Source organism: Gigantopelta aegis, chromosome 4, assembly GCF_016097555.1.
Source record: "Gigantopelta aegis isolate Gae_Host chromosome 4, Gae_host_genome, whole genome shotgun sequence".
Taxonomy (NCBI): domain Eukaryota; kingdom Metazoa; phylum Mollusca; class Gastropoda; order Neomphalida; family Peltospiridae; genus Gigantopelta; species Gigantopelta aegis.
The window spans coordinates 84,453,514-84,567,957 of record NC_054702.1 but is presented as its reverse complement, the minus strand read 5'-3'; the positions used below and the strand labels follow the sequence as shown (position 1 = coordinate 84,567,957).

Here is a 114,444-nt window from a genome sequence, read left to right as displayed (position 1 = left end):
ATCGTCCGCCATCTTGGTAGGTCCTGGTACAGAAGAGGATTTCTCCGCCTCCATCTCCTCTTTAAAAGACATTACTTTTATTGTGTTCCCCTTCATTGAGGCGCGCGAACACGACGTCTGCTTCCTGCAGCGTTAGTCGTTATGACTCGTAATCAATAACGCATTAGTTTTCATTGAAACGTTTCGTATAGTAGCTCCGTGTCAGTCAAATAAGAAGCAATACACTATATTTAACAATCCATCGTGGTGTAACTTTTATTAAATTGGTGCTTTATGTCTATCTAATTCTTCGTAAACAAATGTGTGCTTGCTGTTTGCATTTCCACTGTCTGTGGCCAACGTCGATTAGTATCGTTGTAATACGTTTGTTTGGCGATATGCACCAGAAACTATAGTCCAGATTTTGAATTGTTCTCTAGTAACACGAGAGCTGTTGCTATGTCGATTACCATTAACACATTGACCGAAGATTGAATATATTTGTTCTTTCCAATATTTCAAGTCTAAATCAATAATTTCTAAAATATGGGGCGGGTTTTAATATTAAAAGTCGCATACTAGTAATTTGCTGCAAACGTATTTATTAATTTTGAAACTGACCAGGGGCGGACGCAGGTTTTTTTACGGGGGTTACAGCTTTTAAGAAAGCATCTACAGTCCGTCAAAGTACACTTGTAGGCATTTCAGTAGAAACTGAATGTAAAATAGACAGTAAGTAGTCGATTGAGGTAAGATGGGTGTTAACGCGAGCGTAGGAAGCTGCCAAAAACGTGTGGGGCACACACACACACATACATATATATATATGTATAAATATATAAAAACCATCACTGCTACATGCCTTCCTTCCCCCCCCCCCCCCCCCCCCCCCCCCCCCGCTTCCTGCGCCAGTAGTTAAGATTGACATTTAGAACCCACTGACCTCTGGGTCTTCATATTTCAGTCTTTTGCCACAATGGACGCTACCCCCTCCCCCCATAAACACACACACACACACACACACACACCCGTCTCTGAATCTTAACGAGAAAACCGTATCTAGTGCCTCGTCTATAGCTGGACAACCACTCCCGAGGAGATCCTTTACAGGAGATTTCATCATTCGTGCACTGCAACAAAGAGGACTGCCACTACCAGACTAGTGTACTAAATCAAAACTAGCATCGGACAGAGCCCTTTGGAATAAGTACAGATGTCATTACGTGCACTCATGAATCACTGTGTATCATTCTCCACCGTAGTTGGAAGTAAATTTATATACCTGTCCCCTCCAGCTGCAGTCATCTTTTGAAGTCTTTGTGTGTTTTCATAGTTAAAGTTTGTTTTGTTTAACGACACCACTAGACCACATTGATTAATTAAATCATCGGCTACTGGATGTCAAACATTTGGTAATTCCGACACAGTCATCAGAGGACATCCGCTACATTTTCTTAATGCAGCAAGAGATCTTTATATGCACTTTCCCACAGACAGGAAAGCACATACCACGGCTTTTGACCAGTTGTGGTGCACTGGCTAGAACGAGAAAAAAATCCGTTAAGTTAAATGGATTGTTTTCATAAAGTAATGAGGAATTCTCAAATTCTGGCAAAAAAGATGGAGACATTCGGGGAATAAGAGCTTGCCTGAAACCTTTTTACTGTGTATTTCCGTCATTCTACCCACAATATTAGGTGTAACCCATGTAAGAAAGCGTAATGATTCGTTTGCAACCTTGTATAGTTCTATGGCAGTAATGCTATATGAATAAACATTGTTTTTCAGATTCGGGCATTTTCGTTCAATTAGGGCAAAAATCAGTCTGTCACCCTACAACAATGGGAGACCATACACCTATAGAAACTTGATTTAGATAATAAAAACCTATAAAACCTTTTATACCCAATTTTTTTAGGTCATCTTAAGGATACGTTTGGTCAAGTTTGACTGGACCGCATTTTGTCTGTAATAATGGCGTGTTACCGGTAATACATCTTCATGTGACATAGATTAACAACTGTATCTAACGAAAGCAGGGTTAAAACTTAATTTCTAAATCATCGTGGCCAGCAGGGACAGTTAAAACATTTTTAATGGCCCTTATGAAATTTGTTTTGAGATATTTTATTGATCAGAAAAAAGTCAAAAGGATTGCCCAACAGGCAGAGCCTATATAAGTGCTCTCCTAAACAAGATGAATATCAGACAATAATCAATATTCATAATCATATATAAAACATAATAACATAATGTCCAATGGCATAAAGTATTTAACATAATTAATATTTATTAATATATAGTAATGAAAGGTAGAGAGTAGATAGAATAGAAATGGGATGTCGACAAAAATTATGATAGATATGATCCTATTGTTGGAGCTAAACCTTATATGGGGCAGTAAAAATTAGAATAATAAGTTAGTTCAACTCGAATCTTTTATTTTCTGCTATATATTTATGTACTGCTTTAAAAATTAAATAGTTTTCTTTAATTGGTAGGTTTATTGAGCCGGATAATAATAGATCAATGTCTAAGATATTAAGGTAATGCCTTAAGGATGTAAATAAATCATATCTTTGTCTGATAAACAAAGGGCAGACATAAAAATAATGAAAAGTATCTTCACAGTTATCTCCACATTCACAGCTTGGGTTATCAGAAAGATGGCTTAAAAATAAATGAGTTTAGGTTACTAGCAGAGTTACGAAGCTGACAATTTAGCTAGCCCACAAATTATCGCATAAAATGTGTTATTATTGAAAGCTATATAGTCGTTTGTATGTCACTACAGTTTGACAAATTGTTGTTCATATAACTTCTAAATTCAGTGCAACATGTAGTTTCAGTGCAATGCTATTTTTAAAGTATCACATTTTGTCGTTCATATAACCTCTAAATTCAGTGCAACACACACTTAGTTTGAATATGTTTAATGTGTCCTTAGATAGCCTAGGGCGGGACGTACAAATGGTAAAGCGCTCTCCTGATGCTCGGTCGGTCTAGGATCGATCCCTGTCTGTGGGCCCACTGGGCTATTTCTTGTTCTAGCCAGTGCACCACGACTGGTATATTAAAGGCCGTGGTATGTGCTATTCTGTTTGTGGGATGGTGCATATAAAAGCTTTCTTGCTACTAATGAAATAAATGTAGCGGGTTTCCTCTCTAAGACTATATGTCAAAACTACAAAAATATATGACATCCAATAGTCGATGATTAATAAATCAATGTGCTCAACTTAAACAAAACAGAGTTTAACTTTTTTAGATACCCATGGTTTCACGTAGAGACAACTGTTTGCTTAACTTAATTGGCTACGACTTGTAATCGTTAACGCATTAGTTTTTATTGAAACGTTCCATATGGCAGTTCCATATCAGTCAACTAAGAAACAATACACTATATATGACAGTCCATCATGGTAAAACTTTCATTAAATCGATGTTTCTGTCTATATAATTGTTCGTAAATGAATGTGTGTTTGCTGTTTTGCATTTCTATTATCTGTCGCCATCGTCCATTTAGCATCGATATATTTTCGTTTTTGATCTGTTGAAATTATGATTAAGCCTAGGAAATTGCAGTATGTCAGTTTAGTGGGTGGATGTTATGTTTTATAGTCAGAAATAGTATTCCAGATTTCAAATTGTTCCCTAATAATCATTGCTGTGTCGACCCTTACCAAAAAACACTGAATATCTGAAATATCAAAATATCTGAAATGTGGGGGGCACATGCCCCCCTCCCCCTTGCTCCCCCTTGCTCCCCCGTTTCCTACGCCGGTGTTGTGTATTGAAAATATTTGTTCCTTTCAAAAGTCGTCATCTGCTTCAACTATTTCGAAAACATTTTTTTGTTTTTTAAATATCAAAAGTCGCATAATAGTAGCTTGCTGCAAAAGTATATATATGGTTTTAAATGTAAAGACCTCGACTCTGTATCCCACAAAACGTACAACGAAATGATTTCACATAACCGATAATTTTACAAATGCATGTATATGTTTTGCTCACGAAGTTTACCTATATAGCCCACTCAAAAAACACGAAGCTGTCCAGAGACCAAAATACGTAGACGGGTAAAAACCATGTCTTCAGCCAGAATGAAGTAGTTTACAACATTTATTATTTCAAGAGATCATGTTGCACATGGTTGTCATCGTGGTGAACGCTCTGAAAACGTTTTCAGTAGAAACTGTGCCTCCTCTCCTTCACTAGAGATCCCCCCCCCCCCCCCATTCCAGATATCATTCCCACTGGTTTGAAATACTATATCCAAGCAATACAAAATGAAATGTTCTGTCAATTATTCATTTGAACAAACATCAAAAACATATTTGCCGTAGTTATGAAAATACAACGACTACATATTGTTTTATTGCTTTAAGCAGAATGGTTTCAGAAAGGTAGGGCCTAAAACACCATTATTGTCTGTTATATGATTGTTATCGCATAAGGATAAACAGTAATCACACCAGCTAGTTCATTTGTTAGGTTAGCTATATCCTAGTAAAACAATATTGAATTTTCTCAGCGCCCTGTTTGTTCGCAATGACAGCTACAATGTGTTGATAATATAATTTGAAATAATACAAATACAAATCGATACGAAACATCGGAAGAGATATTGATGTAGGCTTTGATTTAATTTTGGTTAAATTCATTTTATTGTTTCTGTATATTGGTTAATGATTCGTGTCTTAATTAAAGGGGAAGTAAACTCAAATATGAGCCTTATGTGTTGGAAAGATGCATACCCTTACCACCTACACATACTGACACTTTAACAAATGAAAAATGCGTCATTTTAGAGTTAATGAAAAACATGATTATTCCTGCTAACTGGCGGCAGGTATTTTCTTTTGTTTTCGTTCCGTCCGGTATTCTAGCTTGGAGCGAAGTGACGTCAACTCTGACCAACTCCTGTATGAACAGTTTAAACAAACGCAGTCATTTACGACAAGGCTTTTCGGTGTCATCAGCCTGACTTGTAAAACGACATAACTGACTTGATAATATAATAAACTATTTGACTAAATATATTTCAATTTGCATTAATAGAACGAAATGGGGTTATATACTCTTCAAAAAAAGAAACGCAAAAGGGTACAAATGGGTTATAACTCCGATTTTATGTTTCCTACCGGTTCATGCTTTGTGAATATAAGGTCATTGCATGTCCCAAACACATTCCCACGGTTACATTCGATAAAACGAAGCTACTGTACAATAAAGTTCCAAAATGTGAATATTAGCAACATGAACACCGACAGTATAAAAGTGCAGGGTGTTCGCTTGCCTGGCCTCTGTATCTGGCCGACAGTTGACAATCCAGGACATGCCACGTCTCAGTGAACCGCAGAGAAACAATGCCATCGGCCGACTAGACGCAGGCGAATCCAGAACGGCCGTTGCCAGGGCATTCCATGTGTCCCCAAGCACCATCTCCAGACTGTGGGACCGTTACCAGCAACATGGATCAACACGTGACCTCCCTAGATCCGGTCGACCACGGGTCACTACCCCCGGGCAGGACCGCTACATCCGGGTACGCCACCTTCGGGAACGATTGACTACTGCCACCTCCACAGCCGCAGCAATACCAGGTTTGCGCAGGATATCCGACCAGACCGTACGGAACCGCCTACGTGAGGTAGGAATTCGTGCCAGACGTCCAGTTCGAGGTGTCATCTTAAAACCACAACACCGTCGACTCCGACTGCAGTGGTGCCAGATTCATCGACAATGGCCTCAACTGCGATGGAGACAGGTGTGGTTCAGTGACGAGTCCCGATTTCTGCTCCGACGTCATGATGGAAGATGTCGCGTGTATAGGCGTCGTGGTGAACGTTATGCGGCAAACTGCGTGCAGGAAGTGGACAGATTCGGCGAGGGTAGTGTCATGGTGTGGGCAGCCATCTCACACACTGGCAGAACTGACCTGGTCCACGTGCAGGGCAACCTGAATGCACAGGGCTACACTGACCAGATCCTCCGGCCACACATCGTTCTAGTTATGGCCAACGCCAACGCAGTGTTCCAACATGACAACGCCAGGCCTCACACAGCACGTCTCACAACGGCTTTCCTACAGAACAACAACATTAATGTCCTTCCTTGGCCATCGATATCACCGGATTTGAACCCAATTGAGCATCTATGGGACGAGTTGGACCGACGCCTCCGACAGCGACAACCACAGCCCCAGACCCTGCCCGAGCTGGCAGCAGCCTTGCAGGCCGAGTGGGCCACCATCCCCCGGGACGTCATCCGTACTCTGGTTGCTTCAATGGGCAGGCGGTGCCAGGCAGTTGTCAACACACGCGGAGGCCACACCCGGTATTGACTCCAGATGACCTTGACCTTGGTGGTGTGTCCTATCACTTACTCACAATGGACTAGAGTGAATTGTGAACAATCCTGCAACATTTGGTAATTATCGGACTCACCATTCAATAATTAAATCAATTCTCCAAATGTTACGACAATGTGGTTTTGCGTTTCTTCTTTTGAAGAGTATAGTATTTTTCTCTCTTAAAACATTCAAAGGAAAAATGCATACTAATAGGCCTATTGGTAGGGTATGTTGGAGCAAAATCGACCACTCACGATACCCAAGTGATATGTTCTTTTCTTTGGGACTACGTAATTGTGCAGCCTTCAGAAGTCCACAAGTCAGAAAAACACCATTAGTGAACTGTTTGATGTAATTTCGTCATGACACACCTCAGTGAAAATGGCAGATGGAGAGTCATAGGGACGCTTGAATCTGGGGCCTCGCAGCGTGACATCGCACATCAATTCAACGTCCACAGAAGCATCATATGGCACTTATGGCAAGGATATCAACAAAACAACCAGGTCAGGGACCATCCCTATAGCAGCCGACCACCCGTGATAACCCCTCGTCAAGGGTCACAGGTAGAGGAAACTTGTGCCACACTTCAACGGCAAGCAGTTCATCTCGTCTCCGTAGGCGCCAACCTCCTCAAGAACAAAACGGCCTTAACGAGGCCACTCGTGTGGACATATAAATCGGACTTTAAACTTTTAGACCTTCGTTCAAAATTTTATGTCGAAATTACTTTTTTTTACAAATATTATCAAATAGTCCGATCCTCTCTTCTTTCTCTTATTTATTTTTGGACTGTCCTTCTAAAATGTTCCAAATTATATAAATATACGACCGAGCAGTCAATTCTTTTTATTTTTGGCTTGTAACTTTTTATTTATTTATTTTTAATTCTATTAACTTTTTTTCCCTCACTAATTGCTATTTTAAAAATTCTGCCCATTTTCAACTATAACACCCCCCCCCCCCCACCCCACCCCACCCCACCCCGAGTCAGGCCACCGATCTTATCGGAGGTTGGAGTCTGGATGGGCGTGTTCGAAACCCTAGTGGTATATGGGCAAGTTAAAATAGTTATCTATCTATCAAGATGGACACACTCGCTACTGACTGTAAACTTCGCTCTGGATCCCATCTAGTGATGTGGCTCATTTGCATACGGCATGTGCGCCCTTTTTATGGACTATTGCTCATTTCCATACCTTCGGACATTTCTTTTTCTATATTATAACGTTTCATACACGGCAGTAAAAACTTATCATCAATTATCTTTGTCTTTTGTGTCACAATAACTTTTGCCTTTTAGTATACTTTTCACATGAATGACTGTGTATGGTGTGTGTGTGTGGGGGGAGGGGGAGGTGTTCATGTGTGTGTGTGTGTGTGTGTGTGTGTAGTGAAACATTTTATTCAGAAAGTTACTTTACACTATTGGGTATTAGAATGAAATAAATAGGTCATTTTTTTTATGCTACTACATAATTATATAAACAAAATATTTTTAAAAATGACCATTATCACTGCTGATCCAAATTTATGGAGGCCAATGCCTTTCCTTGAAAGCAATTTCTGGCATGTTATCACAGTGGCTCAGTTTGTTTTGCATTTTCCTATATGTAACACAGTGATGAAAGAATGAAAATAAATACTGTATGCCTTCATTCCCATTAGGGTGGGATTTAGCTCAGTCGCTTGAGTGCTCGCTTGACGTGCTTGCGTCGCAGGATCGAACCACCTCAGTGGATCCATTCAGCTGATTGGGGTTTTTCTCATTCCAACCAGTGCACCACAACTGGACAAAGGCCGTGGTATGTACTTTCCTGTCTGTGGGAAAGTGCATATAAAAGATCCTTTGCTGCATTAGGAAAAATGTAGTGGGTTTCCTCCGATGACTACAAATTACCAAATATTTGACATCCAATAGCAGATGATTCATTAATCAATGTGCTCCAGGTGTTGTTAAACAAAAACTTTTCATTCCCATTATGTATTTGTTTTTAGAAAGAAAGAAAGAAATGTTTTATTTAACGACGCACTCAACACATTTTATTTATGGTTATAAGGACCACACAGATTTTGAGAGGAAACCCGCTGTCATCACTTCATGGGCTACTCTTTCCAATTAGCAGCAAGGGATCTTTAATTTGCGCTTCCCACAGGCAGGATAGCACAAACACCTACACATTGAGCCTTGAGGAGCACTCACTCGGGAATTGGAGTCTGTATCTGGATTAAAAATCTCATGCCTCGACTGGGATCCGAACCCAGTACCTACCAGCCTGTTGACCGATGGCCTAACCACGACACCACCAAGGCTTGTTTTTAGAAGCATGGATCAATTTAAAAATATGGAATTAAAAACAAAATTTGTGTCAACCATGACCGACACATTAAGCATCTTGCTATGGTGCTGCCTGTGTGGTAAAATTAAGAAAAAAGAAAAAATGCTGGTCATAAAATTATTTTTAAAAGAAATGCTTTTAATTAGGTGTTTTACATGTTAGCAGCAGCTTTCTTCTTATGTACATGCCAGACCAGGTGTTACAATTCAAATAAGTTTCACACCTCTACTGTAATTAATGTGTTGATGCAGTAAATATTTCCCTTTCTTGATTTCCTTTGACTTATGAAGCAGAATTCTTGTTCTTGATTTTTATTAAGTGGCATCCAAAATATGCTGCATACTACATGTATTTCAAAACAAGTATTTTTATGATTTTTTTTTATTGTAGATCTAAATGCATTTCATACTGTCATAAACTTGCAAAGAAATATATATATATGAATCTTCATTTTACTTTATTTGTTACAGTTTCAATTATGATCCCAAAATCTCATCTTATATGGTTTTCTAATCCACAATATTAAAATGACATACAAGAACCAGGTTAAATGTTTAACACACTTTATTTCTGTCTGTGTTTTACACTAAAAAAAGGCAGTGGTTAAATTATTTCAATCATATTTTGTTTATATTCATCACCACAATATACACACTATAAACACATTAAGTATAACTCATTATCAAGGCTACCAATGGTCATATTCAATAGTCTTAACTTGTTTTCATTTATACATCAACAGCTTCATGACATTGAATCATGTTGTAACTTAATCCTTTACATTAACCATTTTAGTTTAGTGTTTATGTTTTTCATAATTTTGGTGAAGATAAATGCAATTAAGAAAAATGTTCACAATAATATCACTGATGTAAAAATAATACCTTTCACAAACATTTGTGCTATATTTGCTTTTGTACAGTGATTAATATTGGTACATTTGATTTTGAACATTATAATGTTGCAACAGTTTGGTCATTTTAAGGAAAATATACTATGCAACCATATAGCTATATATATATATGCAGTGAAACCTCTCAAAACTGGACCCTCTGTAAACCAGAATTATTTCAAAACTGGAAATTTTCACTGTCCCTTTTTTAAAATAAGTACAGAACATAACCTCTCTAAAGTGAATACTTCTTAAAACCAGACTTTTTACTTGGTCCAAAGGGTGACTGGTTTAAAGGGGTTTCACTGTATATCTATATTACACATGTATATAACATTAACAATGACAGTCTTCCACCAATGTCTGATCACTGCTGCCATGTTGGACATGGTCATTTATCAAGAAAGAAATAATACATTATTGCTATTGGTCAGTTTGGATGGCTTTGTACTATGCATGAACACAAAAAAATGTCTATATATTTTATATGCCCATGGTGGCATCAAAATAGAATATTTTTGGTGCAAGGGAATGTTAAAATAAATTTTATTATGCAGGGCTGATACTGATAATACATTAGTCTAGACATCATATGCATGCAATTTGTTTGTATTGCTATGATGGTAATGTTTCCAGACATTAATACCAGAGATTTGAGTCTAAACTTTAAAGGTTTAAATTAATGATCCTGAAATTTAGATTATGAAGCTTATCAGAGTTTGAAGGTTTATGCTCTAACTTAAAAGTTAACTTTATACAAATTAGTTAAATTATGGTTAAGTTTGTAGATGTCAGTTATTGAGAGTTTGATAGGCTTAAATCAATTATAGATAGTTACCAGTTGGGGGTTTTTCATTATCTCACTATAGTTACTATAGTCTATGTCTATATCCACCAGCATTTTACTTTCATACTTGTCTAATTTTAACAAACAAATTGAATCATACAGGCTCAGAACTCACCAGTTTATACAATACAAAATGAAGTAAATATGTTTGATATGAGCTCCTAAATGTGTCTATATGTTACACGTGACAAATGAGATATTAAACCGATTGAAAAATGAACGTGAATAATGCACCCCCCTTGATTGTTTCCCTTACAGACTCATTTACCGTGTCCTTCAGTCAAGAAGATAATTATAAACAATGGTTTGAACAAAACAGACACCACCACCTCTCAGTAATTAATCTTTATACATATACATATTATACATAGATGGTTTATGTTGGGTTTGTTTTAATCTGACCTTTTATTAATGCTTAATACATAGACATTAGCCAGTATGTATACACATATTTAGGCATGTGCGCATGCACGAAGACACATACTATAATATCTATCCATCAATCTATTTATCCATCCATCCATCCATGCATCCATGCATCTATCCATCCAACCACCGTCTAACTACTATTTATCATACAGCTGTCAGTAGACCTATCTATTCACTCTAACAGACATAGAAAAATAAACTAATTTAGCAACTCAGGCATGTGCAATAAAAATATTTAAAAACAAAGTACACATACTGGTACATGACCATTAATGAAATTTGTATCCAGTTTCCTCACGGTTTCTTTCCACCTTCTCATATTTTGATATACTGGTTCACACCAATATACACTACTTCTGCACACCAAGCAGTGATGGTGTTTGTTTTGGGGTCGTTATTTATTATTTTTATTTAATTAATCATGTGGTAATTTGTTCAGAAACATACATCTACTACACTATAAACTTGACTGTATGGACATATTAATGCTGGGTGTACATTTACATGCATGTACATCAAATACAAAGGAAAGTCATACTGTTTTTACTGTATAGATAAGTGAAAATGGAAACAAATATTCAGAATTTAAGGAAGCCATTCTTACATTCATGACATCACTCATCTTGAGCGACATTTACGAAAATGTACATCAAGATTTAGTATATATTTTATGAAATGTACATCATTTAAGCTAATATTTTACAAACTGTGGTCTACACTGCATAGTCAGAATGGACAGACATGGTTATTGATAATCTGGTCAAGACAATACATGTAAATGAAATTAAAAGAAATGCTGACAATTGAGAAATGTTCTGTTGATTAAGTTTTCAATAATAAAACTATATGGCATTGTAATATCAAGACATGATACAGTTTCACTTTAATGTTTTTAGGTGTATTTAACAAAATCTAAATTAATTTTATTAACTATTAAGAAACCCTGTAATTTCTAAGAAAACGAAGGAATGTTTAAAACTTGTTAGTCTTGCCTAACAGACATGCAGATTGAAATAATAATAACACCTCAATGAATTTTGTTTAAAATGAACAATGAAAGTTGAATTTATTTTGTTTATGTTTTATTATATAATTATGCCATTCAACAATTATGTAATGCAGAACATGTCCAATATGTTACTATCACCTCCAAATAATGTTTTATAATGCAAGGACCACATCCCCTCTGCAATTACATAATACTTTTATTCATACACATCCATTTCTTCGATGCTCTGATATAATTTGACCAACACTGACTGGGTTTGTTTCTTTGGTATTAATAAATACTTGATTAAAAAATGTGAACTGTAATAGAAACACTGGACATGACTTGCACACAAAACACAAAATGACACATAATTCTGATAAACACTCTTCCCATCCGCCACAACATGTAATGTATCCTCTCCCCACTACAGCATTACATAATTGGGTTTGGACAAATATAATTATGTCTATCATATAGCTGGGTTATGTTGGAATCTATAAATATTACTCACTTAGAAGTAAATGAGGTTTAATGATCTTTATACTGAATATATGTAGACATGCATAGGCATGGTCATTAAAAATGGGATGGAAATTTAACCAAATTATATGCAATATGTAAATAAAATGTATAAAAAACACAACATTTTTAAAACATTCATTGAGATGTTAAATGTATATATATGTACTTATAGTGTTTAATATTAGTTGGGTTTTATGCATTAGTGCAAGATAGTTACCTTTTGCTGATATTATGTATATGTGTGGCTATCAATATGTAGATACATTTAAGTGTTGTCCAATTTTAGCGGTATAGTGATCTACTTACAAAGTCATATTCTTCAATATATACACATTAGCTCACATCTCAAAAATTATGTACACCAATCTAGATTTAGTTATCTACCACAGGATATGATATGCTGCTAGTTCCATTGGAGAAATTTTTAAAGGAGAAAGTAACTCTACCACACCCTTTTTATATAAATGAGTAAGAGTTGTTTCCCTTATAGCACGGGGAGGGAAATCTTTGAGCAAAGATCCTAATGAAACGGAGTTATCCGACACAGAGCACTGAACTCCTTTGACAGGGAAAGCACAATCGTACCCTCGTCTGTGTAGAATCAGACTTGTCCCGTTGTACACCAAATTAGCAGTGGCTAAACTACGGAAACTGGTCACTGTTGTATCACAGGAGAGAGCAGAACTCAGCGGTTTGAAAGTGTTGTGGAATACCTCTGTGTCCAACACGCTAAAGTACGCCACGATAGGTGTCTGAAGGAAGTCCCCAACTGATATGCTGAGCAGTGATGGAAGTGCATAGTGGAAATGCTTTTGGTGGTTTTTCTGTTGCCGGTCCTCCAGCATGAGGACAAAGTCGCTTGTCACTGGCTTGATGTCCTCCACACTCTCAGAGAGTCCTCGGTTGTCGTCGTATATCGTCTGTCTGTCTAACATCACCTCAAACCAGCCGGCCCTCAGTCCAGCCACACCGTGTGACTGTCCAGAATGCAGAGTCAGCCTCTGCTTTTCGTCCTCCAACACACCCATGGAAGTCATTGGATAATAGTTTGCCTCTATCCGCAAGTTATTGTTTGTCTTTCTCTTAATGAGCTGGAATCCATTCTGATCGGTGAAATAGGATGAGTCTTTGTTGTTTATGCTGGTCTTCATTCTCATGATGATTTCCTTCTCCCTGAAAGCTATCATGTTGAGGTTGTTCGTTATGAAGATGCCTGCTGCCTGCAGTGGAGGGTGATTGTACACAGTCACTGTATGGGTGAGGACCGGGTGGAAAATCACCTGAACCTGTGACATGATGGGTCCCTCTATGACACGGATGACTGGAATGTCGTCGTAAAAGATGGATTTTGCTTCACCAGCAGGATAAAATAGATAGGCACCACTTCCTTGAGAGTGGTAGGCTAAGATTTCTAAATTTATGTCGGTTCTGTTGCCAGTCAGCTTGTTTACCACTACTTGTAAGCTACCCGTCTTGGTTTCAAACATGAGCTTGTAGTTATCATTTTCTATGATTACTGGCACCACACTCTCCTTCTTTGGGCGATTTTGATAGAACGGGGCTTCAGGGGCCACAATCAGCTCATCTGTGTTGAACATGGAAATCTTTGCTGGATATACCTGATTCCAGTCGAAAAAATCAACCCGGATCAACGTATAAGGAGCAATTCCAAAGGGAGACAACTCGACAATGAAGACTATTTCAAACGAAGTCCCACTGACCGTGGTCTTGTCTTCCCACACTGGGTTTATCTGATAGGGAATTATCTTATTTCTGTCGTTCTTGACGACAATATGATCCGTGTTGGTGATGACACGCACCACCTCCTGCCTGTGCTGTGCTAGCGGGTTGAAGAACACGACGACTGTTCCGGATTCTTTCACTTCAATCACTTGCTTCTCTGGCTGCTTGTTGAACCGAGGCCGCACGGTCTCTGGCTTGAACACCACTGGAGACTCAACCTTGCCCTTCGACAGCAGGGCCTGGATAGCCATTGCCATGACGTGTTGAGTATCATTGTACGCGTGTGCCAGACGTGTTTCGTAATCTATCACAACATACGACTTGGCCGTTCCTGTGATGGCATCGTGGTGAAGGAACAAGCCGTGGCTGCGACGAGCCTTCTGCAAAAAGGACGAGTATCGGAAAAAACGGTTCTGGTTGTGCATGTTCCACTTCTTGAAGTAGGCAAAGGCTAAAGTATTCAAGATGTCGGCCGCGTGGATGTGCTGCTGTACATCCCTAGAGAACTTTTTATCAAAGGGGCGAGTTGTGAAGTATCCACTCCAGTACTCACTGTTCTGGTCAGAGTATGGAAAGAAGTCACCAGACAGCACCGGCAGACCTTTGTCGTGACCATGCGCCATCTTGAAAGATTTTTCTTTTCTCATTAATTTAAAGTATTCTTTGAGTGTTCCAAACTTTACATGTATTTTCCACTCTTTTTTAGAATTCATATAGTTCATCAAAAGGGCATAGTTTTCGTATTGTTGATCCCATTCTATTTCATAATCATATCGGAAATCATCACCCAGTGGCACCAATATTGTGTTGTATTTATACAGATAGGACTTTTTTCTATATTGCTGATAAAGATACTTTGCCTGCTTTTCTATATTTTCATTTGTGATAGCTTTGGATCTGCTTTCTGAATATTCATGAGGTATATTCCTGAAGTCAAACAATAAACAGATATATTTGTTTGGTCCGCACGTGAACTTAATGTTGTACAGCATGTATGGCATGATGTGACACTGAATATCCGTGGTGCCTTTGGAATCCCAGGCTTGTCGCCAATTGAACTCTAAACTTTGTCGAGAAATCAGTGATCCTTTTATGGACTGATGAACTCGCTGGATGACCATGTTATCCATTCCTGCCTTCTTCCAGAGGTAGGGCATGGTGCCCGAGTAGCCGAATGGGTCGATGGACCAGCTGTTCTGAGGCTTCACCCCGAGGTTCTCCCACATCCACTGATGGCCCTCCACCAGCTGGTCAATGACGGACGTGTAGTGAGTGGAGGCTTCATCAGGCATCACCCAGCCGCCCATCACGATCTCCAGCTGTCCACGGCGTACCAGTCTTCTTACGTGAACCTTCACAGCATCCTCCAGCTCGTTCCACCACATGCTGAAGAACACAGTCTCTGCCATGACGAATGTCATGTTGGGGTACTCCGTCAGTTTGTTCACCATGTTGGTGAGGATGTGCTTGGTCTGGTCGATGTAGTATTCATCAACTGTCTTCAGCCAGCCTGGGTCCTGGTGGGAGTGAGGGACCACTATGACGGTCAGCGGTTCCAAATCCCAGTCAGACTTGTTCGGATAGTCGGGTGGTGGGCTCGGCATTTCGTACGAGCCATCGGGATTCACATTGAAGTTGGTCTGTTGGTAGAGATCGTAAGTTGAAATGTTCGGGTGGGAGTTTGCAGTGATTTTGAAATGGCACATCTCATCACTGCGGTCTAAGGAGAACGACTGAGAGATAAGAGGCCACAGGTGAGATTCACGAAGCCGGGCTCGACTGACGTGACTGTGGATCTGGTTATCATTGTAGAAGTAGACAACAGTCAGCATGAGAAATGCTGAACTGCACAGGATGACCAAACGCTGCCAGAACTTCATCATGGGACTTCACGTAGAGAAGTAGTCAAGGGCAAGGTCACCATCTCAGCCCAGTCCAACACACATGTTAGACAAGTGTTGCTGCATCTGTAATGACAAGAAAATTATTTTGAATAATTATGTGAAATATTAATATAAAACAAACAAATTTTCTTTCTCTTACATCTGTAACCAAGACAAGATATTATCAATTTTCCTTTTTCACTTGCTACTCTGTTTCACATTTCTATTCTAGCAAAGTGTTTATTCTTTTTCTCAGTCTGCTGAGGACAGAAGTTGAAGGTTGGTAGTTAGTCAGAGGGAAATTTATGTTGTCTCTTACACCTCCCCAGTGAGCTGTGCATTCATTCTTGGTTACAGTTGAACCCAGCATGTATCAGTCTGAATTTGGAATTTTACTTGCTCTGTTGGGAGGTGTATAAGTCCATTATATATGGACTTCTCTCTCACTAACCAACTTCTTTTCTGGTTCTGGATACCCTATATAGCTGAATTGTGCACCCAGAACAGCAGGCTTGAAGCTAATTGATATTAGCACTAAATAAAATTAAAAGATGTCTAAGATTTGTAATTATATTTTGAGGAATTATGTATTACTTAACATAGCTATCTTGGGTGTCAAGTCATAGTGAGTTATTAAGTCATGGAGTAGTGAGTGGTAAAAATCATGCTTGTTTTTGCTATAGTAATAAATAAAAGAGTTTGTTTTGTTTAATGACATCACTAGAGCACATTGATTTATTAATCAGTGGCTATTGGACGTTTGGTCATTTTGACATACAGTTTTAGAGATTAAACCCGCAACATTATTTTCATTAGTAGCAAGGGATCTTTTATATGCACCATCCCATAGACAGGATAGCACATACCACGTCCTTTGATATACCAGTCATGGTGCACTGGCTAGAATGAGAAATCGCCCAATGGGCCAGCTGACTGGGATCGATCCTAGACCAAACACGTATCAAGCGAGCACTTTACCACTGCCTGGGCTACGCTATAGTATTGAAATCACAAGACATACATTGAGATTACAGTACAATATGCAGTCCTGGACAAAAAGAAACGAAGAAACATTGTGAGATCAACATCTACAGATGAAACTATGAACCAAGTTTCATTGATCTTGGATGTAGTTTGTGAGAAACTGAGCTAAATACAAAAATGAAAATGTAAAACTGATACAATGTGCAGAATTTTAGAAAATAAATCATCATGACTTATTAGGATCAGGATGATGAAATTCTGTTTAGTTTGGTGTTGCGTGAAACACCTATTCAAAGGCGATTACATACATGTATATACGTTTGGTAAATATTCATACCCGGTACTTGGTTTAAACAATATTTATTTCAGCAAATCAAGTAAAGCTATATAGGCCTAGCCAACAGGCAAATGGTTATATTTAGGTTTAACACACACCCCCCCCCACACCCACACACACACACACACACACATTATATTTTACAAATATATCCATAATATGAAAATCAAGATGAAACGAAACCAAGATAATAAAATGAAATATTCATGCTTGAGCAGAAAAACATATATTACAACACAAAGAAAGATGAAAAAGAATACTGAACAAGGCCTGTGTATATTTTAGCAATTTACATTAAAGAGATGACATTTTAGACATGATGTATATTAAATGACATTAATAATAGCTACAATGCTTTGGAGATAAAATAGCTGGCTGTATAATTTATATCAAACAGGCAAACTATAGTCATTAACAGTTCAACTAAGAGAGAGAGAGAGCATATAGCAGCTTACAGCTATTCTATTATGGCATATCATTTCTGCCAATCTGATTCAAATATGGAATTGTCAATTCTGTAAGGGTGGCAAAATATATTGGGACTGTATGATTAGCACCCTCAATATTTTTGTTAATATTACTTGCCAGGGTTCGAACTTAAGAATTTGTCACAGCGGGTTTCCTCTCTCAATATCTGTGTGGTCCTTAACTATATGTCCGACGCCATATAACCGTAAATAAAATGTGATGAGTGTGTCATTAAATAAAACATTTCTTTCCTTCCTTCCCTACTTCAGTGTTGACAAATGTTTCTATTATGCTACTAAAATGCATGGAGTCAGGTTTCTGGTAGATACTGGTTGTATCTCCCCCCCCCCCCCCCCCCCCCCACATACACCTCAAATATTATTTTAAAAGACTATAATGTTGCATGCTAACACTGATTGCATGTGTAAATGCAATCAGATCAACATTTAGTCATTAATTACTGCATAACCCATGCAGTTAACAATTAATGCACTGCAAATACAGTTTGTCTAAACTGGCTTCAGGGAGGACTGACAAACAATGTGAGTATAAAACTAGTGTTGGTTTAAATAGATTTCATCCAAGCTATTGTCACTGTAATCATGCCAGTCTACATGGATGCTTCTTTGGACAGGAGTGCACTGTATACTGGAAATCTATGTCACTGGCAATGTTACTTTTATTTATATAGTAGCATGTTGTGAAGTACTGTATGTTTTGTGAGTGTTATGTGGAAAACACTGGGGGGGGGGGGGGGGGGTTCTCACCATCTTTTATATTTGCCCCGCATATCACAGTTAGTTTGTTTTGGTGACTCAAGACTCCCCCTTGAAACTGAAACTATATTAACAGTAGCTGTATTCTGTTACGACATCTAGTATGTCTAAGTAACATTTATTGGGCAAATCCATCTCAAATCAGAAAATATTTAGGGTCACCAATGCACTTCAGTGTTCAAATATTCCATAGTCATCCAAATGAACAAATCCAAAATTTGAGCTCTGTATCCTAAGTTCTTGTTGAGAAATGGCTATTTTGTTAACCGTGGTATATGTTAAATTTAGCTAAAAATGGCAATCATCATTTCCATGCTACCGTATACGCAAAAATGTTCGCGAATAAAATATACGCGAACATGTTGACAGCACTTATTTCCGATTTGGTATAATTTTCATGAATACAAAAGACAAGTTTCGTATGCACTTTGTCTTTACCGCCAAATTATCCACAAGGTCACGTAGTTCTATAAACCTGCATGGTCACGTAGATTTGATCGAAGTGACATACAGTTGGGTGTAAGTCTGTTGTTACGTAATCTCAGTTTTGTTTGTTTTCTTTGTAACCTTGAATGTCCAGAAGTTTGTGGGTACCATGAATAATTAAAAGTTATTTCTTCTGATATTTGCATTTTTCAATGTTCTGTATCGCATGTGCATGTTCCATCGATAACATGTCTTATCAGACATACATACAACATTGACGTCTCGCTGACAGCATGGTAACATGTCCAAGTGTGCATGAAATCATCACTGAAAAGAGTTTGGCAAATGAAATATGGTTAATTTTGATTTTATTATCGGGGGACACAGTCGGGAAAATAATTCCTCGCAAAAATGTAAAATGGAAGCCCGATCACGAATTATTTTAGCCACAAAAATATTTGCGTATACAGCATTTTTCGAGTTCCATTATCTCAGGCAATACATAGAAACAATAACTAAAAAGATTATGAAGTTCTAATATAGAGCAGTTTAGTAGTTTTCAGCAGTTGAACTGAATACATAGAGACAAATGAAGAATCGTTATTAGTTAAAATGCCATTTTTGCTTACGAGCAGCCATTTTTGAGACACCAAAAACACTGTTTTACATTCAATATCACATACAGTTATTTTATTGTTTTTTGTTTCTTTGTCAAGTCCATGCATAATTTAAAAAAAATTCCAAAGAAAGACTTCTACAGTAAAGCACACTTAGAATGAACACACTTACAACAAACTGGTCGTTAAAGTCCCATTTTTTCACACTATATATCATGAATAAATTTTAATGTATAGAATGAACTAACTTTTAAAACAAACCAAATATTTAGTCTCAAATTGTGAATTTCAGTGTAATTCAGTGTATACAACGAATCGAACATAAATGCAAAAACTGCAGAGCAGCACACTACCACATAACAGATCAAAGAATGTTTGTTTTTACTTAGTAGAGTAGTGTCAAGTAAGGGATAAAGTTATTGAACAATTAACAGAACATTCTTACTTCACTGCACTACAAGTCGAGATGACAAGCGACATTATCAAGGCACACTGCAAAAAAAAAGAATAACACTAATTTCCAACTTAGCAGCAATTAGTATGGCTTATTGCGACCTCATCGTGCATTGTCAAATGTTTTGCAAAGGGTAGCTACAAAAGTACCATTTCTAGTGACAATCAACAAAGTTCAAACAACATGTAGAGAAAACTGGCAAACCCGGTTTCATATGTTATCACCCTGACTGATTAAGGAATTATCTTCACAAAGGAGCCAATGCATGATAATACTGTTCAGTAAATTACTGTCAAATGAAAAGACCATAATGAAAGACGTCGCAACAGTTTTGCAAGTTATGAGGCCACCACTTAGTAAACAGACAAAAACAGATTACGTTTTTAAAAATCTGATTAAATGAACTTTTGATTTGAATTAGTTCTATTTTGCATTTTTTGTGTTTATTGTTGACAATAAATTGTGTTAAAATTTGTGTACGGTGTTTTAAATGAGAAAAATCCAATATGGCTGACTTTGAAAATGAAAACGGCGAACTTCTTCAAATGTGTATAACGTACTACATGTACTACTATAACAAACTAATTATCATGGTTCCCTTCCAGTTATAAGAGAACTTTACTGTATATTGGTAATCAACTTTGGTACACATAAACAACATACCATTAGCTATAACATGAGACAAGTTTCGGGATTTTAACAGTCTACCCACATTGTTTTGGTGGTTTTTCATTGAAAAAGACCTCATCAAAACAATTTTTCCGATTTTAGAAGAATGTTGTTCCATTATTAATCCTCAGATAGTTGTATTATTTAAGATTCATACAGCAATTGGATGGATTTGACAGAGAAAAAAGTTAAATGTGTGTACACCTAATATTATAAGATAGTGTTTCACTGTGACTACTGAAAATTACCAGTCTCCTATATATCTGTTATAAGACATTTATAACCTTTATATGTAGTTCCCAAACAAAATGTCAGATTTATATGTACAATGTACATTATTTCCTGGGATAATGGGTCTTAAAAAATAGAATAAAATCATGGTGGCAATTTCAGAGCGAAATGTTACACAGGGCTATCATGGTTTGCAAAATGACAAATTCTCAGAATCTACTTGGAATACAGAGACCATATTTCAGATTTATCCATGTAGATGACTGAGACATATTTCTTAAAAATTTCAAGTGAATCTGAAACTGAAGAGTAAAGCACTAGTTGATTTGAATTGGACTGACTCTCAGAAAGGTTACAATGTCTGCAGTTTATTTCACGGGATGGATCAAATAAATGTTAACAAAACAAAAAAGAGTGATTTTAAAAATCCTTTGAAATCAGCAGAAAACACACCAGAATAGTGCTAAAGAGGGGTCAATATTCAAAACTTTTACTGGGGGAGGACTCCCATACCCTCTGTTACAAGCTTTGCACTCACCTCGTTGGGCTAAACCCTCCACACGAGTTCCGTCTGATTCAAAGTTGACCCCACCCCCATTCAACACACTGATTACATGCAGGCTTGATTAGTAAATCAAAGGCTGTGATATGTAATGTTGTCTACAGAAAAGTTCTTCATTATAAAAGATCCCTTACTGTAGTTTAGTGTTCAGTAAGAGTAGCCTAAGTGGCTATATAGCAGATTTCTCCCTGCCCTATTTCTTTCTCCCTCTCTTTCTGTTTCCTATCCCCCTATATCCCTCTATCAGGTCAAAATAAATAACCACATGTTAGATACCAAATTATAGCCATATTATAAAATGTGCTGAGATATTGTTAAACAAAAGAAAAAAAAATCTTTTTTTTCAACTGAGCTATCTATCTCTTAAGTCTTAATTATCACAGCTACTACATGGGATGTTTTTTGCACACATAGCCTGTACAGATTTCACAGTTACCATGAGTTGCTTGTCATGCAGTTTCCTCTGTCTCAGCCTCGGTCTGTCTCGGTCTGTCTCGGTATTTCTCTCTTTCTTTCTCTCTCTCTACCAAGTTAAAATAATCATATGTTAGATCTGAACTTATAGTCATAGTTTAAAATGTGCTGAGGTGTCATTAAACAAATATTCTTTTCCTTTCTTTTTTCTATTTCCATTGAGCTATCTGTCCATCTCCAAAAACGTCTTATCAGAAGTACTAAACTTGGATGTTTTTGCACATCTAGCCTGTACAGATTTCAAAGTTACCTAATGAGCTGCTTGTCAGTTAACAATGCACACCCCTTTCATCTTGTTATCTGTGGTATGCAACCTTCCTTCGGTTCCTGTATCACCTTTAATGTGATACTTTAAAAGAAAAACACAATAATGTGCTTCTCTCCTCACAGATATCAATCAAAAACAACCAAACTGTTTAGTTTGGACCAGTTCCTATGAGACATGTTTAAACAGAGAGAATTTTAAATGTCTGTTACTACCTGCTTATCTGTGAGTGGTGTCAGTCAATTTCCCACACAAGTGTCGGAGCAAGGGAAAAGCAGTTGTTTTTTGTATGCTGTCCTGCCAAGACGGGGATTTGTAGAAAAATGCCAGTTGCTTCCACATATTTGCTTTATCATTGTGTGGAGCCCAACAGGAAGTGTTCACACCTGTACAGGGCTGTCACTTCAACTGGGATAATAGTGCCTCAGTCCTTTCATGAGCAGCTTAATATATACTTCCGTCACTTTAAAACCACGCTTAATTAAAAGTGCATGAAAACCAGAAGCTAAATTAGTTTTCATTCAGTATTTATGTCTTAATCAAGCTGCCAGATTTATTTTCACAAATAATTTAAGTGCTTTACATTTTGTTTTAACGTTTTCTTTTTTTTACTATAATTGTTTTTTATTCTCGGTTAAACTTTTATTTATAACATACATGCAAATACCACTTATGCCCAACCTCTCCAGAAAATATTCATTATCTCACTGCTATCTGTCACAACTGGTATATCAAAGGCCATGGTATGTGCTGTCTTGTCTGTGAGAAAATGCATAACAGAAATATATAGTGGGTTTCCTCTGATGACTATACCGGTACATGTCAGAATTACCAACTGTCTGACATCCAACAGACAACGATTAATTTATCAATGTGCACAAGTAATGTCATTTTAATATACAAAACCAATCTTCAAAACGTTTACCCTTCCTAAACAATTACAATATGTTTAACAGCAAATATTAGCTAAGGATTCAATAATAATTATGACACGTGACATGAGGTTTACAGTCCTGGGGCCAAATTCACCAGGGTCTCTTAGGCTCTGCTAGACTACAAATCATCCTCTTTGCAAGTCTTTTAGCATTGCACTGCAAGATCGCAAAGTTGCGAGAGTTTAGAGAATTAGGCCCCTGGCCTACTTTCTTTGTTGAACCTCAAACTGCATAACTTCACATTTTATCTTTTAGCATGTTGTTTTTGGAAAGAGTTGCCTTTTTTCCTATATTGGGGTCTGATTAAACAATGTACTGAGGTGTTATTACACATCCTTTATGTACACCCGAAAACAACATACATGTAGATATGTTACTGACTGTTACTACTTCCAATATTAGATACTTTGCAATATTCATCTTTCAAAATATTCACTGAAATATTATATATCAGAATGGCAAAAATGTGTTTCATTAACAGAGGGGCCCATAATAAACTAAAGAAATATTATACAAAAATCAAATGTCACATACACAACTGGTGAGAGGGGGAAGGGGGACTTTATTATGATTAATGATTTCATGATTAATTATCATTTTCTATATAATTTCTTTTTATTATTACTTCTTTTTTGTATAGCATGAATTGAGATGATCAACTATCCATGTGTAGGTACAACTATGACCCACATTTAACTGATCTAGGGCTTATAGTTTGTGAGAAACAGGGCTAACACAAAATCTTTGACATAACAGGAAGCAAAGTTTAATTATAATAAATAATAATAATAACAAACATTTTACAACCAAAGAATGTGATTATTTTCACATCATTTTTTCTTTGAAAATGTTTTAATTACCCATTAAAAGCAGCTCAAACTCTAAGTAGAGATTAATTAAATATAAAAATTTAAATGCCTCCAGCAACATACCCGTCATCAAGCCATAAAATTCTGACACCTTTGATCACATGACATAAAAAAATGTAGTTTACGCTAACTGCAAGCAATATAAATCTAAAAGATATATTCGAGGCATGCAGTCAGATGCAGGGACATTTTTAACCAATATAACAATAACAAACAATCCGAGAAGGAAGAAAATGTTTTCACTCTTTATCATGAAAGCAGCAGGGAGTTTACTCTGTCTATCTTTAATCACTTGTGGTTACATAACCACGATTGTGGGAGATAATCCACACAGATCAACTCTCTAAACAAAACAGGCATGTCTGTTCATTCACTGAAACCGGTTTCCAGTTTAAAGGCTTCTTGTTACATATCCAAAGTAAATAAAGTGCAATAAAGCAGATAATTAAAGCAGCTGGCATGTTTTGTTATCTGTTCCAGTGTTTTAAAAAAGGTGGCTGAGTTTGTGCTTTATAATGCCAGTTCCCAAGAGGAACTTGTGCTTGATGGACTGTGAAACAGACTAGATTGTATATAACTATACCCATGGGTGACCACATCCCCACATTCTCCTGTTTCTCATTTGTCATCACCATTCATGTCCAATTTGAAACTTTGTACATGCAAGATGTCATTCTCTTCATGTTAATTTCACTGTAATGTTTGTTGCTGTTTTTTATTTCACAGTATAATATACGATGATAATTATACATACAAAACAATGAACTTACTCACACACACATACAAACAAAAACTACCCAGTTACCTAAATCATTATCAAACTGACTGATCTTACCTAGCTACCTGTTGTAAAATTAATGAGAATACAACATCAATAAATGCTAACTTCATTCACAACAGTTGATGCATAGAAATATTGTGTGGTGTGTGGCCAGGTTAATACCAGTACATCAAGATGGAAATTAACAATGAACATTCTCAATGAATGCTGTGGGGTTAAATCAAATAACCTGCTATATACCAGTAGGTGTGAATGGCACCAGTTCATGAAGGTGCAATATGGCACTTCCACAAAGAAAGGAATTTTTATGTGAGTTTGTAATGCAGTAAGTACACAAATATTTATGATATGGATACTGCAGAAACTGATGTTCTTAATGTGAGTTGTAATGGAAAATAACAAAAGTTCGATTACATCAACCTTGTCCTAAGGCAGAACAATAGATCACATTTTCATGGTATCCACACGTCAAATATTTCCCACATTACTAAGAAGGTAGGTGTGTACTAGCTCAGTCAGTAGAGCTCTCACCTGAAGTACAGTATACAATAAAACTGAATAAAAAGCATACAATCAAATCTCCTTTTCAAAACCATTGGTCATTCTTGCCCATCCCAACCAGTGGCACACAACTGGTACACCAAAAGTCATATGTGCTATCCTGTTTGCATATATAAAAGATCCTTTACTACTAATGAAAAAATTACCAAATGTTTGACATCCAACAGCTGATGATTAATAAATCAATGTGCTCTAGTAGTGTGATTAAACAAAAGATCCTTAACTTTTATTAACTTTCAAATAATAAGGGCTGCTATAAACAGGGGAGGTGAGTGGCTTCATAATTCAAGTTTTGTGCCTGGTAGGTCGGCTGCAATTTTATCTCTATTTATACTTTCTTTAAATAAAATTTAATTTTAAGGGTAGTGAATATACAATACTTTGTCTCCCTCGTCTTTCATGTAACCAGTTTTAGAACAGCCCCAAAGGAACAGTAAATACTCTAACTGTACACTAACCTCAACTGGATAATTTTTTTTGTAAAATTACAGGCATTAGCAAAATATTAACAACCATCCATGCATGACAGTTAAAGATGTCCTAGATGTGCCAGAGAGAAACGAGAGGAAAATACAAGTGTTAAAATGTTCTCATCTTCATATTGTAGTGTGAACAGGATATCCTGTACGCTATATGTAGCTGTACTTGATGATACGAAAGTGGACTTGGATGTTAATACGTTATGTGCGTTCTAGTAATTATCATATTTATAGGATATTAAATAAGCTTCTATTTCAAATCATGTTAATGTCCTGAGTGAAATTAATTTTAAATTGTGACAATGAAAATTATTTCATGAGGAACATAAACATGATATGAAGTGGTAGCGAGTGTAATATCCTATTTATTACCCATAATTGATTTTAATTAATATCACTGATATAATTTTTATGATGTCACACTAAGGTTGTTGTGTGCCAATAGATGACGTCGTTATGTCCCACTTATGCCTAGGTCACATATGATGCTGCCGCCGCACGGTTCTGCAGTCTGCGGTTTGTAGATAGGATTTTTACAAATCGTATGGCTTTGCGGGCCCTGGAAGCAGCATTCCCAAATGTTACAGGGTCCGCGCGGCATTCGTAAAAGTGATGAAATCAAAATGTGTGAGGAGACCGCAAGGTGCTAGTTAACAAACCGCGAGGCACCTTCACGGCTAGTTTTACAGCACACAATATATACCTCTTTAGAAAGATGATCGTACGGCGACCGCCAACTCTACGGTTGCCGTTAGGCCATCGTACGGCAGCCCTAAAGTCACTGCACGGCCGCCGTACAATATTTAGAACATTGTACGGCCATCTCAAGGAGGCCGCAAGACAGTAAGGAGGCCTCACGGTAGTTGCGGCTGCTGTACGATTTTCTAGGCACACCGGACAGGGTAAAAACCATGAGGTGACCTTGAGGGTCACCTCACGGCCACCGTACAGTGACCTTGCGATACTACATGCGGCGGGGTTGCGGCCTACGGTCTTGCAATTTCCGAAAAAGTTTAATGTTAAATTTAAAAAATCGTAAGCCCCTGCGACAAGCAAAAAACCTTGAGATCACCTCACGGCTACCATATTCTATCGTGCGGCCACCGCACGGTTATGGCAATTTTGGGGACTTATGGCTGCCGCCAATACGCCGCAGGCCATTTGTGACCAAGGCATTAACATTCAAGTGGGATGTATAATACTTCGATATGAACTAACATATTTTTTAACCATATGGGTATTAAATATAGAGAGCATAGCAAAGAGTAATTTACTTTTTATTTACTCTGTAACATACAGTGATCATGCATGCAAAACAATGAATTAACTGACAGATACAACAAACAAAAGTTACCCAGCTACCTAAAACAAAATTATTACAATTTGCGGCCATAAAATATATCTGAATGTAATACCCAACTTGCATTAAAATACATTTATACAGAACTATTAACTTGCTTATACTATACATGTAATTATAAGTTCAAGCATGTCTGTAACGGGCACAACCTCTGATCTCATCAGAAAAAGTTTATTTTCCATTAGTAGCAAGGGATCTTGCACATACCATGGCCTTTGATATATCAGTCATGGTGCACTGGCTGGAATGAGAAATAACAAAATGGATTGACTGTGCATCAAAAGAGCACTTAACCACTGGGCAATGTCACAAGATACTTTTTTTTTTCATTTCAACTTATTTTCGTGCTTATATCCAATTATGGTTCAAGCATGCTGTCCTGGGCACACACCTCAGCTGTCCAGGACAGTGGGTTAGCTGTTAATTGTTAGCGGTTAGTGAGAGAGAAGAGGGTGTAGTGGCCATTTAGTCATTAAAACTCGTTCTGGGTAGGAGCCGGTACCGGGCTGTGAACTCTGCAACCCTTATGTCCAATGGCTTAACCAGGACACCACCGAGGCCAGTCCCGAGATACAGATACAGATCTGTTTTAGTAAACCAGGCCAGAATTCAGCCAAACAGAGAAAAACATTTGCTAACTAATCTATGCATTTCACACCAAATGACCACATTGGGAAACAACCACAATGTCAACTATTGCTGAATGCAGGACAGTTTTATAATTAGTGTGGTTACTGTACCAGTGAATCGAGGATTTGACAGTCTAAACAAACCTATAACAATGGCAATAAAGTTCAGTGCACAGTTTCTATTCATAATCGGCTAGTAACTCAATGAAGCAAGAGTGCTTCACCACACAGTCATTGTGATTGTGCAACCCAAGGTTAAATTCAACTCTGGCTTGATGAACTTGGAGCAAGTTAGTTACTGCCACATGAAAGGTTCAGACATTTGTAAATCTTTTGATCTCATGTCACTGTGCAACATATAACCATTATTTTTATTTTCATTTATTTATTAGTAACTATGAAATATCTGGAAACAGGATATTGGTTTATTTTAATAAGGTGCGGGATATAGCCCAGAGGTAAAGCATCCGCTTGATGCACGGTCGGTCTAAGATCAATCCCCGTCAGTGGACCCTTTGGGCTATTTCTCGTTCCAGCCAGTGCTCCACAACTGGTGTAACAAAGGCCAAGGTATGTACTATCCTGTCTGTGGGATGGTGCATATAAAAGATCCCTTGCTGCTAATTAAAAAGAGTAGCCCATGAAATGGTGACAGCGGGTTTCCTCTCTCAATATCTGTGTGGTCCTTGACCATGTGTCCGATGCCACATAACCGTAAAGTGTGTTCTTAAACAAAACATTTCTTATTTTAATAAAACAGAATGAAAAAGTTGATTCATTTGTTACACGATGAAGTGTTTGGATTACTTGTACAGGTACTATACACAGGTACATGTATTATATATTCATGGTTACCAAAAGACCAGTAACAGTATATATACTAGAGGTGGGCAATATTACTAGTTTACCACTTAAAGGGACTATCCAGAGATTGTAGCCATTTGTAAAGATTTTTGATAAATAAAATATTTTTACATTATTAAAATTAAAATTTACCTACAATTTCTTGCTTAGAACTATATCTCATTAACCAATGCATTTCTGGACATCAAAATGTTCTGTAGTTATTGTTGGTTATTGTCTAAAATTTATTATTTCTTCTAACAGTCATTCCAAATGGAGTCCAATTAATTGTAATACAAAAATCCAATTGTGATATATATCACCATACACTTTCTGAGAACTAGTTTATATATCGAGTGGCCCCTAAAAATTATAACCCTATTGATTGTAGAATAGTATTAAAAAATGTTTTTAAGCCTCAGCATCTGGAAGTAAAAAAATAGTATATGCATATGTCTAACGGCTTCACCTTTTAAAATAATATTCACTCAATAAATGAGGTAGATTGGCAAACAGGCAGTAGGCCTTTACCTGTCAGCTATTCTCACTATATATGTAAATAATTCATGTATGCATTTTTTTACAGCTAAACCTAATGCATCATAAAACATTAAAAAGCATTTAATCATTAACAATAAGCATAATTCACTGCTCGATCGTTTAAAATGTAGCAACTGGAATATATCTAATGTATTTTACATGACTTGGCCATGGATCATGGCATGTGAAAATAACACAGGAGAGATTGATCTCCACCATACCCCAGCTAATACTAAATATATTACAGTGTCAGTGCCATCACTATCTGTTAGTCCAGTTTGTGGGCACGACACTAAACATATCACCTTTGAGATACCAAACCACGGAAGATCAATTGGTTAGCAATTCTTTGGAGGTTTTGCCTTAATGACTTGTGCCAGAATTCTCACTATTTAAATCATCTTATGACCTTGAAAGCTTAATGAGTATATTGGTCATAGGTTTTGGCACCACGCATTATACACAAATGACTCAAAGAAATAGGTATATAAGCAAATATTAAAAAAATATATATATATTAATAAAAATACAATAATTAGATCTATATATACCTTGTTTAAAACAAATCTGGGCATAGTAATACTAGAGGCTTTTTTCAGTTACGCCTGCTTTTATTAAAACAATTCTACACATAATTTCTTGTGGTAAAGTACTCACTTGATGCGCGGTCGGTCTAGGATCAATCCCCGCTGGTGGGCTGTTTCTCGTTTGAGCCAATGCACCATGATTGATATATCAAAGGCTGTGGTATGTGCTATCCTGTCTGTGGGATGGTGCATATAAAAGTTCCCTTGCTACTAATTGTAAAATGTAGAGAGTTTCCTAAGACTATATGTCAAAATTACTAAATATTTGACATCCAATAGCCAATGATTAATAAACCAATGTGTTTTAGTGGTGTCGGTAAACAAAACAAACTTTATATCATTTGTATTTATCATCATTTTCGATTGCTTCAAGGCCCTCCGTGTCCATTGGCCCAGCAGTTTTCGTCAATGTGTTGGTGATTGTAAGTTTATTTCAATACTCTCTACAATACACATTATAAAATAGAGGATTCTTCTTTACAAAGTTTATTAACATGTCTTGTTGTTTTGTTACAAGCTTCATGACTTTCCAGTATTTTTGTCCATGTTCCCATACAATTAGTACAACTGATCTGAACAATTACATTTTAACAAAATGTCATGTTGTAGCTACTTCATTCACCTATTTACCAATGAAACTTTGCCAGGAATCCCTCCGTGTCACTGTGAGATTCATTCTGGCAGCAAACATCTGCCTGTGATATCATTACAAGAAGGAACGAAAAGAAGAAGAAGAAAAAGAATGAAACTGCATTTCTATGCCACATATCTATCAATGAAGTTTACACAAACAATATTATAAACCTATTCAAAGCTAAACTAAAATATATATTTTGTTAAATTATGCTGCTAACATTAATTATAAGAATTGACAGCAAGTATTTTTCCAATTTAAAACTATGAATCGAAAGAACCATGCACGTACACACTTTTCGCATAACATCTATGCAGAGTTGTACTGTGCGACACTGTTGCAGGGCTTGCCCTGTACAGTGCCAAATTAGCCAATTGTTATTTTTGGTACAAAATGACTACAAAATTTAGTCATTGGCTAATGTGTGAGCCCTGTGTTGTTCACATGGTCAGAGGTCATGACCTATCAAAAGACGTATTTTCATATGTGAAGAGACGATAACTATCATATGGGTATTTCTTCCACTGCGGTGTAATAAATATAGGCCTATATACAATTTTTTTTTGCAAATATGTGCAATGTGTGCAATACGTACACAACCAAATTAAGCCATGTCAATCATTTACCACTATATATGACCCGTACCCTAAATAATATTACTTTCTACCATCAAACATTTCCTGTATACCAGGTATATACACTGGGAACTTAACTGAGTGTCTCGATAAATACATCTACATAAAACATGAGATGCATGTATAGACCTTGAATGCGTACAACAACAACTAATCAACACACAGTGAAATCGGTTTTAAACAGACATCTAGACTATGGCAAGTGAAGTTTATAGGGGGGTTGAATCATGCTTTCCCTGGAAAATATATTGAAAAAAACAACCTTTCTTGAGCAGGGAGGGGTTTCGACTCCCGAAACCCTTCCCCTGCACATAAGCCTGGGTTACCATAAATTACAGACCAGGGGCCTAATTCACAAAGTTCTCTTAGGCTCTGCTAGACAACAAAGCATCCTCTTTGCAAGTCTTTTAGCATTGCACTGCGAGATCGCAACATTGCGAGAGTTTACTGAATTAGGCCCTAGGGACCAGTTTAATGAGCATGGTTATAAGCTGTGACAGGACAAAGCTGTATTATCCACTGCATGGTTACAGCCATGCACACCACAAAGTTATGACAACTCCGCTCTTTTGTGGCCACGATACCAAAATTGCAGAATTTCTCAACTGTGATGGCACAAGCCACACTATATTTAGCTGTGACAGGTACATGTAACCCCGGGATTTCCCTGTACATCTGATGCAAACTTCTACTTTGTTTCCACCATCACTTAGCTAAGCACTGGCACAGCCAGATTTTTTTTTTATTGGGGTGGTGGCCTCTCCTTCACACTTCTCATAATCTTGATGTATAGTCTAAGAAAAAACCTGCTACATTTTTCCATTAGTAGCAAAGGATCTTTTATATGCAACATCCTACAGACATGATAGCACATACCACAGCCTCTGATATACCAGTCATGGTGCACTGACTGGAATGAGAAATAGCTCACTGGACCCACCAACTTGGGTTCAATCTTAGACTGACTGCGCATTAAGCGAGCACTTTACCAATGGGCTACATCCCGCCCTTCTGTGGAGAACAGAGGTTCTGTCCTCGACATGTGGTATTTTATTATTACCGGTAAGTTACACATCACTAAAGGGATAAATACCTTTTGTAATTTTAACCCTTAATTAAAGAATTGTTTATTTTTTAAACCGTATGAAATACAGACTGTAAAAAGGTGCTGTACAGAAGTGAGTGAATCCCACTTGATCCATGCCAAGATTACCCCACCATTAACCAAGAAGATTATCAGCTACAAACAGCATGGGAAGATCCTTCTTATGCCTCTACAGCAGACACGTAACACTATACTAACAACACAGTTAGTAGTAACAGAGAAAGTCAGAGAAAATGTTCTTGGAGAAGCATGGCATACTCCATAAACAGGTGCAGATCTAATGGGAGGGTGCTGGGGGTTTGTACCTCCCAAACTTCAACATAGCAGAAAAATGCATTGTCAAATGGAAGAACACACACACACACACGCACACACACACACACACACACACACACACTATCTCTCTTCCTCTCCATCCGGCTGTGTATCTCTCTCTATCTCTCGAGATCTGTCTCTCTCTCTCTCTCTGTCTCTCTCTCTCTCACTCTCTCATTTTTCCCCCTTTCTGCTTTTCAATGCTCTAAAATAGTCCAGCTGTATGATTATATTAATTTAAATATAATGTATTTAAATTTTAAAAATACAGTCACACCAAATAAATAAATAAATAAATAAATGTACTTAAAATAGTCACACCAAAGGTTGTATATAAAATAGGTTAAGCTTCCTTGAAGGTACTATTACAGTGATGTGAGTCATAAACAACCCAGTTCATAATAAATGTGGGTCAAACTGAAGTATAAGAACATGCAAATCTATCAGTAGATGTATAGGTTTATCACAGTTGAAGACAAACATAACAAAGGTCTTTGAATGGTCAAGTTGTCCACAATTATTAATGTTTATATGACTATATAAATCAAATGTCACCATGCAGAGGGAGAGACGTCATATATTGCACTAACTGTAATGCCTGTGTGTGTTCATGGTTCCAAAAATCTTGGCAAAGAAAGAAAGAAATGTTTTATTTAACAACGCACTCAACACATTTTATTTACGGTTATATGGCGTCAGACAAATGGTTAAGGACCACACAGATATTGAGAGAGGAAACTCGCTGTCACCACTTCATGGGCTACTCTTTTCGATTAGCAGCAAGGGTTCTTTTATATGCACCATACCACAGACAGGGTAGTACATACCACTGCCTTTGATATACCAGTCGTGGTGCACTGGCTTCTTGGCACAGAGATCTTGAAAGTTTGTCTATATGTACATGCATGCATGCATGCTTATGTGATAATTTTATACAATTACATTTCATGGGTTTATGTTTTACTGATATTTTGTACAAAGGATTATTTATCCTTATCTCCAATATTTGTCAAAAAAAGAACAAAAGCCAGACAATAATAACTATTTATCTATATTACTTTTTAAAATGGTATAATACATATCAAAGTTATCAACATTCATCAAGTTCAATATAACTGGTACAAAGTTAAAGTTTGATTTGTTTAACGACACCACTGGAGCACATTGATTTATTAATCGTCGGCTATGGGATGTCAAACATTAAATGGTACAAAGAGTAATTTCCTGTCAAATGATGTTATAATAGATCCTAACAATCACTGCTTGTCCACGCTGGTAGTTTGCTGGGAATCGTTTCTTGTATAAAACAATGACTATTGTAGAGTTCAGAAAATAGTATTATTTGACAGACCGACTTGTGAAAAGAGTATATAACACCTAGCCCATCGGTTAAGGGCAGATCAATTATATCAGTATTACAGTACCACTTTTAAACCATATTGATTCACATGATGGTCATAAACAATTCCATAAGCCCCGATAATGGTGTGTCTATGTACATATACATAGAAGCACACACAGACAGGAATGTAAGCACACACAGACACACTGACACAGACACACACACACATACACACAGATGTGCGCGCGCGCACACACACACACACACAGAGACACACACACACACACATACAGACACATACACACACACACAAAAATACATGTTTTAAAGCTGCAATGGTGATGTTATTTATATTTAATTTTAATATAGATCTTACCATAGATACATACAATATATATTACATTCGAATACAATTATAGCGAAATTGACATATTAACAGAATTCCAGTTTGAGATATAATACATTTAGTTTACCATATAAGCAGAACGCTGACAAATGTATGTATTTTTTTAACTCTGCATTCTGAATATTGTTGCCAAACTGGTATAGGTACTGAGATTGCAACCGAGAACCAGCACCTACCCAAAGCAAGTTTTAACGACTCCATGGGTAGATGTAAATTAGCCACTACACTGACTACAAGTTACTGTCCTGGAAAGACAGCTCATGCAGATAGCAGGACAGTGTGCTTTAACCTTTATTGGATGTAAATGTAATCATGAAAATAGTCACAATGAATGAATGTGTTCCATAATAGGCAATATCTATTAATAGCAAAAACGATAAATTAAATCAAACTGTACTGGTCTTTGTATTTTGCACTTCTTCCAGCCAGTGCACCACGACTGGTTTATCAAAGGCTGTGGTATGTGCTATCCTGTCTGTGGGATGGTGCATATAAAAGATCCCCTGCTACTAATGGAAAAATGTAGCGGGTTTCCTCTCCAAGACTATATGTCAAAATTACCAAATGTTTGATATCTAATAGCCGATGATTAATAAATCAATGACAATGTGCTCTAGTGGTGTCATTAAACAAAACAAACTTTAACAAACTTTTTTTGTATTTTACATAAATTAGAGCCCTACCATACATAATTAAACAAATAAATTATAAAGAAATCCATTGTAACTACCAGTATTACTATTTTATTTATCTGCAATTATTGAGTGCATGATGTTTATTAAAATGTGATTTATATGCCATGAAAGGGAAAGTGTACCGCCCGTTCCCCCCATTAGTTATCGATCTAAAGAGGGACTTTTTGATAGGGTATATATAGAAAAGTGTGGCATGGGGCCCTAACCCTAACTCTATCCCTAACCCTAACCCTAACTCTATCCCTAACCCTAACCCTAAACTATTATAAATGATGGGGGGAACGGGTGGAGCTCTTGCCCACCAGTTACTTTTCTACTGTCACACATGTACAACATAGATGATACTACGATATAAAAAAGTTAAAGTTAGCTGCAGGTACATGTATATCTTCATACAGGTTTATATATAAGCATGTAATATCACCCATTTACTGCTGGAGCTAAAGATAATACATAAAACTAAAATAGGACAACTAATACAACAATCAGATCACATACCACAAAACAAACAATAACACGTTCTATAGTGATAGCTGAAAACTCAGGTATTGTGTGCATGTAACTAACCTGTGATTACCTGCAGGTGTCATGCATGAATCCGGCCACAAGATAAGACCATCACAACATATCTGCTGCTTAATACAAAGAACTTTCCATTTTCAAGTGAACACAGATAGACTTTGTAACTGGCGACAATTTGCCAACTACAGCTCACATGACCCGCTTGAATATATGCAAAGGACAACTGTGGGGCTATATATAAACTGGATGACCCAAGAGAAAAATCAATGGACTGTGGAAATGTACAGCACTGGCCTTCACCTTCCTGCCTGGCAGCCTTCACCTGTAGTTTGTTCAGGTATTCAGGAGATAATTTAAAAGGTAAGGATTTTATCTTGCGGCTATGTGCACATTGTTGCTGTCAAGCTCCTCTGTGGCAACTTAATTAATTTGTTGTGGCAAACATGTGGAGACAATTCATTTAAAGAGTGAATAAATAAAGACAAAATAACACTCATTATCTGTACAATTTTAATAGAAAAGAAAACAGTTGATTTAACTCTCTTCTTTTTATAATTGTTGAAGTTAAAAACTATATTAGTAGTAATTTAAGAAATAATATGTAGAGCACATACACAAGATGATGAATATTTAATGTTTTCCGTCCTTTTATTATTTTTTTAATATAAATATTTATTTTTTTAATATAAATATTCAAGTAAATCTATCAGGTTTCTCTGTGACAAAATAACTGCTTTATAAAAGTAAAATATGTGTGTATTATAAATTGCCTGTGAAGTTATTATTACTGTGATATTTTTGTGTTTTGTTTTTTGTTTTGTTTTTTGTTTTGTTGTTCTCTCACTTTTGTGTTACACAAATATATTTTGCTGTATATTCTTTAGACTATTTTTTTCGACTTTCTCAGTTTACTGAGGCTCCACTTGGTAACTGAACAATAGAAAAAAACGTCACAGGTCATGTAAGTACATTAATGCAAATGTACTAACAGTGACTTTGACAAACAAGTCCTGACAGCAGATAATACCTAATTTCCCCATGAACTATTCATGTCAGTACAATGTACTCACTAACATGGCTGAATGCAGTACAAATTAAGTTAGTGCAGCGCATGTGAAAGTGGTAACTACCACAAGGGATATAATTAATTAAACATATTAAAGGCACCGATCCCAGTTATATAGGCAGTGTTCCAAGGAAACCTGCTACAAATGTCCATTAGCATTAAGGGATTTTTTAATAGACAAGACAGCACATACCACTGCCTTTATGGCCATGTGGTAAATAACTCATATGATACATGGCTGGGGTCTGTGATGTAAGATCGATCCCCATCAGAGTGCCCATTAAGCCTATTTCTGTTCTAGCCAGTGCACCACAACGGGTATATCAAAGGCTGTGGTATGTGGTGTCATGTCTGTGGGATATGCATATAAAATATCACTTGCTACTAATGAAAAATGTCACAGGTTTCATCTCTAAAATTATGTCTCAAAATTACCAAATGCTTGATATCCAATAGCCAATGATTAATGAATTAATGTGCTCTAGTGGGTGTCATATTGAAAACAAACTTTATACTACTGCCTTTGATATGCTGGCTGTGGGGCACTTGTGGAATGGTGAAGAATCCAATGGATCTGCCAAAGGGGGGTTGATCCTATGACACGAGCACATGAGGCAAGCAGTTTACCTACTGACCTTTAGAAAACCTACCCTGAAGGAATTGGTTTTTCATACATTTTCCAGGCTCTGGGAGAGCAGAACATTTTATCAAATTATCTCCAAAAAATTCAAAATTATTTTCAATAAAATATCAGTCATTACACCAATTTTTTCCCACCAATTTATTAATTGCTGGCTAATATGGTGAATGGCAGAGCTAGGACTGATTTTAAAGACAGGACAAATATGTATATATATATATATATATATATATATATATATATATATATATATGTATGTGTGTGTGTGTGTGTGTGTGTGTGTGTGTGTGTGTATATATCAGTTCTTTGAAATGTGGTAAAACAATACCATTAAAAATAACCCATATGTTTCTTCCTCTTTTTTTTTGACATATAATTTCAAATCAACACAACTCAGTTATTATTTCTGTGAAGTATTATTAAAATAGGCTTATCAGATTTAGAGAAGATGAAGAAAATGTGAACTTTATGGACAATTTGATAAAAGAAATTCTGGTCAGTCAATATGTAGTGTATGCATGTGGCAGCGTTGGTACTTTAATACCAAGCTAGTGGAAATTTCCATTTATTTGGACTTGAGCAGAAGGTCATTGGTTATAGAAAGAGTTATTTGCAGGGCAATGCGCTCAGTTAAGCAATTTTCTTCTGGTCAGTAATCATAAGACTGGTCAGTAATCATAAGACCAAGGACTTAATTTGACAAAGAAATCAACATGTAGTAATGGAATTAGTGGACAGTATATTTATGAATATATTATACAAAGAACCTGCTTAGTCTGGATTTCGATTTTGTGTAATAAACTTAATAATATTTGTTACTTAAGTTGACATTTATCTATAGGAGAAAAAAAAATCTTTGTAAGATTTTTCATAAGCATCTTTCCAAAATGCATTTCCTTTTTATTTCAGGTAATTTTGTGTTTATATCAATTAATGGTTCAAGTACACTTTTCAGGACACTTTTCTCAGCATACATACATATACATCTGCGATCAGCTATCTGAGCTGTCTGCCCATGGGTGCCAGAGGCAGAGGTCATAATGGTTAGTGGTTATATTAGTTGTTACCTGTAGTACAATTTTACACCAGTCTCTCCAAATGAAAACTCAGTTTTGGTTAGAGCTATTATTGGGATATGAAAAAAAGAAGTTTTGTTTAACGACACCACTAGAGCACTTTGATCAGTTAACCATTGGCTACTGGATGTCAAACATTTGTCCATCAGTAACAAGGAATCTTTTATAAGCACATTCCCAGACAGGACAACACATACCATGGCATTTGATATGCCAGTTATGGGGCACTTGTTGGGATGGGGAAAAAACACTTAGAGAATGAGTTCACTGAGGGGATTTGCTTCTTCGCCATAAGCACCTCAGGCAAGTGCACTAGATCCCTCTCCTACTGAGATATGAATCTAGCACCACAAGCAATGCTACCAAAGGTGGTATTTCTGAAACCACAGGAATGAATATGTCATGGCCTTTGAAATACCAATCATTAAACACTGGCTGGAATGCGAAATAACAAAATAAGTCTACAGAGGGGAACTGACATACCCAAGATCAATCAACCCACTGAACCTCTATTGGGCTATTTCTCATTCCAGCCAGTGCATCACGACTGGTATATCAAAGGCTGTGGTATGTACTATCCTGTTGGATAAAAGATCCCTTACAGCTAATGGAAACATTTAGCAGGTTTCCTCTCTAAGACTATGTCAGAATTACCAAATGTTTGACATCCAATAGCCAATAATTAATAAATCAATGTGCTCTAGCGGTGTCGTTAAACAAAACAAACTGTTAACCTCTGGAATGGGCTCTTAACCACAGAATTACATGATGTTCTGTAAGGATGGAATCTGTGCATCGTGTGATGTCACAGCTCTCCAGGAGTGATGTTCCTGTGTGTTTGAGAGGTAAACAAGCCAACACCATCAGCACTAAGTAGCTCAAGTGTTTAACAAGAGGCACTGGAACTGTTTGACCTTATCTTCTGCTTCAGGGGAATTCTTTGATGGGAACAACTTCACCCCAGGTAGTAGCTTCTTGGAGTCTATAAACATCTAGTTAACATAGCATGTTATGCAACATGATCTGAATACCACGCACTTTCACAAGTTTACCCAATCAGAAGACATGCAGGAACTGCACAATAATACAGTTCAGTGTCTGAAGAAAATTCTTGTAGTTGCACATAAAGAAAAATGATGTATTCTGTGCAAAGATCCATTGACTACTTGGAACAGAACATTTCTGAGGGAACATTTCCAAGGGAACATTTCCAAATTGAAAAAAAAGAAGAAAAAAAAGGGTTTGTTTTGTTTAATTCTGACATAGTCAAAGAGAAGAAACCTGCTACATTCATTTCATTTCAACTTATTTTCGTGTTTATATCCAATTAAGGTTCAAGCACGCTGTCCTGGGCACACACCTCAGCTATCTGGGCTGTCTGTCCAGGACAGTGGGTTAGTTGTTAGTTGGTTAGTGAGAGAGAAGAGGGTGTAGTGGCCTTACACCTACCCATTGAGCCCTTGAGAACTCGCTCTGGGTTGGAGCTGGTACCGGGCTGCGAACCCTGTACCTACCAGCCTGTAGTCCAATGGCTAACCACTACGCCATCGAGGCCGGTCCTGCTACATTTTTCCATTAGAAGCAAGGGATCTTTTATACGCACCATCCCACAGCCTTTGATATACCAGTCATGGTGCACTGGCTGGAACTAGAAATAGTTAAATGGGCCCACCTACGCGAGCGAGCGCTTTAACACTGGGTTACATCCCGCCCCAAATTGAAATTATGCTCAAAATAAACTTAAAACAGACCTTATATTAGTATAAGCTCTCAAAAAATGTGTGCAGTTACATCTATATTTTGATGGAATTTACGAATCCATACTATTTATATAACACTGAATGATTACTTGAGCACTTATTGTAGCAATGCTAGCTAAGCTCTTTGCCAATTATTTCTTTCCTTCTTCAGTAACATTGTGGAATAATGTATTTTTTTATGGTAGGAATTCTGTATCATTAAAACATTGAAATGAGAAATAAATGTAACAGTAATTGTTCCTTCCTATTTTTATGATGGCAACAGATACTACACTATAATCTCAGAATGGACAGCTATAATGTAAATATATTTTATGATGGCAACAGATACTACACTATAATCTCAGAATGGACAGCTATAATGTAAATATATTTTATGATGGCAACAGATACTACACTATAATCTCAGAATGGACAGCTATAATGTAAATATATTTTATGATGGCAACAGATACTACACTATAATCTCAGAATGGACAGCTATAATGTAAATATATTTCATGGCATGTCCACATTCCACACTCAGAAGAATGTGCACAAATATTAGCATTACAAGTTTCAAACAATGGCAATAAATTTGTAATCATCCTTTAGATAACCCAAAATGAGTTTATGGTTATCCTACTAAGACAATAAACATATCCTACTAAGACAATAAACATATCCTACTAAGACAATAAACATAAGATATGTCACTGTTTGTTGTTCAGGGTACATTGTTGTATATTGTAAGATCCTTTATTGCTTTGTGTGCAAGTTTTTATGCCTGGTCGTTTTGGGATCAATCCCTGTCGGTGAGCTTATTGGGCTATTTCTCATTCTAGCCAGTGCACTATGACTAGTATATCAAAGGCCATGGTATGTGCTATCCTGTCTGTGGGATGGTGCATATAAAAGATTCCTTGTTACTAATGGAAAATGTAATAGGTTCATCTCTAAGACTATATGTCAAAATTACCTGTTTGACATCCAATAGCCAATGATTAAGAAATAAATGTGCTCTAGTGGTGTTGTTAAACAAAACAAACTTTAACTGTGCAAGTTTTGATTTATTAAATCAGTCTTAGGTGTGGCAGTCTCCTGAAGAAGAAGTCTGTTTTGTTTTGTTTAGCAACACCACTGGAGCACATTGGATGTCAAACATTTAGTAATTCTGACTCGCAGTCATCAAAGGAAACCTACTGCAGCAAGGGATCTTTTATATGTACTTTCTCATAGACAGGAAAGCACATACCATGGCCTTTGTCCAGTTGTGGTGCACTGGTTGGAACAAGAAAAAAAACAATCAGCTGAATTGATCCACCAAGACGGTTTGATTCTGTGACGCAAATATCTCAAGCGAGCACGCAACCAACTATGCTAAATCCCATCCCTATCTCCTGAAGAAAGGCAGTCCTACAGATGAGGCACAAAAGCAATCACAACTATGCCAAAATACCCTTTCAAGTTTGCCTTGTTCAGAGATACAGTTTATGGCAAAAGGTTTGTTAGATTTGTGACTGATTATTTATATTTAAGATTAATTATTATTAATTTGGGTCCAGCATTTTGTTCTGTAAAAATGTCACTGTTAATATAGTTCTAATACAGGCTTTATTGTTTAAATCATATTAAGTCTGTATTCCTCATTAAAATGCTTAAAAATGTTCACTATCAGATAGTATTTTTCAGTATTTTAGTTATTCAACATACAAAAAGATCTGAGCATTTTAACTGCATTTATTGACAATAATCAAATACAAACTACCAGCTTTTTTGTTTTACTTGTTTTCTAATTAAGTTACGGTTTAAGCTTAGTTCTTTGGAACATTTTAACTGCTACAACAAATGTACACCATGCAACAGTTAAATTGTTTGATAATAATACTGACAAACAGCTTAAGAAGCCAATTTTGGTAGCATTATCTCTCTTAAAGCAGCAGCTTTATGTTGATGTAAATAGCTTTTACAAGACGCAATTAAGCTCATTATGGAAAGTGGTTTTGGGAATCAACAGAAGGATGGTTGTGTAATTAATCAAGTTCTAATCTGAAGGCATCATATCTCTGATTAACTGACAAGCTTCATGTGGCACTCTTAACTGCCAACACATAATGATATGATTATCAGCATCCAGTTAAGGATCTGTTTGTTAATTAATGATTGACACATCTAATGAACATAACAGTTCTAATGGATGTAAATACTGTGATTTAATAACAGCAATCTGAAATTCGGTCATTCGTTTGATTGTATACAACACATAGCCATAATTAACCCTTTTGGATTGGACGAGGGAAGGGGGATAGGATTTATTGAGGAGTTAGCTAGCAATATGATGTCAAATATTATTACTAGAGATTAGTAAGACCACAAAAAGGTAATGGTTGGGGGAATTGGCAGTTGTCCTTTAGCTACCACATATCTACTACATGTATTTGCCACAGACATAACAATACATACCAGTACACAAATACCACCAGATGGAATGAAAAAAATCTTGTGTACTAGTGTACTTCAGAAGGCTATTTTACTATACTCAGATGGACCTAATTGCCCTCCCCAAAAATGTCAGAAAACATTTCATGAAAGGCTTTCTTTACAAGGACCATCCTGAAGTTATAGCTGTTAAAATACTTCATTTATCTACTGAAATGTAATACATCTGGGTAATAAAAAATATTGAAATATAAAGCATTATATCAGTGGCATCATTAAAAATATTTAAGATTCTCTTTTGTCCCAATAATTATTTCAATTTGACAGTTGGAAAGGGGAAAAAAATTGATGTGTTGTAGACAAAAATTTATTATGAGCTACTACAAAGATTACGGTAGGAAGATAATTAAAAAAATGCATTAAATATTCATCTATTCACATTCTAAGCATTAAAAAGGTAAATATATTGTACTTTCAATAAATGAAAAAGGCTCTACTGGCTAAAGATAGAATGGCTACAATGGCATAGTATGTCCCTTTAAGGAACAAAATTAACTGACCTACAACTACTTTCTAATCTACTATGAAATATTTGTTTAGAACATATAACTAAAATTAGCCTAGCAGGTTGTTGATGAATGTTGAGTCCCTACTTCTGGATATCTTCTATGGGTTTGAAATCCATGAAAACCGCTCAAATGGTTAAATTACTGCTCTTAAAAAGATCCCAAATATTGACAGATCAGCAAGCGCGATGCTAATTGCATGGAGCTATCAATGGGACACTTGAATGTGTGTGGTTGTGAGACTGTGTAAAGCACAAGATTCAATACTTGTGCATTTAGCAAGATGTTGGCACTTACCAACCTCTGCGTCTTCCTATTTGCAGATTAATGTAAAAACAAACAGTTCCACAAGAAGGAGAAACCTCTTCAAATGACTACCTCTATAATAAGCATTTTGCTAGTAATACGCATTTGGCTAGTAATAAGCATTTATAAATGTGTAACATGTACTTTCTATGCTGTCTGATCATCTAAAATAATTCAAACTGCCTTTAATTATTAGTATACCAATCAAAGTACAAAAAAGTTAAAAGTTTGTTTTGTTTAATAACACCACTAGAGCAAATTGGTGTAGTAATCATCAGCTATTGGATGTCAAACATTTAGTAATTTTTGAGTCTTTAGAAAAAACCCTCCAGTCAGAGGCACTGGATGGAAGGATGGGAAATTGAGTCAGAGAATGAGTCTACCGACAAGCACCTCAAACAAGCACTCTACTGGTTTAGCTAAATCCTGCCCCTCGATCAACATACAAATACCATTTTAATAAAGATTAATATTAAAGAATAAAGACCTTACCTGTTCTGTTGCTCTTTTATTTCTATTTAACACAAGTGAAACAAACACATTGACATCACCAGTCAAGTAAATATGAAGTTTCATTTTTATAAACGTTGTGTAGATATTATATAGCACCCAAGATATAATTGTAATGAAGAACAGTTCAACTTCTGTTATTTTTACAAGCAGTGATATCCTAACAACATTATAGTTTCTAATCTCTTCTTACAAATTGCAGAATAAACAAATGATAGTAAAAATCATCAGTCATGCTTAATTAAATATGAAACTGAAAATGATCAAATGACAGTCAGAGGTGGCAAACAAATGTACCGGTAAGTACTGTTGTGATTAAATGATAACTAATTTAGTGCCATATGAGTGATTTTCAGTCAAATATTGTAGATCTACACATTAAAAAATTACTTTTTTTCTATTTGTTTAAATGTTATTATGTGTATGAAATAAACAAAATGACATCGGTATAGTATGTTATCAAAAGGACACTGGTATAGTATTTTATCAAAAAGATATTGGTATAGTATAAATTGAGGCTGTTAAAAATACTGGTTAAATTAAGTAAGCTTTTGAAGCCTGGAATGGCCAATGAGTTTTCACAGGAGTGTTTTTATTTTCTTAGTAATTAATTAATTAATTTTTTTTGCACAAATGGACATTCTTTCTCAGTACTGTCTGATTACCATAACTGACATATAACCTGAACAATTATTATTAGTCTTACATCAAACTCTGATATGATAGAAGCCTAGATACTTTTATTGTTGTCTGAGTATCATTGTGCCTATCAAGTTGACAATAATAATCCAACCTGTTTTCCATAAATAGAAGGAACAAAAATACTGATGAAGTATTTTATTAGTTTCAGACTGAGAGTTCTGTGCAGAACACCTACTCCTTAAATTAAAATTCTGTCAATCTATTATTTAAATATTTTTGTCTTTATAATTTATAGAGAGTAGGACATAAAAAGTTTAAAAAATTCCTCGAGCAGGAGGGCACAGGCCATCCACCCACTCCCAGCCCCATCTGATTCCTATGGACTTGAATGGTAGTAAAAAATGGTAAAACATGCTTTTTTGTTTACATGGAGAATATTGCTGTGTCCTGATTTGTTTTTTTACTGCAACATCAAATATTTTAGTCTAGGTACAGCATGAATGCCATCCAAGAACCTAATACATGGCTTTTTGCAAGTGGGTGGCTTGCACCATGGATGCACAGGGGCTGGAATTCATACACGTGGCTGTGAACAGAAAGGAAATATTTGAAATGTCTTGTGGACAGGTGGTTGTAATACTAGCTGCTTCTTATACTGGATTTGATTTATGAATGCAGATTCTGAAGAAAAAAATGGAAGAAAAAAAAACGAAAACGAAAACTCTGAATGAGATGTCTGCCATCTTGAGATCAATTGCACTGATGCCGACGGACACTTGTGATACACCGGAGCAAAAAACTCTCATTCAGTTCTCAGAGTGAGAGACTTTAACAATATTTCTGGAAAAACAATCAGTTCCAAACAACATATGTTTTGATCTCGAGTGCAACCAAGTTTCAATCTGAGCATGATTTAAGTCGGGTGAACCTTGCTCGTTCTGACATTTGCAGACAGTAATACGAGCAAGATATGGCACATTTATGTCATTAACAGAGTCGTATTTGTACAAGCCAGCCATTGGGGTAATACTGGGAACATACAGTAAATAAACAACACAGACCGTTATAACAGATGGTAACAAGTAATAATCAGATTCACATCGGTTACTATAGCGCATGATCTTCAAACAACTCTCATCAAGTAACAGGAATCTGTGCAGGATTAACTCTATTCATGCATTCATGTCTTGGTGCTCTTAAGACTCAGGTTTCTGTAATTTTTTAATTATTACTGAAACATTGCACAAGATACTGAAACATTTTGTATGGTAGATGCAGGCCTTCAGTAAATTAAAAACGATACATTGGAACATTTAATTAGCTACATATAAGCCAAATGTTTTTGAAATCCTTTTGCAGTTGTCTTAACAGATACATGTAACACATGGAAGTCTTCATGAACTAACACAAGATAAAAACATCAGTAATTCCCCACTTTTAAAATGTATCTAACGAGCAAAAGCGAGTTTGATACATTTTTAAACGAGTTGTAAGATAAATGATATCTAATGAACATGACTCATGTATTATCCTGGCGTCATATGTTTTCGATATGATCAGCAAAAAATTAAAATATAATAAAAACAATACTTCGTACATACAATAATACTTTACCTTTCTCAAGTCACATTAGTTTATTGTGAAAAACAGTGATAATTTCCCATGAACGCCAAGTTTTCATCCAAAACAAACTAGCTGCTAAGTCGCACAGGTGTTTCCGCTATATTTTCACAAACGTCATATGTTTTAGATAGTTTCATTGGCTGTCTATTTTTGTCCTTGTTACGGTAGTGTAGGGTCTATACTCCGTGCAATAATTTACATAAAAATCTTCTTTTGAAAATAAAATCATGAAATGTTTGTAACTCGTAAAAAATATTGAATAATTTTCAGACCAATAAACAGTGTTCACTGAAAACATATTTACATTAGGTTTTCATCATAGGTTAATGTCTAATCATCTTGTTATACGTATTAACGGCACCAAAATTCAGATTGTCACCTTAAGTACTTTGACAGCAATACAGAACTATATACATGTATTTTCAAAAAATCTAATTTCACCAAACCACCCTTATTTGTAGTAAATGTAAATGCACATGTAAACATGCCCCCACCAGAATTACCGAAAAGAACTTTGCTGTGAATGACATGAGGTAACCCAACCAGCCTTCCATAAATTTTATTGTTTAGTGTAATGATACACGTGGTATATCTCTAACTTTGGCAGGTCAGATATCGGTGTTGCAGACGATAACTTTGCAGGGATTTGTGATAACTGGATTTCGCTATGTGAGGCATTTCATTAGTACCAAAATTTTGCATTACGAAAAACTGATAACATGCACACTATTTATGGCATTATAATTAAAACAAAGTTGGCAGCTTGACTTAAAGCATTTTTAATATTGAGAGAAAAAACACACTTAGTTGTTTATGTTCAGGCTGATAGTGACATAATATCTCGCATAATCTCGCGATACATGCAGTTGCAAACAAAGTTATCAAAAACATATGTCGATCGAAATTGTATGACGGTACGATACTAAGTATTCTATTTCTTACATATCCTCAAAAACCAGGTTTTAAGCAAATTTTAACATCGTTTTCGACTAAAAGTTATTTACAGCCTTTGCACTTGTAGCTAACTTACATGTCACAGAAAAATGATTGTCAGGTTAACTATATGTCACAGTGTAATTGATTTCGTATTTTCATTGGATGTATGGCATTGGTGACCTGGTCATCACCTAGGAGCAGCCAGTCGTATGTCTTGAAATTGTTAACATATGTGCGTGTGTAAACAAGTATATGTTATCAAAAATAACAAATGGTGTTCTCACCAACTGGGGTGTAAGAAACCAACAATTATACAATTAAAAAAGTGCAAAAAGTTGGTGTATTTTTAAATCCCATGTATTTTTCTTTCATAAATTAGGCAGTAAAATGGCACAACCTTATTTGTAGCTCGAGGATCTAAATACAGGAATCAAACAAGATTTCTCATAAAAAGCCTGCACATATACTAAAGAAATGTTTTATTTAACAACACACTCAACACATTTATATGGCATCAGACATATGGTTAAGGACCACACAGATACTGAGAGAGAAAATCTGCTGTCACCATTTCATGAGCTACGCTTTTCAATTAGCAGCAAGGGATCTTTTATATGCACCATCCCACAGGACAGCCTATGTTACACTAGTTGTGGAACACTGGCTGGAACGAGAAATAGCCCAATGGGCCCACCAACAGGGTATATTGTGAGAGGCATATATATATATAATACAATGGATATTTCATTAAATATTTTCTTATAGAAATGTTATAATATAAATACTGAGAGACATATCCATATACATAACACAAAGAGTACTTCACTGAAAATTTAATTTGTTTTTAGATTTGAACAAAATCTTCTTTCAGTTACAGACTGACTTTAACATGCATCATGTGTATCGTCGCTGTCAACTCTGGGCCAGAGTCTGGCACTTCAGATTCGTCATAGTTGCATTATGTAATCTAGTGGGAAGACATTTTACAATTCAGAGGTGTTATTAGAACTAAATTGGATAGTTATATATATGGCAACACTGAATGGCAATACACAGCCTGTTGAATTATCGGCAACACACTTCATAGCCATTACGATGACAACAAACACTATAATAACACATCATTTTATAAACTCCATGTGCTTTTTCAACAAAAAACAAGTCTTACTTCGGCGAAGGTTAAACAGTCGGGACAATTCGGCCTTTTACATTCTTGGAAAGCGAAAGTAGTCGACATTTTCCGAATGAGAATGAGTTACTTCCCTTTATTTATTTTGGCAAAACGGGATCGATTTTTTTTATATGCTTACAAAAAATGTCATTTAACAGGAGAAATTGTCTCCTGCACGGGGGATGGAGATTTGATCAAATACCAGGAGACTGCCGCGGAATCCGGGAGGGTTGACAGGTCTGGTTACAGTTGTTACCAATATGTCATTTGTCTGCATGCTCAATATATATAACATTTCTATATGAAAATAGTGTAAAATACCCATAGGGTTATTTATGCCTCTCAGTGTACATGCCAAAAAATGAAGTATTGGTAAAAACTGTAATTTAAAGGAATATTGTTAAAATTTTATAAAGATCTAATAAAATGTGTTTAAGCAACAAAACAAAAACAAAAATAATAATCACTTGCTTTTTTAAAGGAGACAAGTGCAGGTTATCCACATGTAAAATGATTTTCAAATGCAATGCTGCTGTTGTTGCAACAAATTAACACTTGAGTTGTTTTCTTCTTTTTCCACTTTACTTGCATTTCATTCTATTATTTTATTCTATAATTTGAATAATATCCTTTATTAATTACAGCTGTTACCAATACATAATTTGTCCACATGTATCTGATATGAAATTTATATATAAAAAAAAATATTCAATGAAATATTCATTGTATTATTGTATACACTGGCTTAGGAAGCTGGAGGGGGAGGGCAAGGGAGGCATATGCCCATCCCCACCCCCCACTTTGTAGCAGCAGCGATGGTTTTTATATATTTATATACAGTCGACCTTCGATAACTCAAACTTCAAACATTCGAAAAACTCTATCTCTCAAAGTAATTTTTTGGTCCCACCATAAAAAATTAAGGGATATTGCACTTCAAAAACTCGAAGTTTGTGGAGTGACTGAGCCTTTTAACTGTACCGGTAATACTTTAAAGAAAAATTAATTGTCACCCAAGCCAAGCATGAGTGCCCCGACTGGTCTCGGCTATCAATGATACACGTGGTAATTACAGAATAATAGATCGCCGACTATGCGGAACGAAATGATCCTACATGCCTGCATTTGGTTGTCGGTGTTTGTACATGGCAGCGGGCCTCATTACACAAAGTACGGATAGTCTTGTAATCTTCAAAGAACTGTTGTAATAACAATTAACGCTGTTTGTTTTTTCTCTTAAACGAGTGAATCATGTCAAATTTGTTATTTGCTATTTAAGTGTGAATTCAAAATGATTCATTACTAGTCATTTAGTTATGTTAGAAACTGATACATCAGAGATCGAGCAATCTGGGGAAGGACCCGGCAACAGGGGGATAGCCAGATCGGTTAATAGTCACGCTTTCTTGTCATCCAAACAATCCAGCGAAGGGCCCAGAAATGGGGGGATAGCCAGATTGGAGACAGAAAGAAACGGTGTGAAGAGAAAATTAACGGTAAAAGACATCGAGACGAAGTACAAAGCGGTAATAGTGGTAGAGGCAGGTAAAAAGACAAAAAAACTAATTGCTATTGACTTTAGTATCCCCCAAAGTACACTTTCAACCTGGGTTAAAAACAAAATTTCATGTAAGAACATGAAATCAGGAATACAGTGTTTTGATTTGTTATGTTATGTCCCACTGTTAGTGAGGGTTTTTTTAAATGATTTTTGTGATTTACAATAATTTTGCTATTTATATTGTGTATTTTTTATTTGGTAAACAAACGTACTTAGTGCTAATCGACATCCAGTATTTTAATTTATTAATAAATACAATAAAAGTACATAGAGATGTACGTCAAATTGATCGGATTTATCATATACACAGAAAAGGAATGTGCTAACATCTGTATGTTGGGGACAGGGATGGAGCAGCAAACGTGTCTTCCGATATCAACGAAATGATAATACTACAATGCAGTTTCACTTTGCCTGAAACTCAAACTATTTCGTCGTCCCCTTCAACTTCGAGTAAACGAAGTTTGACTGTATATATATATAGTGAAAGCTCTCAAAACAGGACCCTCTGTAAACCGGAATTCCCTCAAAACTGGATGTTTTTCATGGTCCCTTTTTAAATATCTGTGCAGAAACGGACCTCTCTAAACCGGATACCTCTTAAAACAGACTTTTTACTTGGTCCTTAGGGTGTCCAGTTTAGAGGGATTTCTCAGTGACTGTATATAGATATAGATATAGATATATATAGATATAGATATAGATATATAGATATACACACATACAAATGTGTGTGCACCCCCACCCCCCTCAACTTTTTGGTACCTTTCTATGCCTGTGATTGTATACATACGTCTGTATTTTTTCTGCTTTATTTTACAGTAAATATAAGACAGAAAGAGTAACACACAATGGAAGTCACATTTGTAGATATAATGCGCATCAGTTACATAGACACATTATCAAGAGGAAACAAAATACTGATAACAAAAAAGTATGAGTAGACATATCACACAGAGGTCCCATGTGTTTGTAATCAAGCAGATGTTTGTAATAACTCAAAATGGCTGTATCTGAGCTAGACGTGTGCACAACAATTAGTCACTTAGGCAACTTCAAACATCAATATCATAAGCTGATGTTATATTTAGTATATTCATTTCCTCTAGCTGTGATTACATACAGTCCAGGGTGTTGTAAAAATAATTGGTATACCTGACTAAAGACAGATCAAATTTAATTAATGGTCCATAGTATTTCGTCTGTTTCAACTTTTTACCTACTTAACTGAAGTTCAGTTTCTATTTTTTACCTTTCTTCAAATCTAGGGAGCATAGGTCTAAAGTGCATGTTTCAAATGTTTGTATAATGTTTGGTTTAAAACAGGCCTCACTGCTCTGATGTATATTTTTTCCATTATAAACTAAGTACAGTGAAACCCCTCAAAACTAGACCCTCTGTAAACCAGAATTCCCTTAAAACCAGACGTTTTTCATGGTCCCTTTTTATATATCAATACTGAGAAGAACACCTCTAAACCAGATAGCACTTGGTTCTGGCTAGTGAATGTTTGGTCTGGCCTAGTGGACATTATCAACACTAGCTTCTGTGAGGGCTAGTGACTATTTCTCAAACATGTGTCTAACTCTACAATCCATTGTAATCCTATTAGCAGCACAACACTGGTAGATGAATATTTCTCAGAGACATGCAGCAGTAGTTTTCTAGATATTTTATTAATACCATTGCACTTTAATTAGCATGATGGCAAACAACTGTGTTGCTGTTCTCTTTGATGTGTGTGTGTGTGTGTGTGTGTGTGTGTGTGTGTTTGTGTTTGTGTGTGTGTGTGTGTGTTTGTGTGTTTTAAAGGTTTAAAACAACAAATATACATGTAATTTAGCTTTCTTGCTAATGGAACATGATTTAGTTCAGTGACCCTTTCGAGCTCTACAAAGATAAGTCTCCATCAGGTAATGCACATCAATCAACATCAAACCAGAATTGGAATTTTGCAGCCGATTCTATGCTGTATCACTAAAAACTCATCAAGTTCCATGCAATTACCAAGGCTGGTAATAAAATATAAAATACTGCAGCATGTCAGAGCTATATCTGTCATCAAAGTGAACAATGTGGTATATAAGTTATGCTTCACAGCCATCTACAGCCGAAGACATTACTTGGTGGAAAAAAGCATAAAGAAGATTGCATGTCATATTGTATTTTTTTCTGTTTTGTTAATGTAAATTCTTTTACATCTGCTGACAAGTGTATCTGTTAATTGCTGTGTTCTTTAACCATGACAACGATTACATCTGCGTGAAAATATATCCAAATTTATTATCTATAAATGCATCCATACGACCTCTTCCTACTGATCCAATCAATTTTGTTTCAATGCAAATGCTTTTATTGGCCAAATTAATTTTAAGATATTGTTTAAGTTTTCAATTTAAAAAAAACAAATTATTAATCATTTCTGCTAAATAATAACCAAAAGATCTTATGTATCAATTCATGTAGCAATTAACAGCCTACATCCATGATATATTTATTTATTACAACAATTTGTATATCTTGTGTTGTTTTTGTTTTTTTTATAAATCTGACTTTTTCATTAAACTTGGTGGGCCCAAAAGTATATGAGTGGCAGCTTGTGTGGTTAGGTATACTTTTCAGTTGTTTTTTTAATGTATTATTTTCTGCCATTTACCAGATAATATTATAACGGAGCGCTGGATACACGTGCATACAATCTGAAAGACAGGGTGTAAGGGAAGCAGCATATGACTGATGCTATCAAATCTCACAGATGTTGTGGTCTGTACACATGCTAGACCTTGCAATTGCAGAGAAACTGCCTGATAAAGTATATCTCAGAATTGTCTCAGCTGTTAGTGTACATCAGTGAGAAGAATGATAGATCCACAGTTTAAAACATACATATAAAAGGTGCAGGTGTGCCTGTATATATACAGACACAAAGAAAACATATTCACTAACACTGATTCATGAGAACAGTTTTAGAATATGTTTCCTGCACCTGAAAGATATATATACCTTGACAGCTTATTTTGAATTTATCAGTATATTTATCAGTATATTAGTCATGTCAAATGGGTGATGTCAAGGTTTTTGTTTCGGTTTTTTCATTGTAAAAAAAATTGTTTTAGTGATAAAAAGAAACAATTGGTCAAGTATATAATAATAAAATAAAAAAAATTCCAGTGCATTATATAGAAATGTCATAAGATTAATGAAAAGTTACTTTACCTTGGGCTATAGATGAGCTGAAGTCATTCTGATGGAAGCTTTGTTTACTCAAGTTAGCATTCAGAGAATCGAATCACTCTTCAACGCTTTCACACTGCATGAACTACTGCAAGATTTCCTGCAACATAAAAGAGGAATATATTCTCTCTGGTTAACCTTCTTGATAACACAGGAGTAGACCACTTCACGCTCATACTAAGTAATACTGTCTTACTCTAGAACAAGGAAGCTACAAGAAAACTCACTTAGTAAATATTCTGGAAAAGAACTCAAACTCAGTTTTATAATAATAACATTTTCTTTATCAAGATCCTTTATATCCTTTTAATACCACAGCAGAGCGTTGACATATTTTTTTAGTAAGATTGGGCCATAGAAGAAAGCTAATTTGTGTCAATCAGTGTGGAGAAGTGATTGTCCAACTGGAGGAGACTGTAGCTATAAAGCAGACGTGAAGCTCTAGAAGCAGGCAGGATGAATGTGTAGAGATGGAACCAACAGGCAGTTGATGTGTTCAAGACGAGGTAAAGCTGGCTTCAAAAGTCTTATGCAATCATCTGCTACTGGAGAGTGTGCCAATGGAAACAATTACATCTCTCTCTTGACAAGATTACTTTTTTATTCACAAAATGTGATTTGTAAGTTGTTCTGGGAAATTTCTACTCTTGAAATATTCAGATTTGATTAGAGTGTATGATTAAAAAGTGATGGACCAAAATGAAATATGATGATATAGTTTGCAAGTATATTATAATTTCAATTCAGTATATGTAAGATGAGGGGAAAAGTCTGAAAAGTTTGCTTCAAAAAAACAAGATACATGTATATTCCAAAAAAATACTGTAAATTGAAACACCAGCAATCAAATTAAAATTAGCTCCACTATTACATGTGGATCTAACACCAGCCAGTTGGAGCTCATGTCCACCAATCAAAACCTTACTTGCAGAATCCTGCCAGTGATTTAAAAATAATTTGAAAACATTCCGAATTATCCTGAGGGTATACGACATGTTTCGTGTGAATCACGAATGCCTTAAAACATGTTTTATTTTATAAAATAAATAATTTGTAATGTAAAACTGAAGACTGATTTAGTTGGGGTTTTTTATAAATAAATAAATAATTTTTAATGTAAAATTGAAGACTGATAACCCACCCCATACGTACTGGTATGGTTCGCTGTACTGCGGCCACTAAAATAGACTCGTCCGATATTTTTAGAATTTGTATGCTCCCAAATAACATTATAAAAGGCGAAGTGTGATTGGTCAATATTTAAATTATTATTTACAGACGAAATGTTACCTGGACATTGGGGACTACGCAGTGTTGTTAGTTTTAAATCACTAGCAGGATTCTGCAAGTAAGGTTTTGATTGGTGGACATGAGCTCCAACTGGCTGGTGTTAGATCCACATGTAATAGTGGAGCTAATTTTAATTAGATTGAAACACCAGAATCTATAAAGCTTAACATGAATAAAAAAAACTAGTCTGCAACCTCTCAAAGACCTCAACAGAAAACCCACTCCTGTATTTAACTTCCATTTATTTCTTGAAAAATGTTCAGTTACACTATTATATTACCCACTTCTTTATAAATTTTATAAACAAATTTTATTTTCTGGGATTACTTGCTCTTCTTTGTTTACATTTTTGTGCAACAAAGTGTGATAACGTTTTTGTTTGTTTTTTGTCTCAAGTTTTTCCTTTACTCTCTTCCCTGTGAGTGTGTTGAGCTATATATGTATCTGTAAACAGGTGATCTTTAAATAAAAAATGTTTTGAAAAAAATAATAATAATACTACAGCAGAAAGCATAATTCATTCAACTGTAAAGTTTAAGTTGGACCTAAACTCTTAGGTACAATCTCACAAAAAAGTAAAATTAAATGAACCCATGATGGATTTATTAATCCTAACTTAATATATGACCCTTGCCCTGCCACGGTTCCTGTGGTGAAGATACTGGACTGATAGCGAAGCACACAAAATTAAAAGTGAGGCAGAAGGATTCATTGCTGGTGCCACATTAATGCCAGTGATGCAGATACAGTTACGATGTATAAATATTTACATACAGCTGTAGTTGGGAACAGTGAGGTCTGTTATTCAAACCAGAGTCTATCAACGCATCCAAATGACATTTTTATTTAAGTAGTATCACCAAAACCCGATAGTTAAGAAAATTTTGTTTATCATTTCTGCAGAAGAGATATTTTTTTATTTAATTTTAAATGAGTGCTTGACCTGTGTGGGCATTTGGGGGGTTTTCAAGCAAAATCCTAGTGGAGTTCTTGTTTGAGTATTTTCTCACAAGTAAAATATTAGTAAGGGTTAGTGTGTGGTCGACAGCGACATTAAGTGACTTCTCCATTTGTAAGTAATTTTCATTTGATAGCATTTTTTCATGAGGATAACTTAAGTTACTTTGGTAGGGTAGTCTTCCATTTGTATGGTATTTAAAGTAAACTAAGCATTTAGATTTAAGTCCTAATTACACGAGGGTTTTGTTTCCACATTATAAGTATAGTTTTATGGATTTGTCACATTAAACCTGTTGTAAGTGTTATATCAATACAACTAATACACAAATTATTGGTAAATCAAAATTAAGTCAAACAAGCTTATCTGCTAAAACATTTGTAACAGGTATGGTTGGCATGTATGGAATTATGGGCCTTCAACCTCAAAGCCTGGACCTTCAACCTCAAGAGCCTGGGCCTTCAACCTCAGAGCCTGGACCTTCAACCTCAGAGCCTGGACCTTCAATCCCAGAGCCTGGGCCTTTACCCATGACAGCATAATGAAATAGCTTAAGAAGAGAAGAGTATATCCACTAATCCATAATAGTATAGCAAATGCAATGAGGGTGTCATACACTTGTTAATAGATGGGGAGGATTTGCTTTGACATGTTCATAATCATGCTGGCACGTGTTAAAGGGTGGGTTTCGGAGGTCAAAACACCATGTTGCTCAAGCAATTTTTCTCTTTTTCTAATGTATTTTTCGGGGGAGTATTACTTGACCCCCCCCCCCCCCCCGAAACTTCACTCACTATAGTCTAGACCACTCCCAGGCACGGATGCAGGATTTCTGAAAGGGGGGAGGGGGGGTCCAAATGTGATGACTGATCTCTCCTTTTACACAGAACAGTTCATATAATCAAATTTCCCCTTAAAGGTTATGGTTGGTTTGGGGGGGGGGGGGGGTCCGGACTGCTGGAACTACCCCCCACCCACCCCGATCAGTTTCTGCTTCCCTGCATAAATGTCTGCACATGCATGAAGGTTAAAAGTGCCAGTGGCTAGAGGTATACACTGCATACTTTTTTAAAACTTATTTTTCATGCTTATATCCACTTGTATTGGTTCAAGCATGCTGTCCTGGGAGAACATACCTCAGTTATCTGTGCTGTGTGTCCAAGACTGTGAGTTAGTTGTTAGTGATTAGTAAAAGAGAAGAGGGTGTAGTGGTCTTACACCTACCCATTGATGGCATAACCACGACCCCACCGAGGCCTGTATATAGCATACAGGTACATACAGTACTTAAAATCATGTACGGAGTACTGGTGGTTATGAAAATAAAACCCACAACAACAGCAAGACAATAGAGGATTACTGAAAGAAATCAATCCCAGACATCTATACCTCCTTTTGCATTTAATATTACTTTCATATATTTAACAGTTAAAACACCCAATAGCCGATGTGTATTTTTGTGCTGGAGTGTCATTAAAACATTCATTCATTCATTCCTTTTGCATTTCATGTAGATACTCTACCACCAGACTACGTCCCATTCCCTGAATAGTTTATGGTTAGTTGGCAAGATACAGAGGTTACAATGTGTATTGTAAAGGCTCACTGTTTTTTCACTATGTTTTGTAATAACAAGAGTAAACCCTATTGCTTATCACCGTGACTTGCTCAACCATTATCTCCCCTCCAGACCTTTACACTGCAACCAACACCTCCTTCAAACAGATAGTGTATCTTGGGTTAGACTGGCGGAGAATCAGTGTCATACTTCACTGCTGAAGTCAGCACTAATTGGAAAATACACTTGTAAGAACCAAGTACATTAAAATAAAAGGTGTCTTGATCAGCATATTTTAGAGTATGGCTATTTGGAAGGACATATTTTAATTACGGTTAATTGACATTAGCATATGAGTAAGGACCACACAAATAATGAGAGAGGAAACCTGATGCCACCAACCTAATGGGCTACTCTTTCTAAATAGCAGCAAGAGATCTTTTATATTGAGCATCCCGCAGACAGGATAATACATGTATATATATCACTGCCTTTGTTATACCAGTTGTGAAGCACTGGCTGGAATTAGAAATGGCCCAATATAGGCCCAACAGGGATTGATTATAGACTTTACCACTGGACTACAAGTATTTGGTGTCTACTAACATATATGTGTAGCTACTACACGAGAGACGAAACCCACTATCACCACAGGCTTCTTTTATATGCACTTTCCCACAGACAGATCTCCATCATTGGTCCCATTGGGCTATTTGTCATTCCAGCCAGTGCAACACGACTGGTATATCAAAGGTTGTGGTATGTGTTATCCTGTCTGTGGGATGATGCATATAAAAGATCCCTTGCTACTAATAGGAAAATGTTGCGGGTTTCCTCTCTAGACTATACATGTCAAAATTACCAAATGTTTGATGTTCAATAGCTGATGATCAATAAATCACTTTTGTTTTCCCCAAAGACAGGACAGTATATGTCATAGCTTTTGATGTACCAGTCCTGGGACACTGACTGGGAAAGAAAAAAAAAACTTAAGTCGATCAAGGGCAATGGATCCTGTGACCCGCCCCAAGTCCATTGAAGAACAAGAACTATATTGACCATTCATTGACAAGTGACTTACGTACACAACACGTTGTAATTATTGTACAACGGAAACCAGACAAAGCTGCTTGTGGTGATATTTCCAGCCAATCTGGGTGTCCGGCAAATCAGCTTATAGTTATTAATAGAAAACAAGCTCTTCGCATCATTAAGGCTGTGTAATGATAAAACACTAGCAGGTTTTTTCGGTCAATACTAAAGTTAAATAAGAAACATTTGATGTATGACCATCTAGAAATTCAAAGAACTCAATCGGTAATCATTGATTGGTGTGTTTTATATTTGTACAAGTGTAGAATATTTTGTTTGATGAGATTAGGAAGAATTGTTCCAATATAAAGTGAAACATAGACTTTTCATTGTTAATTTTTGTTTTTCAGTGTGTTCATCATTTTTAAATATTGATGGCAAGATGATTACCAAGCAAGTAGCCTACTGCAGGTTCCATGTACTCCTGGCTCAACTGTCAAATGGTGCCATTACTTATGTTGTTGCTACACAAAATACAAAAGTTAATAGAACTGGAAGTTGATCATATTGCCATTTACACACCTATGGTTGACGACAATCACTTTTCGCACCCTTGTTTTGGGTTCGTACACAATAAATATAGCGTATCTAACCGTAATTTCACTTGAAATCCATATTTCGTAAAAGGTAAAAAAAAATCATCACAAGATTTTCTTCAAACACATTCAGATGCGTTAGTAATGTTCAAACAAAAAAATTTCAATAGCAAGTTTGCATTGGAATTTTTCCAGCATTCGTAAAACGGAAACATCATGTACCCAGTGTATGGTTATTGTAAGGCGATTCAAAGTGGCGTCATTGGAATACTGACGTCATTCAAATTTAAAATTAGCTATATTATTACAATACTTCACAACATTAAAATAAAAACTGGTCTACTAACCTTGACCCCTGTCGAATTTCTATGAAAAGCGGACGTTGTTTACAGGTTGGTATTTTGTTATTTTTCATAATTCTGGACAAAATATTAATTTTAAAATTTAAGTTTCAAAAGATGAAAGAAATAAAAAGTACCTTTTGTCAAATATATCATATCAAAAAGTTACCGTTGGATATGTTTTATTTAGGCCCTACTCAGCTACTGTGTACTAAGCCAAGGGTGCGAAAAGTGACTGTCGTTGACCTTAGTGCAATGAAACGCTTTGGAACGTGCGACACCAAATACGGTACTCCTGTAACAGGAGGGCTTTATAGTGCCAAAGGAAAATCCTACCAAAGAAACAAAAAGAACACATCACTGTAATTTGCAACACTTTTTGTTAGACGAAAAAATTAAATACGGTACCTACTCCATTTCACAGTCACAGCAGCGCATGTGCAACATAACGTAACAGTATACGCTCACGTAATAAACTGATTAATATTTTATGGAGGCGTGTTTTGTAGTAACCCTTTTATTGTTTAGCACCTATGATCTCAAAACAATGATACTCGAACGGATTTAGACAGAAACATTAATTGCCGCTAAAACAACGCATAGGCTATTTCTTGATAGAAAACATGGATCGGACCGAAACGAAGTAGGCCTACTGGGGAGTAATTTTTGTTTAAAACATATTTTCATGTCTTGAAATTTACACTTTCCTGGCATTGTAACAAAATACGTTTTATTGCCGTCACTTTAGAAACTTTTGCTAGTACTGATTCTAACTTAAATGTTTTAACAGAAAACTGATCCACCGGAAACGATTCACCTACATGACCAAGTAACGTGCTTTCTGGTTGGCCTTTTTTTCTAACAGCGTTAACAGGTGTTTTCGAAGCCCAGTGTTTTGAATGGGGTTAGCATTTTAAATTTTAAGTAGCCAAAAAAAAAAAAAGGATTTAGATTGATTTTCATTTTCCATGACCAATATCAAAATTCCACGACTTTCCAGGCCTGGAAAATGACACTTATTAAGATGGAAATAAGGCCTGTGAAACTATTGTCCGAACCAAATTGTTAACAACTACAAAAAATTACTCTCCTACCTTTAATTGCCGTTATATTTCCTCTAAAGTTTGTCCAGACATAAATCGCAAAAAAAAAAAAATACAAATATACAGATTCCACACACGAGACTGCAACGATGTCGCCGATATATTCTTTGCTGAGATTGCATAGGGAAAAATACATACAGTTTTCTGCCGTCTGCCATGTTGCTTGTTTATGGAATATTCTCCAAAGTATGTGACACAGTTAATATGAAATCAATGATCTCTAGTGGTATCATTAAAAAAAATAAAAAAAATAAATAATAAAAATAATAATAATAAATAAAAATAATAATAATAATATGACGTCATCACGTTTGCTTTTATATCATAACATGTTATGACGTTGTTAGATTAAGTCCTATCCTTTCACCCCTCTTGAAGAATATTCCAAAAAAAGTTAAAATGGCAGCTGGCACAAAATTACATGCTTTTTGCCCTATGCGCTCTCGGCGAAGTCGATATAGGTGACATAGTTATCAACTGGTATGTGGAATCTGTGTCATTGTAATGGATTTTTCAAGATTTTTGTCTGGACAAACTTTGGAGGACATCTAACGGCAATTAAAGGTAGGAGAGTAATTTTTCGTAGTTGTTAACAATTTGGTTCACAATAGTCTTAGCTGAAATGGCACCAAATATTTTAAAATGTATGGCTAAAATGGAACCAGAATCATTACAAGACTACTGGTTTGTCATTAGCCCGAGTACTCTGACTGTAAGAGAGCTAGACGGACATTTGGACATAAACACGCTCTCATTACAGTCAGAGACCAACCTATGTCTTTTTTTGGCAATTCCTGACTACCAAACGGTAGGCAACGAGTCCCGCTCTAATACCACAACAATCCTATGTTTGACGTCAAATACCTTTACATCAATCATTTTCGAGTTAAGTGATACAAAAAAATCCACATATTAATCACTAATACACATACTACAGAAAGAAACCCGACAGCACCCACATTCAGCTACGCTTCGTGACACGCCGTCGCAACAATTGCAAAGCTCGGCGATCTATTTTGAGACTGGGCGATTCCGCCTTGTGCAGCAGTTACAGGGGTCATCTCATAAGAGGAGGCAGTACGTAGCACATACTTTTGCCGTATCCTGTCGATAACACCCCAAATGTATCCTTCAAATTCAAAATGGAATCAATAATGTGTAATTGTTTTGGTTTAATGACGTATTGAAATCCAAATTCATCCAAAACGACATTAGCCAACTCTTCCATGTTGTAACTTCGCTTGATATGAGACGGCCCCTGTAACTGCTGCACAAGGCGATCACATGGTCTACGTCTCAAAATAGATCGCCGAGCTTTGCAATTGTTGCGACGGAGTGTCACGAAGCGTAGCTGAATGTGGGTGCTGTCGGGTTTCTTTCTGTAGTATGTGTATTAGTGATTAATATGTGGATTTATTTGTATCACTTTGTATGACTGTAATGAGAGCGTGTTTATATCCAAATGTCCGTCTAGCTCTCTTACAGTCAGAGTACTCGGGCTAGTTTGTCATCAGCACCCGCATGTGAATTTGGCCCCACATAAATTTATTATTATTGTTATTATTATCAAACTTTTCTTATTTAGGAAAAAACAAAAAGCAAAAGCAAACGCTTTGTGAGATGATGTATGCAACATATGTATCACCTGATCAAGTGACCATTTCTTTCATCTACTGTAAACAGAAAAAGGCTTGATGCTTGTGAAAAAAAAAGGAGTGAATTCTTGCATCCTGCCAAGCTGTTTTAGAAAATGCAAAAAAAAGGAAAGAAAGAAAGAAATGTTTTATTTAACAACACTCAACACATTTTATTTACGGTTATATGGAAAGAAAGACGTGTTTTATTTAACGACGCACTCAACACATTTTATTTACACAGACGGTAGACATACCACGGCCTTTGATATACCAGTCGTGGTGCACTGGCTGGAACGAAAAATAGCACCGATAGTGATCGATCCCACACCGACCGCACATCGAGCGAACACTGTACCACTGGGCTACGTCCCGCCACCGGTTATATGGCGTCGGACATATGGTTATGGACCACACAGATATTGAGAGAGGAAACCTGCTGTTGCCACTTCATGGGCTACTCTTTTCGATTAGCAGCAAGGGATCTTTTATATGCACCATCCCACAGACAGGATAGCACATACCACAGCCTTTGATATACCAGTCGTGGTGCACTGGCTGGAACGAGAAATATAGCCTAATGGGCCCACCGACGGGGATCAATCCCACACCGACCGCGCATCGAGCGAGCGCTGTACCTCTGGGTTACGTCTCGCCCATAAAAAGAAAGAAAGACTGAAAGGGTGGGAATACATATATGTATTCCCACCCTTTCAGTCTTTCTTTTCAATTAGCAGCAAGGGATCTTTTATATGCACCATCCCACAGACATGATAGTACACACCACGGCCTTTGTTACACCAATTGTGGAATACTGGCTGGAACAAGATATAGCCCAATGGGTCCACCGATGGGGATCGATCCTAGTCCGACCGTGCATCAAGCGAACACTTTACCACTGGGCTACGCTCACTACCCATTGTAAGTACAGAAAGCATATATATTATGTATATGACTGTATACATAGGTCTTAAAAATGTTTTATTCATTCATGTTGCTGTACTTTTTGCTTTTCATGGCCTGACTAGACAAAGAATACATTGCTCTTTTACAGGTGATGGTGCTTTCTGTAAACTTACACTGGATAGCGAGTGTAACCCAGTGGTAAAATGTTCGCTTGATGCACGGTCGGTCTAGGATCGATCCCCGTCGGTGGACCCATTGGGCTGTATCTCATTCCAGCCAGTGCTCCACAACTGGTATGTACTATCATGTCTGTGGGATGGTGCATATAAAAGATCCCTTGCTGCTAATTGAAAAGAGTAGGCCATGAAGTGGCGACAGTGGGTTTCCTCTCTCAATAACTGTGTGGTCCTTAACCATATGTCTGATGCCATATAACCGTAAATAAATGTGTTGAGTGCGTCGTTAAATAAAACATTTCTTTTCCTTTGCACAATGAGATATGTGGGAGTAATTATTTTCAATAATGGTGCTATATTGCTTTCCGAGTCAGAAAATAAAATTTTATGCTTTTTTAAATACCAACCTTTGTCATTTTCATTTTGAATGATCCTGTCGCATAACTAGCTCTTTGAATTGATTTTAACACCAAATATACCATGGAAACTATATTTGGAGCTAAAATCTATTCAAAGGTGATGGTTTGTGCATATGTAAAGGTTGTATTTTCCATGGTAAAAAATAAAGAATAATGAAAAATAAAACATCTCCAAATTCCAGAAGAAGGTATCTAATTTCATTTCAAGCTTCACCACTTAACTTATTATTATCAATGTATGATTGTGGCATGATCTACCTTTGATTGCAGGATCGAACCTTCTTGATGAACCCACTCCAACTATAGTGGGGTTTTCTCATTCCAACTAGTACTCCATGACTGGTATGTCAAAAGCCATTTGATGTGCCATTCTGTCTGTGAGAAAGTGAATATAAAAGCTAGATCCTTGCTGCTAATGTAGCAGGTTTCTTCTAAAGACTATATGAGTCAAAATTACTAAATGTTTGACATCTAATAGCCATGATTAATAAATAACCGTGTCATTAAACAAAACAAACTTTTAACATTCAACTGATGTCCAAATAAACCAAAATGTATTTATCTCCATGTTGCATGTTTATGGCACTGCTGCAGTTTGTTTGTTTTACTTAAGTTGGAAAAAATATATATAATGGCCTTATTCATGAACATGACTCTCTCCCCCCCCCCCCCCCCCCCCCACCACCACCACCCACCTTTCTAAACATAGCAAAATAACAAATTATTTTGTGAAGCAAACAGAATGTGACTTTTAAAAAATGGATGAAAACCCCCCCACATCCCACCTAGTGTGGCAGTGAAAGAGAAGTGTCAGATTGGCAGGGTGTCAGACTCCATCCACCTGCAGGGGTTTAGGCTCATCCCATACAGCATGGAAACCTGCTATCTCAGTCCTGCCAGCAGATCAGTGAACATTTAATTGTAACTGACAGTGAAGCATGGGGACCTGACTTATCAGACATTTTAACAAATGTACACTGGGATTACAAGATGGCTGCTGGGATCACTGCAGATGCAGTAATCAGGTGTTTATCAGATAAACACAGGTCTTCACACATGCTTCTTTTCTGCTAATTACATATCTGCTTTCATAATAACTGTTTACATGCAATTAAAATTAGCTAGTCGTATACAAATATTACTGCTTACTGACCTAAGCTATATATAGAAGGATTTTTAAATATTATTAAACGGACATCTACGGTATACACTTTCAACTAAAATAGACAAATACCACTATCAACAGCCTTGATCATTTTAGTGGTTTTCTAATAAAATGTTTTTGTCTACCTCAATAGTGTGGTTAGTGCTGTTATTAAAAATATACATGTATACATGGTATTTTTTACAAAGTTAGCTGTATTCTTTGAAATCATATTATAATAATGCCATCAGAATAAATGTTATTGAATTTACCCATGACATTGCTTTTTATTTTACTTGCTTTGCCAGGCATCTCAAACACCTGTCCAAAAAGGGTACATCAGATTTATCCTGTTTGTGCAGTTGTAAAGGCATCTATTTTATCTCTATACAGAAGTCACCTGAGACCTTTATACTCAGATTTGAAAGCACTTGATATTGTCCATGCATTTACCATATGTATAAAAAATATATAAATGTAATAATGAACAATGAAGACCATTTCAGAAAGATAATTAAATAAACAACAACAACAATACAGTTGAAAAACAAAATATCTTTTGACAAAAAACAACAACACAAAAACCCACCAAACACAAATACATGCCTGGTGATATTAATACAAAACATCTTTTGACAAAAAACAACAACAAAGAAACCCTTGAAAAAAAAAAAAAGGAGACATCCCTGGTGACATTGGCATCAATTGTATCAATCAATATAACATTATCTGATACAAGAGAGTTAAATGGATCTGTGTTTGTAGCTAAACTACCACCAGCACCACATGGTATTACCTTTAACAGCTTTACAAGCACGGCAAACACCGACAGACCGTGATCAGTGAGTTATGTCTGATGTCAGTGATCGGCAGTGTTTTGTTAACAGCATTTTCCCATTTCATATCAGTGTCAATGGAACTCAATTTCTTATAGCTCAATCATCTCCTATGAAGTCAACTTGTCAGTGACTCGTCGAGTTCATTTAATCTAAAATAGCACAGTCGCCAATATTTGTGTGTCACTATGCTATCAAACAATGACAGATATATTGCTAGTGCATATAAAAGCAGCTCATGTTTATTTCCTGGTATTATTATGAAGGATTAACATAAGTAATTTCAAAACCATAATATTAAATATTGCACATATTTCCAGTCTTAATAATAAAAGTACTTTAAAATGGGTTCCTTTTAATGTTACTGTAATTTTCCATTTATTCAAACCCAGTAATAATATTTCTAATTTTATTCTGCTTACTAATACAAGGCGTGTTATATAAAAGAACTGTACCACTAACATGACTTGATCCTGCCACCTCCAAGTTTGATCTACACTTAGATATTGTCATTCATTTGTTCATTCGTCCATCCATCCATCCACATCCATCCACATCCATCCATCGAGTTAACCAATTTTTACTTTTATAGCTTTCATTGGCATGTTCCCACTGAATTTGACTGGCACATATAATAATGTTTTATGCATATATTATTTAATTTTTAATATACAAATACATGAAAGGATTTATTTTTTGAATAACGGAGAACAGACCACAATGAAATAAAACAAGGCTCACAATACACATTCCCTGGGAGAGATGCGTTAAATGTGCAGTACATTATGCAGATTAATGACAAAGTATGTGGTATTCCACAAGCTGCCTCTGGGATGAAAACCAGCTGTTTTATTCCTACAATAATACACAACCCACAGAGACCAGTTCTTGTACTGGTCAATGAATGAAAACCATGTGGTCTTCTTTTCAGTAATGCATAGCTCATAGCTGGTATAACTGGACAAAGCCAGTGTAAAATGACAAACATGAAGTGCCAGTATGTCACCGTATGTATTTAAGGAATGAGAAGCTAATCTGTAATAATGTACATAACTATATTACTGTAATGGTTCTACGAAACTGCACATAAAACAAAAGTGTCTGTCACCTGATAGGTAATCAAAAGGTATTGAAAGCACAATTAAGTGCCTCCTAAGTACAAAAGTATGGACTGTAAAATTTATATTGTCTGAGTATTAATTATTCACTTCCATTTGAGGTATTTCATTGTTAAATGTTATTCCAGCTAACAATTAATGATTCTATATGAACCTGCACTTAAACTAAATGGTTTTCAACTGAATAATAGCTGTCAAATTAAGCACAACTGCATATTAAATTCAAATAAATGTAGAGTTTGTCTTGAGTGTATAATTACTGATTTCTCTTGGTTGAAATTTTATTGTTATATTTTATTGATGTCTTAATATAAACAATAGATACAAAAGTCTGGTTTTTAAATCAATAATAACTATCAAATTAACTGATTATTAAATATATATAATATATATATATATATATATATATATATATATATATATATTTAATAATCAGTTAATTTGATATATATATATTCTGTAAAATTTAGTTTGTCTGAGTGTTTAATTATTCATTTAAATTTGTTGGTATGGTATTTTGTTTTTATACTTATTGGTATTTTATTATTAAAAAATGACATAAAAAGTTTATTTATTCCAAGAGATACAAAAACAAACGTCAAATAAAGAAATAAACAATCCTTCATGAAATGCTATTACAAAAGAACTTGATAACTGTCTCGTCTATATGGCTCATTTCACATAATAAACAGACGTAGGTCATGTATTTTAATGACACCAGTCTTGCTGGTCTGTTATTTTTTAATGTATCTTGACATTTTCTCATATTTATAAAGGGCATATGGATCAAAGGACAGTGATGCATTAATGGTTATTTGATCAACTTTGAGGAATCCATAATGAAATGAGGAAAGCAATTATGTTCATGTGTTTTCAATAATCTTTAGTACATTTGAATATACATGCATGTTTTAATCTTGATATGTACAATTTTAAATTGGATGCTGTGTTTTATAATATGGGGAAGTGGAACATAGTTTACCAGAAGAACATCTGCTTGATTTGTAAGAGGTCATAGGACTAAATATTTCCGTAGAACCAATGTTTTTCACATTCCAACAAAAAAATCCATAACTCCATATCCAAATTATGATACTATGTAACACCTATGGGAAGTGAATACAACATGCCAAGAGCTGTCAATAAAGCAAAAGAACAGCTGAAGTGGTTATACATGTAGTAGATTTTTTCTACATTTTAAACTACATAGTATGTTACAATGATCATCATATCTTGTGCCAAAATAAACCACTGATTAAGCAATATTCTTGTGTGTCATGTCAAACAATATATGCTCTTTAAAAAAGTAGGGGAACTCTAATAAGAATTTACAATTGCCAAAATTGTAAGGTATATTAGCTGTGGGGAATGGTTATATGATAATAGTGAATTAATTGGGAAAACATTACAACCGGTAGTTCAGTATTACAGTACAGTAGGTTTTATGACCACCAAAGATCTTGAAGGACGACTGGGGTCAGAAGTGAAATTTGAAAGTTGACATTTTTTATCAGTAAATCTCAAATTCAAACCATAAAAGTGACTAAAAACAAAACAATAACAACTGTATGATCAACAGAATGAAAAAAGATTGACAGAAATAATGTTCCACAGTGATTAATGGACCTTCCTGGAAATTGTCAAAATTGAGAATGACACCCCACACAGTGTACAGAGCAACTGCAAACTATGGAATGTGTTTCGGTGTGTTGATAAACAGACCTGAACATTCTTTACTAGGATGTCTGTGGTCAAAACATACTTTTTTTGAAGAGTATATTTTTTGTTCTAGTGTGTCAATACAATATTCTAGTTACACAAAGATTCCTTTTTAATCACATAACTAATATGTTAATGCATTGACATACCAGTAAATCATATATTTCAAGATATACATATGCAAAAGTTTAGAATGTAAGTATGCAAATAGATTAGTATGCTGCTTACATAAGTGATAGCTTGGCAGTAGGCCTTCCTTCATCTCTCAAATTTATTTACAAACAAACATGGCCCAATTTTAAGTTGGAGATATCATTCCTGTTAATCAAATCATGGAGTTAACAGGACACTAAAATATTCATTCAGTTAATGCATACTGTCATATAAATCATGACAACATCTATCAGCAGCTATCACTATCTATGCCATCTAGTTTGAGTGATCCTCAAGTTTGGTTCCTGCATTGTCACATTCCAATCAAATCTGAATAGACAGAAATAAACTGCATTCAACAGTCACAATTTTTGGTCAAAGAAATGTAATGGAATCATTTCGATTCCATCCAGAACTTGTATTACAATTTCTACATGATACTGACTTTTATTCTAAATTTTAAATCTATTTATCTGCAATATTTGTAATTTTTACACAGTTCTTTACATTGTTTTTATTTAACTTTTGAATTTTTATTTGATGTTTCTCATCACATTATTGTTGCCTTTACCATAGTTTGACACCCATTAGCCAATGTATTTTTCATGCTGGGTTGTCGTTAAACATTCATTCATTCAACAGTCACAATATTTACAGTAACATCAGTAGTGGCAATACTGTAATCAATGTGGTTAAGTCTGATATCAGCAAAACGTTTTGTCAATAATTTAAGTTTGGCATGATGTAAAAAAAAAAACAGTTTTGAAGATATTAATAATTTTCTGTTGTTAAGTTCAAATTTTAAAAATATCTGTAACGATATATACTCTTCAAAAAAAGAAACGCAAAAGGGTACAAATGGGTTATAACTCCGATTTTATGTTTCCTACCGGTTCATGCTTTGTGAATATAAGGTCATTGCATGTCCCAAACACATTCCCACGGTTACATTTGATAAAACGCAGCTACTGTACAATAAAGTTCCAAAATGTGAATATTCGCAAAAACGCAGCCACGTGCAGACAATGCATGTGCAGTGGTGACATGAACACCGACAGTATAAAAGTGCAGGGTGTTCGCTTGCCTGGCCTCTGTATCTGGCCGACAGTTGACAATCCAGGACATGCCACGTCTCAGTGAACCGCAGAGAAACAATGCCATCGGGCGACTAGACGCAGGCGAATCCAGAACGGCCGTTGCCAGGGCATTCCATGTGTCCCCAAGCACCATCTCCAGACTGTGGGACCGTTACCAGCAACATGGATCAACACGTGACCTCCCTAGATCCGGTCGACCACGGGTCACTACCCCCGGGCAGGACTGCTACATCCGGGTACGCCACCTTCGGGAACGATTGACTACTGCCACCTCCACAGCCGCAGCAATACCAGGTTTGCGCAGGATATCCGACCCAGACCGTACGGAACCGCCTACGTGAGGTAGGAATTCGTGCCAGACGTCCAGTTCGAGGTGTCATCTTAACACCACAACACCGTCGACTCCGACTGCAGTGGTGCCTGATTCATCGACAATGGCCTCAACTGCGATGGAGACAGGTGTGGTTCAGTGACGAGTCCCGATTTCTGCTCCGACGTCATGATGGAAGATGTCGCGTGTATAGGCGTCGTGGTGAACGTTATGCGGCAAACTGTGTGCAGGAAGTGGACAGATTCGGCGGGGGTAGTGTCATGGTGTGGGCAGCCATCTCACACACTGGCAGAACTGACCTGGTCCACGTGCAGGGCAACCTGAATGCACAGGGCTACATTGACCAGATCCTCCGGCCACACATCGTTCCAGTTATGGCCAACGCCAACGCAGTGTTCCAACATGACAACGCCAGGCCTCACACAGCACGTCTCACAACGGCTTTCCTACAGAACAACAACATTAATGTACTTCCTTGGCCATCGATATCACCGGATTTGAACCCAACTGAGCATCTATGGGACGAGTTGGACCGACGCCTCCGACAGCGACAACCACAGCCCCAGACCCTGCCCGAGCTGGCAGCAGCCTTGCAGGCCGAGTGGGCCACCATCCCCCGGGACGTCATCCGTACTCTGGTTGCTTCAATGGGCAGGCGGTGCCAGGCAGTTGTCAACACACGCGAAGGCCACACCCGGTATTGACTCCAGATGACCTTGACCTTGGTGGTGTGTCCTATCACTTACTCACAATGGACTAGAGTGAATTGTGAACAATCCTGCAACATTTGGTAATTATCGGACTCACCATTCAATAATTAAATCAATTCTCCAAATGTTACGACAATGTGGTTTTGCGTTTCTTCTTTTGAAGAGTATATATAAACGGCAATACATGTCCCCATCACCAAGGTAATATGGGTTTTGACGTTAATGTTTTATTCTCTGAATATAATTATGAAATGACCCACCCAAAACATAAATTGCCATTGGTAGCCGTGAATTAATAATTATAATAGCTATAGTTTAAAAGTACTGTTTTTTTCCTTCCTTCCTTCCCAAACCCCACATCTTTCGTTCCTGTTCAAAAGTTACGTTTTCGCTCTACCGGATGGCGGCCATGTTGAATCAGAATCCTCGTGGTCGACTTACCCGAAAAAGTCTTCATACATGATTCTAGGTGCTTTGATTCAAAAGTTAGTTTTTCAAGATAGAGCCAGTGGCCATCTTAGATTTGGCCCTCTGGCGAAAAATGCCAAGATTTTTGGGAGTGACATGGGGGGGCAATTTTTTTTATAAAAGGTCCACAGAAGTCAAATCAATCGTCAAAACATCTTAGCCAAAGAATGGTCACGGAATTGAGGTTCTCAACCCTACTATTTGTTGGAATACTATTCGGTCTATCAGAATACTAGCAGTAGTAGTATGACTGCATGAATAAACTTCCTGTAATCGTGAAGTTTTTAATTTCTGAACGTCTACAGGTCACGACGTAACCGATCTGCGGTTCGCATAAATTTAATTTTGCATAACTGATATGCGAACAGAACGGCGGTTCGCATGAAATATTGTTCCCTATAAATCGCCATGGAAATAAAACTTGATCTATAACAGTACATGATAAAGCTATATACACAAAGTTTCAGCTCAATATCTCAAGGCATTGTGAAAAAAAACATCCAGAAAAATGTGTGGGACAGATGGATGGACTGACAGAATGACAGAGATGAAACCAACAGGCTGGGACTAATAAACAAAATTGCCAATAAACAAAATTGTCAGTTATGTGATAAACAGAATTTATCATTCATATTTTTTAATATAGGAAATATCTACCAAAGCTTTGTTAATCTGTGTTTGTTAAGATGAATCCTCTATATAAAACTTACTTTTGAAAAAAAAGAGAGAGTGTAATTCACCTTGAAACATTTGGTTTACCCTTCAGTAAATTTTGAATAATCTTCTTTGTAAAAAGTTAAATGAGCTTACCTTTGTACAATATACACACAGTTGACAAAGATGTCATTTTAATTATCTTCAGCTGTAAGGGTTTATGTTATTTACATTTTAATTACCGGATCTAACACTTTCAGCAAGGCACCAGGTGCTTTAGAACTGATAGTTTATCACAACCCATTAGGTTGAGTTATTAAAAACCAACATTAAACAATAACAAAAGACACCATCCTGGACAGACAAATTTAATGTCATGCTGGAATGTTTAGTTATGGAAAGTAAAGGAATATTTCTCTGACAACTCATTTTAAACTATAACTATGTGGTGTATAACATATAGTTATTTTAACACTTGGTTTAATAATAAGAGGGGCTTCTTCATCCAAGACAGCTAGGGATCTTACATGAAAGTTTGCTTTTTGTTTAATGACACCACTTGAGTACAATGATTTATTAATCATCGGCTATTGGTTGTCAAACGTGCTAATTTTAAGATATAGTCATAGAGAGATAATCCGCTATATTTTTCCATTAGTAGCAGGGGATCCTTTGTCTGCACCATTAAACAGACATGATACCACAGCCTTTGATATGCCAGTTCTGGTACACTGAGTGGACAGAGAAATTGCCCATTGGGCTCACTGACGGGAATCGATCCTAGACCGTCTACACATAACCCGAGCCCTTTACCACTGAGCTACATTCCGCCCCAGATCTTACATATGGCCTTCTCACAGAAAGGAGGCAGGATTTAGCTCAGTCAGTTGAGCACTTGCCTGAGGTGTATGTGTTGCAGGATCAAACCACCTCATTGGAATCATTCATTTGATTGGGTTTTTCTCATTCCAACCAGTGCACCACAACTGGTCAAAAACCATGGTATGTACTTTCCAGTCTGGGAAAGTGCATATAAAAGATCCTTTGCTGATAATAGAAAATTGTAGTGGGTTTCCTCTGATGACTACATGTCAGAATTACCAAATGTTTGACATCCAATAGCCGATGATAAATTAATCAATGTGCTCTAGTGGTGTTGTTAAACAAAACAAACTTCTTCTCACAGGAAAGTACATACCACAGCGGTTGACCTACCAGTTATGAGGCACTGTTTGAGATGGGGGAGGAGACCGACTGTAAGGATGACCAATGTCACATACCTACCTCTGGTGAATGCTCGGACACTCAACTACATTCTGTTCCCATTTAGTAAAGCAAAGTTTGTTTGGTTTAATGACACCACTAGAACACATTAATTAATTAATCATTGACTGGCAGATGTCAAACATTTGGTACATATAATTGTGACTCACAGTTTTCAGAGAAAACATTTAGTGTGTGGACATATGTGTCAAATATTACATTTACTCATTAATTAAAGCAGCTTTAAGCTCAAACTAATTATTGAAATTGTCAAAAGAACATCATTTGCTATAAATGAAACTTCAACTAAATTCTAAATGACCTTCACCTTGTCATGGCATCACATTCATGAGGATACACGGTAATATGCAGTTGAAAAACTATCACTTAGATAATAGCCATGCCAGATATGAAAGCCATCAGTTAAAATGTTTAGTTATATACAACTAAATTCTAAATGACTTTTACCTTTCCTGGGGTCACATTCATGGGGTTGGGTGTATTCAGTTGAAAAACTCTCTCTTGGTGAAAGTCATGCATACCAAAAATATGAAAGTCCTCAGTTAAAAAATTCAAGAGTTAAAGACAATTAGAAAATTCTTTAAACAAACTTTAACCACACTTTAACCAAATATTAACCCAGCTTACCATGTTTAAACTATATAAAATTCTTCAGATGAAGGAAATGTTTTATTTAACAACACACTCAACACATTGTATTTACGGTTATATGGCATCAGATATATGGTTAAGGACCACACAGATATTGAGAGAGGAAACCCGCTGTCACCACTTCATGGGCTACTCTTTTCAGCAAAGGATCTTTTATATGCACCTTCCCACAGACAGGATAGTACATACCATGGCCTTTGTTACACCAGTTGTGGAGCACAAGCGAGAAATAGCCCAATGAGTCCACCAACGGGGATTGATCCTAGATACTACAATGATGTCTGTAAATATAGGGGCCAAAAAAGAAGTGGAAATGTGGTCATATGTGAAGTTTATAACCAAAGTTTAACCTTATTTTTTATAAACTATTGATGCGGTCATACAGCTGGATGGTCAGACAGACAGAAATCATCATTCTGTTTACTTATATTATGCAAGCCAAACATTTGATAAATACACTTATTTAAAAAATTTATTCTATTATATTTTGTTTGGCTACCTGAAACTCTACAGATTTTCTAACCAAATTCACCAAACTGCTAATAATTTGGAAGATCCAGCTTAAACCTTGCATCTCCCCCACCAGACACACATACAATAAACAGTGACCCTCCCCCATGTTAATGATAGCCCTGTGGTAAAAAAAAATCACACTGATAATACAAATATATTATGAAGATTCACTAAAAGATAAGAGTGACCAAGAAGAAGAGAGATGGTCCATGACAGGTTTTACATAAGAGTAATGGGGGAGCCATTAACAGGAGCAGGGTCTACTTACAGCTATCACACTCAATTTGAAAGCAACACCGTAATGATGCTGATAAATTTAACAACAGTTTGTGCAAGCCCACCAGATTACAGCAACCAGGCTAAACTTATGAGACTTGGTCAGATAAGCAGGTGCTAGACATTTCTGAAATCTCACATTTCCTGTGTATTTTAGACACAAGTGTTGTTTTCCTTAGTTATTATAAACAACTTAATATTAACTGCATATTCCAATTTATAAGTTTAGTTAACAGTGCTGTATTTAGCCTGAAACAGCTGGGCTGGAAGCTGAAAAATAAGGACATGTACAGAGGGGTGATGGTCTGATCTTAGTGGGTGTTCTAAATAAAAAGGACACTTAAATGGGATTCAGATCATTTGTGTGGAACTCTGCTACCAGCTAGAATCATATCGTTGTCATCCATAGACATGGTGCACTCAAATAACTGATTGGATCATGTTGCAACATGTGTATATACATACATATAATGACACTTAATGTGAAAGAAAAAAACCCATGAAATTTAACATGCAAAAACATTTCCTCCGACACACTAAATTCTTGTTGATAATTTTTGCAGAAAAAAAGGATTACATTGTAAAAAACATGCATGAATAAATCATATAAGCAGACACACTGCTTTTTACAGGAAAATAAATATGTGTGCAACATGCTGCAGTGATCTGTTATAGAAATTACTGGGTGGGGTGTACGAACCACATTTTTTTCTACCTTACCCCTTAAAATAAAATAATTAAAGCTGCACTATCATTTGCACTTTATTATTTAAACATGTATTACAGATAATTCAGTTTAACTTTCTTCCCAAGAAGCATAGCAATTTAAATACTGAATTCCAATCCAGATCAAATAGAAATATTTCAAAATGATGAGAGTGGATCCATTCAACTGATTGGGGTTTTTCTCATTCCAACCAGTGCACCACAACTGGTCAAAGGCCATGGTATGTGCTTTCCTGTCTGTGGGAAAATGCATATAAAAGGTCCCTCACTGCTAATGGAAAAATGTAGCAAGTTTCCTGTAATGACAAGTTAGAATTACAAAACGTTTGACATCCAATAGCTGATGAAATCAATGTGTTCTAGTGGTGTTATTAAACAAAAAACAACCTTTAGTTGAATAATGTATGTATTAAACATGGTGGCAGAAGTGGTATGTTACATCAAGGCCACAGTGATACATCTATCAATACAAACAGCAAAAAGAAAGGAAAGGAATATTTACTTAATGCCAGCTCATTACATTTTAAACTATGGCTGTTTGGTGTTTAACATATGGCTATCAACAGGGAAGGAAAGGAATATGTACTTAATGCCAGCTCATTACATTTTAAACTATGGCTGTTTGGTGTTTAACATATGGCTATCAACAGGGAAGGAAAGGAATATGTACTTAATGCCAGCTCATTACATTTTAAACTATGGCTGTTTGGTGTTTAACATATGGCTAGCTATCAACAGGGAAGGAAAGGAATATTTACTTAATGCCAGCTCATTACATTTTAAACTATGGCTGTTTGGTGTTTAACATATGGCTAGCTATCAACAGGGAAGGAAAGGAATATGTACTTAATGCCAGCTCATTACATTTTAAACTATGGCTGTTTGGTGTTTAACATATGGCTATCAACAGGGAAGGAAAGGAATATGTACTTAATGCCAGCTCATTACATTTTAAACTATGGCTGTTTGGTGTTTAACATATGGCTAGCTATCAACAGGGAAGGAAAGGAATATTTACTTAATGCCAGCTCATTACATTTTAAACTATGGCTGTTTGGTGTTTAACATATGGCTATCAACAGGGAAGGAAAGTTAACTGCTGCCATAAAGGCTATTCTTACCAATAATGAAGTGCTTAAGAGATATTTTATATCCACTTTCCTATAGTTAGGACAGTACATACCTTTAATGTACCAGACATGAGGGCACTGACTGGAATGGGAAAAACTCAAATCCACTTATGGTGATGACTGTATATCGGTATACTGGTTATATCACACACCTCTAGTGATGAACCCATTTTACTGACATACTATATCTCCTTGACAGCAAAATTAGTTTATTAAATGTTAATTGTATTTGTGTTTTGCATTAGTACTATAACAAATGTTATAGGCAAGATTGTAGTTTTCACATTAATGCACTGAAAAAACTCACCATCCATAAATATTTTGTAAATCAGTTCTTATTAATGTGTGAGGGTGAGACGTAGCCCAGTGGTACAGCACTCGCTCGATGCACGGTCGGTGTGGGATCGATCCCCGTCGGTGGGCCCACTGGGCTATTTCTCGTTCCAGCCAGTGCACCACGACTGGTATATCAAAGGCCGTGGTATGTACTACCCTGTCTGTGGGATGGTGCATATAAAAGATCCCTTGCTGCTAATCAAAAAGAGTAGCCCATGAAGTGGTGACAGCGGGTTTCTTCTCTCAATATCTGTGTGGTCCTTAACCACATGTCTGACGCCATATAACTGTAAATACAATGTGTTGAGTGCGTCGTTAAATAGAACTTTTATTTTTATTTTTTATTAATGTGTATTCATATACATTCATAATTAAAGGCATACAGTCAATTAATCTGTTTTGGTATTCCAATAATGGAACAATGTAACTGCTATACCATAAACAAGGAATGTATAGCAATAAATATAAAGGTTGTCTAAAAATCAATCACACTATTGTGTGCTCAATTAGGATGACAAGTGTCTCATTTGTGGCTGACTGATCATGCAACCTGCTAGTGGTCAAGAGGTCATAAATAGACAATGAAAATAAAACCAGCTCTATTTAATTTTCATAACTTTAAAAACATACTAAAAAAACACACCACCTATTAACTGCCACTTGAACAACTCATAAAATAAATTTCACTGCATGTTTTAAGTCTTTTTTTGTGTGTCTGCACCTGTATATTTAGTTCTGTAAACATGAACATCAGTCTATAACTGAACTAAATACATCAAATTCATTACTATTTTATAGAGTGAAACCTCTCTAAATGGACTCTCTGTAAACTGGAATTCCCTCAAAACTGGTTGTTTTTCATGATCCCTTTTTACATATCAATACAGAAGAGAACCTCTCCAAATCAGATACTGCTTAAAATTATACATTTTACTTGGTTCTGAAGGTGTCCAGTTTAGAGCGGATTTACTGTATAAAGTTTTGGTTTTCCTCAAGTCTCATTTCTATAGCATTATGGAGGGAGACAGATCTCTCTTCCCACAATATGTATCTGAACCTTATTGTCTGAAGTTGATAAATGTTAAATTGTCCTACTATATAACTTGTAAATAAAATAGAAATTCTAGAAACATAATTAAACTAAATGTATGTTCATGTAATAGATTATAATTTACTTGTTGGGACAAGTCTATAATTCTTTTATTTGGGAGCAGGGCACACAGCTTGACCAAGTGTACAATTTTCCCACTTGGCACTTTACAAAAAGGCTGCAACATTTGGCATGTCTGACAGCCAGAATTAATTCAGCATCTTCTTTGAAATGAACAGACTGTTGGTCAGTCAGCATGGAGGAGACCAGAAGATAACAGTGGACAAGACGGCCAGATTGTGATGCCCCGGACAAATCATTCCAGCTTGGCAAATGATAAGAAATGGTGCCAGAGAAATAAACTGAAATCAGAGAACACACTTGAAAGAGCAAAACTACTTTATCTAAGTGACGTCTGCTTACAGCTCTTAAAGCCGTAGTGGCCTCAGTGAAAACCACCCAGATTATTTATGTCAGTAAGCTGTAATGATGCTCCTTTTAATCAAGGACACAATTTATTTTTTGGTTTAATGTGTTCACACCAACACAATGATCTGTGGTCACATAGAGAGAGATACTCCAGAAATCTCCTGTTTACAAGAGCCCTACTAGATAAACCAGAGAGGGCAGGACAGGCTACAATAAGCAGATCCACTAGGAATGGAGCAGGGTGGTCAAACTCTGTTTATGGCCAGGTCTTGGTGCTGTACTGGTTAAGCCGTCAGGTCTAGGACTGGTAGGTTCTGGGTTTGAATCCCTGTACCAACTTTCACTCCTCAATTTAGTAAGATTAAAAACCATTAATATACCGAGCTAACTTCATTGACATTTCTCTCACAAACCAATAGTAACTAACAACTAACCATTAACCCATTGTCCTGACCTTGGCGAGTTGATACCAGATATATTAGTTTTATTTTTAAAATTTATTATTATTATTAGCAAAGTGAATATTATAAACTAAAAATGATCATCATAATATACAGATGTATTAAATATTTTCCACAATTTAATGGCTTTAATAATGAGGAGTATTGCATTGTGCAGATGTACATCTTTCATTCAGTAAGTGGTGGGATGTAGCTCAGTGAAAACGTGTTCACCTGATGCATGATTTATCTAGAATTGATGCCTGTCAATGGGCTATTGGGCTATTTCTCATTCAAGCCAGTACTCCAGAACTGGTACATACTATTCAGTCTATGGGATAGTGCATATAAAAGATCCCTTGCTTCAAATACAAAAGAGTAGCCCATTGAGCTGTAGCAGCAGGTTTCCTCTCCTGTATGCAGGGCTCGAGATGGCCTGTGACCAGGTCGTCAAATGCAACCAAGGTCCTCTTTTGGTGACTTTAATATTATAAAATAATGGTGTTAGTCTCCCAGATAATATTATCTTCTTTAAAGCTATAACATATGAGCCACTATTAATATTTGTATTTCACATTAAAACTGTACTCTTGGTTCGCTTACTATAATTTGCATACATTATTATTTTGGGGGGCCACCATATTTTTTGGCGAGTTTCGAATCCTGTGTATGTGGTCCTTAACCATATGCCTGATGTCATATAACAATAAATAAAAATGTTTTGAATGTGTTGTTAATAAAACAATTCTTGTTTTCTTTCCATTTAATAAATAAAACATCTCATTCAGGGCATATGTTCAGTGAAAATGCCTGCTGTTTCCACAGAGACAATACCTGCAGCAAAAGTATTGAATAAGTTAATTTAATCTGTTGTATCAAATAATGCATGTCTGTAACAAAGCCATACAAAATATTAATTGCCTTGGAGATGATGGAGATACAATGCAACTGAATTACTGAAAACCGTTTAAATAATGCATGAACCCATGTGCATGAACTCTGACTAATAAATATTATGTGCATCAGGGAAGTTTGATAAACCAGTTTTATGACCTTAATGTGTGAATAAATCCACTAACTGAAATTTATTACTGTTCTCTGCCAGCAGAGATATAACCAGTGAACACCACACAGTGTATTTTCAGCAGAATTTAACAGGCATATGACAATGATGAGTTAACCACTGTACTGTGGTGTTAGGGGTGCGGACCTGTGGTAGAATCTCTGTTACTACAATTAATCAACCACTAGGGGTTGAGGGTGTAGTTCGTGCCATGCTAGAACCTTAGCTACAATGATCAATTGATCAATAAGGGAGGTTGGCAATGGAAAAGGGGGAGTTGCTTATCAATAGAACCTTTGTTACAATGATCAATTGGTGGTTGTGGGACAGAGAGGTTTGTAGAACCACTGCTATGATAATCAATCAACCACTGGGGATGGAGGAGGTGCTCAGCTGTAGAACTGCTGCTATGATAGTCAATCAACCACTGTGGGTGGGACAAGTGATCAATAGTAGGACCTCTGCTATGATGATCAATCAACCACTGGGGGTGGGGGAGGTGCTTATTGGTAGAACCTCTATGATGATCAGTCAACCACTGGGGGTGGGGAGATGCTCATTGGTAGAACTGTTGCTATGATGATCAATCAACCACTGGGGGTGGGGGAGGTGCTCAGTTGTAGAACCTCTGCTACGATGATCTATCAACCACCGAAGGTGGGGGAGGTGCTCAGTTGTAGAACCTCTGCTATGATGATCAATCAACCACTGGGGGTGGGGGAGGTGCTCAGTGGTAGTGTCTCTGCTACAATGATCAATCAACCACTGGGGGTGGGGGAGGTGTTCATTGGTAGAACCTCTGCTATGATGATCAATCAACCACTGGGGGTGGGGGAGGTGTTCATTGGTAGAACCTCTGCTATGATGATCAATGAACCACTGGGGGTGGGGGAGGTGCTCAGTGGTAGTGTCTCTGCTACAATGATCAATCAACCACTGGGGGTGGGGGAGGTGTTCATTGGTAGAACCTCTGCTATGATGATCAATCAACCACTGGGGGTGGGGGAGGTGCACATTGGTAGTGTCTGCTACAATGATCAATCAACCACTGGGGGTGGGGGAGGTGCACATTGGTAGTGTCTGCTACAATGATCAATCAACCACTGGGGGTGGGGGAGGTGTTCATTGGTAGAACTGCTGCTATGATGATCAATCAACCACTGGGGGTGGGGGAGGTGTTCATTGGTAGTGTCTCTGCTACAATGATCAATCAACCACTGGGGGTGGGGGAGGTGCACATTGGTAGTGTCTGCTACAATGATCAATCAACCACTGGGGGTGGGGGAGGTGTTCATTGGTAGAACTGCTGCTATGATGATCAATCAACCACTGGGGGTGGGGGAGGTGTTCATTGGTAGTGTCTGTGCTACAATGATCAATCCATCAGTGAGGTGAGGTGGGGCGACATTCAGTGGTAGAACATTTGTCACAATGAAGAGAAAAATAAAGTTTGTTTTGTTTATCGACACCACTAGAGTTACTGGGGGAAGGGAAGGTGTCCAGTGGTAAAATTCTGCTGCTACAATGATCAGTTAACCACTAGAGAACAGAGTTCTTGCAGCTCTGTCTGGTGAGTGGTGGGTCAGACAGTGAATGTCTCTTGCAATGAAATTCATGATTAGTATATCAAGGACTACACGTGCTGTCTTGTCTGTAGGAAGTGAATATAAAAGACCCCTTCGTGCTATAATCATTAGGCTATACAGTGAAACCCCTCTAAAGCAGACACTCTTGAGACCAAGACAAATGTCCAGTTTAAGAGGGATCCAGTTTAGAGAGGTTAAGTTCTGTCTTGGTTTTAAAAAGGGACTATGTAAAACATCCAGTTTTGAGGGAATTCCAGTTTACTGAGGGTCCGGTTTTGGGAGGTTTCACTGTATATGGCAATTGTTTTTCTTGGGTTTTTTTGTGGTTTTTTATAGCTAATTACTCAATGTTATGGGTTCCTGGATATCGTACTAGTGGGGTGTGGGGTGTGTGGAGTAAAACATTTTAATTTTTTTTTTTTTTTTTTTTTAGATTTTTCTTTGCTTGTAAATGATTTCCTTAGTTGTGACTTTCACCATATCATGGGTTTTTTTTAAATATGTATTTTGAAAATGTTGCACCTATTAATGATCAAAGACATAGTACTTTTTATTTTCCATCCCAATGGAGAAATAAAAACTTAAAAGTAAACAAATAAAAAAACATCAAAGATATTGCTCCAATTAGTTTAATTGGCTCTGCATTTGTCTGCCAAATCCACATCTGAGAGTGCAGGTAACTGATAGTGGTCATTACTGTGCATGAGAAAATGACCTCAGAGAACAATATGGCTGACCTACAACAGGCTGGTGACCTGTGTCCACCTAACAGCTGGAAGGAGTAAGAAAGCCATGTGTAGTCAGCATGTAAACAGCAGGGGGAACACAGTACAGGCATGTGAACAGCCAGCAGTTAAAACCATATGCTGGAGCTTTGTGGGGTTTTTCTCCATGTTTCAATCTAGGTGGTATTGTCTAAAAATTCTATCAACATCCCAAAAATATTAAAATTAAAATTAAATGCACCAATTCATAACAGAAACAACTTAAAATATAATATAATATTTTAAAGTCCTTGCCCATACTGATAAATACTATAATGAAATCCCACCCCAATTCTAAGATGATCCCCTCAACAGAAGACCAATAGTTTAAAGACTGGAATACTTTCTTATTATTTTCTAGTAAAAATACTCGGATACTAAGACAGCCCTCTATTACAGATTACCATCAATGAAGTCAGATCCAATGGTCGTTTTCAATACAATGGTGTTTAATTGGCTTATTTTAATTTAATTGTTACTAGAACCATACTTTAAGTTTCTTAGAAAATGTTAACAGAAGCAACCTGATGCAACGTATCCTTTGTGGATATGGATGCCCAAAGAAACCAAGAAAATTACTTTTTCTGATGTGTGTGTCCAGAAAAATGTGCTTGAATCTTAATTGGATATAAGCATGAAAATAAATTGAAATGAAACGTACTGGTTTGATCTCATACTTTAATTGGAAATTTGCCCAGTGTCTGAGCCACATGAAATGACTTTTTTTTACTGGTGTAGACATTAAATCATAAAATATTTAATGTTAATAGCTTTTCATTTGTAAATATCAAGATTTTTCTTAAAGGATATAGAATTTTTCAATAATATTTAGATACAAAGTTTGATAATTCAGGTCAAGCATTCATTTGGCAATGGATGTTGTTTGTGGATCCAGACACAACTGGATATATTGTCACACAAACTCCACTCACCAGGTGTGGACGGCCATTGTGTTGAAACATAACACACTTCTTCCATCCAAAACAACAGATGAGAAACAATGTTTTGAAAGAGAAATAAATAATCAGAATAAAGGAAATGTTCCGACAGTCTTAACTAACACCAGATGAAAAAATGGCAAAATAACTAATAATTTTTGAACATTTTGAAAATTGCATGCATGAACAACTATTAATTTTTAAACATTTTGAAAATTGCATGCATGAATAACTATTAATTTTGAACGTTTTGAAAATTGCATTATATACATGCATGCAATGCCAATATTGTCTTGATTTGTAATTCATTGGTTCACGTGTTAATTGTGAAATAGCATCATAGACATCTTAATTTCTACAAGTGGAGTTTGAACCAGGAACTTTCTATGTTCTAATTCACCAACTGAGTTACAAATACATGTGTAACACAAACTTCTAGTACCTATCAACAAAAGCAATTTTATACAAACACATTTAAAGTCCTACAACTTTTAGTGGGATCTCAGATCACCCTACATAGTCCAAACTCTCCCGTTCACGTCTTGACAATTGTAAAGACACTAATGCTTTATAAGCCCAGGTCCAGGAGGTGGTCTCATTACATGCAATCTGCTGACCAAGGACAAGTTAAAGGTTGTGAAAACAGACCATTAGTTCAGACCCATTAAAAAGAAATCTTCACAGAACATGCCATATGGAAGCAAGATTTAAATGGTGGACTTTCTGTTTTAGGAAATAAGGCTTTTTGTATGATTTGATTGTTTGTAAAGGTCATACGTTCATATTTTCACCACTGTCTTAGTGCTACGAAATCGTAAAACCATCATAAGCTATGACATCACTATGGCATATGCTGTAGTGACATCATAGTCTCTGATGGTTTTACGATTTTGTATTGCTAAGATACATGTAGCTTTGAAAATCTCTATACAGGCCTAGTTCTGGGAACTTCGGCAATTAAAAAAATCCAGGGTTTTTTACCATTAAATTTGTATCATTTCAAAAATGTATTTTACCAAATTAAATAACATTTGCCAAGAGTTTTTAAAATGCACAAGTGGTGAACTTGGCAAGTGGTACAGATAGGCTTAATAATCTATTCTTTTTTGTAGATCAACTGAGGTTTACCTCTTTTCATCAGTGCTCCAAATATCATGGTATATGTCGTTCTGTCCAGGTGAAAAGTGTAATCAATGTATTCTATATGTATACTATACATACATGTACATGTATATCAATACAGCGCTGCTGATTAAAAAATAGAAGTCTTTAGACCAGATACAACAATTACCATGGTTGACAGCTCAGTGACACTAACAACATACAGAGATGCATGGCATTCAACAATTACTCCCATGATAGCTAATATCATTGATTGACAATTGTGCACTGATAGACCCAGTATAATTACGTTCATCATATTAATTCATTTCATGCAAAAAAAAAAAAAAAATTGATGGTGAAAGATTTTGACATATCCTAGCACACTACCTTTGAATTATTTCCAAATTTTGGTTAGCATTAATCTGTACATGCATACATAGTTTTAAAGTGGAATATCTTTCCTTTTTTGTGTGGTAACTATGTATCACCTTGCTTTTTGTGTTAAGACATATGTAATGTTATATATATTGAATAACTAATGAAATGCAAATATGCATGTATTTTAATACATATAAACCAGATACCTCTTAAAACTGAACATTTTAATTGGTACCCTGGGTGTCCGGTTTAGAGGGATTTCACTGTACACACATTCACACACACACACACACACACATTCACACACACACACACACTCACACACACACACACACACACACTCACACACACATATTTTCATGATCAAATTAGTTCGGAAAATAGACAGTCAAAATGGGTCTAAAACATTCACAAGACATGAATAATTTTAATACACACAAAACTAATGGGATTCAAACTGACTAATTTAAAATAACTTAAGTAAATCTAAATTAATATTCTTGTTTCTTTTGTTGTTCAGTATATACAAAACGGCCAGCTTCTAGAATTATTTACTCACCAGTACAATTATTCTACCTGAAGTGTAAAATATCATATCAAGAGGTTCGGCTATTTTTAGTCACATAAGTGTTCCGACACTTGAGACATTGCTACTGTATTATCAAATGTGTGGTCAGCTATCAGGGGAACAATTTGATGCCAGCTCGAATTAGGCAGCCTGTTTCTGTGCTGAAGGAAGCGAGTTCTGAAACAAACTCATTACAATATCAACTAATTAATCACCTTGCAACATACATGACCATTCATTAACTTAATGAAACAAACACCTCTGATGTAAGATCAATGAATGAGAATGACATACATTTTTTATGGCATGTCTGGTATATACGTCATCTTCAAGTAAGATAGTACTGTATGCACGGATCCATTAGTATGTATGACTGTACCAATACAACTGAAAATCTAAAATCAGTCCTATTTTGGTAGCTTTTAGCAGTACATACAATATAAAACAACATTTATTACTAATCTAAAGATATTAATGGGGGTTTTCTTGTTTCTTTTTCTTGTTTTAATTTTCTTGTTTTTTTTAAAGGTATAATAAAATCTAGAACATGTAATATATGTGTAATTGTCTGGGTTTTGTTTTTATTAAAGTAATCACATTGACATTAAAAATTAATGAAATATTTGTTTAATGGCATTTCAATAGATTTTTCTATGGCAACTTGGCATTTGACCTTTGGTTTATAGAGGACAAGGAAACCTACCGCTGTCACATAGACCACTCTTAACAATAAAGAATGAGTCTATGCACTTTGCCACAGACAGGGACAGTTCACACCACAGCCTTTGTTATGTATACCAGATGTGGCACACTGGTCAGGATGGTTAAAACCCTGGTCCATAGTGGGTGATCGATCCTGTAACCCATCACACTTCAGGTGAGTGCCCAATGGGCTAATTCTCATTCTAGCCAGAGCACCACAACTGGTTTATCAAAGGTCATTATATGTGCTGTCCTGTCTGTGTGGAATGTTAAAGTTAAAGTTTGTTTTATTTAACGACACCCCTAGAGCGCAGTTTGGTAATTTTGACATATAGCCATAGAGAGGAAATCTGGTACATTTTTTTTTCTTTGGTATGCACCATCCCATAGACAGGATAGCACATACCACAGCTTTTGATATAACAGTGCACTGGCCGAAATGAGAAATAGCCCAAATGGCCCACCAATGGGGTTCAATCCTAAACCAACTGCACATCAAGTGAGCGCTTTACCACTGGGCTACATTCATAAAAGATCCTTGCTACTAACGGGAAAATGTGACAGATTTCCTCTCTAAGACTTTATGTCAGAATTACCAAACATTTGACATCCAGTAAAAGATGATTAATAAATCAAAATGCTCTAGTGGTGTCATTATACAAAAACAAACTTTAACTTTACCAAATGTTGGACATCCAATAGAAAATGATTAATAAATCAATGTGCTCTAGTGGTGTCATTAAACACAAACAGACATTAACTTTACCAAATATTTGACATCCAATAGCTGATGATTAATAAATCAATGTGCTCTAGTGGTGTCGTTAAACACAAACAGACATTAACTTTACCAAATATTTGACATCCAATAGCTAATGATTAATAAAGCAATGTGCTCTAGTGGTGTCGTTAAACAAAAAATAAACTTTAAAGAAACTCACTTGCGAGTGCTCTACCACCAAGCTACATCCCACTTCTCATTCACAATAAAGAGACTAAATTATATTTACACACTGGCATGCATACTATCCATAATGTAAGTATAATCATGCTGTCTTCAAACATGTTCATATTTAACTGTAGAATGCCATTATATTTACACACTGGCATGCATACTATCCATAATGTAAGTATAATCATGCAGTCTTCAAACATGTTCATATTTAACTGTAGAATGCCATTATATTTACACACTGGCATGCATACTATCCATAATGTAAGTATAATCATGCAGTCTTCAAACATGTTCATATTTAACTGTAGAATGCCATTATATTTACACACTGGCATGCATACTATCCATAATGTAAGTATAATCTTGCAGTCTTCAAACATGTTCATATTTAACTGTAGAATGCCATTATATTTACACACTGGCATGCATACTATCCATAATGTAAGTATAATCATGCAGTCTTCAAACATGTTCATATTTAACTGTAGAATGCCATTATATTTACACACTGGCATGCATACTATCCATAATGTAAGTATAATCATGCTGTCTTCAAACATGTTCATATTTAACTGTAGAATGCCATTATATTTACACACTGGCATGCATACTATCCATAATGTAAGTATAATCATGCAGTCTTCAAACATGTTCATATTTAACTGTAGAATGCCATTATATTTTTAAGTTTAAATAAATTTTTTAAAATCATATTTAATATATTATGAACAATGTAATGGAAAGAAGAGGGGATATTATATTAAAGGGAGACAAATTTGGATAGTCTATACTTACAAAGTTAACAAATGAATTATTTGAAATTCATACCTTTTATCATACTACTTTTGAATGGCTTTTATTTATGAGATAGCAAATACAATTTTGATACAGTATTTAATTTTTTTTAAAATGGGGGAAGGGGGGGGGGTCAACAATAACTGCTCAAAAGTTTTGGTACATTCATAATTTAATGAATTACAATCTTTAAAAAACGATGACAATTCTAATTTTATCTATCCATTTTAAAACTTCAAAAGAAGATAAATGAAAAGAAAACTGATCAAACTATGTAATAATTACAGTTACAAAAAATATATATCAAACAAATTCTTCCTTCCTTAATACCAAAAGATATTTTTAATAAAAATCAGTTACAAAAAAGCATCACTCACCATATAAAAAAATGCTATTCTAAAACTTTTTTTAAATATCCCAGCAACGAAAACCCTCCTTGCAGTCAAGTATCATCCACAGTAACTGAAGCCAAGAATCTTCAGAACTCTAGCTGTCAGCCGAGTGTGAACAGTCCCGCGGTAGAACTGCCCCTTTTAGTGGCAGGATGGCATCGCAGCAGGCCTGTGTGAGACGCCAGGCAGGAACATATTACTACAGGCAGCAGAGTCCAACCTAGCAGCCACTGACTTTACACACAGTCAATATAGCTCATCATTTCTCAGACTGATTGACCAATCAGGCGAGTCATTGGGGCTGTATAGTTGCAGCACTGTACAACCATATCACAGGTTTGCCTGTGGCCGCTCTATACTGTTAGCTAGAGGTGTATGATGTGTATACATGTATAATGTGTGCATGCAGTCCCAGCATCATTCATAAAGATATACTGTATGTAGTATATAAAGTAGTTTATTCCCAACTCATGAACAATGAATGAATCTTTGGCGGATTATTTGTGTGTTATTACACACATGAAGACGGATTTTTTTTGCCAGATTGTCATGAAACTTTGGGATTCATAGTTTCATTCATTTGACAAAACAGGCATTGAAACATGTGGTAGATACAAAAGATATATGTTGTATTGCTGTTGACGACATGGAACAAAAGTGAGATAAGAAGTGAATGAATGAATGAATGAATGAAAGAATGAACAAACAAACGAATGTTTAATGACACCCCAGCATGAGAAATAAGAAGCAAAGTACCATACTCTTAATAGCATCACATTTTTAAACTATGATTTGAACTCCAATAATCCTTAGTGTATAAGTGTTTCCTTTATAAATATGATTTGAACTCCAATAATCCTTAGTGTATAAGTGGTTCCTTTATAAATATGATTTGAACTCCAATAATCCTTAGTGTATAAGTGGTTCCTTTATCAATATGATTTGAACTCCAATAATCCTTAGTGTATAAGTGGTTCCTTTATCAATATGATTTGAACTCCAATAATCCTTAGTGTATAAGTGGTTCCTTTATCAATATGATTTGAACTCCAATAATCCTTAGTGTATAAGTGGTTCCTTTACAAATTGTCCAACATATTCTTCATCTAATGCAGCACACATGATGTAACCATTTACTGTAATATTTGAACAGCTGGATGCTGTTTAGCACAAGCTTCACTGAATATGATTCACATACTATTTTTGGATTTTATTTTTAATAAACTGTCTGTGCCAATTAATTGAAGCATCTAACAGAGTTGAAAATCAAATGAATATTTTTTTTTTTTTTTTTTTAAATCAACAGAATGTTTTCAAAGAAATAAAACCTGTTAATTCATTAAAAAAAAACCAGAGGCTTTTCACACCTGAACATATTCTTACAGACCACACCTGTTGTTGGTACATTTAGCTTTTTATTGGGCTTAGTGCTTGGTTAAATCATTTAATACAGATGGACGGGCAACAGAAGCATCGCATGTATTAATAATAATATACGTCTCATTTTAACTTAAAGAATATAACAGTAAACAGCTCTACTCTGTAGACCACTACCTCCCACACCGTGTTAAAGCATGATGCCCACTCTTGAATCTATAATGAATGCCCTCAAAGGAGTTACCCTTACAGTAGTACATACCTGTAGTCAAAGATCAAAGACACGCATGCTTCCTGACATTTTCTGTAACTGTCCATGAACAGGGTGAGGAAATATCACCAAGGGCCCACATACTGTTGTAAGTCAGTTCGAGCACAGGAATAAATTCTGCGTTAACTACACACATGCAGTTCTCTTGCAAGCAGTATCAATGGACATAGCAACGAAACTCAAAGAATGTTCTGTACTTTTATCTCTGTATATCCTCAAGCAATTTACTGAATGGGATTAAAACCATCTTTGCCTTAGTATATGTAGTTGAGCATATTTCTTACCAATTGAATAAAAGTGCTCTACATTGACCCCGTTTGCCTAAATATTTATAGCAAAATAAATAATAAAATGAATCTTATTATTCACTTTCACCTGGTTTCATTACATGATGCATATAGTCTCTCAGTCATGTAACTCAGTACTATTCTTTTGTTAGAAAACAGCAGAGAAATATAATCTGAGATCAGGGACTGTGGAACAGGGGGACCATGGGGGCCATATGGACCCACATTTTCCCATTATTGTGTTCAGAATGTTGGAAATATGTCAAAATCTGAAATTCAAATTTTTTTCAAGAGAGAATGCTTCGAACTCCCTCTAACATGGAGCCCTTACATTTCTCTCACCAAGGCCACCAGATTGATAATGCCCCCCACCCCTTTTCAAATAGCACTGATGGTGGTCCTCTTACTTTCAAATACAATCTGTAGACCCTGAAGATTGTATTCACTATTGCTAAACACAATCATAACAAGCATTTTCAGAGTACTGTTAAATCAATACATGTCTATAACTGTCAAAAATGGGTAAATCACCATAAAAGTCAAACTCGATCTGTAACAATACATGATAAAGCTATATACCAAATTTCAGCTCAATATTTTCAGGCATTGTGTAAAGAAAAGTCTCGTAAACTGTATGTAGGACAGATAGACGGAGAGACAGAAAGACGGGAAAACAGCAGGAAGGAGACAAAACCTAGTCCCCTCTGGTTGGACCGTTAGGGGGCTAAAAGGGTATATATTACATCATAACTACACTTAAATAACGATTAATATGTGAATCAACATATATCTTAACAACATAATAAACAGGGACACTACCTGTCAGTTTATATGCAGAAGTAGGAAGAAATAGACCTAAAAGATAAGAAAATGGAATAAATTAATAAAAACTTGATGCATGTCTAGATTATTATGCTGTCTTGTGTTTTTACCACATAGCACAACCTCTGTAATTCTTCTTTTTTCTTTTGCTTTTCAGCTATGTTGTGAGTCATGCAAGAAGGTACATGTACTAATTAGTGGTGTGATGGTGAAACGTTCATTGTCGAGAATACCTTCCACATGATGGAATGTGTATAGACTGACTGGAAACAAATCTGATGGAAGTGATGAATTCAGTCACTAATTGCTGCCAAATATGGATCACTGATTTTGTTACGACCGGTCTTCAGTGGGATGACAAATGTGTTGTTTTGTTATCAAAACAACAAAATAGAAAACATTTAAATTTTTAATATGAAAAATGTTTAAAATGTTTGTTTTCTTTAACGACAACACAGAAGCACATTGATTTACTTATTCAGTGTGTTATGGATGTCAAACATTTGGTAATTTTTACTTATAGTCTTAGAGAGAAAACCTGCTACATTTTTTCATCAGTAGCAAGGGATATTTTATATGAACCATCCAACAGACAGGATAGCACATACCATGGCCTTTAATTGATATACCAGTCGTGGTGCACTGGTTTGAAATGAGAAAGAGCCCAATGAGCCCACCGACTGGGATCAATACTAGAGTGACAGCACATCAGGCAGGTGCTTTACCACTGGGCTACATCCTGCCAACTACACCACTAGAGGTCATTGATTAATAAATTATTGGCTACTGGAAGTGGTTATGAAAATAAAGTAATAAAATCAGAAATTGTTTTTTAAATGTACATTATATGAATAATTTGTCACATTCATTTCATGTGCTGTCATATCCATTCAGATTTCTTAATGGTACATGCTTGTATTGCCTGACAACAGCGTAGTGTGTACCTGACCACTGTTTCAGTGTGTAGTGATATAAAGTTAAAGTTTGTTTTGCCTGACAACAGCGTAGTGTGTACCTGACCACTGTTTCAGTGTGTAGTGATATAAAGTTAAAGTTTGTTTTGCCCGACAACAGCGTAGTGTGTACCTGACCACTGTTTCAGTGTGTAGTGATACAAAGTTAAAGTTTGTTTTGCCCGACAACAGCGTAGTGTGTACCTGACCACTGTTTCAGTGTGTAGTGATATAAAGTTAAAGTTTGTTTTGCCTGACAACAGTGTACATGTAGTGTGTACTTGACCACTGTTTCAGTGTGTAGTGATATAAAGTTAAAGTTTGTTTTGCCTGACAACAGCGTAGTGTGTACCTGACCACTGTTTCAGTGTGTAGTGATATAAAGTTAAAGTTTGTTTTGCCTGACAACAGCGTAGTGTGTACCTGACCACTGTTTCAGTGTGTAGTGATATAAAGTTAAAGTTTGTTTTGCCTGACAACAGCGTAGTGTGTACCTGACCACTGTTTCAGTGTGTAGTGATACAAAGTTAAAGTTTGTTTTGCCCGACAACAGTGTACATGTAGTGTGTACTTGACCACTGTTTCAGTGTGTAGTGATATAAAGTTAAAGTTTGTTTTGCCTGACAACAGCGTAGTGTGTACCTGACCACTGTTTCAGTATGTAGTGATATAAAGTTAAAGTTTGTTTTGCCTGACAACAGCGTAGTGTGTACCTGACCACTGTTTCAGTGTGTAGTGATATAAAGTTAAAGTTTGTTTTGCCTGACAACAGCGTAGTGTGTACCTGACCACTGTTTCAGTGTGTAGTGATACAAAGTTAAAGTTTGTTTTGCCCGACAACAGTGTACATGTAGTGTGTACTTGACCACTGTTTCAGTGTGTAGTGATATAAAGTTAAAGTTTGTTTTGCCTGACAACAGCGTAGTGTGTACCTGACCACTGTTTCAGTATGTAGTGATATAAAGTTAAAGTTTGTTTTGCCTGACAACAGCGTAGTGTGTACCTGACCACTGTTTCAGTGTGTAGTGATATAAAGTTAAAGTTTGTTTTGCCTGACAACAGCGTAGTGTGTACCTGACCACTGTTTCAGTGTGTAGTGATACAAAGTTAAAGTTTGTTTTGTTTAAGGACACCTCTGGAGCGCATTGATTTATTAATCATCTGCTATAGGATGTCAAACATTTGGTAATTTTGACATATACATATAGTCTTAGAGAGGAAAACTGCTAACCAATTTTCATTAGTAGCCAGGGATCTTTTATATGCACTATCTCACAGACAGGATAGCACATACCACAGCCTTTGATATACCAGCTGTGGTGCACTGGCTGGAACGAGAAATAGACTAATGAGCACATGGACGGGGATCAATCCTAAATCGACCGTGCATCAAGAGAACACTTTACCACTGGGCTACGTCCTGCCCCTATAGTCTTAAAGAGGAAACCCGCTACATTTTTCCATTAGTAGCAAGGTATGTAAATCATAAATCATATTTGAAACTAAAAAAAACAAATAAGCTAAAGTTGTAGGATCATCTGAAATACCAGTCATGGAATGAGAAATAGCCTACCGACTGGGATCAATCCCAGACTGACCCTGCATCAGCATATACAAATGAAACAAAAGGTTCCGTCAATTAGTAAATAATGTATGGGTGTTTTTGTATAGTATATATTCAGATTGTGATGCCTTGTTTTTGTCTGACTGTAGCAAACCAGCAGTCTGATCATTATCAAATACATAGAGTATTTACTGCTTCTTCTTTTTCTTACCTTCTTGCTTTCTTTCAATAATATTCATTACAATTGCATAAATACATTACTGTCATGATGAGTACGTATTATGGAGAAGGCCTAGTACATTTTAAATCAATTTGGTTTTTTAATAGTAACAAAATGTGTTTCAATCAATGGGTTTTCTATTGCAAATGAACACTTTTTCTTATACACCTGTTAGTGAGAACATCATTTGTTATTTTTGATAACACATGTGTGTATATGTGATAACAATTTAAAGACATATACAACTGGCTGCTCCTAGGTGATAACCAGGTCGCCAATGACAATATACCATCAAATGAAAAAAAAAACACAATCGAAATCAAAATCAATCACTCTGTGATGAACAAGTTAACCTGAAATTGACTTATCTGTGACGTATGAGTTAACTAGAAGTGCTTAGGGCCATAAACAGGTTTTAGTTGGAAAACGCATTTAAATGTATTTTAAAACCTTTTTTTTTTGGTAAATATGTAAGAAATAGAATTCTGCATTCATGTCCGTTAGATACCATTTATCTTACTCACTTTTTCTCATTAGATATGTTCTAAAACAACTTGTTGTAAGATAAATGGTATCTAATGACCACTCGTGTAGTATTCTCTATATAACCTGTGTCCTGTGTCTTCTTTTTTATTATAAGCTGATATCAAATACAATATCATTTAGACACAATAGTAATATTTAATCAGCATTATGACATCCAGGTGTTTCTTATGAGTTTTAAAAAGTTTTATGGTAGAAATTAAAATGTTTAACCTATTTCTCAATATGATGCATCACTGATTAAAATGATATGTGATGGAATGTTTTATTTATTGAAAACAAATATCCCTTGAACTCTATCATGTCAATTTTATACACTTTTGTTATTCAAATTTGTGAACCCATGATATCTTAGTGGTGACACCCCAACTCTAGACAAAACAGAATAGGATGTATCATCATGTGTGGGACCGGCTGTCCTATACATTGTGTATAGACAAAACAGAATAGGATGTATCATCATGTGTGGGACTGGCTGTCCTATACATTGTGTATAGACAAAACAGAATAGGATGTATCATCATGTGTGGGACTGGCTGTCCTATACATTGTGTATAGACAAAACAGAAAACAGAATATGATGTCTCATCATGTGTGGGACCGGCTGTCCTATACATTGTATCTAGACAAAACAGAATAGGATGTATCATCATGTGTGGGACCAGCTGTCCTATACATTGTGTATAGACAAAACAGAAAACAGAATAGGATGTCTCATCATGTGTGCCGGCTGTCCTATACATTGTATCTAGACAAAACAGAATAGGATGTATCATCATGTGTGGGACCGGCTGTCCTATACATTGTATATAGACAAAATAGAATAGGATGTCTCATCATGTGTGGGACCGGCTGTCCTATACATTGTATATAAACAAAACAGAAAACAGAATAGGATGTCTCATCACATGTGGGACTGCCTTTCCTATACATTGTGTATAGACACAACAGCCTACAAACATTCATGCTTTTATAGACAAAACAGCCCACAGACATTCATGGTTATATAGACAAAACAGCCCACAGACATTCATGGTTATATACTAGCAGTATGTTGTCAAAACATCCTTTGACGCATGCAGATGTATGAGTTTGAACATGCTAATGGTATCATCACTGAGATTTACTCCTCTGACACTGTCAGCGTGTCAGAGGATGTAAATTACCATATGTTTCACACCATATAGTCACCAGTTTAAACCATGGGCTAGGATGTCCTTAAACAAACATTTGTTTCATTTATCCCCTTGGAGAACCTACTGAATAAAGCAGCTTTTGTTCGAGCCACTGGGGTCCCTGCCTGAGCTTATGGCGAAGAAGAAGATTGAAAACTAATTTGCATTCATTTAAATTCCTTAAATGAATGCAAATTAGTTTTAAATGAAACAAATGTTTGTTTAAGAACATCTTAGCTAAAAATATAATAATAATAAATAAAGATAAAATAATAATAAATTCTGGTATCCTAACTACCAAATTAATGCCTTATTTCTGAAAACATTTTATAAAAAAATTTAAAAAGTAAATTAAAACAGTTGCATTGTTATTTAATAATTATTACATTAATGTTCAACAAATACCTCCATTGTAATAATGTATATTTTAAAAATACATTTCAACAGAACTTTTCAAATACCAGTCATCCTGGTCTTCTAACTGAAGTGCTTACTTATCACTGGAACATTTTATCAAAACATTGCATTTAAAGGTAGGGTCAACTCAAACAAGAGCCTTATGTGTTGGAAAGATGCATACCCGGACCACCAACACATACTGACACTTTAGCAAATGAAAAACACGTAATTTTAGAGTTAATAAAAAACCATGATTATTCCTGCTAACTGGGGGCAGCCATTTTGTTTTGTTTTTGTGACGTCCGGTGGTATAGCTTGGGGCAAACTGACATCAGCTCTGTCCATCTTCTCTATGCACAGTGTAAACAAACACTCTAATTTACGACAACACGCTTCACTTTCATCAACCTGACTTGTATCATAAACTATTTAACCAAATATATTTCAGGTTACATCAATAGAACGAAATGGAGTTATAGTATTTTTCTTTTTTTTTAAATCCAAAGAAAAAAAATGCATACTATTAGGCCTATTGGTAGGGCACGTTCGAGCAAAAACTACCACTCAAGATACCCAAGTGATACTTTTCTTTTCTTTGGGACGACATAATTGGTCAGTTTTGTGATTTTAGATGGGAAAGTCTACTTAATCAAGGGTTTTACAGAATTACTTACAGTAATAAAACAGGGCGGTTGGTAATGTCCATTACGATTTGAGGTTTATCCGTGCTGTTATCACACAATACCCTGAGATCTTCATAAAAGAGGCACGTCTTTTTAGTGTGTCTAGACACAGTGTCTGGGTACCGGCTAAATATACACCTGCCAATCAGGAACCACAGAAAGAAAAGACCAGTTAACCAAGAAAACACTCCGATTATTGTTTCAGTATGTGCGTTAATTTATGTACAAAACATAATACAGTTATTTCAACACTTTGACAATGGTGGTTTATTTTGTATTGAAAAATAATATATAATTGGTGCTGGCTTACTAGGATGGATATAATTACAGAACACTGTGATGCATCTGCAAAAATCAGGTATGTTTTGTTTCTTCATTTCGAAGACTAATTCCTGATGTGATACGTTAGGTATTACGTAACTACCAGCTCGCCAGAGGGCGTATTCACTGCGATGGTTAAAAATGGCTGCGTCCGTTATATATAATAGCCATCACATTTAACTGTTTTATTAATTAACTATACGATTATACTTGTTGATATTAAGCAATAATGTGCATTATATATCGTTGAATATGCATACCAGGCCAAATGCCTTAATTGTCCCCTCCTTTAAAACTGAAATTACTTAAAGGAGACCGAACACCAAAAGACATGTAGTGTGTAATGGATTAAGTTAGCGTCAAAGACTGCATTACTCTAACGCCTGGCTCGCTGCGAGGCACCGGTCAGCTGCGCATCTTAGGTTTGGGGTAAAAACAGAAGTGAGCGGGATTATGCATAGATCTGAACGAAAGCAAGGCAATATGTCATCGGTGAGAGTTACCAAGCAATACCGGTACACGTGTTGATTCTTTGGTTGTGCCTTTTAGTCGTCTTCTTTTTTTTGTCTCCAGGTTTATCGAAAATTTAATTTACAAGATAATTAGTGTTATTATATACTGTCGACGTAATTATATGATGGTTAACTGCGCAGTGTTTAACTGCAACAGTAACAGCAATGCATCCCAAGAAACGGCCAACATCATGGTTTCGATTTAAAAAAACCCACGAAAGTTGTTTTAAAACATGGACGCATTATTGTCGTCGAATAGGCTTTACACCAACTAAATACAGCAGGTTATGGTACATTTACAATGTGAAAATTAAAACAAGTATGTACTTAAGATATACATTAAATAAAGGTATTGCAATTTGTTCACATACGAATATTTAAACTTCACATTTATTTACCTATAATTACCAAATTAATTTTCACCGACAGCCCATAACGACTCCATACTAACGTCTCTTTATCTAGTTGGTTTGTTAACCTCATAATAAAACACCTTCAAAACGTGAATTATTACGTTAGTTAACAATGTTTATCATCAGTTCAGTATATTGTCATTAAAATTAAAATGCTAACACTTTGGCAGGAACAACATATGTACTCTGGCCAGAAGGAATGATGGTTAAATAATTTTAAAGCTAGTGTCGATTATTAAAGCATAATAAATTTGTACTTTTCAATGCTTTCTGTATGTCATATTAAAAATACTCTACACCAAAATAATTATTTTAATACCTACCCTGGGTTTCTGCCAGAGGGTGCGGAGGGTAAACTTATACGTATGTACTAAAAAATCGCAGAAATTAATGTATATATATATATATATATATATATAATGTTTGATTTTTTCGATAGATTATAGTAACATAATTGCTGTTTAAAATTTATAAAAGTGCATGAAATAACATTTCAAACCTATAACCACCCAATATACTCCTTTGAATATATTTAGTTTTTACAGGCCCGTAGGAACAACTTGGGGGTGGGGGGGGGGGGTGGGGGGCACTGACAGACTGGGTATAAACTCTACATCAGATTTTGGTTACAATGGCAAAAATTAATGTGATAAAGAAAAGCTCACAAGATTTATGATGAAATATTATTACATTTTGTGTGCTTTTCTTCTAATTAGGTCCATTTGCTTCAGTTTACATTAAAAATGTCATAAAAAAATATGTTTAAAAAAAATGCTTGTATGCTAGTCTATGACCATGTGGCTTCCTCGTCTTCATCGGCAGTTGATTCATCCAAATTTTCATCTAAGACAACATTTCCAGGATTAGGGACAAAGTCTCTGATAAGTGGTTCAAACTGATACGGTTTGATGTCATTAGCACAAGCTGGACACAATTCTTCGTCACTCGAATCGCTAAGTTCGTCCATGCTGCTTGGTAGTTTCTTCAGTTTTCCTCTCATCGATGACGTCACTGGTCTAGCTCATCAATTGTCGACAGTTTCCGGCAAACATCGGAGATCAGCGGAAAAAACCCCCAACCAAGACTGGCACGCTTAACTTAGTCAACAAGGGAAGCGCGGTAGTTGCGTGTTGTGGTTTATGACGGCAAACAATTCATTACGCCGTATATATGATTTGGTGTCCGGTCTCCTTTAAAATGTTTTGTTGCACAAGATATGAATGCAAAATCAATACTATTAATGAATGCAGGGCTTCTAGAATTTTTATAAAATCCACTAGCCATGGGATCAGTGATTTCAAACATTTACTAGCCACGATTAAAAATGCACTAGCCCTACTTTACTTTAAGTTAATACAATTTTACTAAATAATAGTAATAATCAGATATGTCATCTAAAGACGGAGATATGGCTTAAAAACACTAACATTGGGGGGTTGGGGTGAGGGCAGGATATTCATATTTACAAAATTGACTTGACTGCAACATTTGACTCTTTTTTGTTTTCACTAGCCGTCGGGCATGGCAATAGTAGTTATTTACTAGCCCGACATTGAATATCACTAGCCATGGGAGTGGGGCTACCATAATCTAGAAGCCCTGGAATGAAACACTGAAATATATAAGCATATTACAGAACATAAACAATTCACAAACACAGTACATGCTCAAGGACATATAGCGTGGTCCGGATGATGGGAGGGGGGGGGGGGTAGGGGGAAGGGTGTCCAATATGAACCTAGTGGAACCATTTGTCTATATTTCCTCTTGATAAAGATAAAGATAAAAAGATAAAAACTGTATTGCATACAGACATTCCACATATCGAACTGGATGCAAAACATATGTACAAACAAGACACAAACAAACGTCATACTAGACTAATGACTAAATAAGGACTAATTATGGGTAATACATGCATGTATAAGCATGAACACACTTGCATACCGTACCAGCATAGACTGCATTATATGAATTGTCTAATACCACACTGTAAATAATTGTTTTAGCCCGAGCCTATACACTCAGGATACTCAGTACATGTACAAACAACTGAGTACCGTAAAGTGAATTACTGCTGGTTGGACCCATTGTAACACTGTGTGTAAGAAATATCTCTACTTCTCACACTTGCTGCAGTGGTGTAAACAAAATTACCAGCCCCTGAAGAGCCACACATGTAACAGTGAGTTATTGACTTTCCTCTGTGTGCCACTAATATAAACAGATTACAGTGGTGGACCACCTTCTGTTTACATTTCTCCAGGAAGTCCCATCCCCAACTGGGGCCAACCTTTGAACCCCTATTGCTTTTTGAAGCGGATAAGATCAGTTGTAGATTCTGTTTATGAAGAAGTCCCTTGATAGAGAAGAATTTATTTTACTAGAACATCAGTATTACTTCAGTGTGTTGTTTTTGGTTCTCTGAGACAAGTTGTGGTGCATATTATTGATATTAGTGGTAGAGAAAACACAATTACCAGTGAAGTTGAAGGAGAGAAAAGTATCCAATGGCAGCTTACTCAATATGCACCATTGCAGTTTACATAACAGCCATATAATGTAAGAGACTTCACATATATCTAAGGGAAAAAAATCAGCAACTATTATCCACAGACTTTAGATCTAGAATACTTACTACATGAGTGACCATTAGATACCATTTATCTTACAACTTAATAGGAATTGTTTAAAATGTATCAAATGAACAAACATGAGTTTGTTTTAAGGTAAATGTTATTGAAAGGACACACATTTAATATTATGCTTCTAACATAGCCTAAAAAAACCCAGGTTTAAAATACATTTAAATGTCATTTCCAACGAAAATTATTTACATCCCTACACATGTAGTTACATTTGTACTTTAACTTATGCGTCAAATGAATTTCAGGTTAACTTATATGTCACAGAGCAATTGATTTTAATTGTGCTTTTTTCTTTTTCATTCAGTGATATGACAGTGACAACCTGGTCATCACCTAGGAGCAGCCAGTCATATGTCTTTAAATTGTTATTTTGTATGTGATATAACAAATAATTAATGTTCTCTCCAACAGGTGTGTAAGAAAAATAAATAAAACATTTTGTTTAGTTTAGGAAAATGAAATTCATCAAATACTAGCTGTAGAGAAAAAGATCTTATAGCTGTCAAACTGGCCTCGGTGGCATCATGGTTAGGCCATCGGTCTACAGGCTGGTAGGTACTGGGTTCAGATCCCAGTTGAGGCATGGGATTTTTAATCCAGATACGGACTCAAAACCCCGAGTGTGTGCTCCGCAAGGCTCAATGGGTAGGTGTAAACCATAACTGGTTCAACAAAGGCCATGGTTTGTGCTATCCTGCCTGTGGCAAGTGCAAATAAAAGATCCCTTGCTGCCTGTCGTAAAAGAGCTTATGTTGCGACAGTGGGTTTCCTAAAAAAACCAGTGTCAGAATGACCAAATGTTTGACGTCCAATAGCCGATGATAAGATAAAAAAATCAATGTGCTCTAGTGGTGTCGTTAAATAAAACAAACTTTACTTTTTTACAGCTGTCAATGTTAATCACTTTTAAACCAATAAAATATTTCATGAATTGAGAATTGTGGTAGTTTTGGTATCAAAACATAATTACAGTAAAGTACACTTAGAACAAATATGCTTACAACAAACTACTCAATACAACGAACTTATCATAAAGTCCCGTTTGTTCACTCTATATATTATTAATAAATTTTAATGTATAGAACAAACTATGTATAACAAATTAAGTTTTAAAACGAACCAAATATTTGGTCCCAAACTGTGAATTACAGTGTAAATACAACAAACCGAAAATTAAAAAAACCCTGCAGTGCAGTAAACACAACCACACAGAACAGATAAAATATTTGTTTTTATAGTTAGGAGTCAATTAAGGGATAAAGTTATTGAATAATTAACATAACTTTCTCACTTCACTGCACTACAGGCCAGCAACATTATCAAGGCATGCACTGAAAAAAATAACACTCATTTCCAACTTAGCGGGGACACGCCAATTTGGTTTACACTTCAAGAAATGTAGAGTAAACTGGCGACCCCGGTTTTATATGTTATCGCCCTGAATGACAGTTATGAGCCTGCTGCTAATTAAGCAGACAAAAATAAATTACACTTTAAGAGGAAAAAATTTGATCAAACAAACTTTTAATTTGAAGTTCTATTATGCATTTATTTGTGTTTATTGTTGACAATAAATTGTGTTAAAACTTGTGTGTGCTATATTAGTAGTATATGTAAGGTGTTTTAAATGATAAAAATCCAATATGGCCGGCTTTGAAAATGAAAACGCCCAACTTCTTCAAATGTGTACATATAGAATACTAAACAAGCTTGCCTGTTATACCATTTTTAGGAAATGAGTGAAGTGTTGGTATCTGACAAGTGAAAGTGAGTCAGATACCAACACTTTTCACAAGTCTCATAAAAATGGTATGACAGGCAAGCTAGTTCAGTATTTTATTTATTACAAACCAACTGCAAACAAACTGCAATGATGCAGAAGTAAGCAGATGACAAGACCTACTACAGGTTATTTGGGTTAGCAAGTGATCTATGTCACACGAAAACTTAAATGACGTCACAGTGATCAGCAAAACGTTATGAATGTAGTTTAAATTTTGGCGCAAAGCTTGCATTAATGAGGTTTTGAAATGCACAATAATGACTGAATTGTATATCGGACAGGCAAAGACTGAGCTGAGTGAATGGGATTGACTAGATGTGAAGCTGACATTTTGCACATAGGGCCATGAAAAAGAGTAGCAGGTCGACAACATCGTTTTTGCTTCATACACAATAGTCCCAAATATATCTTATCGCACTTTCAATTCATGGCCATGTTATGTAATGGTGCACTTTTAAATTATACTATTTTGTACAAACACTTTTAGATACATTAATAATTTCTGAACAAAACATTTTCAACAGCAATTTTGCACTTAGTGTTTTCTAGTGTTCAGAAAAAGGATGTGTCATTGACCCAGTTTATTTTATTGCATGGAGATACAAAGTGACATCATTCGAATATCGACATCATTCAAATAAAAAACTTACCCCACCAGTCTGCACGTGCCAATTATACACTAGTTAGATACTGAGTAATTGTTATGACTGGTGTGTAATAAAACGAACTACTACTATAATTAACTATCTATCATGGTCACTTCCATTTCATTATAACAGTACTTTACTGTATATCAACTGACTACATTTCCAAATAAGGTTAAGATTCCAGCTAATTTAGATATAATTTGTATAATATTACATAATATTAAACTTTAAAATAAAAATTTATTAATAAAATAAACAACTTAAAATGCATTAAAAATATATATATGATAGGAATAGTAACCAAGCATTTTAAGAGTACTGCTAAAGCAGGAGCAGGACGTAGCCCAGTGGTAAGGCACTCCCTCGATGCGTGGTCAGTGTGGGATCAATCCGCATCGGTGGACCCATTGGGCTATTTCTAATACCAGCCAGTGCACCATGACTGATACATCAAAGGCCGTGGTATGTACTACCCTGTCTGTGGGATGGTACATATAAAAGATCCTTTACTGCTAATAAAAAAAAGAAGTAACTCATGAAGTGGCAAAAGCGGGTTTCCTCTCTCAATATCTGTGTGGTCCTTAACCATGTCTGACACCATATAACTGTAAATAAAATGTGTTGAGTGTCATTAAATAAAAGATTTTTTTTCTTTCTTGCAAAAAGTAATCACTGTCCCCCACCGGGCCCCACAAATTTCTGTATCTTCTAACTTCAAGGGCCATAACTCGATGTATGAAAAATGAAAGTATTGCCTTGAAAGTTAAACCTGATCTGTAACAGTACATAATAAAGGATATATATACACAAAGTTGCAGTTCAATATCGTGAGGCATTGTGGGAAAAAAGTCTGGAAAACTAAATGTGGGACAGACAGACAGACAGACAGACAGAATGACAGAGATAAAATCTATAGTAGGGGACTAATACTATTTAATTATATAACTAAGTCGTATAGGTATTTCATGCATATATTTTTTAATAAATAATGTCAGAACAAATACAGGGATAGCTGTAGAAGAAAGAAAGAAAGAAGTGTTTTATTTAACGACGCACTCAACACATTTTATTTACGGTTATATGGCGTCAGACATATGGTTAAGGACCACACAGATTTTGAGAGGAAACCCGCTGTCGCCACTACATGGGCTACTCTTCTGATTGGCAGCAAGGGATCTTTTATTTGCGCTTCCCACAGGCAGGATAGCACAAACCATGGCCTTTGTTGAACCAGTTATGGATCACTGGTCGGTGCAAGTGGTTTACACCTACCCATTGAGCCTTGCGGAGCACTCACTCAGGGTTTGGAGTCGGTATCTGGATTAAAAATCCCATGCCTCGACTAGGATCCGAACCCAGTACCTACCAGCCTGTAGACCGATGGCCTGCCATGACGCCACCGAGGCCGGTAGCTGCAGAAGAAGTTAGAACAAATGGAAATGCCACAGAACCCAATAGTTATATGTTTTTTGTGAATCTGCGAGCCAGCATCAGTCACATACACACACCTATTAAAGAAATAGTGAACATTCTTTATGGATTGTGCTGTGCTATGCACTTACCTGAAATGACACAAAACAGTGGTTTAAACAGCCTGGGTGATGGTAGACATGGTTTGAAGTGCTTACACCAAGTGGCACTGATGAGAGATCAAAGGGCAGAACACAAAACAACTGACCATCTTCACTTACAAGCGTCATGCAAGAAAAGGTCACCATTATTTTAGTGTCGGAGCTGTGTGGTGTTTAACATGCATATGGATGTTGGTACTGTGGGCCGAGCCTGTGATGCCAAACAACAATGGTATTTGTGTTGCCCTTTTGCTGCATGCATACAAGTACAAAACACAGTCTGCCAGCTCAATGTGTCTAACAGTTGTGTAAGACATACCAGATCAGACTGTAGTTCGGTATACCTGTGTATTTAAATAGCAGTTGTATTGTATAATGACATGTTTAACAGGTAACTGAAAAAACCAAGAGTGGTAATCTAATTAACCATTTTGGCACAACTTGCAAGTACACACATACAGTAAAAGAAAAATGAGTTATAGGACAAATTAAAATATGTTTTCTCCACAGCATGTATTTACTGAATTATATCCAAACTTTAAAGTATTTTGTTAAGTAAAGTGTCATGGTAGGGTGAGCTAGAACATTAAAAACATATTGGGTCAAATTTACAAAGTCTGTTTTGCTTAAACTCAGGTGGAAGGAAATATTTTATTTAATGACATACTCAACACATTTTATTTACAGTTATATGGCATCATACATATGATTAAGGACCACACAGATATTGAGAGAGGAAACCTGCTGTCGCCACTTCATGGGCTACTCTTTCCAATTAGCATCAAGGGATCTTTTATGTGCACCATCCCTAAACGCAGGTTTTTAAGCATTGTAAATGTATGTAGTTACATGAGTCTAAGTCTGAAACAGATGTTTAAGCATTGTAAATGTATGTAGTTACAGGAGTCTAAGTCTGAAACAGGTGTTTAAGCATTGTAAATGTATGTAGTTACAGGAGTCTAAGTCTGAAACAGGCTTTGTAAATTTGGCCCATTGTGTTCCGTGTATCAAGCTTTTGTACAAAACTAATTGGAGATAAAATTATAACGAACAAAATGTTTTATTTAATGATGCACTCAACACATTTTATTTATGGTTATATGGCATCAGACATATGATGAAGGACAACACAGATACTGAGGGAGGAAACCCGCTGTAGTCACTTCATGGGCTGCTCTTTTTGATTAGCAGCAAAGGATCTTTTTATATGCACCATCCCACAGACAGGATAGCACATACCACAGCCTTTGATATACCAGTCGTGGTGCACTGGCTGGAAAGAGAAATAGCCCTGTGGGCCCACTGACGGGGATCGATCCCAAACCGACCGCACATCAAGTGATCGCTTTACCACTGGGTTATGTCCCGCCCCATAAAATTATAAGTTAGTTTCAACAACTTTATTATGTACAGACCGGCCTCGGTGGCGTCGTGGCAGGCCATCGGTCTACAGGCTGGTAGGTACTGGGTTTGGATCCCAGTCGAGGCATGGGATTTTTAATCCAGATACCGACTCCAAACTTTGAGTGAGTGCTCCGCAAGGCTCAATGGGTAGATGTAAACCACTTGCACCGACCAGTGATCCATAACTGGTTCAACAAAGGCCATGGTTTGTGCTATCCTGCCTGTGGGAAGCGCAAATAAAAGATCCCTTGCTGCCTGTCGTAAAAAGAGTAGCCTATGTGGCGACAGCGGGTTTCCTCTAAAACCAGTGTCAGAATGACCATATGTTTGACGTCCAATAGCCGATGATAAGATACAAAAATCAATGTGCTCTAGCGGCATCGTTAAATAAAACAAACTTTACTTTTTTTTATTATATACATGGAGTGCTACTTTAAGAATTAAAAAAAAATAGCAGTTAATGGAAGATGATCTATAGAAAGAGTGAACTTGTGTGATGTATAACATGACTGGTATATCAAAGTCCATGGTATGTGCTATTCTGCCTGTACGATGGTGCATACAAAAGCTCCCTTGCTACTAATGCAAAAATGTAGCAGGTTTCCTCTCTAAGACTATATGTCAAAATTACCATATGTTTGACATCCAATAGCTAATGATTAATAAATCAATGTTCTCTAGTGGTTTTGTTAAACAAAACAAACTTTAACTTTTTTGTGTGTGATGTCTACAATGTATAAACCACTGATTGCATGCTTGTGGTAGCCGTTCACAACATGAATTATTTACAAAGACTACTCCTTAAGTTTACACAGCTAGCCACCCACCCAACAAGACATTCCACTTTCCGTGCACGCCTGTGTAAAAATGTGGTCTTTTTAAGTCTCTGTAAATCAAAAATATCTATGCATGTGCACATGCTACACTTTGGACTCTCTGTGAATAGTTATCTGATAGACATCTAATGGACAGTAAGTGGAGACAGTCTCACAATACTGTTTGATCCAGTATGCAGAAAAGATATTTTTATTCACATGCAGAGTATTAAAGTCGAGTGACTGTGCATATATGACAGAAAGCAAAAACATGCAAGTGAAAAGGAAGCATTCATAAAATACTTAAATCCGAAAGCAATTTAATTCCTTATATTGTCTCCATACATTTTAGAATTATTGATTTGTACCCAGGGAATACATGAATCTGTTTATAATGTTATTGTTTGTGTGTAAGCATAGATTGGCCTTGGTGGAGTCATGGTTAAGCCATCGGACATAAGGCTGGTAGGTACAGGGTTCGCAGTCTGGTACTGGCTCCCACCCAGAGCAAGTTTTAATGACTCAATGGGTAGGTAAAAGACCACTACACCCTCACTAACCACTAACCTCTAACTCACTGTCCTGGACAGACAGCCCAGATAGCTGAGGTGTGTTCCCAGGACAGCGTGCTTGAACATTAATTGGATATTAGCACGAAAATAAGTTGAAATGAAATGAATGTAAGCATAACATGTTTTGAGTATGTGTTTTAACCTGTGACATGATGCCATGTTTTATTACTGGCAGGATGTAACTATAAGTAGTAGAGTGTTTACATTTTCCTCAAGTACAATGGGTCATAGAATCGATAACCGTCAAATGATTCAGGCTTTTCCCCATACCAACTAGAGCCCCATAATTGGTATATCAAAGGCCATGGTATGTACTGTCCTGTTTATTGGGAAGTGCATATAAAAGATCCCTTTCTGCTTTATCAGTAGGAGTAGCCTATGTGATGCTGACAGAGGATTTCCTTTCATTGTTTCTGTCAACCAAATGTCCAAATAAACACATCGTCATTCAGGAGTAAAAAGGTTACATACCATTACAAAAGTTTGACTCCTGAACAGTGATCTGTCAGACGCCAAACAGCTGTAGATTAAAAGGTGATGTTAAACAATTATTCCTTTCCTTTCCATATTAAATTAAATTATTCAAGAATACAAAAATCAGTTTCAAATGCTACTGTTTGACAACCCTTGCACATTGTTTAAACATTAGCTATTAGGTGTCAAACATATGCTTGAAACCACCTGGATGTTATTTTTTGCATGGTGCATGGAATGTCTACATGCAGTAAAATGTGTTTTATATTAGCTGTGAAAGGTAGCCTTTATTTAAAAAAAAAAACACACCAAAAGACTTGGACTGGTATGACCACTAAATATTTTCTCTTTTTTTTAATAGAGCAGAAATATATAATTACATTTTTTGTTTTAACAGAGCAAAACAAAAGGTGGTCAAAGACTATAATTACTTGAATTCCTAAATGATGTAAAAATTTCATTATAGAGGTCACCATTACTGTTAAGTGTCTTTGCGGTATAGAGTGAGTGAGAGTTCATATACCACGAGGGTTTTGGGCATGTCCATCTCGGGTCCCCGAGGGTTTCGGTCAAGTCCATCTCGAGTCCGAGGGTTTCAGGCAAGTCCATCTCGGGTCCAGTCTCTGGCATGGCCAGGGATCTGACCCAGGACAGAAAAGTGCAGTATAGAGAAGCGTTTTATTTATAGTGAGATTAGGGATTAGTGTCTATGAGCAGTGATACATCTCGAGGCAAGCCTTATCTGTGTCTAGTCACTGACAAATCACAGCCAGACAGCCGCTAGCCCACAAACACTGAGTTGGCCGGGACAAACACACTTGAGAGAGATGACATGTCTCCTGATAAAGAAATGAAATATCCATACAGTGCTGACAGCGACAATGATTCACACACTGAGGGAAGACATCAGGATATGTAATCAGTATTCATTAAATGTTCATAGTTCAATTTGTAATAGTCTCATAACCATTGAACAGTTTATATATGGTTCATTATGATTCCTCTAGCAAACAGGAGAATCAAACAGAATTAATTCTAAATGGCTACGAATTCAATGCTGATGGTCATTTTACTCATTAAATATTTAAAATACTTAATCTGTCAATCCTCCATTTCAGTAAAGAATCTGTTGGTCAATATTTTCTTTAACAATAAAATTTTATAAAAGGAAGAAAAACAAAGTAAAAAACAAAAAAACCCAACCCAGAATATTAAATATTTAATGGCAGTACAAAAACATTGGTTATCAGGCATCAAACAATGGTGTATGAATTAATAATGTTATCCTACAAAACATTCTTCCACAAATTGTTATTCTGAATGGGAATGGCTACAAATTCTCAATGCTGTAATGTTTATCATTAAACAAATGTAATTCTGTAAATGAACAAGAAAAAAATGTGCCTGAAAAAAAAAAAAAAAAAAAGTAGCAGGATAGTGTGCATTTTTTGTATTATAAACTATTTTTTAATGATAACCTTAGTGTACCACAATCCAATATCTAAACTGATGATAGATTGGCACAGTAATGGTCATTTCTCATGTCTCAGCCATTTAAAGCACTGGAGATCAAAGGATTATTTTATATGTTATTTTGTCTCAGTGAGAATGGATGAAAGATTTAATGATTTATCTAGTACAATGTACAAGTATTGAAATATACCTTCATACATTATTGAGAGCTGTTAGTAGTAACTCAGTGTGTCCGTCACAAGATTGATCTCTGACAATAAAACATCTTGCGTGACTCGGGCAGGTGAGTCAAGGTACATCAACACAGATTTACCTAGAGACCCTTTATATGTGGGGTTTTTTTTACCAATCCGGTCAATCTCCACAGATTTATGTTATTTCAGATCATTGGTGTACATATTTTGAAAGGAATAGTATATGACCACACAAATTATCTAGACAGAAATACATTTATATTTAATTTATTTAGCTTTATATTTAGCTTTATATATAAGCTTTAAAACATAATAATATGGAGAGAGAGAGAGAGAGAGAGAGAGAGAGAGAGAGAGAGAGACAGAGAGAGAGACAGAGAGAGAGAGACAGAGAGAGACAGAGAGAGAGAGAGATTATGTTTTATTTATTGTGTATGAAACCCAAAACAAGGGTACAAAAAATGACTGTCATCGACCGTAGTAGTCTAAGTCATCGATTTACTGCTTACGGCCATCATATTTATAGGTAATTTTGTCATATTCATATCTAGTTTCAATGTACAGTGTAACTTTAGCATAAAGTTTGAAATGATTAAAATCAAAGAAAATATTGGCTAAATCTATCCAGTTTTAAAAACAAATTTAAAAATTAATTCAAGTTATCACGTGCAGGTCTCTACAACTGAGTTGGTGGGCAAGCTATTCTGTGAAGTGGTAGGTGAAATGAGCTTCTGACAAGTAGTCATATCAAAACAACAATGACATTAGGGACTGGCAATCAACTCAGTTGCTCCATTGTGTATAATAATGAATGTTGATGGTGGGGCCTGTGGAGGATATCTCTTCATTTTCTTAATAATAGATATGATAGGAACTTCTGCCTTGATTGTTTGAGGTCACACAAGTTCTTGGACTTGCCATGACACTAAAAGTTGAGAGTGCTGGCTTGTTTTACTTTTCAAAGGTTGACTTTAAAATGCATCCTCACCTAATTAATGAAGGGAATCACCCTCTTTGACCATGAACAGACTTCAAGAATTTTAGAATACTTCACACCTTTTTAAGGGATTACCTATGAGAAATCACAATGAACCTGTCATTGACCGATAGTGAGACTAGCAGATGTGCCTTAATAGTTGGTACTGAATTTGCCAAGGGTTGGTGGGGTGAGGTGGGGTGAGGTGGGGTGGAAGTAGAACAATCTTGTCCAATGGAAAAAGTATTTTTTTACCAATCCGGTCAATCTCCACAGATTTATGTTATTTCAGATCATTGGTGTACATATTTTGAAAGGAATAGTATATGACCACACAAATTATCTAGACAGAAATACATTTATATTTAATTTATTTAGCTTTATATTTAGCTTTATATATCCCAAAAGTTAAAAGATAATGCATTGTGCATTTATCTTAATAGGAATTGTATTTAATCAGACAATAGTACATTTATTATTAATTTATTTAAAAAACTGAAAGTATTATGTTATTAGAATGCAGGGATGTATATTTATTTGTACATTGTTAATATTATCTTATTGCTAGCAGTTTCCACTGAAAAATATTTTTCTTTTCATTATTTCTATATTTTGTGTAAAAATGTTATTTAATATGACGAAATAGACATGGATGACCAAAGTTTAGTTTATATAAAGTATATTATCCTAAAAAAAAAAAAAAAAAAAAAAATATATATGGTTGAGTCAGGGATTGGCCGTAAGATCACAATTTTACAGTCATGTTAAAGGAAAATAATTGTACATGTCTAACATACATACAGAATATGACAATAATAATTTGTATTAAACATGAACATATGAAAGCCAAATTTTTATTACATTTGTGTTTATCATGAAGTTGGATGGATAACAAGACAAAAGTTAAGAGAAAAAAAAAGAGGAAACAAAAAAAAAGAGAAGAAAATCTAAAGATCAATCAACAAATATTTTAAAGTGTTATTAATGCATAATATAACATGCAGATGAACATCAAAGAGTATAGTCTGAGTATTCCAGTATGAAGCAGAGTTCATCTGTTGTATATTTTCTGCAAGATTTAGCTAATTATGAATAACATGGCACAGTCTCTGTAGGTAGAAGCTAACGAAACATGACAGAGATTGCGTTTTACAAACAGGTTCTGCATTAAATTATATGCTCTAAGAAACCCGATAGTGTCAGACATGCCCAATAAAAACAGATGGCACACTGGAGGTGCCAAGTAGGTTTTTTAATCATAAGCACTTAAAAAGGCTTTCCATCTCACTGGCTGAACACAGCATGTCTGATTTAACATACAACTGATACAGTTACATGTTCATGTACTCAAAGGCAAAACAGACAGTTACATCTAGCAAAGGGTAAACAGACAGTTACATCTAACAAAGGGTAAACAGACAGTTACATCTAACAAAGGGTAAACAGTTACATCTAACAAAGGGTAAACAGAAAGTTACATCTAACAAAGGGTAAACAGAAAGTTACATCTAACAAAAGGGAAAACAGAAAGTTGCAGTAACAAACGGTAAACAGAAAGTTACATCTAACAAAGGGTAAACAGAAAGTTACATCTAACAAAGGGTAAACAGACAGTTACATTTAACAAAGGGTAAACAGAAAGTTGCAATAACAAAGGGTGTTAACAAAAAGATGAAGTAACAAAGGGTAAACAGAAAGTTGCAGTAACAAAGGGTGTAAACAAAAAGATGAAGTAACAAAGGGTAAACAGAAAGTTGCAGTAACAAAGGGTGTAAACAAAAAGATGAAGTAACAAAGGGTAAACAGAAAGTTGCAGTAACAAAGGGTAAACAGACAGTTACATCTAACAAAGGGTAAACAGACAGTTACATCTAACAAAGGGTAAACAGAAAGTTACATCTAACAAAGGGTAAACAGAAAGTTACATCTAACAAAAGGGTAAACAGAAAGTTGCAGGAACAAAGGGTAAACAGAAAGTTACATCTAACAAAGGGTAAACAGAAAGTTGCAGTAACAAAGGGTAAACAGAAAGTTACATCTAACAAAGGGTAAACAGACAGTTACATCTAACAAAGGGTAAACAGACAGTTACATTTAACAAAGGGTAAACAGACAGTTACATCTAACAAAGGGTAAACAGAAAGTTACATCTAACAAAGGGTAAACAGAAAGTTACATCTAACAAAGGGTAAACAGAAAGTTACATCTAACAAAAGGGTAAACAGAAAGTTGCAGTAACAAAGGGTAAACAGAAAGTTACATCTAACAAAGGGTAAACAGACAGTTACATCTAACAAAGGGTAAACAGAAAGTTACATCTAACAAAGGGTAAACAGAAAGTTACATCTAACAAAGGGTAAACAGAAAGTTGCAGTAACAAAGGGTAAACAGAAAGTTACATCTAACAAAGGGTAAACAGACAGTTACATCTAACAAAGGGTAAACAGACAGTTACATCTAACAAAGGGTAAACAGAAAGTTACATCTAACAAAAGGGTAAACAGAAAGTTGCAGTAACAAAGGGTAAACAGAAAGTTGCAGTAACAAAGGGTAAACAGAAAGTTACATCTAACAAAGGGTAAACAGAAAGTTGCAGTAACAAAGGGTAAACAGACAGTTACATCTAACAAAGGGTAAACAGACAGTTACATTTAACACATGGTAAACAGACAGTTACATCTAACAAAGGGTAAACAGAAAGTTACATCTAACAAAGGGTAAACAGAAAGTTACATCTAACAAAGGGTAAACAGAAAGTTGCAGTAACAAAGGGTAAACAGAAAGTTACATCTAACAAAGGGTAAACAGACAGTTACATCTAACAAAGGGTAAACAGACAGTTACATCTAACAAAGGGTAAACAGAAAGTTACATCTAACAAAGGGTAAACAGAAAGTTACATCTAACAAAAGGGTAAACAGAAAGTTGCAGTAACAAAGGGTAAACAGAAAGTTACATCTAACAAAGGGTAAACAGAAAGTTACATCTAACAAAGGGTAAACAGACAGTTACATTTAACAAAGGGTAAACAGAAAGTTGCAATAACAAAGGGTGTTAACAAAAAGATGAAGTAACAAAGGGTAAACAGAAAGTTGCAGTAACAAAGGGTATAAACAAAAAGATGAAATAACAAAGGGTAAACAGAAAGTTGCAGTAACAAAGGGTAAACAGAAAGTTGCGGTAACAAAGGGTATAAACAAAAAGATGAAATAACAAAGGGTAAACAGAAAGTTGCAGTAACAAAGGGTAAACAGAAAGTTGCGGTAACAAAGGGTAAACATTCAGAAAGTCACAGTAACAAAGGGTAAACATGCAGAAAGTTGCAGTAACAAAGGGTAAACAAAAAGATGAAGTAACAAAGGGTATAAACAGAAAGTTGCACCAAACATCAATCAAATTTTTGTTTGTTTAATGATAACTCGATACATTTTAACCTATAGTTATTTGGTGTCTACAGTAAAAAATGTTTATTTCTACGTTTTCTTGGACTACATGTACTACAAATCATATATGAAAAATTATTAATTGGCAAAATATACTTATTATATAGCAATAATATATGTTATTATTACTAATTTGAAATGAATGAAATATGCAAGCAATGGGTTTTTTGTTGCCAAGATGGAAAGGAAACTAGCTTTGATAGCTTATTAATATATTCCTTAGTCAATGCCTATAGGTGGTCTAGTATGAGAGAGAAGGAATATATTGCAGACAAATAAGTTTCATGTGTCTGTAAAGTGGACCGGCCTTGGTGGTGTCGTGGTTAGGCCATCGGTCTACAGGCTAGTAGGTACTGGGTTCGGATCCCAGTCGAGGCATGGGATTTTTAATCCAAATACCGACTCCAAACCCTGAGTGAGTGCTCCGCAAGGCTCAATGGGTAGGTGTAAACCACTTGCACCGACCAGTGATCCATAACTGGTTCAAGAAAGGCCATGGTTTGTGCTATCCTGCTTGTGGGAAGCGCAAATAAAAGATCCCTTTCTGCTAATCGGAAAGAGTAGCCCATGTAGTAGTGACAGCGGGTTTCCTCTTAAAATCTGTGTGGTCCTTAACCATATGTCTGATGCCATATAACCGTAAATAAAATGTGTTGAGTGCGTCGTTAAATAAAACATTTCTTTCTTTCTTTCTGTAAAGTGGCGTTCTCATTACAGCGATTAGTCGCACCAACTTAATTGTCACATGTGATTACCTTACCAAAATCGGAAAGTATAACATTTATAAAGTTCTCCCAATTTAGATGTTCTCAGTGTGACTAATTGCATAATGAGAAAATCTATATGTACCAGTATGCATTACTTTAACTACAGATTAGAATTGCAGATATCAACAGTTGTTTGCAAAATTTAAACATAATGAACATGAACTAAGGTGGTTATTCATTAAAATAAAAAAATACCACAATATTAAAATGAATTACAGTATATGGATTGGAGAAAAGCATAATTTAAACAAAATAATACATACATTGTACCAGTTAAGTCATATATATATATATATATATATATATATATATATATATATATATCTGGCAAGACAGCACAAATCAGTCTCTGCCATACTGACTGGAATGGATAACAAACAACTGATTTATAAATGATTTTTTTTTTAATCTAGTAGTTATAGACTAGTGTGAAATGTCTGCTGCCTATATCAAATGTAAGCGTAAACAAATAACATATGTTGGAAGCTAGTTAAAAAAAATTTGGTACAACTCTTGTACAAAAAATTTAACTGAAATGGAAATTTGCACAGAATAATTACCACATAAAATGGGAATATTGTTTATTTTTTTATAAGCTGGGATATTTGGAAACCCTTGAGAGAAGACTATCTGATAGCGAAATGCACTGATGTGGAAATCCACAGAGGCTGAACAAATTACTTCAGCATTAGAACTCACAGCCCTTGAAATCTCACTGGAGTGTTGGATATCATCATAACACATAAAAAGAAAACAAGTCGCAGATATGATGTTAAATCATGGG

The 114,444-nt window shown here is 36.0% G+C and overlaps 1 protein-coding gene and 1 long non-coding RNA gene across 5 annotated transcripts; one reads left to right on the top strand and one right to left on the bottom strand.

The window, feature by feature from the left end:
* Positions 1–9,222: 9,222 nt before the first annotated feature.
* LOC121371265 (alpha-mannosidase 2-like) lies at positions 9,223–53,092 on the bottom strand. 4 transcript variants are annotated; one of them, XM_041497021.1, is made up of 2 exons: positions 52,973–53,092; positions 9,223–16,064 (listed from the first exon to the last, which is right to left on the bottom strand). In XM_041497021.1, exon 2 carries the CDS (start codon positions 15,978–15,980, stop codon positions 12,735–12,737), a length of 3,246 nt encoding a protein of 1,081 aa, XP_041352955.1. In that variant the 5' UTR covers positions 15,981–16,064; positions 52,973–53,092; the 3' UTR covers positions 9,223–12,734. The 4 variants fall into 4 exon arrangements, with proteins under 4 accessions (XP_041352955.1, XP_041352953.1, XP_041352954.1 ...); XM_041497019.1 differs by lacking the exon at positions 52,973–53,092 and adding an exon at positions 35,527–35,884; XM_041497020.1 differs by lacking the exon at positions 52,973–53,092 and adding an exon at positions 35,537–35,884.
* A 5,679-nt stretch (positions 53,093–58,771) lies between these two features.
* On the top strand, positions 58,772–90,548 carry LOC121372365. Its single transcript, XR_005957920.1, has 3 exons — positions 58,772–58,816; positions 62,557–62,701; positions 90,268–90,548. It is a non-coding gene; the product is annotated as an uncharacterized LOC121372365 (long non-coding RNA).
* The last annotated feature ends 23,896 nt before the right edge of the window (positions 90,549–114,444 follow it).

Bases quoted from the DNA above. Each gene is read 5' to 3' on its own strand.
- LOC121371265 (XM_041497021.1), bottom strand. From the start codon at position 15,980: ATGATGAAGTTCTGGCAGCGTTTGGTCATCCTGTGCAGTTCAGCATTT.